The sequence below is a fragment of the Pituophis catenifer genome, unplaced genomic scaffold (genome assembly GCF_029215685.1).
Source record: "Pituophis catenifer annectens isolate HBS135680 unplaced genomic scaffold, rPitCat1.0.hap2 SCAF_2, whole genome shotgun sequence".
NCBI lineage: Eukaryota > Metazoa > Chordata > Lepidosauria > Squamata > Colubridae > Pituophis > Pituophis catenifer.
In genome coordinates this window covers 175725008-175869186 of record NW_027256882.1, presented here as the reverse complement: position 1 = coordinate 175869186, position 144179 = coordinate 175725008, and the positions used below count along the sequence as shown (strand labels likewise).

The following is a 144179-nucleotide window of genomic DNA, read 5'->3' as shown; positions in this document are numbered from 1 at the left end:
TTGAGGTCCTGACCTTGGGAAACAAAACCAGGGAGACATCATCATCAGGAGGGAGAACCTGAAGGCATATTAAGGAGAGATAATGTAGATCATTAAATTGATTTTAGGATAGGGTTGTCTCCAATTCCCATGTGCTTCCAGATAGATATTTCATCATTTGGCTCCATCAAAGGAGAGAAGGCCTAAGAGGGAGTAATGGCCAAGAATGTGATTGAAATTATTGACTGGTGAGCGAAGGCTATGTCCTGCTTTATGGAATAGTTTTCTATTCAAAGGCATCCTTTACTTGAATGGATGTTGGGCCCAAATCCACTTCATCAAGATCATTAAATGGGAAAGCAAGAAGTGGCAGACATATTGGTTACCTGGTTACAAAATTCATTACATAATGAGATGTAATTATTTCTGAATTTATTTCTGGATATATAAATCAATCTAGGCAAATGTTACATGAGGCCTGTCTCCCCCCCCTCCCCCATTTTTAAAATGTTGCATGAGTTGAGATTGTCAGTTGGAAAGCTGACAGTCTGAGTTCAAGACCCAAATAATATAAAAAAGATGCTGAGACTCTGGAAAAAGTGCAGAAAAGAGCAACAAAGATGATTAAGGTGCTGGAGGTTAAAACATATGAAGAACAGTTGCAGGGGGCAGAACCGGTTCGGTGACATCATATCATCACCGCTACCGGCTTGGAAAAACTGGGCCGAACCGGGAGGAACCGGTATAAGGTCTCTTGTTCGAGCAGGGGGTTGGAGTAAAAAACCTCCAAGGTCCCTTCCAACTCTTGTTATTCTATGTTCTACTTGCCTTAGCTCCTGCCCACCTAGCGAGAGTATAAATAGGTAGTACCACTTCAGTGGGAAGGTAACAGCATTCCAGGCACCTTGGCATATAGCCATGCTGGCCAAGTGATCGCGGAAATGTCTTCAGACAATGCTGGCTCCCTTGGCTAAGAAACATTGATGAGCATCACTCCTTAGAGGTGATTGGACAAGGGAAATCTTTACCTTTACCTTTATGCACAGCTATCTAAGAAAGTTCACTGCTCTCTTTGCTTCTGGATCCTCATCCTGAGATTGCATCACACACACACACACACACACACACACACACACACACACACACACACACGATGCCCCCGACGACCTTGAGAGAGGGAAGCTTCAGCAAAGGCCATGATACAGAAAACGTAAAAGAACCTGCAGACAACTCTTGGGCACTGTATACTTACTACAGTGTTTTTATCCTATCTGCTCCACCTCCGCATATAAACAGAGCACAGTAGGTTTTCTAGCCTGTTGTGAGTGATAAACAAAAAGCCAATCCAGATCTTTAGTCAACTTTAACTCTAGGTTACCTTGACACCTTAATTTTTTTTTCTACACATCCCACCTCTGTTAGCCTAACCAGGCATATTGGGAGTAATGATCAAGCTACCTTTGAAATGGTGAACTAAAGTCACCTCCTCGTTCCTCTGGTGCGCTTATGAGGGAGGCACAATTGAAGCAGCCATACAAAAATTTTAAAATGCAAAGTTTATTTATTTACATTCTTTTGATTGGTTGAATTACCAATGGATTGTTTCTTTTAGTCACTCCCCTATTCACAGTTAGGGTTTGTGTATTGCTGCCGAGCTGGCTGTAACATCAACAGGAAATTTATATCCTCTCCAGATGCTATCATGTGTAAAAAAATATAATGCAATTCTCTCTCTCTCTCCCTCTCCCTCCCTCCCTCCCTCTCCTTCTCCCTCTCTCTCCCTCTCCCTCTCTCTCCCTCTCTCTCTCCCTCCCTCCCCCTCTCCCACCCCCTCCTTTGCTCTCCCTCCCTCTCTCTCTCCCTCTCTCCCTCTCCCTCTCCCTCCCTCCCTCTCTCTCTCCCTCTCTCTCCCTCTCCCTCTCCCTCCCCCTCTCCCACCCCCTCCCTCTCTCTCCCTCCCTCTCTCTCTCCCTCCCTACCTCTCCCTCTCCCTCCCTCCCTATCTCTCCCCCTCTCTCTCCCTCTCTCTCTCCCTCCCTCCCCTCTCCCTCCCCCTCCCTCGCTCTCCCTCCCTCCCTCTCCTTCTCCCTCCCTCCCACTCTCTCCTTCTCCCTCCCTCCCTCTCTCTCTCCCTCTCTCTCCCTCTCCCTCCCTCTCTCTCTCTCCAAGCTTTCGTGTTTCCCATCAACCATTTTAAATGTAAATGATCAAGTCTCATCTGTTCCTCTCCTTAAAGATGTTCACAGAATGAGAAATATGTTTCAAGCTCAGTGTTCAAACATTCCAACTTCTTGTTTTGAGTGAAACAGCCCATTCAGTTGCAAAGTTCCCTGTTGGCTCTGTCCCAACAGAAGAAACCATAAAGCAAATATTTTAGCCATCTGAAACAATAGGAACTCAGAACAAGCCCTTTGCTCCTTTGTTTTTCAGCCCAAGGGCACCAGAACAGGTGAGGTTCAGTCCATGCTGATTGCTAACTACCACCCAACTGGAAGAAAAATGAGCCAAGATGATAAATTAAAACAACGACAATGCTGTAGTAAAACAATATGATCTTTTTTTTTAAAAAAAGTGGGGATTTAAAAAAATGTAAACTAAAACTATCCTCTTGGCTATTTTTTTCTACAGATTAGGTAGCAGATAGCAGTCAACATGCTTCAAGTAACAATTTTGGCTCTTTTAAAATCTTACTGCTTTCTTGACATGTACAAGCCCTGTAAAGTATGGTTTCTCTTCAATAGATTTGCATGCACAAAATGACGGTGGCTGCTTAGTAATTCCATGAATAACTAATTGTATAGTTAATCAATTGTATAAATATAGTAAATGTTCCTTCAATGCAATTTAAGAACAATAAATATTCCTCTGCAAGTATTTAATTTTCTCTCAATTTTGTAAGTATGCTTTCACAGTTTAACCTGGTCATAAATTGTGCAAATTTATTTATTCATCTGTCAAATTTATAAAGTCTGTCATCTCACAAAATAAATAATTCTGTTGTGGAATTTCATGGAAAGAAAAACCTGAAAGATTCATGAGAAAACATAGGAGGATTACAAATATAGTAATATATAGTGTAGTACAGATAATCATGCTAATTTTTAAAAATAATGCAGGGTGATTGAATGATATCAATGGTATTACTACTTAATGAATAATAATTAACAACTGTACATTTCCCCTATTAAATGGCAATGTAAATGTGGTTCTCGTTTTGGGTAAATCAATAAAGCTTTCATTCAAAAATAGGAACACTTTATGATATATTGGCCTGGTTTTTGCTTGTAGTAGAAAGGATTGAGAAAATATACCATTCTATGGGAGAACAGATACTGTAGGGTCCTTGGTGCTCTCTGAGCTTGGTTTTTTTCCCCTTGCAGAGGTTTCATTACCCAACTAGGTTACATCCTAATACTGATGTTATCTAGTTGAGTAATGAAACATCTGCAAAAAAGCAACCAAGCTCAGAAAGCACCAAGGACCTTACCTCAGTTCAACCCTGAGCTACAAATATTTTCTTCTCTCGGTAGAACAGATGTAACTGACACAAAGCTTTATTGGTTGATAACAGTTTTCAGAAATGTCATATTGAGAAAGTTTGCATCCCTGTCTGACTACTATGAGAGTCATCTGGCTTTTGTAGGCTCATAGGACTTCTGGTGGCCTCTGTTTCTATTGTTGGAAGTATAATTCTTCAAACTCCACCCTGTAGTTAATGAAGATGCTTGAGAGAGAGGGAAGATCCTTAAGGAAAAAAAGACCTATGGTGCTAGAAGAAGATCAGGAGTATCTGCATGCAATCTGGTCTTTGACTTGGCTGAGTTGCCAACTCATACTCAAGATGTCTAGGCATATTGATTACGGTGCAGGCATTGTTGGCAAAGCCATTGTCATCTAACCCAGTAGTTATTATAATGAAAATCCAACAAGTATTGTTGCTCCTCAGCTCCTCATGTTCAGACATCACAGCATAGTATTGGCTATCTATACTTTCTACTCCAGTAGAAAGCTATACAGTACTGGCCTTTGTCTGAAGTGTTTCAAGCTGGCAATGACCTTTTGCCTACTCAGTCTTCTATGATATCTTTCATCTGGAAAGCCATTCTCAGTATTTGTCTCTTTTTCCTTGATTTTCAATATCTTACACTTGGTGGTACAATTCTGTTCTAAGCATCCAAGCTGCAAGGCCATACCCAGTCATTATTGAATCCAGAATTTCTGGTGCAGGCATTAAATCTTGCAATTAAGTCTTTTATGCACTGAGCCAGTGTCATCCCACGGGCGCCTGTGAAGCCAACACGGAACATCACAGCACAACATCCATTTGATGGTTACTTTAAGCAAGGAATGGTTGCAATTTTAGCACATAGCTTAGGGGCCCTGCCATGTGGCATGCTAATTATGGTTCATAACTCCTTTGCTGGAAGTATTTCTGACCTGCACTGAGCTGTTTTGATGTGAAGCTGATGTTTGCAGGGGATTCTATTTATTTAATTAATCAAATTTATATAGCTGCCTATCTCATTGAAGGTAACTCTGGGTGGTGAAGCATTAGCTACCGATCCACTACCAGAAAAAAGAGACATGACAAGAAGAGCAGCTCCATCTCATTGGGTCAATAGGAATGTTGACTCCGGGAGCACTGGAATGCTTTGTTGCTTCCTCCTCTTGCACTTTCCTCTTCTTCTTCTTTTCCCGGCTGGGACCTATTTTGCATTCTCTGAATAACACTTAGCAGCATTTCAAGCACTTACTAATCATCTTTTATTTATCAGGTTTTTTTATCTTGACCTTCCCCTTGGAGAGCTCAATATGGGTTTATCCCATGCTGTCCTCATAACAACCTGGGGAGACAGGTCAGTCGAAGAGATTATGGCTCATTCAAGAGTCGATCTGATAGCAGAGCTCCCCAGCCAATAATCCAATAATCTCATGTGCTCTGCTGTGTGAAAAGAAGGTAGCTGAAGGTGCACAGAAAGTGCCATTTTAGAGATCAATATTTTTGTGTGCATTTTTCATTTCATTTTCATACTTTTTCCCTTTCCTTCAGGTAGATAGGATAATTTGCAGCTAGGTTGACTTATCCTTGTATCTGTTCTTACTGGATTCTTGGTTGAATACAGTTAAGCTGCACAACTTTACTAATGTTACATTTTTCTTAATATTGGGGGAAAACAAGAGCAGAATCTGACATGAGTGCAGAACTTTATAGGATTCCACTAAAGCAAGAAAATCTCACATACACTTACACCCTCTGAGCGTTATAAGTCTTCATCTGGAATGAAAGCAGACAAGAAGACAGCAATTCCCTCCCTATTCCCTCTCTAGACAGAGGAATGCCTTGGCCTATCCTGAAGCAAATCCAGATTTCTCCCAGGGGACAACCTCCAGAGAAACCCACATGGACTGCTGTAAACCACCATTGTTATTTTTAAAGCATATTTCAGGGGTCGTCCGTAGCCCAGAGTTATTTTGGGAAATATGGAGGCTGGCATTTTGTTTTGAAACATGCCAGGGGGTGCACTTCCTCTCTTGTGCTGTCCGGTGGGATCGGGCTTGGTGGGCAAGCATCTTGTTGGGGGACCCCTGCTGCTGACTGAGGCCAATATGGGGCTTCCTTTCTCCACTTTGGCCACTCATCTGCATGTCTGCTGCTGAAAGCTCTGGTTTGATCAATGGGGTTCCTTCCAAAGATCTCCCTTATTGATGGCATGAGTGCTGCTGACTGATGGACTTGAGGCGTGGGGGTGGGGATTGGGTTTGCCCTGCCAACTGGCCAACAATGCCCATTAGCTGATCGCTCTGCTTAGAAGCACCTTCCTGGCAGGGCAAAAAATTAATAAATCATTACTCTTGGGGAACTTGGGGAAGCATTCTTGGCTGAGCTTTTGCCAACTTGTTTGGACAGAGAGCCTGCAGGAAGAGCTCTCCAGCTCCTTTTCTATCACAAGTTGTGTGCAAGGGTAGCCATTTAAAATCCAGTGAGATGGAAGTAAAAAAATCAGAGTATGTTTTCTTCCTTACGAGACAGCTATTATGCCTGGGTAATCCACCACAAAGGGACATGGTGGCTCAGCGGCTAAGACGACCTCGAAACTTGACACGGAGCTTGTCGATGGAAAGGTCGGCAGTTCAGTGGTTCAAATCCCTAGTGCCGCGTAATGGGGTGAGCTCCAGTTACTTGTCCCAGCTTCTGCCAACCTAGCAGTTTGAAAGCATGTAAAAAATGCAAGTAGAAAAATAGGGACCACCTTAGGTGGGAAGGTAACAGCGTTCCGTGCGCCTTTGACGTTTAGTCATGCCAGCCACATGACCACGGAGACGTCTTCGGACAGTGCTGGCTCTTCGGCTTTGAAACAGAGATGAGCACCGCCCCCTAGAGTCGGGAATGACTAGCACATATGTGCGAGGGGAACCTTTCCCTTTACCTTTCCCTTTAACCCACCACAACTTTCTCTTGTTTCCCTCTGTTTCTAGAAGCCTATGTAATGGCTATTTATCTAAAGTTGAACTTGTTAGTCATAGCCACCGTTTTGATCCTTGCTATAAGACATCTCTCTCCCAATCTCCACATTTTTACTGCACAGCTTTGGGGAACGGAAATAAATTTCCCCAGAAAGGGTGTTCCTGCCTATTCATTTCTATTGTTTATTCAGTTTTATGGGAATTCTTAGCAGAGCAATACTATGTGTGTCATCTCTGAGTCCTTCCAATTCCCCTTGATCTCAATGGAGCAATAAGAGTCTTCTGGTACTTGAAGGAAAGACTAAGGTCCACGTCTGAGGAGCTGTTCATGGTCCCATTATAAGCAGATACAGAATTCACAAAGAGCAGGAGGACTCCTGAATTTATGGGACTAATACAGAGAAACATATCTGTGTATTTCCAAACAAAACTCTTAAAACATATTACTGCAATATATGTTTCTTATTATTGTGCTTTTGATGTTTAATGAGATCATGTTGTTATGGTGTATCTTCAAATTACATATCGTCTCAGGATTACTGGTATTATATTCTGAAACTCATTTTGAAATATGATTTTATGAATATAATACATATGTGTATTCATATATATATAAATACATGCATATATCTCTATGTGTACATACACATACAATAAACAGTTTTAAATAGTATCTGCCAGGTTACCTCTTCCTTGAGGGCAGGACTGTTCTGTCTTACATATGTTCAACTAATGAAGCTGTCATCTTAACCATGATGATTATAATGATAATAAACATATTTTATTTAATTACCTGCTGCCTAACATGTTCAAGACAGGTGCTTTATTACATTTCTATCCCTCAAGGAAGCAAGGGAGTATAATGGACTTTCTGCCTTGAAGCACTGCCACTTGTGAAGTATTTCTCCTTGCCTTTCCTATCCTGTTTCCCCAAAATAAGACATCCCCTGATAATAAGCCCAATCGGGCTTTTGAGCGCATGGTAATAAGGCCAAGCGCTTATTTCAGGGTTCAAAAAAATTTAAGACAGGGTCTTATTTTTGGGGAAGCATGGTATGTAGAATATTATTAAGAGATCTATCAACAGATCATAGATAGACCACCGCATAAAGGAACCTATGGTAGGAAGCTGTCCTTAATATCTTGAGATGACACACAAGTTTTTATTCTAAAGACAGTGATGGCAAAGTAGTGACACCTGTATCACATCTGCCTCTTGTGATCTTTTGGCTGGACAAACTTTGGCCACCTTTCATGTATAGTTCCCCCTCTACCTCTCAGACTTAAGGGAAGCAGGTCATTAAACCTTGATTGCCCTGAAACTGCCCAACATTCATTGACTAGCTAATGTCAGAACCATCACAGATTCAACACTACGCATTAGCTGTTTCACTGCAAAAGATCTGTCCACTACAGAATGGAGAATACCAGCCCTGTCTATATATCAACCCAAAATCCTAAGCTTTCACTCTCAGATTTTAGAGTCAAGAGACTTTGGGGCTATTCTGATATGTGATTGGTAGGCACAATGCTTATATAATATCATGTCTGGCCTGAGCAATACTTCTTCAGCTTGCAGTTCACAATCTAATCCAGCATGATCAGCGATGAGGGGAACTCGATAGCAAAGGGAAGGCCATATGATGCATCCCACACCATAGAAAGGACAGACGATTCTGTCTTCAGCTACAGCCCTCCAAGTTAGTGTCATAGCTTTAAATCTTGCATCTGTGGGTTGACAACATGGGATCCATCAAATTACCTGCATGAGAGGCAATTAATAAAGCTTCCAATTTTATTAAGAACATCTGGGTGACACAAATAGATGGGTCTCTTCATTCTACTGAGTCAACAATGGGTGCCACAATGCTAACATAAATAAAAATAAATAAAAATAAAGGCAACATCAAAGAGGGCGGAAAACTAACTTTTAGCAACAGGCTTTCTGTAGTCTCCTGCTTTCAATAGGCTTGACACAATAACAGCTTTCCCCTTCACAAGGTTGTTATAGGGAGGAAAAATATGGAGAAGGGCCTAAGACCTTCTTAGAATGATATAATCCTATCCTACAGATAATGAAAATTTATGTATATGTATGTACGTGTGTGTATGTGATGTACATGTGTGTATGCTTTAAATACATAAATGTCTTAAAGATATTACAGATCTTTGATTACAGGTTTTGGTTAACTTTCAGAATGCAGCAAGAGTCTATTTTCCCAGTTCTAGTGACCATTCATCTCTATACTGCATGTGACAGAGCTAAATAGTAGGACTCCATTTCTAGAGAAATATTGTTAAAAGCTGAGCTGGATCAAATCTCAGTTCATCCACAAGTTCCCCTCACAGCAGTTCTCCACCTGCTATTTCAGATGCATTCGGCATGTCTTTACAAATTGTCAGATTTACTAAAACAAATCTTCAAAAAAAGAGTGCCTAGAAATGCAAGAATTTACTTTTAAAAAGGAGGGAGAAAAATATCCCAGATTATTTGTCCCCATGGTTTCTTTTATTCTGTGTCCACCTGAGAACGGAGAACTTCTTAATATATCTGATGCAGTGACCTTTAATCCTCAAGTGCTTAGGCCACGAAAATGTGTTGCGCTTTAAAATAATATAAAGCTTTTTTTTTAAAGAGTGCAACTTACAAATTTTACTAGCACAGGCAATGCGAGGATGGAAATAAAAGAATTGAAATGCATTTGACTTATCTGCTGTCTTCTGTTCTCTACCCCTCCTTCTCGACTCCCACCTACTTCCGTAAAGGGTACTCTGCCCAGCCCACCCCTCCTGCACTCATACACTCCCCCACACATACATACATCAGCACTGTCATAACCACCATCAGTTGGAAGCTGCCTGCCTGAGCACGGATTGGGACCGCGCGCCTATGGCTGGACTGCTACAGAAACAGGTAGTGGAAATCCTTCCATCGCTCTTAGCCTCTCCATCAGTGATGGAGAGGCAGCTTGGAACATACCATCTCATAGACCCGAGGGAGGGGAAAGCAACCATCAATGAAGTTCCAGCTCTAAATCCGTAGGTGTCTCTTGATTTCGAGAGGTGGGGAGGAGTTGGAGGAATGGATCTGGTTGAGGTGGAGGGTGGGGCAGGAGGTTCAAATCTCTACCATTGGCTTTCGCCTTCTTTCACCATTCCCCCCACCAAGCCGTGGTTCCCCTCCTCTTTCTCCTGCCTCCCCCTCCCCCCTCTGCTGAGATTTGCAGCTGGACCAGTGCTCCGCGAGCCCTCTCCATCCTTGCAGAATGTAGGCGCTGCGATGTCAAGCCGCAGCATCCCCGGGGCTGTAGTCAACTAGCAGCCCCCACCCTCGCCCTCCCCCCATCCCTCTAATCCTCTCTTGAAAGGGGGCAAATTGAGCTGAGGAAGTTCCCCCGCGTCTCCGATTCTCGACTGGATCCGGGCCAAGCTAGAGAGAGAAAGGGGGGACCCCTCGTTCCACCACCTCTCTCTCTCTCTCTCTCTTCAGCGGCCGATTCCCGAACAGCCTTCCTGCTCCCCACTTCAGTGTCTTCTGCTTCTGGCATGGCCCGGTGAGTACCATGCGGATAACCTTTCTGCGGGGGAGGCTGCGGGGGAGATCTGTGTGATTGATAAACAGAGACATGTATGTAATATATAATCTCATAGCGCCCAGTGGGGTTTGAGGAGACTTTCCTCCCCTCCTCCTTCTGAGAAGGGAACCCGGGCAGTCTCCGTCATAGGTAATGCAGAAGGGGGGGTGGGGGGAAGGGAGCGGAATGCGGTTGGGATGGCGTGGGGACAAGTCACTGCAGAAAGCAAAGCTTGGTGGCCGTCAAATGGCGACCCTCCCACCTTTTAAAAAAGGTACTCTCCCAGACGCAGCCTAAAATTACCCGGGGAGGTAGCAGGGGAGATAGGTGCTTGGTAACACCTGCAGGGGTCCAGCTTTCAAAAGCGGCTCTGGGATACTGGTTATTGGGATGCCAAAAGGGGGGGGGGAATTGCAAAATAGAATGGGGAGTGTAGCAAGTCCTTTGGCCGCTTGAGGTCCCCTCCCAGTCATCGCCACCTTCTTTTTTTTTTTCCACCCGACCTCCTCAATGTCGACTTGGCTTGGCTTTCTCTCCGGCTGCACCTTGCGCGCTCGCCTGCCGGCATCTCAAGGTGACAGCGACGTATTCTTGAGGTGTGTGTGTGTGTGTGTGATTGTGTGTGTGAGAGAGAGAGAGGGAGAGGGAGAGGGAGGGAGGGAGAGAAAGAGAGAGACTTTGCGTGCGCGCACACATGCTCAAGGAGAGAGGAGGGAGCGCCGGTGACGTCCCTGGCCAGATCAGTAAAGGGGTGTGGGTGGGTGGGGGCATGTTTCAAAACCAATAGGGATCTCCCGCCCACCTACCCACTGCAGAGAGGTACCTGCATTAAGTGGGGGCAGGAATTGGGCTGGGGGGGGGGGTTAAATAGGCAGTTTTGGCAGCCGCGAGCCGTCTCCATCCGCCATGCCATTCCCACCTTCGGCACCCTTGGTAACTAGAAAAAGAGGTGGAGAGTCAGACCATAGCATGTGATGTGTGAACATGAGAGCGAGCGAGCGAGCGAAAGTGCGAACCTCCCAGCGATCCTCTCGAGTCCGGCAGGATCTTTCTTTCAATGGCTTGTTGGGGGCAACGGATCCCGGCGTGAGCTGAGCGAGACGGAATCAATAAGACTGAAGGGACCTGGTGGAGCGGGGGCTTGGCTGGGGAAAGAAGAAAGGAACGGCTAGATTCAGGGGAGGGGGGGAGGGACGGACCAAAAGCAGTTCGCACGAACTTCAGCAAACGGAACATGAATCCTGCCAGGCCTGGAGGGGGAAGGACAAGCGGAAAAAATTCGGAGAAACTGAGGTCAGGCAAGGGTATTGCCTTGCTTAACTCCAGGGGGAGGTAGGATAAAGAGGAGAGGGGGCGACGTCAGCATCAAGACATAAATGCCCCGTCTGGTCTAGGATAAAATCCAAAGGCTTCTTTGGTCCAGCCCTCTGCCTCAATAGTTAAGAGAAGCTGTGTACTTGGAGCGGGTCAAAGCAGGACAAGAAAAGAAGGGTCGGGCCGCCCCTTCGGGACTTATATTCGGTGTCTCTTCCTCTTGCCCAGCTCTGCTCTTTCGACATTTGAGGGACACCTTTCCCCGCTCCCCCCAGTAGCGATCACGCCCCCTAGAGCAGCTCTAGTCTTCCCGCCCCCACCCGGCCACCTAAAAGCGAGGGGGGGGGGCGACCGTCACGACGCCGTCGCCTTCTCAGCCTGTACGGCTCTCGGGAGAGGCGGAGGTCTCTTTAGTGACCCGCAAGGGCTTCGGCCTCCCAGACCACTCTGAAGCCCGGAAGCAGCGGTGAGGAAGAGGGAAGCGAAGGGGGGGGTGTAAAGAAGGGGAGGCGTCGCGCTGGGCCTGGCGTGGCCCGCCAAGCCCGCCCGCCAATCGCCAAGGGCAACCGGGAGCGTCTATTCCGCGGTCTGCTTTGGCGCATTGCTCGGGATGGGAAGGGAAGCGCGTTCCGGCTCTGGCTTTTTTCAAGGCAACTGCAGGGGAGGGGGCGGGATCCACAGGCTGCCGGGGGGGGGGCTGCCTTTCCCCGCTTCTGATTGGCTGAGAGGTCCTGAGTGGCAGCCGGCGCGAGGGGTGGGGTGGGAGAAGAGGCTGAGGAGAGGGAGGGGAGGGGAGGGGAGGGGAGGAGAGGAGCTCAGCCGGGAGGGAGGGAGGGAGGGGGGCTGGGCTTGACCCACCTACCCGCCAGCGGTGGACTGGGGAGGGGGACGGAGCACCGCAAGACGCCCGACTGCGGCGCCCGGCCGTTGGCAGAGGGCAGGCTGGGGTGGCGGGAAGGATCGCGATGACATCGTGTTATCTGGAAACCAGTCTTTTCTTGACCGAAGGGGGTGGGGGAGGGGACTCTCCAGCCCGGGCATTCGAGGAACGCGGGCTTTCTGTTGCACATCCCCCGTGGCGCTGACCCCACGGAAAAGTCCTTTGCTCGTGGCAACGGCAATCCGAGGCCACCCCCACCCCCCGAGTCGTGGAGAGGACGTAACTCCAGTCCGGGAGAAAGATGTTGCGATCGTGACGCTGTAATATTGCGCTTGGCATGAACTGAGCCTCCTTGCTCAGGGACAGTCTACCTCCAACCAGCAGGGGTTGAAGGCAAGGCAGAGAGGTTGGCGGGGGTGCTGTCGCCTCTGTCTGTTTCCCCTCATGGAAGCAGGACTGGCTGGCCCCTGATGCAGGAGTACAGGAGACCAGCGCCTAACTAGGGCACAGGGATTGCACCAGCAGTGCCGCAATCATTTTGGGGAGGTGGGAGAGGGAAGCAGAGGACGAGGAGGCGAGGCGGAGGGGGGAACCCAAGAGGAAGAAAAATGTAGGCAGAGAGAAGAGGGAGGGGCCAAGAAATATTGGCAGTGGCCTCCTCCTCCCCAGCAGTACAAGTTCGCTGGGTGATCCGGCGCCAGCCCCTCTTCCCCTGCCCCCCCCTCTGCCAACCTACCTCCCGAGGTTGTTGTGACAAAAAAAGAAATCGAAGGAGGGAGTCATGTATACACCACCTCGAGTTTGGGAATAAAAGGCAGGGTATTAATTTAATAAACCAATGCACCAGAAAGCTTTATTAGAGCATAAGCGCCGGTGGACCAGAGACTCAATTAGTTCATCAGCCTGGTAAATGCCTAAACCATGCCTTATTCCCTCTCCTCTTCTACCCCCTCCTTTTCCCCCTCTCCTGTGGACCCCGTATGCCAATTTTATTTTTATACATTCTGCCCCTCTTCCCCATCTTTGCCTAATGTTCCCTCGATCCATCTCTGCATGCTGCAGAGCTCTGTTAGACCATTCATCCTTTTCTCCCCCACTGATCTGGGGTGGGTGGGGAGAGGAGGGGATGGAAAACTCCTGTTGAACAAGCAAAAACTCAGCGCCCACCTACATCTTCTCCCTCCCTTCCTCCTTCTCCCTCTCTCTTTTCTCTCTCTCGCCTTATATAACCCTGCATTAAGTAACCTACTCATGATTTCCCACTCATTTTCATTCTTGTGTCACTCTTTCTATCCCACTCCTCCCCTCAGGATCTCTAGGTCCCAGAGCTAACCAGGACAGAGCCTCCCTCCCCTCTTCCCGAGAGGAGGCCGCAGCTGGTTATTCTCTGTCAATATTTCGGAGGCGTGTTCAGCCTTGGGGATGAGGGAAGGCAATATGATTTGTACCAGGCTGCCTGCATTTGCTGTGAGTTTGCAAAGAGCTGGCCGAGACATATTGGGCTTTTTATTTAATCATACGAAGAATCCTAACCTTGAAAGACAAACAAACAAACAAACAAAATAACAGGATTTGTGCATCTGGCATAAGCGGTCAGTCCACTGGGCTTTACATATTTTGACTGGAATTGTCCTCTGTATAGAACCCCAATGTGGGCAAGTAGCACCGATTCTTCTCTGCAATAAGGACACATTGCCTGAAACAGGGAGAAGGGCAGTGGTGGGATTCAAATAATTTAACAACCGGTTCTCTGCCTTAATGATTTCTTCCAACAACCAGTTCACCAAACTGCTCAGAAAGTTAACAACCGGTTCTCCCGAAGTGGTGCAACTTGGCTGAATCCCACCACTGGAAAAGGGGTTAATGTCTCTGTCCAGAAATGGCTCCATGATGCTGTCTCTGCTGGTCTCTCAGACCCTTTTGGTCTTCTCTTCTTTCCCTTTTGTGGGCTTTTCCCCAAGTGTATCCGACCACAGCACAAATATACTTCTTTTTATTGCCACGTCCTCTTCTTTTCACCTCCTAAGACCACGAGTGAGACAGGCCTCAGCCATCCCTAGTTGTACCATTGTTATAGTGGTATTTTCTCCCTCGTTCCAACCCTATCCAATGAATGTATGCCAGTCGGTTTGTCTTTGTCCCCTGTTAGATGACTGCCAGTGACCGGGAATAGGAAACTGAGGTGGGGATGAGATTCATCAATAGAAACAGCAGATTTCATGCTGGTCCCTGCAGTTTTCTACTGATTCAGAGATGGTAGGCTTTAAATTTACACAGTCCTTTGGGATTTCTGTGAACTGTAAGCTGCACAATTTACAAACCCAACCCCCATCCCCAATTCTTGGAGGCATCATCCAGATGCTTTTCATGAGCTTCTTGCAAAAATGTTAACTTCTAAAAGTAGAGGGATATATTAAGTACTTGGAAAATGTCAAAGACATGTGCATAGAAATACCAGGACATGTTAATTGCATTTGTTCATCTTAATCACATTTACAGCTGAAGTCAATTCAAGGAAACGTTAGGATTTTTTTGTCCTGGCTTTGTCCACTTCTTGCTGTGCTGTTCCTAGCATCGCATTTAAGAGCTAAGCACCAAGCCAGACTCACGCTGCTTGTCAAGACAAACCAATCTGGAAGAGTCAGATTGCCCTCAGAGCACATAATCCAATTCTGTACACTTCTGTGCCCGCCCCCCAATATCTCTGCAGATCCAAGTGGATCACATTCAGCCCTTAAACTCTCCCACTGCCTGCCTGTTCCTTATTAGTACAGGGATCCTTTCCTTTCCTTGAGAATTCTCCTCTTCAGCCATCTGGGTTCAAAGCATAGTTTCTCACCTACACTCACAAATATCCCACACCAGCAATGGACTACCATTTGGCACCTGAGAGCTTCATTTCATGATTTCTTGGGGAGGTGAGATAGTGGTGATCTGAGAGTTTCAGTGAGCATGAAGAAGGAGGCAGCCTTTTTTTTAGACTGGGGTCTTTGCTTTCTTAATTGCCTTAGGCAAACTTTAAGCATATAGTTTTCATGGGCCTCCTTCCTCAAAATGATGGGATACGCAATTCAGTGGTGCAACCCTATGGAACTTCAGGGCGATATGTAACTTGCGAGTTGCCCATTCTGATCCTACATGTTGTTTGCAAAATACTTTTCACAAACCAGAAGACTTCAACATAATTGCTATAGTGATGCATATTAGTATTGCAAAATTTCATTCTTGTTTGCTTCTCAACTACCTAAGAACCTAGCCTAGTCATATTTTGTTATGTCAAAAGGAAGACCTTTGTTTTTATTTAAGTATTTACCATTCTGAATTCCACCCTTGGCCATTTAGGGGGCAACCGTGATCTTCTACTGCAGCCATACAAATAGTCAGATTTAGCCAATTCTACTAGAAATCTATTAGCTATCTGCTGTTGATCCAGCAGTTGTTGCTCTAATAATTATCTAGTCTTGGCAACTTAGCTATTGAAAATTGATATTGTAAAATTTTAATGTCATCCATCATATATTTTTAGATTGCTATTTTTGTAACCGTTTTACCTTTTTCCCCTTTTTCTTTTCTGTTTTGTTTGAAAAGGCCTTCGGGCTATTCAATAAACTATACTATACTATACTATAATACACACTATTTTTTTTTACGCGAGTGCTCCTTTCTGAAATGTATTTCTTCCCTTGGCAATGCCATGTATATCTGTATGGGCAATTGCCATTGGGCCCAACTGGCCCTTAAAGGTGATCATTGCTGACCTTATAGATTTCCTGTCAGTCTTGGGTCCTCTAGATGTATTTGATCACAGTTCCCAACATCCTAGCTGAAACTGATGCCCTTGTGACCTTTCGTCCCATTACTGCAATGTGGGCTGCCCTGGAAAAGCATTCAGAAGTTTCAACTGGTGCAGAATGCAGCTAGACAGGTAGTTACTGGTGTCAGATATTCGACACATGTAACACCACTGCTGTGTGAGCTGCATTGGCTGCCAATGTGCTTCCAGGTGCAATTCAAGGTGCTGATTGTCACTTTTAAAGCACTTCATGGCTTGGGCCCAAACTGCCTAAGGGATTGTCTTCTCCCATTCATTTTTACCTGTAGAATTTGGTGCAGCAGGTTGGACAAATTACAGATCCTGCCTGCCAAAGAATGTTGGCTTGGTGAGGACTAGGAGATCTTGTCTGCCATAGCTCTCACCCTCTGGAACATTCTCCTTTCAGAGATTAGGATGATGTCAACCCTGTTGGCTTTTCATAAGGCTGTGAAGACCAGGTTATGTTCCCAGACCTGGGGCTCCCAAGTGTGTTAAGAATCCCATTTATTGGCTATATTGACACCTATGGCAATAGTTTTACTTGGCAACCACATATATTTAATTTGTATTCCTTTACAAATTTAAAAATCATTTTATGTTTTTACAAAATACACTGCCCGGAGTCATTTGTTCAGATGGGCAGCTATAGAAATCAAATCAAATCAAATCAAGTCAATCAAATGTTTTTTTTTAAAGAATAAAATGCAAAGGATCTTGCTGTAAGAAGTATCAAGTCCAAACAATTCCCAGCATGCTCAGTTCAGTCCAGGAACTGATGCTGGGTCTTCTTTTTGGCAGGCAATGTTGTTGCCAATGTTGTTGCCATCATGCAGCTCGCACTCTCTGACTTATCATTGGTGATGGGTTTGTAGGCAGGTTGGGTGATTCTGGATTTCAACTCCAGGTTCTTGGCTGAGTACTTCATCCTTCCAAAAAGTGTCTTCAAACATTCACATTCATCTTGTAAAGAAAACATTGAACTAGGAGTCCCATGATGCCCTCACGTTGTGTGTTAGTCTGTAAATACTAGCACTCTACAGTACTCTGGTCTCTCAAGTACAAACGGGAGCTCATTCTACTTCTGTCTCCTGCCCCTTCCCAAATCAAGTTTCATCTAACCAGATCCACGATAATATAAGTGAAAAACCTGGCTTCAGATGCTATCTCAACACACACACACACAAAACATACTGTCCTATTTATGCACTGATGTATTCATCAGAGTGGAAGATAATAATGAAGATGATGATTTACTCCCCATTTTTTATTAAGGAGCTGAAAGAGGCATACGCAACATCCCTTCCTATTTTTCTGCCTCTACCTTATGGTGTTGAGAATGTCTGATCTAAAACCACTCAATACATTTCTGTGTTGGTGGGGAGATTAGAAGCTAAATCTCCCCATTCCTAATTCAATACTTTCGCCACTATTATCACCGTCATGATTTTCATTAGGTTGGGGCATGTTTTAAGACACTGCGAGAGGGGTCAATATTCAGCCTGGCTGAATGTATAGGAAGAGATCATTCACCTCGATCAGAAAGCGAGACAGGTTACGTCACTTCTGCAATAATCGTATGCATTCTTTGTCCTATAATCTTCGAGAATTCTGCTCCTAGAAGCAGAATTCTCTGACCTATATAGCTTATGCAGATTCATTGTCATTACTTTGCATAATTCATTCTGTTTTTCTTTAGCTACGGAGAGGAGGGAAAAAAAAGAGGTAGTTCATTTTGGGACCACCTGATACCCTACTCAACAATTTATCTGGCTTCTGAGATTTCATCAGACACTGGTCTCATGTTCAATATAACCTTACAGCTCCCCACAGGCTAGAAAATCCTTTTCAGACAAAAAAAAAAAGTGAGACCCTGAAGAAGTCAAATTTTATGTTCAATTTTTATACTCATGTCCATGAAATGATAAGATACTTTGAGTCCTCATTATATCATACAGCTTGCTTGTTCGCATCAATACTGTTGCATAGTAGTTCTCTGTTCTCTCCACTGCAAGCTATGGAGGTTAATCTACAAAAGGCAGGATGCTCAACTTGATAGTGTCTTGCTTTAATTCATCTGTCTGTGACATAAAATCTACATTGGACTATTGTAAAAGGTAAAGGTTTCCCTGTCAGTCATGTCGGCTCTAGGGCACAGTGCTAATCTCTGTTACTTGACCGAGGGAGCCAGTGTCCGAAGACACTTCTGGAGTCATGTATTCAGCATGGCTATATGCCAGAGGTGCATGGAACACTGCTATCTTCCCACCGAAGTGGTACCTATTAATCTACTTGCATTTGCATGCTTTCAAACTGCTAGGTGGGCAGGAGCTGGAAGCAAATTGACTGGGAAATTCCATATGTATTGAACAAGAGCTTCTAACTGGCATTAGCATTTTGGTTAATGATCAAGGATGATGGAAGTTATAACTGAATAATATCTGAAAGGTTACAAGTCACTTACTTACTTACTTACTTACTTACTTACTTACTTACTTACTTACTTACTTACCTTACTTCCCAAATTTATATGCCGCCCAACTTGCTATCAACAGACTCTATGATGGGATACAAGAAGCTGAGATGTGAATCTTGGCAGAAGTGGAACCAAGGAGCCAGCCTCAGAGCAGAGTGCTCTGTGGGCCAGAATTCAAGCTCAGAAATGCATTTGGGAAGGGTGAGAAGTAAGATTCAGGAAAGAGAAGTTGGCAGCTGCAAAAGGCAATGGAAGATAAAATAGAAGCATTGGTTAGTAAGACTGATGGCAACACTAATAGGGTCAGAGATGGTTGTTGTTGCCTAGGAAATGATCCAGAAGGATCAACAGGTGCACCATATCAGGAGAAGAGAAAAGATAGCTTGGAATTATTGGGGGCAGAACTGTACTGGTACTCAGTGCTGCCAATGGCTTCCTTTCCATTGTAATATCAAGTATAACCCAGCATGCAGAGATTAAAGAAATACTTTTAAGTCTTGGTAGCTCCTAGTAGCCAGATGTTCATCCTACAGAAAGCTTCTTATTTTTCCTTCTTACATCTACTGCTTGCAACCATTTATCATATGACATACTTTCTGGAAGCTGAGGGGACAATCTATTCCCTATGACTCTCCTTCCCTCTTTATGGTTGTCTTGCTTAGGGCTTGCCTAAGCAATTTACTGGCATTACTGGTCTTGTTTTTTCCCCTTTTGGCCTAATGCAACCAACCTTCCCAGACTTTCTTGACCAGCAACATCTGGTGCGTGATCTAGGCAGGCAGTGCCAATTTGCATCAAAGGAGAATAGTTGCTGTCTAGCAGCACCAAGGACAGTTCTTAAGCGTAAGACTACCATGGAATTGCTGGACGTGGGGGGAGCTGTCTGCTGCAAGAGGGAGGCCGAAGCAACCTGCATAGCTTCTCATTAGTTGGCCATCAAGCCTAAAAACACTCTTCCCAAAACAAATCTTAAAAATTATTTTATTTTATTCATGAGACAACAAATGAATAAATGAAGGCTCATTTGGTGTCTTTGAAAACACCAAATTTTTTAAAAAAGACAAACGCATGAGCTTCTACACATCAGAAAGAAAGGAAGCCGGCAAACTGCAAACTGAGCTGGAAACCTTTTTGTCTGTTCCTGAAAGAACCCAAATGCACGAGACGGGATGAGTGGCAATTTGAAGAGGTTCTCTGTAGCCGATGGCAGGGTTTGGGAAAAAGAATAGGACTCCTCTTACTATCGATTGCTATAAAGGAGGGCCAAGGCTGCTCAGGGCAAATAGTGCTTCTATATATAGGTTATTTTAAAAGGATGGGCTGGGGAAAATTCCCATACACAGAAGCTGCTGTATTATGGACAATGTGGCAAGATACTGCTACGCAGCAAGTAAAGGCAGAGCATGGACATTAGTAGGAAGCAGCGGATGTTTCGTTTGTTAATTGTTATACTGTGTCTGTTTTTAATATGATAGTGTTTTCTTCCTTGTGAAAGATGGACTTTGACTACAGTTAATAACATTTAAAGCTGCATGTGAATTATGAGAGGTATCACAGAGAGGAAGGGGGTCAACCTATTTTCCAAAGCACCTGAAGGCCAGACAAGGAATAATGGATGGAAACCGATCAAGGAAAGATTCAACCTAGAAATAAGGAGACATTTTCTGACAGGGAGAACAACCAAGCAATGGAAAAGAAGTTGCCTTCAGAAGCTGTGGGAGCTTCATCAATGGAGGCTTTCAAGAAGAGATTGGACTGCCATTTGTCAGAAATCATGTAGGGTCTCCTGCTTGGCTGGAGGGTTGGACTGGATGATCTACAAGGTCCCTTCCAACTCTGTTATTCTGTTTTAAAGTTACCATTTGTGTTTCTTGACCAACAGACCAACTGGGACCATCCAAGACAACTCCCCAAATCATCAACTAGCACAACTGTTTGGGTAGCACCTAGCTGGAGAAATCTAGCCTAAGCTCAATTATCCCTGGCAATTACAATTCCAGTACAAAATAGAGCAATACATTATTATTATAATATAATGTATTATAATGTATATACAACTGCCAATTCTTTAGCTGGTGTTGGCCTTCATACACATTGAGTATTTCCCAAGAACCTTGGATGTTGCGATGTATTCTTGTAGTATCTGTGCAGATCCAAGTGCTGGAGTCTTCTGTAACCAGCAGGTAGAAATACACAGATTTTTCTATATGTCATCCAAGATTTTTGGGTATGGTACCCAGTGTGCCAGTAACCATTGGGACCACCATGACTGGTTTATGCCATAATCTTCCAACTTCAGTTTTCAGATCTTGATACTTTGTGATCTTCTCCAATTCTTTGTCTCCTATTCTACTGTCCCCTGGCATTGCTGCATCAAATTATCCATACTTTCTTCTAAACCACAGTTAAATCTGGTCTGCTTATGAGTCATGACTTTATCAGTTAGTATTCAGAAATCCCACAGTATTTAACCTCATTTTCAACTACTTTTTCAACTATAGGTTCCCACCGATTTTTTTCATTACCGAACATGATAATGTTTACAGGTGTTCCAGTGAGTCATTTTCATGACTGTGTTAATATAGTTGTTTATAATCAGTTTGTGTGATTATTATTATTAAAATTTGTATACCGCTCAACTCCCAAAAGTTCTGTTTGGGATTTGTGTGTGAACGATTTCAGTCTGGATGAGTTAATGCCATTAGACATTATTTCACTCAAAATGCGATATACCACCCTATAGGCATCTGGTAGAAGCCCAATGAATGCACCATGACATCATCACACAAATGAACCAGGTGATGCAATTTTTCAGTCAGATTACGACATGATACAAGTAACATAGAGTACTTAATCCATTGTTATTTGACTAATGCACCTGCTGTCACTTGTTTCTTCTCAGTACTACTATTACAGAGACCCATGTGCCTCTAAACGCTGCTCTTGTGGCACCTGTGAAGATGCCAAAGAATGTTTGGCAATAGCTTAACCCTGATCCCTGTTTCTCAGCTTATGCAAATGAAACAACTTCCTGAAATACCTATTCCTTGCGATGCATCAGGCTTTTCCTCCTTCATCCACGGTTGTTTCAGTACTGCCTTTTGATAACGATGTTTCTTCATGAAAGTCATGGGGGGGGGGGAAGCCAGCAAATTGAAATGGACACTGGGGGGCAATTAAGGAAAATTATTCAAAGGAGAATAGGTAATCCATTATTAATCCCCTACTTGTGTTCATTAGGAAGCAAACACCAAACAAGAAGCTTTTCATTAACATGCCAAAACCCCACTGTTTAATCGAATTGTGCCTAGATAGCACAGTATAGCACTGTATAAAATATTTGTGTAGACTTTAGTTTTCATCTAGCTACCTAGAGAGTACTGCAAAAGATGTTTGCACATTTTGGGTGACCGCCACTCTCCTCTGAGCATTCATTAGTTTCCTTCTCCTCCCCCCCTCAAATCCAGAACCCAGGAGCTCCATACTGAAGTGGGCAGCTGACCCTGGCTCTTGTTCTGTCCAAGAACTTAAATGTTATCCAACTCTGCTTGAAAATCTCTCCCAATCATAGTCTTACAATTTTGTAAACTTTTGAATAGCATGCAGAAAATCTCAAGGCCAATTCATATCTTCTCCAGTAAAACAACAACAGCAACAACAACCAGGATGAAGTAGAGACAAAAGTCAGGAAAAGGCTTTTCTTTTAAATTCTGGAGACTAAGTTCTCAAGCAAAGATAGAACTAATCCAAAGACAAGGCAAATGCCTATGAAGAACTTTCAAGCACATGTTTTCTAGTTTCATAACCGAATACATCTGGGTGAAATCAGGTGGAAGAAGACTGTTCTATTTTATTTTATTTTATTTTATTTATTTGATTTATATGCCGCCCTTCTCCGGAGACTCAGGGCGGCTTACAATGCGTTAAGCAATAGCCTTCATACCTTTGTATATTTATACAAAGTCAGCTTATTGCCCCCACAATCTGGGTCCTCATTTTACCTACCTTAGAAAGGATGGAAGGCTGAGTCAACCTTGAGCCTGGTGAGATTTGAACTTGCAGTAATTGCAGGCAGCTGATGTTAATAACAGTGCTTTAGTCTGCTGCGCCACCAGGGCTTTTAGGGCCTTTCTTTTCTGTGCCGATTATGAAGCTCTCATTTGCTGAGCTTCATCATGCTTTAATGGAGACCATTTCCTGTGCCAAACTCCCATCAAAACCTTGGCACTGCACCCCGTGGCCAACCCTCATGGCCATAAGAAGGCATTTTCTAAGGCATTCCACCACAGTTATGGCATGTTCTTTCCTTGACACCTACAAAATCAAAGCATTTTTCAAAAGTGCAACATCATTTCATGATAAATAGGAATATGCTAAATGACCACAGTAAAACTAGGAACATTAGCTCCATCTCTTTACATTTTCACATGGTTTTAATGAGAATGAACTATTTCTCTAACATCCTTGGAGTGGAATAACACAACAGCAACATATTGGCACATGCTTTTAAAAAATAATAATAATAATCTGAGCTGCTCTGTGATATTAACATGTTATTAACCCAAGCGCAGCTTTTTTTATTAGGCTTACATTATTGATGCATTACAGGAAGAAGCAATAACTGACATTGTGTATAGTATATGAAAGCATCTTTCATAATAAAATAGATGGTTACAGAAGGAGTACAGAATTGCAATTGCAAGACGGGGAACAAGACAACATTTAAAAATAAACCCGTAATTGTTTTATTTTCTTCCTTAATGTAAAAAATAATAATAATGCCATTATGAAATTTGAAAATAATGCTAATAGAAATCTTTTACAGTTAAATTTATGAAAATCTATAGAATTTGCTTTGAAGTAAGTACCACTTAGTTCAAATTTGTACCCTTCCTATGGATTAGAAAGTAACTCTATTTATTGGGAAGCATACATATATTGGGTTTAGTAGCACTGATAATGTTGCCTAGTTTGGGTGATGAAACATCTGCAAAGAAACAAAGAAGCTCAGAGACCACCAAGGACTCCTCATACATTGGGTCTATTTACTTTTTTTTAAAAAAAATATTAATTAAAAAGTACAAACAAACATAAATACAACAATACAACATACAAAACAGACAAACGTCAATCAAGTCTTACGTCTTACTCTTAAAGCTATCACATCGGTAGACTGTTTTTCCTATTTTTATCTATGTATCTATGTATCTATATAAAATATAAATCTATGAAAATTTTCATATTTACATGTAAAACATTGTAATACGTTCCATATTTAAATTGTTACCTTCCTTAATTGGTACTCAAATTTTTGTCTCTAAATTAACCTCATTCTTTTGTGTCCCTATGAATGTATTTCTATCTTTTTCTCCAGCCAGTTATACCATTTTTGCCATGCTAAGTAGCAATCTGTGTCATCTTTCTCTTGTAGCTCTTTTGTAAGTTTATCCATTTCTGCGCATTCTGTAATTTTAGTGATTATTTTGTTTTCTGTCGGTATATATTCATGTTTCCAGTTTTGGGCAAAGAGTATGCGAGCTGCGGTTAGAATATGGATAATTAAATATTTTATTTCTTTCTCTTTTTTTTTAAAGATTTTTATTAATAATAAAAAGAAAATACAAACAAACATAAATACATTAAGACAACATACAAAATAAACAAACATCAATTCAGTCCCGTGACAGACTCTTAGAAGTTACTACATCGGTGGATTATTTTCCTATTTCTCTTATTTTTCTCTATTCATATCTATATCTATATTCACATATTTACATGATTGTATATATATATATATATATAGTTGACTCTTAATTTAATTCTATACGTTTCTGTTGAATATTGACTATTCAATATTTCTTTCTCATACTGTACTGTAATTATTCCAAGTAGAAAGGTTTCCGGCTTCATTTCCAATTTCTGGTTTGTGATTTCTTCTATCATTTTCCTTATTTCCTGCCAATATTGTTTCGCCTTTTGGCATGACCACCATAGGTGGTAATATGTTCCTTTTTGTGAGTTACACTTCCAACACATTGGGGAGGTATTTGGAAACATTTTTGCTAGGCGCGCCAGTGGGAGATGCCATCGGTAGAACATTTTGTACAGATTTTCTTTGTAGGGTATAGACATTGTCAGTTTATAATTTACATTCCATAGTTTTTCCCATTTGTCTAATTCGATACTATACCCAAACATTTTTGCCCAAATTATCATATTTTCTTTAACCACTTCTTCCTCTAATTTATATTTTAATAAATAATTATATATTTTGGTTATCATTTTCTCGTCTGTTCCTTGCAACATTTTATCCAATTCATTTGGTTCGTTTTGAAATCCGAATTGTGCCCAATCTGTTTTATACCTTGATTCTATTTGTAAATATGGCCACCAATCAATGTCTATACCCTGTTCTTTCAATTCTTGTCTTGATTGTAATTCTCCTCTGTTGTTCAATAGTTCTTTGTAATTTCTCATTTTCTCCATATCCATAGCGTTAGGTCTATTTATTAAGTAATGCAAGTATGCTTAGGAAATGTCATTTCAATGAACAGGAAGTTGCAGAGGGAAATGCTCTTATGCCAACTTTCACAATTCCACTTTTTTTTTTCTTTTAACGAAAAAGAGAAGGCCAGGTTCTTCTTCGGATTGACTTTGGGATACAAATGTGCTTTTAATAATATTTTCATCTTCTAATGTTGCATAGTGATTCTAATGGTAAAATCCAAACCCTAACCCAGCTGGAAAGTGTAGCTTTTCTCCCTCCCTTCCATTTCAAGTCATTTTGCTTTGCTTTGTGCCATTGAAGTTAAATGGAGTGGGATCTTATCAGGGGCTAAACTGAAAACTCTTTTTAGCTCCTTGAATGCCATGAAGGAAAAGCAAGGTCTTAATTTACCCATTTCTTCAAGAATCAGCTACCCAGGGATGCAGTGAGTCCTCCTTAAAAGCATTTTGGAGGTCTGCAGCATGATGCTATTGCTGAATTTATTCCTACTCCTTTTTGAGGCAGAAATCCAAGGAAACAATAATGTAAACCAAAAATAGACTTCAACGCGGCTCACAAAAACGAAGACACCCCCTATCACCATCACAAACTAAGAAAAAGGCAGAAATTCCCACGTGCCTGATACATTGCAACACTCTGATATTTGCTCGCCCTCCTGAACTACTCATTAGTAGTCTATCACAAGTATGTTCATTACTAAATTAACTACTTAAAATTAATTCAGGAACAACATCTCCAAATGGTGAGTGGAAAAAGACATAGATTTAAAGATTTAAATTTGCTAGATGGGGTTATTTTCTCTGCTTTTACAAAGAATCGGCATGTTTGAATTATGTTGGTCTTTCTATGGATTATGTCCAACTTGTACATCAAAAAAGAAAAGAAAAGAAAAGAAAAAAAGACTTGTATGCCATCTTCACTTCAAGCATCCATTTAATGTTTCTCACACCGGTTGGGAAGAGAGATGGGACTGGAAGGAGCATCCTCTCTCATCTGAAGACAGGACCATTTCTAAATAAAGGCTGTTCAGTGAAGAAATATCACAGGCATTCAATATTTAAACTAGTGATTCCTGAAGTGGCTGAAGGGGCCTCATTGACTGTGCCGCCTTGAAAGAGCAATCTATCAGGCTTGATATGGGTTCTGTCCTCCTGGGGCAAGGAGTCCTTTTGCCCCTCCCGCTCCATCAAAAAACAGTGACATCATTCAGAGGGAGGGAAGGAGGGAGGGAGGGAGGGAGGGAGGACACCCTGGGATTTCCAGAGGCAGCTGACAGCTGCAAGGAATTCCTGCAGCATCACCATTATTAACTGGGCTTCTATCCTTCAGCTGCAGGAGAATATCTGCCCTTTGTACCAGAAAATGGTCAGGCAGATGCATAAATCGGAAGAGGGGGAGGGTTGTTTTATTTTTTAAGCACAGAATAAAAGTGCATCACTAGTTTTTATCAAGGAAAAACAACTCACTTGGGCTTCAACTCCCAGAAATAATCTTGACTTCTGGCCGGCTTCAGCAGAGGAAATGGCTGATGCTTTGGAAAGGCAAGAGCAAGAGCCAGGGCTGTTGCTGCTGCTTTTACTATCTGAGCCACATCCTGGGGTCAGCAAGCCAAGGAGTTGAGGGGAAGGGCATGTTGGTCTGCTTCCCCTTTCAAGCTGTAGGCAGAGGAGGATCAGGGTGAGCAACCGAAGAGCTGGCAACGAAGGAGATGAATGCTATTGTTTTTTCCCCCTTCTGTTCCTATAGAGTGTAAATCGGTGCCAAAATTGGAAGAGCTCAGGTGGAGCCAAGCCTTCTGGGTGTCGCATAAACCTCTGGCAGAGGAGACAAGACAGCCCACCTTTTGGACGTGAGCCTGATTGGGTTGTAAACCCGTAGTCAGCTCCTATCCTCCCTGTGGCAATTCTGATCAAGCTTTCTCAGAGCTTATCCCTGCTCCTGTACACCAATCTAAAGGACTTATTTCCAGAAACTGACATCACGCATGCAATTATGGCAAGTGCCTCAGGTTGTATTCCAGTTCGGTGCTGTTCCTAAAATGCAGTCCTTCTAACTACCGGTAAGCATCCGCATGCATGAAGATCCCAGTAAGTCCGTAACGGTCTTCAGTCACACCGCCACTGATAGAAAACCAAAATGCAGAATGCAGTCTGATAAAAGATCCCTTTAACAGTTCAACCACAATCAAATGGTCATTAGTAACAATCCCACTGAAACTGTTAATATGTGTCAGGGGTGGATCCCAGCGTATTATGCCTCCCCCTCCATATCCAGCATGCAGTATGTTGCCATTCCTATTTTATTAAGGATTACTGGGCATTCTGACGCTCTCACAATCTTTTAAGTTTCTGGATCAGCATCTTGCAGTCTTGAATCTTGAAGGCTTAATCATTTCCAGTGTTTCTCAATCTTGGCAACTGAAGATATCTTGCCAAGGTTGAGAAACGCTGATCTACGCTATATGATCTATTAGTTTACTTCCTCTGTAAAAGCGATGTAAAAGTTCTGTCTGCAGTGGGTAGAATTATAATGTTCTATTCACCTACAAAGGTTGCCAGTCCAGTAATTGCTAATAAATAAGTAGTTTTACAACAGAGGGAGGATCATGAAACTGACAGAGTCAAGCTTTTCAACACTGATTGCTTTCTGACACCCTCACGTTGTGAATCGTCATTGTCCTTTCAGCAAGTGTGTAAGGCTTCTTATAAAGATAGTGGAACTGAAGCAGAGAGTTCTGAGAGTCTGCATTTTGCTGGTGCTGGTGGAAATGTGTACCTAAATATAGTTCATTTCACCCGTAGTCACTTCTAGATTATTGAATTGCACAACGCTTGTTCTCTCAACTTCCAGTGCATATAAACTGAGATGTGTTGAGCTTTCAAGAGGATGTAAAAAATTTTTTATCTAGCACTTAATCCATAGATCAGTTTCATAATGTAGTTGGGATGAGTTTTAGTAAACAAGGCTACTTATTAAAATGCATTATTAAATAATGAGGTGGGTTTTGTTGATAATTTTCATAAAGTTCAAGAAAGCAATCGGCTCTTTTGCTTTTTTTTTTTTTTTTTACTTTTGACGAAGTGTATATAAGGGCTGAAAATATTGTTTCACAAATAAAGAATATACAGTAAATTAGAATGAGACAGTGGAGTTATTTCACATATGTTAGCTATTCCAAAAGAGAATATTTCAGACATATGACAATGCCTCCCTACTCACTGAAATACAAATGTAGTCTGGTCCATCTTGGCAGGTAACCATATTTCTTAATGGAACTTTTTGGGGCTGAGGAGGGAGCAAAATTTTGTACATGGGTGAGAGACAGAGGTAGTAATCTAGAATGGAAAAGGAAGCACAGCCATCACTTCTGGGTTCTGTTTGAGCTAGTGCTGGAGCTGGCTTCCCTTGGGATCATTGTAATATTTTTAATTTGCCTGTTTCCTCTGGCTGCCTTGCACTTTCACTTGGGAACCAGAAATGGCTGTATGATTTTCTTGAGACTGTGATCTCTTAACCCCAGTTGTCACCATTGCCACACTTCAGTCCGTCTCACAAGTTGCAACAAAAGTTTGTAGATCAGGATTGTGACCTGCTCCAGATGAAGGTGATCCTGGGCAGCTGGTAATCTGAAAGAAAAACTAAACTAGGAAAGGCCTCCTCCTGCCCCTCCCCTGCCCCTCCCCCCTCCTCCTCTTTGTCATTAAGGAATTCAGATTACAATCTTTCCACGGTACTACTGTGGGCATTGTTTTTTGGAATATCATTGGTAGCGTTGGGGGAGACCTCTTCCAAATGGAGTCAAAGAGCTGGAGAAGAGACTGGAAAGAAAGCATTTCAACAGCAGAAAGGGTCAAAAGAGTTTCCCTTATGACTGAGATTTTGTTTTTTTCTGGAGGTTGCTGAATCCTGCTCTAAACCCATCCAGATGAACATGAGTGGGCATGAGAATTGATAGCATTATCTACAGCATTGCACACTATAAAATATAGAAACTGCTTGAGGAGGGGAGGTTGAAAACTGCTGGGGATAAAACTGAAGGAATGATCAAAAATATTTTATGAGAACAAGCAAATTGCTAAATACCTGGAGGAGCCCTCCTCAGTTTGGTGCCCTCCAGATGTACTGAGGTTATACCTCCTGTAATGATCAAAATGAAATATGGTGAGCCCACAGTCAGGAAGAAGTTGCTTGGAAACAGCCCCCTACCCCCTTTCCTGGCACTTAGCAAAAGCCATGCTGACTGAGGAACTCTACGAATTATGTTCCCAATGTGGTTGGTGGGGGGGGGGCACCAATTACTTACTGATTTATTATTAGATTTATATCCTACTTTTATTTTGTTCAGCTGAAGGCACCCTCCCACCTACGACTTTCCTCTCAGCTGTGACCATATTTTCTTGGGGAAAAAAACAACGACAAACTTGAAAAGGGGGCAAATCTAAAAGACATTTTATAAGGATAAAAAAAAATAATCGTTTATGTTCATACCTTTGCCTTACAAAGGAAGATTCAAAAGGCAAAACCAATGCAATAAAAAATTAAATAAATCTAAAGGATAGCTTTCTCAAATAAAGGACTGTCTTTTGTGGTAACGAATGTATGGTCACTGTACCCACAACAACAACCTTGCAAGATGGGCTGGGCTGAGAGAGAGTGACTGACCCAAACTCACTCAGCTGGTTTTCATGCGCAAAGCAGGATTAGAACTCACTGTCTCTTGGTTTCTAGGCCAGCACCTCAACCACTATACCAAACTGGCTCTCAATTTGAAGATGGCTACTCTGAAGTATAAAATTAGAAATTTGGAGCTTTAGTGCTTTCTGACTTTGGTTGTTTGCTTGCAGACATTTCATTACCCATCATCAGTTTTCTCCCTTTCCTCTGACAATCCTAAAATTCCTAGTCACCAAGCAAATTAAAATGATTTTTTTAACAAAATGCCCCCTCTCCACCAAAAGAGGGAGGGTTGGCCTGAGAGGTCCAGTTACCTCAAGAAATCAATTGCCACAGAAGATGATGTGATATTTGGCAGATGTGATCATGGAGGGAATGTATAGCTAGCTAATAAGGGAACCTCTATATTAAAAGGCACTCTACCTTGAAACATGATATAGATGCACCTGCCCATCTCAGAAGAAAGCTGAGCTGAGCAATGGAATGGGGTGTTTCTAACATCAAATCTGCTGAGGGGCTATTATTTGCCAGCAATGCCTGTGATACCCCTCCCCCCAACTCCCTTTCATCTCTACCCTGCACATCCCATTCCCTGCACTGGGTGTTTGCCAAGCTGGGGAACGTGGCTGGAAACAGGCGGCTCCATCACCCATCGCTTGGCAACAAGCAGTAAAAATAGCTCAGGCTTCAGAGGAATCTGGCTCCACTGACACTGCCGATTCAGAACACTGGCCTGAAAGTCAGGGGTTGGTTTGAGCCACAGAGAGCTGCAATGTAGAGCATCTCAAACTTTTTTCCCTGCCTTTTCCTTGGATTTCCCTACTTAGCAAGGAGCAGCTGTTCCTGCTGGGATCTGGGCCTGACTGAGCAACAGCTCTGCAAAGGGACCTCTCACACTTTGGCCCAGATGCCCTCTTGTTCTATGCAAAACTGGCTGATCTTGAAGGGAATATGATCCCTCCCTAAGTCACCACCAGCAAGGATGATTAGATCATAGCCGCAGCACTGGGAAGAAACTTGAAGGGAAGAGGAGCAATCCCCACCCCTAAATCCCACAGGAAACCATGAAGATTTTCTCTTAGGCACCTTGGCACATGCCCTCCTATCCAGCTGGTTAGAGTACAAGGGTCCACTATCCTTGGCATCCTCTCCTTCTCCGGACCTTTACCCCTGTTTTCTGATAAGCACGTGACTATCCCCAAAGACAACCTGGCTTAACTGTCTAAAACCCATCATCCCAAGAAACAGCAAAGGAGGAGAGAGTGCCGTGCCTCTAGGCAGAAAATGGTACCACTTCCCAGTGTTGAGTCAAGCACACTTCACCTCTCTAAAATGCTTCTGAAATCCATTCCACCTTCTTTGCTGAATCTGGCTCAGTTTATTTAATACACACCCATTAACCAAACCATGGCATTCACTCCAAAATCTCTTTGCAACATCCAGATGATGATGAAGATGACGATGATGACGATGATGACGATGATGATGATGAAGATGAAGATGTTTTTCTGAGCACGTGAAGACAGTTGCTTTCACCTCTTCTCTTCAGTATTGGGCACATTAAAAATGAATTTGCAGGGGCTTCTTCAACAGTGCATAGTTTTACATTTGAAGAGGAAGGATATAAGTCAACATTATCCTATCCTGAGCAGACACCTACAGCATTGAACAATGAGAAACTTACACATTGAGAAGGAGGTCAAGGGCTTTTTTCCTCTGTGTGACTGCCCCAACCAGATGTGCTCCTGGTGTGTTTGATTCCATCTCCCATCATCACAGTTTGGCAGTCAGGAATGCTGGAAGTCATGGTCCCATCAAACATGGAGAGTAGCACAAGGCAGGCTAGTCAGTTGCCTCTCACAAAGCACCCCTTATTGTGTAACTCTCAAACAAGAAGTAGGTAAGGATGTCTAGCAACAAGGAGTTTAGAGAGGAATGAACTGAGGCATCTTGCATATCTCGTGACTGAATTCCAGCATGATCAGGATGAACTATGCAAAAACAATTAATAAATGCTATCTGAAAAAAGGGAGACCGTGGATGTAACTATGATACGGTCCTAATTTGAGATGTTTTGAGCATCAGGCATCTGTGGTTTAGTGTGTTGAGCTCCACCACAAATGATGGGAGAGATGGATGTGAGAGCTCAGGCATCTTCTGAAAGATTAGCCAGCTTGCCTACTTGAAGCTTAAGTAGCAGTCTTGGTGAAGCTAGGTCAGTGAAGTTGAGGGGCCACTGAGTTTCAATTAAACTCAGATAAATCTTCATGAATTACAGCAAGAAAATAGTTCTGAACTTGAATAAAGCTACCATATCTGAGATGCAAAAAAAATTCCAACAACCAGGAACTGGCAGCAAAGAGATAGAGAAAATGCTAACTCTTTGTTGCCATCTGGATGGGAACATTTGACGATTGCACCTATGATAGCCTTAAACGTGAAAGTCTATGTAATTCCTTATCCTCTTTCCTAACTCTCAGTCTTCTACTCTCTGACGGGATGCCCTCTTGTCTTCTTTGGGCAGCAGAGCCAGTGCATTAAGCTGCTCTGGCCTTCAACCAAGTATCTGCTCTCAATCTAACAACAGCTAATGGTACCATTAGAAGCCAGACCTTGATATTATATTGCCCTTCCCAGTACCTTCTGGAATCACTCAAGGGCTGGATAATGACCTATATGGGGAAGAGAGGTTTAAGTCACTCCTCCTTTTCCAACTTTTCCATTTCTCTTGGCCAGACACAGTGAAAGATAAATTGTTCAATATAGCAAAGATGTATTTTGGTGCAAGAAGCTATAACTGAGGTTCGGTACTTGGAGCTTTTTAGGACTCCAACTCCTATTAGCTCCATCCAATATAGTGTATGGTGAGGGATGGCGGGATAGATTTGGAAAGCCATGGATTTCTCAGCCTAAGGGTAGAGAGCGGTCAAGAAGGATTGTGGATTAGCAACGACACAAAACAGAATCTTGCTGCATGCACTATGGATCTGCTACTATGGAAGGAAGAGCCAACTTTACTGAGAATAATGAACTGATGGAAGAGGAGGAAAGGACTGTTCTCAGCTGGGCGCTGTCCTTGGTACTGCTCACTGGTTGCCTGATGCTCCTGAGGGGCCATAACAAAATAATACAAGAGGAAGAAAATGGATTGAAAAGTGTATTAGATCAATAAGCAAAGAGAGAGAGAGAGAGAGGGAGGGAGGGAGGGAGGGAGGGAGAGAGAGGGGGACCTTAGCTAATTTGGGTCTAATCTGTGCCTCTATCTATGTATGCTTCCTCCCAATGAGTCTATGGGAAGCACCCATATCTTCCCATGTCTTTCAAAATGTGACTGGTGGTGACTGCCTGGTGATGTTGGAAACCTCCTGCTCATTCATTTCAGTGGACTCCTTGGACAGCAGTCCAGAGACTCACTCTTGAGAGGGGAGAGGTGCTGTTATTTTTAGAACATGTATCTGACTTTAATTTCAGCTTGCCTTTTCCAGGGTCTGACCTCTAACTGCCCACAATCCTATCCTCTACAACTGAAGCTGGTTATGCTCTGGACTTCCCACTTGCTACAAGAATGCTTTGGTAAACCCCAAATTCTTACACAATAGTAACCAGGCTTAAACATCTTATATCTTTGTATATACATCAAAACAACCCGTTTTTCCTGCTTAAGCTGACAAAAAGACATGGTGTCTAATCTTTATTCTGCTTTCCAACACACATTTTTTGGGGGAATGGTACAGTTTCTTAATGTGACTAAGCCAGCTTTGATCAGTCATAGACTCCCAATGCTTGTGATGGAGGATGATGGGGGAATGGCTATAATCTCATTTGAAAATCAACAGCCAATTAGCACATTTGTAACATTCTCCCTACCACCAATGAGGACAACGCATTCTGCTGGTCAACAAGAACACCAATATAATAGGAGAGGCATCATTGTCAGCCACAGTCATGCAACTAAGCATGCCAGTGCAGGTGCAATTTTTTTTAAAAAGGCTACAAAACTTTTGAGATAGCCATGTTGGCCCCAAAATTAATGAGATTTATGGGCAGAACATCAAAATCTATGGACTAGTAAATCGTGGTTCACAAATACATATCCAGTCAGTAATGGCTTAAACAACAATCATGGTTAAGGAACTTCACAATGGAATATGAAGTGTGAACTCAGGCATTAGATGAAAAAATTGGCCTATGACAATGAGACAAGCTATACTCTCCTCCTGCTCCTGCTCCTCATCCCACACCCCTTTTAATGCATTTGTGGGTGATCGTTTGAAGCTACCTTGTTTCTCTGAAAATAAGACATCCTCTGATAATAAGCCCTATCGGGCTTTTGAGGGCATGCGTTAAAATAAGCCTCCCCTTCGAAAATAAGCCCTCCCCAAAAATATTTAAATGCAGAGCTGGAAATCAGGTAAGACAGCAAGAGGAGCCCCATTTTGCTCCACGAGCCCCAAAATAATAAGATCTCCCTGAAAATAAGGCCAAGTGCTTATTTCGGGGTTCAAAAAAATATAAGACAGGGTCTTCTTTTTGGGGAAACATGGTAGCTGGGGACAGGGAGAGAGAAAGGTTATTTCATTAATATTTTGCAGGCAGCATCCCTGCAGCTTCAACACGTTCTCCAATTCTAATAATTACGCCTGTGAACGGTCTTGAGGAACAAAGCAGAACCATCTCAAGAATTCTCATCACTGTTTGAAGATGCTGGAACAGCAAAAAGAAAAGAAAAAAAATCTAAGAGCCACACAACACTGGTGGAATCCAAGTGGCATAGAATCTAAATGGCAATCATGAATCTATCTTTCTTAAAATGTGTCTAATGTCAGGTTTCGAAGTCGTCTCAAATAAATTGCATTTCAAACAAAGTCTTTGATGAAAAGCTCCCATTTATTAAGCACGATATTCTAACTCTGACTCCATCGTAGCCAACACTGACTTCCTGACCCAAAACCCTCCCTTTCCTTTCCCCACTCCTCTGCACTCATTGGCCATCTTCCAAGTCACTCTACCCCTAATCTACTGCTCCAGCTCAAAGGAATTTCCCCCCTCCCATCCCATCTCCTAGGGGATATTATCTCCAGGGAAAATAAGTAGGTGAAAAGTCAAACATCCCTTTCCAGATGCCTCCGCTTCTCCTTCTTATGTCAGCACTAGAGTAAATGCAGCTTGAAGTGCTGACATCTAAAAGGAGGGGGATGTTTTAATTTTCTTTAGGGATGGGACAATCCATGGCTTGACGTTTACCAGAAGTTTTGAACATCTTTTCAAGAGATCAGGCAGAGCCCCTCTGGCAAAAGCTATTAGTCCTTGGCAGTTACTGTGCAGTGCTAGGAAAGATGAAGAGAGAGTACCAAAGAAATGGTTTCTGGTTGTCCAACAGGATGGCCCAGCTTTCCAAAATTAGTGAAAATCAGCCATACACTGTTCTAGATGAGTTCCCCTTTTCTGTTATGAATCCTTCCCATGCATCCTTCTGACAGATGCTACTACTAGGGGATGAGGCATATATGGGGCAATTCCATCTTTCCTGAGTTTTTTGGGGATGCAACCAAGAGATTAGAGTTATTTGGGGGGGGGTTGTGAAATGCAAGGGTGTTGCAAAACGTATCTGGCAAATAAATACAGCTCCCCAAATGAAGGATGAGTAAGGAATTTGCCAAACTAGATGCCGAACTTTAATAAGCATGCACTCTGGCTCCGCTATTTGATAGGTTTTCGGAGTTAAAACTGGAGACAATTTAAATTATGTCATAAGGAAACATATACTGTATTACAGATATATTTATTTGCTGCAAGTATTTAAGCAGGGGGGTAATCTCCAAAAAGTAATCTCTTTAGAATGTTATATTCTCATCCAGTATTGCTGATCCTACATTGATTATGGATTTAGACTAGATAATTTCCAGAGGCCTTTCCAATATTTTTTGTAGTTCTATGTTTCTGTTTCTTATGTTTCAGCAACAATAATCTCCTGGCTGAAAAGAGGCAAAACCCAGAACTTCTGCAAAATTGTAACAAGTAATATCTGTCTACTGTAATTCTGCAGTATCTTTTTTGTTATGAGTTATTACTGCAGGTGGAGGTTTACACCAGACTCATTGTGCAGCAGTATGTGTGGTGGTGGTTGGGGTGGTTGGGGGGGGGGGGAGAGGTTGTCCTGAATTATGTCTGGGAAGAGAGCAAAGCAGAACATTCCCAGACTTAGTACTTAGCATTGCCACATTGTTGGATTGTCATATTATAATAATGCACAAGGGGAATAAACCCATAATGATGTTGTGTTCCATCTTCTGAACTGAATGAGGCGTACCTTCTTTCTGATTCTGTTTTATATGTCTCCTTTCCTTTCCTTTTCCTTTCCTTGTTTCCTTTCCTTTCCTTTTCCTTTCCTTTCCTTTCCTTTCCTTTTCCTTTTCCTTTCCTTTTCCTTTCCTTTCCTTCTTTCCTTTCCTTTCCTTTCCTTTCCTTTCCTTTCCTTTCCTTTCCTTTCCTTTTCTCCCCCCTCCCCTTTCTCTTTTCTCTTCTTTTCTTCAAAGGAAGTGTCCAGTGGCCTATGTTTCAGCAGATAATGTATGATTTTTGGTAGTCTTTTTTTTTTATTAAAAAAAATTCCACTAAACCAAGACAGATAAACAGATTTATTTTTGCAGCCCACCCAAATCAACCACTGGAGGAATTTACAACATTGTTTCATAACACCTCAAAGATAAAAACAGAAATGTTTGTATCTTGGTTTTTGTTGTTGTGATTTATCCCCAGCTTCTGTACCCTGGAAAGAATTCACAGCTTTCTGTCCCACTTGAGTTTTTAAACTTTTTAAATATTAAATCCATATCAAGTAATGTGTAAGAAGCTCCTGTACTGCAAAGCACCAGCCTTGAAGATTATTTTTATTTTCAGCAATTAGGAGAAGGGGGCAAAATCTTACAGATATGTTTCAAAAAGAAAAAAAAGAAAAACAAAGGTTAAGGTTCCAGCCTAGAGACAAGACAAAGCTGAGCTGGGGCGATGGAAGTGGAGGGGCATACTGGATATCAATCAATCAGAACAGAGCTGGAAGGGACTTTGGAGGTCTTCTAGTCCAACCCCTTGCTCAGGCAGGAAATCCTATACAAAGGAGCCTGGATAGCTCAGCAGACTAATGCATTGTAATTTAACTCCAGCTGTCTGCAATTACTGTAAGTTCGAATCTCACCAGGCTCAAGGTTGACTCAGCCTTCCATCCTTTCTAAGGTAGGTAAAATGAGGACCCAGATCGTGGGGGCAATAAGCTGACTTTGTAAAAATATACAAAAGTATGAAAGGTATTGCTTAACGCATTGTAAGCCGCCCTGAGTCTCCGGAGAAGGGCGGCATATAAATCAAATTTAAAAAAAAATTTTTGAGACAAGTGGTTGCCCACTCTTTTCTTACAAACCTCCAGTGATGGAGCACTCACAACTTTTGAAGGAAAGCTATTCCACTGGTTGATTGTTCTCACTGTCAGGAAATTTCCCCTTAGTTCTAGGTTGCTTCTCTCCTTGAGTGGTTTCCATCCATTGTTTCCTTTTTTGCCTTCTGGTCTTTTGGAAAATAAGTTGACCCCTCTTCCCTCTTCTTTGTGGCAGCCCCTCAAATACTGGAACACTGCTATCATGTCACCCTTAGTCCTTCTTTTCTCTAGACTAATTATCATACCTAATTCCTGCAACCGTTCCTCATATGTTTTAGTCTCTAGGCCTATCAGCAGGAGTCTGAAACCGGCCAGACCCTCTGTGGCAGCTCTTTGGAGAAAAAGGCCCAGGCGGGAATCCAGGCTTGCAAATGCATCCACAAGACCAAAAACCTGCTTATCCATGCAGACAAAGGGGGGGTGGTGGCTCCTCCCCCCCCCATTTCCTAGGTTAGAATGAGACACAGGAAGGCACCTGAATTAAAAGCTCTGGATGGTTCCTCCCTGCATCTCTGCTATTTTCCCAAATAGAAATTAGCCGCCATACTAGCTTGGATAAAGCGAGCTCTGCGTTCTTTCAGCATTATTTTGTTTCCTACTGGCTCGCTTCTGCATAATGATTGTTTTATATTTTTATATTGACAGTTTTTATATATTCGTTATTTTATCTTGATCGCTGCACACCGCCTAGAGTCAATTCTTGTGAGATGGGCGAATTTGATTTTAAAAAAAATATTGTACCGTGTTTCCCCGAAAATAAGACCCTGTCTTATATTTTTTTGAACCCTTAAATAAGCGCTTGGCTTTATTGCCATGTGCTCAAAAGCCCGATTGGGCTTATTATCAGGGGATGTCTTATTTTGGGGGAAACAGGATAGTTGGTATATTCATTCTTTTCTGTGCCTCATGGTTTGTATGTTTCCATTTTTAATAATGAGTGTTTGATATTTTTTTAAGGATTTCTATGTATTTGTTGTTTTGTTTGATCGTTGTACTCTACCCAGAATCATTTCTTGTCAGAGGGGCAATTTATTTATAAATATATAAATAAATAAATACCCGCAGCCTGACTTCGCAGTGCTGCAGAAAGAGCTGGCAGCCTGATGAGCTTCCTTCCCTCCAGAGACTTCTGGTCCTACTGCCTGGGCTCCTGAAACTGCCAGCTGTCCCACTTTCAGAAACACCCAGCTGTTTATTGTTTCTGGGAGAACCCTTTTTTTTTTGGTAGAAGCCTCATCCTTAAAATGGATGGCGTTGGCAGGGAAATATACTTCAGCTGTTGTGAATGTTCTATTTATTGCATAAGGCTAGGCTAGACGTTATGCCTCTCCAATGAACCTTTAAGTATGCAAGGCTTCGGAGATATCAACCCCGTGTTTCCTAGTGTTGTATGCTCTGGATTATCTTGGGCGTTTGGCCACCACTGTCCATTTGGAGGATTTCAATCTCGTCATATTTGGAGGGTGCAAAGTTGGAGAATATTACAGGGCTGACTGTTCTAGATCTCTGCATACAATAAAATGGCCAGCCATGACCTGGAGCAGGGGTCTCCAACCTTGGCAACTTTAAGCCTGGTGGACTTCAACTCCCTTTGCAAAGCTGGCTGGGGAATTCTGGGAGTTGAAGTCCACCAGGCTTAAAGTTGCCAAGGTTGGAGACCCCTGACCTGGAGGTTATTACTGTATTAGAGAAGACCTTTCAAAAAGGTCTTCAGAACATATTGGAATGCTTTGCTTTTCTATTTAGCTGACAATGAGCAATTTTGTAGGGAGGCCACCTATGTGGAAGAGGAAATGCCTCATCAAACAAAGAACTAAGGACAGCATGAAATTGCATGAAATATGCATAAAATATTCATCAGGATACGTGCACTTCTGGACATAATTGCTGCAATTTAAATAGAGATATACTATATCTTTCCATATTGGAAAGAACATAGCCATATGACCTCTATCTACTCTCTGTGTTGCAGCTGCTGATTGACCAGTGCTGTCCTATTGCATTGGCTTTAAAAGCAGATTTGGACTGTTTGAATTGGACTTCCACTTCAAACAGCACTAGCAGTAGCACTTAGATTTGTATACCACTCCACGGTGCTTTACAGCACTCTCTGAGTGGTTTACAATGTCAGCTTATAGCCCCCAACAATCTGGGTCCTCATTTTACCGATCTTGGAAAGATAGAAGCAGGGGTGAAATCTATTTACCTTCCTTACCGGTTCAGAAGTGTGTGCTCTGCATGCTCGCGCTCGCTCCACTCGCGTGCTTCACATGTGATTTTAGACCCTCTGCGCATGCACAAAGCCTTCTGAGGGCCAAAAACAGGTTACTTCCAGGAAGTAATGATGTCCGGGTAGGTGGGCAGAGCTTTGCACTGCCGTCGCTACCGGTTCACTAAACCATGCACTGTTGCCACTACCAGTTCTCCCGAACCGGTGCGAACCGGTAGCATTTCACCCCTGGATGGAAGACTGAATCAATCTTGGCCCCCATCCGGATCGAACTCCTGGCTGTGGGCAGAGTTAGCCTGCAATATTGCACTCTACCACCATGGCTCTTACTCTCAGTCGGCTTTCAACCCTCTTAAATAGAGGGCCGTCTTAAAAGAAGAGGGCACATACTGATCTCAGACCAATGGTTTGGGTGACTGTATATTTAACTATTACTGAATTAGTTGCTGAGAGATTCAACTTGAGTTTGAGACAACATGAGGATACTTAATCTACCCTTTCCCTGAAGATTAAAGGAGCTGGTAAAGCATCAATTTGTGAAATAATGTTTTATTCTAACTTGATAGCTTCTTTGGAGAAAGGCTTTTTGCGTGAAAATGGGGTTGTGTTCCACAGAATTGTTCCCTGTCCTTTATGCCTGAATTCTTTTTTTTTTTTTTAAAGGCAAGACTATAGACGGGAAGTGGTTGATGAACATGCATGGAAATCCTTAGTGAAGGATGCTGGCTTTGGTGGGGAAAGGTTTTGGTACAGTAAATATTTATTGTTTTGAACCCATTTCCAGTGGCTAGGTTCAAGAGCAACTGCCGTGTTCATTTCATACAGAGATTTAATAAAGGTGAGTCAAAGGGGCAACTAATTAGGAACTCTTCTCTGTTTTGAATCCCCCAAGAGGAGGCAATTAGAGGCTTCCAATACTGTTTCTACAATTGGTAGAAAGTGTTGCTAATGGTGAAGGCAGCCTCAAGTTGTAATTCAGCAATTGCTAGAATGCTACAGATTGCCTGAACCTGAGAAAGTGATGCTGTTATCACTTAGGCCCCAAATTCCAGTAGGCTGCTAGGTAGAGAGCTTTTAGTGGGCGGCATCCCTTCATTTTGTCACTGTCACTGCTGCCACTGCTTTGCCCTTTCTTTTCAGCCCAACCCACACAACTTCCAAAAGAAAAAAAGGGGGTGGGGGAGAGAGAGAGAGAGAGAGAGAGAGAGGGAGGGAGGGAGGGAGAGAGAGGGAGAGAGAGAGAAAGAGGGAGGGAGGGAGGAAGGGAAAGAGGGAGTGGGAGGGTGGGGGAGAGAGAGGGAGAGGGAGGGAGAGAGAGAGAAAGAGGGAGGGAGGGAGGGAGGGAGGGAGGGGGAGGATGGGGGAGAGAGAGAGGGAGAGAGAAAGAGGGAGGGAGGGAGGGAAAGAGGGAGGGGGAGGGTGGGGGAGAGAGAGAGAGAGAGGGAGAGAGAGAGAAAGAGGGAGGGAGGGAGGAAGGGAAAGAGGGAGGGGGAGGGTGGGGGAGAGAGAGGGAGAGAGATGATTGATAGTATTGCTCTGATTTGCCTCCCTTGCCAATGCATTCTTGCAAGAGTGGCAGGAGCAGAAAGTACCACAGGGGGTGGGGGTGGGGTGTTCCTTGTGGACACATTGACCTTGGCAGGTGCCTAATTACGTATTGCACTGCCCCATAAAAAATACGCATTTGAACTGCTATGGGAGCTCGTTTTGTACCAGTCTGAATTATATCCCTTCTTACTGAGCAGTATCATGAAAGAGGAGGTTGGATCAGCAGTGCACAGTGTGTCCCTAAATCTCTAGGCAACAGAAGCCCCGGATTGGTTGAGATATCGTATGCTTGTCTAGGGTGGAATCAGAGCCTTATTCAGTTCAGAAGCTGTTGGCATGGCCATGGGCCAAGCACTCTCCTTCTACCCTAATCTGAATCATGGGGGTGTCGTGAAGTGGGCGAGAATCCTGCAGGTTCCATTAGAAGAAAGCTTGGAAGATAAATGAGATGGAGAAAGAGAGAGATTATTAGCTTGATCCTTCAACTAACCTTGCCTTATTTTAGGCTTCCTCTTCTTCCCAGCTTCCTAACACAATGTCGGGCTACCAGACTCTGATCAGAATTGACCCTCTAGCCAGCCACCATCGGAGCATTTTAATTCCAAAAGGCAATCAATCTTGGGAGCCCGCCTTGCCTCTGCTACATGTGGAACATGCCCTTGGGGTGAATTTGGAGAGTCCTCTGGACTCAGTTTGAGCCCGACGTTTTTCTTCTTTGCATAATTCTTTTTGCAAGCTTCTGAGAAGCAAAGTGCAAAGGAAATTGAGCTCAGCAGTAAAACAGAAGAGCGGAATTTCCTGCTGACTGCTGCTAAATCTGGCCAGGACTCCCCGTGTCCACCATGGGGTGGAGCAGGAGGGCCAGCAGGTGAATGATCAGGGGGGCCTTGCCAGATTATTTCTGGAGTCCATTTAGCCGAGCAGCATCTCATGTATGAGGAACTATGGCTCCTATTGTGCCCTGACAGCTTGCATAGCTCCTATCACCCACAGCTGACCAGGCGTGATTGGAATTGCCAAAGACAGTGATGGCTGTTATGGACTTTTGTATAGCTTTTATATAGCTTTAGCACTTAAGTGATGAAGTGATTGGTTATTGGTTTAGGGTTTTGTTGTTGTTGTTGTTTTGTTAAAAGTACCATTCTAGAGCCAAGCATCTATAGCAGGGGTCTGCAACCTTAAACACTCAAAGAGCCATTTGGACCCGTTTCCCACAGAAAAGAAAACACCGGGAACCACAAAACTCTTCCCGTGCCTGACTATTTCTTGAGCAGCCACAAAACTAGCATATGTAGTTGAATTAAACATTCTGTTTTCTTCTGAAACTTTTCTTTTCTTGGATTTATCCATGGTTGGCCTACCAGATGTTGAAAAGCTCAATAAATCGCGTGCTGGTGGGTGTCACACATTGGCAGTTGTGACGCATATTTTGAGTGTCAGGGAACTGCAGCAGAGGGGTGAAAGAGCCACATGCGGCTCCAGAGCTGCAGGTTGCTGACTCCTGATCTATACCAAACAAAACCACACCAAAAGAATAGAACAATTAAATGTGAAGACAGAGAGGGGTGTAATTGTATAAATTGTACAAATCATCAGGGCAAATTAAAATAAGCAACGGTTTGAAAAACACATCTTGGAAACTTGCAAAAAAATAGAAAAGCACTAGAAAAATAGAAAAGAGGTAAGTTTTAGGTGAGGTTTTCCTGAGGGACAGTTCCACAAGCCCTGAAAAAGGCCTCCTTTTGGGTAGCACCCTGCCCCAAGTCCCCTTCTGCCAAAACCATAATGTAACCATGGGCAAATGCAGAGCCCAGTTGCAGCCATTCAGACCTGAGTGTTGATGGCAAGGCAGCTGATGTACATAGACGCTATGCCACCTGTCACAGCCTGCATCTGTGCTGCAGAAAAGAGGTGAAGAGGAGAAGGAAAGGGAGAGGGAAGGAGGGAGGGCAGAGAGCAAAGTGTGGAGGAAGAAAGGCAATTCTGACTTTAACAAAAGAGGTAAAATATTGTGTTTGGCAGCTTAGAAGACCAAAGGAAGCCATCATTTTTGCAGATTGACAGTCCTTTCAAACTAGACAGATTCTCTATTTTTATCTTTTCCCCCTTTGTATAGAATGGGGGAAATGATCCAAATATCCTTCTACAAGCTGGACGGATTGGAATGTTCTGCCGGTTGGGAATTATGGCAATTGTAGTCCCAATATATCTGAGAAGGCAGTTGCTTGGAGAAGCCTATGATTAGGTTTCCATACTCCCCCCCCCCTCAGAATTCCCTTTCAGTAGGAACTCTTAAATATAACCCTATTATTTAGAAAAAGGGGCTTTGTAAAGATAGGGTGCCTGGAAGTAATTCATACTTTCAGTTATTTATAAAGATGAATTCCAGATCCTGGTAAGCTCCCTCCTCCGCATATTTCACATGTGTCATGTAATCACATTCTGCATTTTTAGGATTGAACATTTTCATGCTTTTTAATTTAAATCAAAGTACCATCTTCATGAGGACTGTCTTCTTCAAATTTATGCTAAAAGGATTGTTTGCTTTGCTGTAGGTTAAATCAGTTTGGGTAGCATTACAGGGGCAATAGCATGGCTAAAAAGGGTTGAAAATAAGGTATTTATTGATTCCTGTAATCAATGAATTTATCAATTTCCCCTTGATGAAAAGAAATTTACTTGTCTAATATAGATATTCCATTTTACAATGAGAGCTTCCATTTTAATTCAAATTATCTTAAATATAGATCTGACAGATTTCTAAACAACTCTGAATATATAGCTTTCTGCTTCTCAGGGTCTCCAGTAGAAAGAATAAAAGTTTAGTACAGGTAGTTCTTGACTTATGACCACAACTGAGCCCAAAATTTCTGTTGTTAAGTGAGACATTTGTTAAGTGAGTTTTGCTTCATTTTACGACCTTTCATGCCTCCGTTGTTAAGTGAATCACTACTGTTGATAAGTTAGTAACATGGTTGTTAAGTGAATCTGGTTCCCCATTGACTTTGCTTGTCAGAAGGTCACAAAAGGGGAATCCCATGACCTTGGCACACAGCAACGGTTATAAATATGAACTAGTTGCCAAGCATGTCAATTTTGATCACTTCATCATGGGGATGCTGCAAAGGTCATAACTGTGAAAAACGGTCATAAGTCACTTTTTTCAATGCTGTTGTAACTTTGAATGGCCTCTAAATGAGCTGTTGTAAGTCGAGGACTACCTGTATATCTTTTCTTAATTAAAGTTTTTGCCGTCAACTTTTGCCTGCCTCATATTCAGGTCATTCAAACTCCCCTCCAGAATCACTAAGCAGACCCATCTCCACGCATGGGCAACTTTGGCCTTCCAGATGTTGCTGAATTACAATTCTTAGCAGCCTGAGGCAAGGTAGCTAATGCTAAGGGATGCTGGGAGTTGTAGTTCAACAACAAATGGAAGGCCTCATTCTTCAGACACCAATCCTATTTCATCAGCCTCACTGCATATGTTGAGATCTGACAAACATACTCCAGGGCTAAAATACAACCCACCAGCCCCTGTGCAGCATCATATGACAATGTTTCTCCAGCCTATTAACTGTGATAATCTGGACTGCCACACAAACAAAATCTGCATGAACATTTTACCTGCTGGAATGTAACATGGCAAGACTGCCATGTTACATTCCAGCAAAAGGCTGGGCATGAGGGGGACTATTAGTAACATTTAAATTCATGAATATATTCAAGAATAAACAGCAAAAAAAAATCAGATTATTTCAATAAAGTGTGTTTTAGTAACGTTCTGTTCCTATTGAGCCTGCTGAAGCATCGACTCTTGTTTTATCGAGAATGTCCAGTTGGTCAAGGATAAAGCAGTTCAGATTAGCTGGGGAGCTGTCCAGTATGAAGAATAGTGTGAGAGATGTTGCTTCAGCAATGGCTAGGTTCCAGCTGAGCAGTTGTGTAAGTGACTTTGCTGCCTTATGTCTTTCTTCCTTGCTTTTTCCTGGCTTGACTGGTCTCAGAGAGGCTATTTTGTTTTATCTTCATCCTCAGAAAATGGTCAGGGAAGAACTCTTTTCAAATTCATTTATTGAGGCTTGACATGTTTTGGAAAAGAACAAGGCCTTTCTCAGGGCATTCAGCAAGCTGCAAAAGTAAAATTTATTTGTTTGTTTATTTCCTGCCTTTATTATTTTTATAAATAACTTAAAGCAGCAACCACACACAATACTTCTTCCTCTTCCTATTTTCCCCACAATAACAATTCTGTCAGGTGAGTTGAACTGAGAGAGAATGACTGGCTCAAAGTCACCCATCTAGAACTCACAGTCTCATAGCTTCTAGTCTGGTGCCTTAACCACTAGACCAAAATGACATAAGTCTCACTTTGGAGCTAGAGTAACCATATATGATCTGGAACCCAAGTATGAACTGAAGAAATAGAAAAGTATATTGCAAATACTCCATGAGACAGTTTCTCCTCTGGCAATGTTGATTGGGGGAAAAAAAATAAGTCAACAGTAGATTTGTCTTTGTTGATCTGAGAACAAAGAAGGCAAAAGCAGAGTGAGTTGGAAACTCACACAGATTTCAGCCTCTGGCAGTTTTTGCAATCTTCAAAATCTCATTAGAGATGCTGGCTTACCATAGGATGGTTACTCATCTCTCACACTGGAAGCTCAGTATTGGAATTATTTACCTGGTATCTAGGTGCCTACTTCTAGTGTCTCCAATGCATTCTGGGAAATAATTCCACTAGGGTGGTGTTCCTTAACCTTGAATTATGTCACTCATCTTCCTCAGCAATACACCATGCTGATTGTGGCTGATGGGTATCAAAACTAAGATAGAAGGAGCTGTGTGGAGGGAAATGATATGGAAGGAACAGGTAAAGGGAAGCAGAACCAACCAGCCTGCAGTTTAGATGGGGAGAGGTAATTGGGTAAAAGGCTACCCCTTGAGGCTCAGTTCAGGACTGCTCTGTGGGAATCTGAAGCAGGAACAGAGGGTGCATTGCAAGCTGCAAAATTGTTCGATTTCCTCTGCATTTCCTTTTTTGCACATATCTGTAAAACATACACACAACCCTGCCCGAGAGCAAATATCATAGAGGCAGCTCAAAGGGAAAGAAGGAGATCTAAATTACTGCCCAGCTTGGGATAATGTGGAATGAGTAAAATGCATTTTATAAACTGTAAAAGCTAGAAGAAGTAGAACAGATCGTGTTAAAGATGTACGGCCTACTGTAAAGAGAAATTGGAGCGAAGGCTAACCCAAAAGGCAGTAGCAGCAGCCATATTTATTGTGATGTAAGCTTTCCTCAGAGGCAGAGCATGTTGTTTGCTGCTGTGTCAGGGGTGTGTGTATAAGTATATTTGCCAGTGTAATGAAGGAGAGGGATTGTCTAAAAAAAGGCCTTGAAAGGTGAGGGGCCCTTATTACAATTGTGCCCTTCCTGCTAGAAAGCCTTTGCGGAATTTCTGTGAAATACAGCTTCCAGGTTGTATTTGGCTGATCACACAGAGAAATCAACGATTCAGGCCAACCGAGTCTTGTTCCTCTAAGGGCTCTTTCTCATCCTGATTCAGCGTAGGCCACCGCTGCCATTCATCTCTCCTTGCCTCAGGCCTTAATGAGGAACACCAAGGCAGAGTCAGATCTTCTGAAATCTCTGAAGGGCTCTGTCCTCTGAAGATGAACCTGATGGAGCTGCCACTCACAGGGGGAGGAATCTCTTTAAGAACAGCACCTTTAACTAGAACAGGGGTCTCCAACCTTGGCAACTTTAAGCCTGGTGAACTTCAACTCCCAGAATCCCCCAGCCAGCAATGCTGGAGACCTCTGAACTAGAGCATTGCTAGTTCTTCAAGCATGTTTTATTAGCACACATTCGCTCCCAGATTAAAAGGATGGTTGAAGGTCCAGGATGTAACTATTTGGATGGCTGGTTCATGCCGTCGATGCAGACAATGAGTAACCTTTTTCTCAGTCTTCCAGCTTTAGGCTGCTGGTGGGACATTCCCTGATAATAAAAAATAGTGCAAGAGCCAGAAGGCTATGATTCTTTCAGCCTGTTGTTCTTCCACATGTAATAATATTTTCCCTGTGAAAGAATGGGAGAGAACTTGATCTATCTTTTCTGGATAGGAGAATGATATGCTTGCAGCATTTTGGTGCCCCTGCTCAGCTGAGCAGATTCTGGAGCAGACTCCCTCGCTCACTTGTGCCGATTCAGCTCATGAGCAGGAGGCTCAAGGAGACCACTCAGGTTGCTCCTTCCACATTCTCGCCAGGGGTTTCCATGGTTTTAACTCACGTTATCTTCTAGAGTGAAATGAACTTGAAATCCTAATGCAGTCTGCCAAAAGTAAAAAAGAACAACAAAAAAAGGAATAAGCATCACATGATGCACTTCAGTGCAATTTGAAGTTCTCTAATTTAAGCTAATGCATTTTGAATAAAAATAGGAATTGATTGGGATAGGAGAGTCAAGAAGGAAGAAAACAAGGTTGTGGCAGCCAAATACGTGCAGCAATAGCTTTTAAAGCCCCTCAGTTGGTTCGCAGAATTACATTAATGCATTGTAAAGCCGTCAGCCCAAGACTGACCTCTTAGAAGTACAGGCCCTGCACTATGGAGAAAGACCAGGTCCCTTCTGTTTCCTGTTTCACTTAAAATGGTCTTTGACCATTTGGAAGCCCTCCCCCCAATTTAATAACTAAAACAGTAGAGTAGAGTAGAGTAGAGTAGAGTAGAGTAGAGTAGAGTAGAGTAGAGTAGACAAATGGAATAGAATAGAATAGAATAGAATAGAATAGAATAGAATAGAATAGAATAGAATAGAATAGAATAGAATAGAATAGAATAGAATAGAATAGACAGAGTCAAGAGAGGAATTATCCTGGAGTCATTATATTGCCACAAGCAATCCAAGTCTAATCCCCACTCCTTGAATTCCACTGACTCCTATCGAGCAGGCCTTGAGAATATTATCTGGGAGGAGTTTGATCCTGTGGCTCCCGAGGATGTGGACAGGGTTCTGGGTAGGATTAGTGCCGCCACATGTTTATTGGACCCGTGTCCCTCCTGGTTGGTACTGGCCTCCCGGGAGGTTACACGAGGCTGGCTCCAGGGGATTATAACTGCTTCTCTGAGTGAGGGTGCCTTTCCCGCCGCCTTGAAAGAGGCGGTGGTGAGGCCCCTCCTCAAGAAGCCTTCCCTGGACCCGGCTGAATTAGCTAACTACCGTCCGGTCTCCAACCTTCGTTTTGTGGCGAAGGTTGTTGAGAGTGTGGTGGCACGACAACTGCCCGGGCACCTGGATGAAGCTATCTATCTAGACCCGTGCCAGTCGGGCTTCAGGCGGGGGCACAGCACAGAAACGGCATTGGTCGCGTTGGTGGATGATCTCTGGAGGGCTCGGGACAGGGGTTGCTCCTCTGTCCTAGTCCTATTAGATCTCTCAGCGGCTTTTGATACCATCGACCATGGTATCATGCTGCGGCGGTTAAGAGGGTTAGGAATAGGGGGCACCGTTCTGCGGTGGTTCTCCTCCTTCCTCTCTGACCGCTCGCAGTTCGTGTTGGCAGGGGGGCAGAGGTCGACCTCGAGGCATCTCGCATGGGGAGTGCCACAAGGGTCGGTCCTCTCGCCCCTTCTGTTCAACATTTATGTGAAGCCACTGGGTGAGATCATCCGTGGTTTTGGGGTGAAGTGTCATCTGTACGCTGATGATACTCAGCTGTACATTTCCACCCCAGACCACCCCAACGATGCCCTTGCTGTGATGTCTCGCTGCCTGGAGGCCGTGCGGGTCTGGATGGGGAGGAACAGGCTCAGACTCAACCCGTCCAAGACCGAGTGGCTGTGGCTGCCGGCGTCCCGATATAGTCAGCAGGTGCCATCGCTGACTATTGGGGGTGAATCTTTGCCCCCCACAGAGAGGGCTCGCAATCTGGGTGTCCTCCTGGATGCACGGCTGTCTTTAGAAGAGCATATGACGGCCGTGCCCAGGGGGGCCTTTTATCAGGTTCGCCTGATCGCCAGTTGCAGCCCTTTCTGGACCGGGACGCCTTGCGCACAGTCACTCATGCCCTTGTCACCTCCCGGCTGGACTATTGTAATGCTCCCCTTGAAGAGCACTCGGAGGCTCCAACTGGTCCAGAATGCGGCCGCGCGGGTGGTTATGGGCGCAACCCGTTGTGCCCGTGTGACACCCCTCCTGCGCGAGCTGCACTGGCTCCCAGTGGTCTTCCGGGTGCGATTCAAGGTGTTGGTTACCACCTTTAAAGCGCTCCATGGCATAGGACCCGGGTACCTTCGAGACCGTCTTCTGCCACCAATAGCCTCCCACCGACCAGTCCGCTCCCACAGAGAGGGTCTCCTCAGGGTGCCATCAGCCAAGTTATGTCGGCTGGCGACACCAAGGGGGAGGGCCTTCTCTGTGGGAGCCCCAGCCCTGTGGAATGAACTGCCCCCGGAAATACGCAAGATCTCCGACCTCCGGGTGTTTCGTTGCGCATTGAAGACCCTGTTGTTCCGCCAGGCCGGGCTATCGACTTAATAATTTTAAATTGGGGTATTTTAAATTTTTGGGGTTTTAAATCGGCCAAATTTATTTAATTATTTTAATTTTTAATTATTGTTGTGTCTTGTGTTTTTAAATTGGCTGTACACCGCCCTGAGTCCTTCGGGAGAAGGGCGATATAGAAATAAAATTATTATTATTATTATTATTAGTACCAATTTAGTGCTGAACCCTAGCTGATTAGATTCATGTGTATTGGCATCAGCAATACATCTTCCTAACTGGAACTTAACATGTGTGATCCTGATTCTTAGCGCTTGATAACGGAACAGAACAAACAGAACAGAAGAGAATGCTCATGGGACACCAACCTTGAAAGTCAGAAGCTGAGCAAATCCAGACAAGGGTTTAAAAATCCTGTCTGAGAACAGGAGTTTTGCTGCTCCATCTCCAGGTAATCTACTGTCATATAGACCAATGCTCTGATTGAGTGTGGAGCTTCTTCTTATTTTTCCTATATTGGTGATACAGTGGCAACCAGAAGGAGTCCTCATTCCATATATTTTGGGTCTTTTTCTTAGGCTGGAGGGGTGTTTTTAAAAGTGTAAATAGATGATTAAAGCCTCATGCACCTCAAATACAAGCTGCACAATGTCACCATTGAACTAGGTATTACTTTCATCTTCCCTCCCTTTCAGTCACTTGATTCAGCTTGAAGGCTGAGAGGAATGCTTAAGGAATCAGAAAGTATTGACCAATATTCATTAAAGCAGTGCCTTTCTTGCAGGCTTAGACTTTAGCTTTAGCAGGCCCTAAGAAAGGTCTATTTTCCCAAACTGGATGCCATCCAGATTATATCTTTAGGGAGATCAACTGGGGGAAACTTCTGAAAGTTGTTTTAAATTGGGCTTAGATAAATCTGGAGTGAGCAAAAGTCTCTTAAATTGAAGGTGGTGGAAGGAGAGGCACCACAAACATATTTCCCATTCTTCTCTGAACCTGACGCAACACTAAGACTCTTAAAGGTCAAGGGTATCATATTTTCCTCTATTTTTAAAATTCCAAACTGCCTTGCATTTGCAAACAGTCCATTCCGTTCGGAAATCCAATAGTGATTTAATCAAATCATTGGATCAAATTAAATTTCCACATCAGATGGCTGAATCAAATTCGTCATGTCGCTTTATGCACATACAAAAATACCTTTTCCCTGGTTGAATCCACTTTCCGAACAGAATGAAATCAGTTTAGGAGGGCTCACCTTTAAAATATATATATATATATCCAAAAACGACCAATTTAGAAATCAAATCACCATGACTGTGAAATCTGCATCCCAATAACTAAATTGAAATGGATCTGACCTGTTCCCCAACCCTCTCCTGTGTATGGAGAAAAAGTAGTTGTAAAGGTTTGGAAAGAAAAAATTAAGGAGAGGATATAATTGCTGAATGGAAGCTATGCTGTGCATTAAAGTGGGGAGGGGCTTTTATATCAGTCTATGTCTATTCTCTAGGTAAAGCTTCATAGACTGGATTTGAGAGGCTAAAAATCAGCTTGCAGTAATGAGCTGGCCAAAAGGGACACTGGGACAAATTCCCACAATCCTCTTGCATTTTCCTGTTGTCCTCTTTGGTCTGCTCCTCTTCATTTACAGCCAAGAATGCTGAGATGCCAGAGATAGAAGAGAACAAAACTGACTTTCATCCCATAGTGTCAAAGCCAACTTTTGACTAAGCTGCTTTTAATCTCGAACTGTGCTATTATTAGCAAAACACCTTGCCAGGGTGAAAGAAAATGAGCAGTCTCTCTTAGCCAAAGCACTGTCAGGTTAGAGATGTAACAAAATGATGAGAGGAGAAGCAGCAAGAGGGAAAATTACAGATACAATTTATAGAAGGAAATAGATGCTCCCCGCTACTGCGATAAGGGTGGTGCATAAGCAGGATAAGCAGGGATGCCAGGTTTACATTTAGAAAATCTCTGGAAGAAAGCAATCGATTCGGAGATGTGATTTAGTGACAAGATAGAGTAGTCCAAAATCCAGAATCGGTTTCCTTGAATTTTGCTTAGTAACTTTAATTCTGAGCTTAACCTACTGCAATAGCATTCTTGTGAGTATATTCTAAGGTGGCAAGGGGACAGGGTGAATCTTGATGCAAGCTTGGGGGAAGATGGACTAGGAAGAGGGATGCTAAATTGTCAACTGGAAGAAAGAGAAACTTTCCTTTCCTTCTTTCCTTTCCTTTCCTTTCCTTTCCTTTCCTTTCCTTTCCTTTCCTTTCCTTTCCTTTCCTTTCCTTTCCTTTCCTTTCCTTTCCTTTCCTTTCCTTTCCTTTCCTTTCCTTTCCTTTCCTCTCCACTCCTCTCCTCTCCTCTCCTCTCCTTCTTTTCTTTTCTCTTTTCCTTTCCTTTTTGTTCTGAATGGCAGCACTATTTGCAGAAATGCAAACAATTATTATGATTTTTGTCAATTCATAGTGATAAATGCAATTATTGCATTTTTTAATCATAATTGCTCTTCTTTCCCCAAGAAAGCTTCCCTGCAAAGAAGGCTAGAGTGACAGATAATGACTAGCACTTTCTTAGCACAGTATTGGCCCCGGTCTTCTTAACTGAATTCCAGGAGTCTGCTCTACTGTATCTACACTACAGTATGCAGGTAATCCTCGACGTATGACTAGAATTGAGCCCAAAATTTCCATTGCTAAGCACGACAATAGTTAAGTGAGTTTTGTCCTATTTTACTACTTTCCTTGCCACAGTTGTTAAGTGAATTACTGCAGTTGTTAAGTTAGTAACACGGTGGTTAAGTGAATCTGACTTCCCCATTGACTTTGCTTGTTAGAAGATCATAAAAAGTGATCACATGACCCCAGGACACTGCAACCGTTATAAATAAGAGTCTATTCCAAGTGTCCAAATTTTGATCATATGACCATGGGGATACTGCAACAGTCATAAATGCGAAAAGCAATCATAAGTCACCTTTTAAAGTGCAGGTGTAACTTCAAATAGTCATTAAATGAATGGTTGTAAGTTGAGGACTACTGTATTGATAGTTATTCTAACCACAGGATTTTTGAGAAGCATGGCACCAGAAGCTCATTAAAAACTGGCAACCCAAAATGTAAAAGTTCATTTAATCATAGACCAAAGATCCTTTTGAGATATTTTAAGATTAGGAACACAAAATTTCAGTGGTATGGCTTCTTTACAGATGTTTAAAGTGAAGAGCAAAGTTGCATCTGCCGGAATCCTATCTCATATAGAAATGCATTTAAAGCTTTACTCAGTATACCTGAGACAGGGTCTGAAAAGACCCAGTTTAAATGTTCCTTTTCCTTGAATACAATACAATAACTTGCTGTTTCCTTTGCCAAAGGGGAATAATAATAATAACAACAACAATCGACTTTTCATGGCTCTTTCAAGGATTATTAAAAGTCATATTGATATATTTGTCTCCCTTGAAAATATATTTCCTGCAGCCTTTTCTCAAATGAAATCTACATTTAAAAAAAACACCATGCAATATTTACCAGGAGATCATATGACAGTCAGAGTGCTCCCTCCACATACACCCACCCACTTCAATCAATGCTAGCAAATAATATACATTGGGGGAAAGTATTTTAAGCCAGTCCTCTCAATGATCAATGTGCAGTGATGCTGGGTCAATAGTAGAATATTAACCAGTATTTCTCCTATAATTTTAAAATAATACAGTCATAGGGCACCTGGGTTGCCCAGTATATAGGCTTTTTGTTTTGATCTACTGCAGCAGAACACTGGAGTCCAGTGTCACCCTATAGACCAACAAATTTAATATTGTTGTATAAATAGGTTATGTAATAGTGAATACATTAACCCTAAAGGTGCCAGAAGATTCTGCTGTTTTTGCAAAAAGATATAGAGTGAGATGGCTGCTGTTCTCCCCAACAACCTCAAAGCCAAGGTCATGGTCATTAATTCTGATTACATTTCTTTCTGCTCTCTTAGAGTTTATGATTGATTTTTCTATTCATTATTTTATTTAACTGCTTTCCGCTGAATATTTTAATAGAACAAAATCATTCTTTAAAGGATGTATGTCCTCCATAATTGATTGCAATTTGTATATCTTTTGTATCATCCCAAAACCAGATTTGATTCTTTCTTCCTTGTTATTAACAGGTGGTTAACACTCCTAGAAGCCTCTAAAGCAGGGGTCTCCAACCTTGGCAACTTTAAGAGTTGTGGACTTCAACTCCCAGAATTCGAACTCTGGGAGTTGAAGTCCACAAGTCTTAAAGTTGCCAAAGTTGGAGACCCCTGCTCTAAAGAATTCACTTGTTCCCTTCTAGTGGGGGGTTACCAAAGGTTGTTGACCCTGTTTCCAAGGAAAGCGATATGGCATACATTTATTTTGTTGGTCAAAATTCTACTTGTGTTTAAGTAGACAAGTTAGTCCTATAAGAGTTTATCAGTTTACCTATTTGTTATTCTGGATGGAGCTATTATATGCAAACAGTTTAAATATATCTTTCCATCAAATCAGATATCCACTTCATAGTTGAGCTTCTAATTTTCCTTTCAGTGGATTATTGCTATCATTATTACTATTCCAGTTATTATTGATGATCCTATGATTATTTTTATATAGCCATTGCTGAATATACAAAGTATTTAATATATATTTTCAATTCCAATGTGAAAAAATGAAAATAACACACACTGTCCAATGGAATGTATGCCCATGGGATATCCCCAGCTGCTGCAAAGATCAGATGCTTTAAATGGTTTTGTTTAATAGATAAAAGGAAGATTTCTTAAAGCCTACCTTAATTTTCAGAGACATTATACCTCTGACTGCCTTCATCATAACAAGGGATGATTTTCTGCCTCCAAAATTATGTGTAAGAAAACCTCCCAGTGTCATCTGTATGGCCATTCTCATGGCCAAAGGGGATAAACAGTCAATCAATTGGACTAAGCATTGAGATTCTGGTGGGTGTAAGAATAAAGGTTTGTTCATTTATCCATTGTAGGGAATAGCCTCCCGAAATGATTTACAGAGGTAAAATACTTTGCCACTATAAAGGCATTCTCTCTTCCTAAGGGCTCTGATTATCGAGTCTACTTGCAGTGTGGTGGGGAGCAGACTTTAAACCTTGTTCTGACCACAATCTAGGCTCAGGAATTCTGGGTTTTGTGATTCTCAACAGGAATGGGAAGGCTGGCTTTATATGTTGCTTTAGAACTGTGAGGTGCCACGTCCATATATCAATATGTCTATCAAGGAGCTTAGTTCTTGATTTGGCTACTCAGATAGCAGAATGGTTTTTGCCTTGCCTAAGATATAAAATAACCTTAGAACATTGTGCCGGGGGAAATAGTGGCATATGTTATCTCCTTGCCTCCCCTCCTTCTAGCGCTATGTTTACTAGAGGGAGTTCTTTCCTAACGATAATACTCAGGCTCATCCCATGAAATGAAATTGATGGGTAAGAGATTTGGGACAGAGAGAAGAAGCTTTTCTTTGATTGCTGCTAAGCAAATAGATTTAAAGCGGACTGAATAAATTCATAGCTGATAAACCACGACCCCTAGATAGAAATCTCAGATTTTATGACAGTATTTCTTTACATGCTTATTCCTGGAAGACAAACGGAAGAGGCCTATTACTTTCACCTCCTATCCATGGCCTTGTTTTTATTTATTTACACAATTTATTTATTTATTTATTCCTTTCATTTTAATTATCATAATATAAAATACAAATGAAAACAAAGATAATAGGGAAATGGGGAAGGAAACAAATGAGGAAAGGGAAGTGTGGAGTAAGGGGAACAAAAGAAGAAAGAAAACGCATTAATTTCCAACTTTTTTCAGTGTAATAGAATAAAAATAATAAAAATACAACTTTAACTTTTTACTTTTATATACTTAGTATATACTAGAGATTTCAATAACAATACATTCTTGAAGGTATCTCATCTTACAGCAGGTTTCTTATGTTCTCAGTGCTTATGCCAAATAGACTTGGAAACCACTTCTGAACTTTGTGCTTGAGGTGGAAAAAAATGAAACTTTGATTTTGGTTTTTACCAATTAATAGGTTTGTTGTTATAGAAATGGCTAGTTTATATTACTGTGTAAAAGTAAAAAGTTGAGGTTTGATGCTATTGTCTTATTCTACTATACCAAAAGGATTTTTTAAATTTTATATTATAAACTAATAAAAAGGTACTTATAGACTGCCTTATTTCTCTTTCCTCCCACAGTTGCATTTCCCATCACAATAATTATCAACTATGCAAATTGTGTATTAATATTGTTGATTTTCTAGAGCAAAAATGTAACTGTTGATGTGAATTCTTAGTAACTATAATATTTAGGAATGCCCCCTTTAAATGATGGCTTTGTTAAAGTGATGCAAAGGGATGAATGATTTTACACTTGTCCTTGTAAGAGATTGCAAGAGATTTCAGTTCCAGTGAAAAGATACTAAAACTCCTCACTCTCATTGCCTCTGTTAGTCACACTTGTGTGTGGCTGTGTGTGACAATATATGTGTGTATATGTTAAATGTGTGTTTGTGCATATGCACATATGTAGATCTGTAAAAATTAGCAGTCAACAAGGAAAAAAATCTTGCACATGTATTTTGTGACATGTTATTTCAGGTAGGTTATTTTGTGCTTCCTAAATATTTAAAAACAAGATCCCCTCACACTCTGAGGGAACTGCTTCTAACAGGCATGTATGGAATTACATTGTTGCCTGTTTTTAAATATTTATATCTGATTCTCAGCAAAAGTTCCAAGTTAGCTGACAGGAAACCAATAGCTTTCCTTCTACCATATTTAGAGAGAATGGATTTGTTTCATTATTTGGGGAATAAAGACTTTCAGGATACATGTAAAGTTGACTTCTAGTTGGGCTAAAGTAGGGATAGGAAATTGATTTGAATTATTCTAATCAATATATTTGTATCCCTGTTCCCATATTGCTTGAAGAAAGTTAGAGGGGGGGATTTCTGCCAAATGATCATGACAATCATTTTTGGGATAAGATAATCTAATCTTAACCTAGCCTCTCCTACATTTTACTGGGAATTCTGGGAATTGTAATCCTAGTATATCTGTGTCTCACTCTTTAGGCATAGCTTTGGAATCAATTTATTCAGTTCCTTTGTACATTCATCTAGTTATGTAATGAGACCAATAATCCAAGTTCCATTGAGGTGGCCTCATTTTAGTGACTGTGTTATGCAGATGCATAATGCATGCACAGATTCACACTCCTCTTGTTTCCTTATGGCAACTTAAGTATATAAGTAAGGCAAAGGAAATTCTTCATGCATTGGGTGGGATGGATCAAATATGTGTTGTATTTCTCTGGCTTATGGTTTGGATCCAATTTAGATTACCCATGGATTTGATCATACTAATTAGGGCTTCCTGTGAGTCCCTTGAGTTCTAAAGAGAATTGTATGATGCCTTGGTGGTTTCAAACTCTTTTTGGGGGGGATGACTTAATTAGCTGCATAGTTGCATAGCCCCTGCATGGTGGTTTGGCATTCCAGGCTACTTCCAGTGGATAAGAAAATTAAGTTGGCAGAGAAGCATCTATTTTGGACGGAACTTCCTGTTTCACTCGACACAAGTTTTTAGAAATATTTTTAAAACTACAATTTTGCTGCATTCACACAGCACAGTAAACCACAAAGTAATCAACTACTTTACTACTAAGGATCATCTTAATTATCAGTCCTTTTAGAACTATAAATGAATACACAGAGAGCAATTAGATAGTTTGCGAAGTCAGAAATTCTCCTTGTTGAAATGAAATAACTCTATGATGCCACAATGAGCCAGAGCTATAGAGCCAAAACAACTCTAAACCTTTAAAATACTAGAATTGACAAATGAAACCCAGTTTATACAATTGATAAAATCAAAAACATTACTGATTGGCCCACTTCTAAAAGCAAATAATAAATTGCACACTGGACTACAACATCAGTCTCTTTTGGACATATAAGGGAATGGCTGGTGTCTTTTTTTCACTGACAGGATTACTGAACAATACAAGCAAATTCAATATGAGAGAGGAATCTATTTACAAACCTGTATCCTCTAAACTTTTTCTAAAGCATCCCTCTTAAAATAAAAATGAACAGTGCAATATAGAGATATGGTATTAACACAAAATACCTTACAGTAGATTTCAAAGCAACTTCAGGAATAACTAAGGGAATTTTCTACTGGACTATGATATGATATTACACATATAAATTATGGATGCAGAATAGATAATAAATCATGGGGGAAATGTGAGCATGGATACTATATTAGCCACTTGTCTGAATGTCTTGGAATCAATAGTAAACAGAAAATTGGCTGAAAAGTCTTTTTCAGAACCCTGGACAGCTCCTTTGCCTTGTCAATAACTTGCTGTACAGTACAATCTATGTTTTCTGCCTGTGCTTGGAGGACCACTGGTGGTCCTTGAAGATACTGCAGGTGGTCCTGGGTTTCAATACCATTACACTTTCCCAAGTGCTACCAAAATTCGAAAGATGTTTTTGGTTCAGCCAGTGTTTTTGGTTGAAATCTTGTAAACTATTGGCATTTTCATTTAATTTTTTGCAAGAAATTAGCATCCTCGCTTGAAATTTCACAATATTTCAGATAGCTGAATAACTTTCTCCTGAAAGTTGGATATCTTGCAAAATATTGATCATTTTAATTTTAAAAATACATTTAATTTTGAAGTTCCATGGGCACCATCAAGAAGTCACATACACGTAAAGCAATTTACATAAAAGAAATAGTTGGGAATCACTATCTCCATGCTATTATACTGGGTACAGTGCTTATTCTGTTGATTTGGGAGGAAGAAAAAAATAATAGTTTGTATGGGAGGAAGGATGGAAGGACTTGAAAATTGGTGTTTCATTCCTCAATAGCAGCAGCCACAATGGGCCAAAGTCTTGTTTCTCTGAAATCCTATGAAGAAAATGTTCACCCTCAAGAGATAAGCAGGAGACAATGAGACACAGATACCTTATTTACATTAGGTGTTTTGTGTTTAGATGCAATTGTCTCTTTTTGAAGACAAGAAGACAGCACTGGAAGTCAAACATTTGATTGCTCAAATATTCCATTCCCTCTTTCTGACCATAGTCTCAAAATGTTGCTTGTTGAATCTTGATATGTTAGCACTAATTACATTTACTACTTATAAATCATTTAGTATGATCACCATACACCTTAAAGCCTATATATTCTTATATTATACCTACCAACTCAGCCTCTATGATACCCTTATCTCCACATATGAAGATTTATTAACAACATTGGCTGATTCGGTTGGTTCCTGATCCAGGTTTAAATCCATTACTCATTGAGAGATGTCATGTCTTTGTTTTGGATTTAGAGCACCTGGGAAACATACTCACACATATTTATATAATTAGGACCGAGGAACACTTCAAATTTGTTTCTAAAAGTCAAGTGGAGGGCAACCATGAAACCATTGGAAAAGACACAGCTGTTTTAAGGAATTTGAAAAAATTAAACATCTCCATGTTCCAAAGCACTTTTTAAAATTAGAATATGAAGCACTATAGAGCCCTGAGGTAAATTTACCAATTTCATGCTGGTTCCTTAAAAATTAGGACTCTTACTTTCTTTTTCGGCTGAAACTCACAGATTTATATGAATACTGTAGGCTTTGTTTGTCTTTCATATTCAAACATGTTACCTGTTTCTTTAGTCAGAGATTAATTGACATTACAGCCTGAACTCTGCAGATATCCTATTTTTTGCTCCAAACATTATGCATATTTACCAGTCAGATCTAGAAATAAGCACTTATTCCCCTTCTTTTAACTGAATGTAAGAAAATTCCTGTTACCAGTTTATCAGTTTTGCTCTATAATAAAACCCTGATGTGAGATAATTTGTTTGTTTGTTTGTTTATGCATATGTGTGTGTGTGCGTGTGTATGGGTGTGTTACGTATTACATTCTTATATCTTTTAAATGGTATGTTACAAAAAATATTGAGGAATTTCTTTTTATTGCTTGATTCAAATGCTTGAAGCTTTGATTTATTAATCTGGTAAATTTGTAACCCACTTTTATCAATATATTTAAAAAGACAATGGAAGGTTTGGATAATATGCAAAGTAGTTTATATTTAATCCCTTGATTCCAAACCCTGCTTGTAGTTAAATAATGACCTTGCTTTTTTTTTTTTTATCTTGATGTCTTTTACAATATATCAACATGTATTCAGGCCCTTGGGATCTGCAGGCTCTTCCTGGGAAAATAGCATTTTAAAGAATATCAACAAATTAAATATGATTAACCAGGAAAGGTTAAGGAAGCTGGAGAGACAGCAACGTATTTTAAATTGCACATCATACTACACCGTGCTATGTTTTAATCGTAGTTCTTGACTGAGGCACATTGATTGAGTTAAGCCATAAAATTTTGATTGGCAAACATTAATGTTTGAGTTCATACAACAAGTTGACTTAAAATTAAATATAACACATGGGGCTTAGCGGAAGGGTGCAAAACCCATGGGCCACCAACACTCTTTTTTGCAGATCTCTGGATTCCCCAAAAAAAACATTTAGGAAAAGAAAAGGAACATAAAGTTTTAGAGATACCTAAAGGCACCTATTACGCTTCTATAAACTCCTCACACAGAGAGAGACATATATGCCCTGGCCAAGCCTATTTGGGGGAATTAGCCCTTAAGACTAGTGTAGCCATCATGCTGATGGAAGGTATACATTCCTGACTTATTTCTATGTGCCACTGCAGACATTGGTTGACCTGAGTGCTTCAGGCTTTGTTGATATGAATGAGTGGCAGGACCTTGACTACAACTATTGCTTTTCTAACAGGTTTCCTTTGGGCAGCAGGAACACCCTTTGTGCCAAGCTCTAAGAAGGCCTTCGTCTCTGCTTCTTCCATGGCTTGGCCCCCTGGCTGGCTGGCCTCTAGAAAACCTTGTGGCCCCACCCCTGAGGCTCTATAGAATGAATCCAGGAGACAGCCAGGACTGAGCAGGTAAGGGAGAAGAATTTGCAACCAGGGGATGGACATTCTTTGCAGAGATGATATTTTCTTTCTGGCCAATGTCTGCCTTTCTCCGTTCCCCTCCACACAGGTTTTTCATTCTGTCTACCAGACTAACCTAGCTCAAGTCTACTCTTCATCCCCCACACCTCTGCCCAGTGTACCCAGCTGGGGTGCGGCTCACGTCCAACATGGGAGACATGGCCAACAGCTCTGTGGATTTCTATCCCAAAAACCAGCGGCGAGAAATGAACCATGCAGGTGGTTTTGGCTGCACCCTGTCAGAGCTACGCTCCCTTATGGAGCTGCGTGGGGCTGAAGCTCTCCAGAAAGTCCAGGAGACCTACACAGATGTCAACGGGCTCTGCAGGAGACTCAAGACTTCCCCCACCGAAGGTACCAGATAAATGACTTGGGCAGGCTCATAATCAGTGGGATCATCAGGTCAGGGTTTGGGAGCAGGACCCAGAGACAGAATAAATAGGTGCTTCTCTAGGACCCACTGCAGATGAAAGGAAGGGAAAGAATGCATAATCAGCCGCATGAAATAAAGGAAGTAAAATGCATTATTATACAACAAGAATTGCCAGAGGATTGCACATTTTAAGGAATGCAAAGTAGTAAATTTTATCATCTTAAGAGGGTCCTTTACAAAATGTTTAAATCCAATTTCTTTTTCATGTACATCACTTTCAATGATCTCAAATTGTTCTCGTTGTTATTTAAGGATGCTTCAACCTCTCTTTATACCTGTAGCCTCAATATCTCAATGGAAACTTGTTAAAATGTAGCCATTCCTTTCATTTAAAATGCTTATATTAAAATTGTTCTATGACTTATAACCCACCATCTCAAAGTCAACTACACATATTTTAAGAGTGCTACATATTGTAACCCATTAACCCTCTAAGAACTAGCACTAATAATCTAGCCTGTCCCTAAATAGTCTACTACAGGGGTCACCAACCTTTCGGACCTCAGGGACCACTAAATTCATAATTTTAAATCCTGCGGACCACTAATATGATCTGCCTAATGACCGACTGGGTGGGCATGGCTAGGTGGTCATTTGACTGGGTGGGCATGGCTAACTCAATGTCACTCATGTTGAGGGGTGCCTCGTCAGTCTCTACTCGCCCATCTCCTGCCAGCCACTCCTCACCTCCCCACCCAGGCTCCTTAGGGCCCCAACAGGAAGCAGTTGCTGGAGCTAAATAGCCACTATCAGAAAGAGTTGACAAAACATCTGGCTCAGTTCAAATTGGATCTGGCTGAGAAGGAGGCTCAGCAGAAGAACCTCACTGAGGACTAGGACCATACTCTTTCCAAGCAGAGGGAAGACCTGCAGGAGTGCAAGGCCAGGTACTGGCACCTGGAGACTCAGCGGGCTGAGATGGTCAGCCGATTCCAAGCCATGAGGCAGTCCCACTGGAACAAGGTCCTCTGGCTCTTCGCCACCAGCAGTGCTTTCCTCCAGCCTTCGTCCAAAGCCCCACACCAGGAGGCTGAAGCAGAGTCAGAATTTCTGCCCCCCTCTGACCCACACAAAAAGACCCCGAAGGGGGAGACTCTCTGCAGCAACACAAACATTCATTGCATGTATCCAGCCCAGGGGCCATAGTTTGAGGACCCCTGATTTATGCAATATAAAAAATGCAAATAATTTTTCTGAGGACCACCAAAATTTTCTCGCGGACCACCAGTGGTCCACAGACCACCAGTTGGTTACCGCTGGTCTACTATTATTCCAAGAATTAAAACATTATTTTCTTAATAAATTAATCAGACCTCCTGATTTTAGTAGCAATATTTATTTAGGAGCATATATGTTTTTATGTTTTATTAAATTTATATACTGCCCTGCTCCCAAAGGTCTCAGGGCGGTGAGTCCTGCATTGATGTTGAGGCACTATCGAAACCCCCTTCAAAACAAAGTCAAAGGGGAAGTTGTGTTCCCCTTCAAAGCAGCACATTGGATTGGCTACCCAAACAGGAAGTCAAAATGATTGGGAGGGAAATGCTATGCATGCAGAGAGGCTTCTTCCATTGATAGCACCTGGTCTCATCAAGTTGGATCACCTCAACCCTTTAACTTTGAAGCATCAAAGTGGAATTGCTTGATTTTCCAAATGAAGGCACCACCTCAAATTACATTGCTATGGAGGTCTAGATCAATGTGACACATGAGTTAGAGAAAAGCCATTTCACGCAGACATAAGAATTATAATTTTTAAAAAGCAAAGTTCCCTTTATCTCACCATCTGGAAAATGCTTCCTAGAGTGCATAAGACTAACTATCTGTCTATCTATCTATCTATCTATCTATCTATCTATCTATCTATCTATCTATCTATCATCTATCTATCCATCCACCCATCTATCATCTATCTTCTGTCATCTATCATCTATGTACCCATCCATCTATCAATTATCTATCTATCTATCTATCTATCTATCTATCTATCATCTATCTATCCATCCACCCATCTATCATCTATCTTCTGTCATCTATCATCTATGTACCCATCCATCTATCAATTATCTATCTATCTATCTATCTATCTATCTATCTATCTATCTATCTTCTATCTATCTATCTATCCATCCATCCATCCATCTATCATCTATCTTCTGTCATCTATCATCTATATACCCATCCATCTATCAATTATCTATCTATCCATCTATCTGATTAATTGACTAAGAATTAATTATATTTTCAGTAATTGGATGCTTAGCATCCTTAAAATATCCGGTCCTGGCACCTGACACAGAAATATAATTCAATCACTTATTCCCAAGTGGCCAAGGGTGAACTTTGTCAGGATAGTTAGTGTCTGCCTAGATCATTTATTTGTCATCATTTCTAGCAACAGCCTCCAGAGACTTGGGTGGGAGGGTGAACATGATTAAAAGGAAGCAGTTTGAAGCTTCTGAAAATGTGCGAAGGGTGTGATTACGTATTGCCTAAATCTGCCAAGTGTTTTGTGCAATCCTGTTCTGGAATAAAATAGCCAGAGTGCTATATATGTGAGGGAGCTGGATATCTGTGTTATGAGCCTTTGTAAGAGAAAGGAACAAAGCCATGTAATTTTCCTTCCTTCCAAAGCTACAGTGATAGACCAAAGGAGAAAGTCCAATAACCTGTCTACCCTGTATACTTTCCCAATAGTTTTCATTTAGATCAAGGGTGGGCAAACTACAGCCCTCTGGGCCCTTTTTTCCCCAGCCTTCAAAGCCCACCCCCGCACTTGAGATTACCCTACCAAAGACTGACAGCAATCACAGATAACAGCAGCAGCACAATTTTGCACAGAATGCCATTTCCTTACTTCTTTTTAAAAGCCCTCCAAGTGAGAGCTGAAAAATCTAGTGCCAATCTCCCTAGTGATGACATTGCAGCGTTCCCGTTCCCCAAAAGTCCTCAATTATCCATTAAACACCAGAGTGCATCTCCAAGACTTAGATGGTTGGCCACAACTCATTTGGACCATGTCTCCCTAGAGTTTTATTTTCTTGCCGTACTCAGATTACTTGGGAAAAACTCCAAATCGCTTTAACAAGTAGCACTCTTGGCGAAGCGTGCCATCTCACCACTTGAGTGATAATAGCAACAACCACAAAAGTGACTATAGCGGTACAAGGCTTTTCCAAGGAAGCTCTTTGGTGGGCGGTTCGAGGTAAACTAAAGGATGCCCTTCTGCACCCAGAACTTGGTTGTGCTGTGGAATCCACCCACCAGAAAAGCTGTAGAGCTTGTTTCCAGATTGGATAGCTTTAAAAGTCATATTGGAGGAATTTCAGACTATAAGTAGCTGTCCTTCATTATTGCTATATGTGAGTTCCAGCATGACAGGCAAGGTGCTGTGCAATACAAGAAGGTGAGGTCCAAAGGTTTTATGCTCGGCTTAGAGATTGATTGGGAGCTTTTGTTTGGCCACTATGATCCAACATATTGTTACTATATCTGGGGTGCAGAAATCTAGAAGACTGCTATATGGCAGCAAAGAAGTAGAGGTTTTGCTAACCTCTTTGCTAACATCTTAATGATAGTCTGTATTTTTGCAGCTCAAATGTGATAGTCCAAACTTGGTCATATGGATATAAAAATGTGACTTAGTACAGGAAGTTTCTTACATTCCTGACAGGAAAAATATTCTTTTCTGATGTGAGCTATTGTTAAAGCAAAAGAAAAGGCCAGAATCCATGACTAACTCTGCAATTCTATGCATATTTGCTCATAAGAACGCGCTTCTATATTGCATTTTAGTTAGTATGTTTAGGGGCCTAAAGGAACTGAAGGAAGGATTTACCAAGATAGTCCAATTTCACACTATTGTGAATAGAGTAGTGGAGACAGATCAATCTATATTAACCTAAATCTCCCGGTTTTGATTCCCTTGACATGGCAAGAATTATGCTGCTTGACTGGAGTTTATACAGTCTAAAGCTTGCAAAATTCAGAAAGGCTTGATTTAGTGACCCATGGAAGATAGACGGCTTAACTCTTCTGGAGGTGGTTTGACTCAGTGCTTTATGTCCTTCCCCGATGGTTGAACAAAACAGCTCCTTTTCCTTCGCTCCAGTTCATCCCCAGGGAAAAGTAACAACCAAACACAGAGGTTTTGGCTCTGGGCTGCCCTACTGGATCCCCAGGACCTTTTAAATATTCCATTTCACAGGGCTCTGATACATTCACCCATTTCAAGGCCCATCCAGTTGTGACTCTTCCTCAGGTGACTAGAGCAAGAAAAGAAAATTGTATTTCCAAGCAGTGGTGAATAATCATGTCAGTCCTTGAAGTTCCAAGAAACTGCGAGATAATTTTCTCAGCAGGGGCAAAAAAGTGTCTAAGGTTTCTCTTAAACCTAATATCACATGGACGCCCAGGGAAAATGAATTCTAATTCCCTTCATGAAACAAAAATCTCAGCCTGCTCATTTCTGTAGGATCCCCAGTCACATAAAACCTAATAAAGGTGGTAATCAAGCTGTATAAGCAGAACTGGTCAATTATATGGTTGACCTGTACTGTAGCTCAATTACCTAAAAATTGCCCACTGGTTTTCTAAGGCTAATTATCACAAGGGCAGAGATTGTAGGAGTTCTAAGCTATAGACTTTAGGCATTCTTGATGCAATTCATGGCAACTTGTCTAAGGGTGGTAGAGTCAACATTTTCTCCTTGGCTCTATTTACTTTAGTTGTTTTCCAAAAGGGCTTTGAACTTTTCTTCTCCTGGTAATGGCAGTGATACATCACATGCCCAAATTTCTTGCTCAAGGGTTGAAGGGAAAAAAAATTATTAGCAAAGAAATTACAAGTATGGTTTTATATAATGCATCCATATATTTCCTGGTGTTTGGTGCAAAATTTAAGATATCAGTGTTCTTGTTTGATCTAGAACCAAAATGTTCTTCCAAAAGAGAAGAACATTTCCTTCAAGTTGAGCTCAACTCTTGATGAATTCATGGACACATCTATGTAATTGTCTGGCCAACAACATAGAACTGTATTGCCTTCTTCTGGGATGCTTGTTTGACTTCCCAGTCTATTGTTGTCAGGCTTAGCCCAAGAATGACATAGAACAATCTGTCCAGAGTTCAGTTCTTTATTGTCTTACACATAATAGACAAAATCTTGCCAGACTAAACCTTTACTACTCTCACCCAACCGGATATCCCCTGGGACATTCTAGGGAGTGGCTATCTGTACTCTCTTCCTCTGACTCTTGTCCACATCCAGGCTGTGTTGCTTCTTGTCTTGTCCCCCATTCTGGATTATGCTTCCTCCTTCCTGGGAAACTTCTTCATTATTGTAGTCCATCACACCACTTCCCTCTCCATGAGCACCATCCCTCACAATTATACAGCCCTAGTTTGCTCCCAAAGTCTTCCATCCAAGAATTATCAGGCTAGAACCTGTCTTAGTTCCACACCCAGATAAAGTTGGCCAAATGCTGAACATTGTTTAGATTACAAAGGTGAGAGAGGCCAGCTTTGAGAAGGGCATCTGTTTTTCTTTTAGTGACAGTTGTTGTATTTGCGGAAGACCAGACATAACTGGTTAAGACTGAAAGGGAGCAATCAGGAGTAGTATTAGTGTCCTATTCTAGGGTGTGTTGAAAAATACACCCCCAAGCACCAACAACTGGCAAGGATCCAAAGAATCCTTTTATTAATTCTATAGCTACTGTGTTTCCCCCAAAATAAGACCCTGTCTTATATTTTTTGAACCCTGAAATAAGCACTTGGCCTTATTGCCATGCGCCTCAAAAGCCCGATTGGGCTTATTATCAGGGGATTTTACATTGAATCACTGGTCTCTTACACACAAAGAAGCCTAGAGCAAGAACCAAAAGTTTGCATAGACCTTAACAGATATTGATCAATAACAATTTGAACATGTACTACTGTAAGCAGATCCCAAATACAAAAGTAATTTCTTTACACCTGATAAGGAAACAAGATAACTAGAAAGGAAGACATGGACAATAATGTGAAATCTTTAACAGATTTAAAAGGAAATCTTATAGCTTTAATATATAGGTTGAGCCCAAATCCTGATATTCTAAGAAGCTAACTATGCATTTACAAGTGGGAAAGATAAGGAAGCATGGCAGAATATATCCTTTGATCCAGGGGTGCAATTCAGCAGGTTCTGACAGGTTCTAGAGAACCAGTAGCAGAAATTTTGAGTAGTTCGGAGAACTGGCAAATACCACCTCTGCCTGGCCCCAGAATGAGGTATGAATGAAGATTTTGCAGTATCCTTCCCCTGCCACGCCCACCAAGCCATGCCCACAGAACCGGTAGTTTAAAAATTTGAATTTCACCACTGCTTTGATCCCTTCAGGGTGTAAACTCTATAATCAATTAAGTTATAACCCGGCCCAGATTGGCAAAATAATAAAAGTTCTATTCCCAAGGAGCTACATAGGAGATACAGCAAGAACATACAGCTAGTAACATTATATTCCAAATCATCATTATACGACCGATTCAGTCTGAGTTCTATCTTCCAACTCCAAAGTTGGGCCAAAGATATCCCTGTCTGCTTGTAGAGGCAAGCAGTGCTGGACTAGATGGACAAAGAGCACTAGAGCTTCTGGCACTCTTTGGACCCTACAGCACCTGAGGAGAACAAAGCAACCACCTCAGGCAGCAGATGCCGGGAGCACATGAAATGCCACAGAGTTTCAAGGCCCACTTGGTCTTGATCTTGGGATCAGATGATCTGAATGACTATCTCTTTCCCCAATTCATTGCTTTGCCAATCTCGGTGTGGTGATCTGTTAGGCTTAATGCATGCCTTCTGACGCATAATGTCAGAATGGAAAGGCTGAATCCCAGAAGGGATGTCTCTAAGCATGGGTATGGTACCTCCCCTTCCCCTTGATAATAGAATAGAATAGATTTCTTTATTAGCCAAGTGTGATTGGACACACAAGGAATTTGTCTTGGTGCATACACTCTCAGTGTACATAAAATAAATAAATTATGAATAAATAATAATAAGTTACTATATAGGAATTGCAACATTTACCAATTGTTTTGAGGAGAATTATTTCCTTTTTTTCCCTTCAGTGTGTGTATGCAGGAGGGCAGGGTGGGGGTGGGGAGTGTGGAATGATGCCCTTGAGCTCCCACAGATTCAGAGGGCCTGAGGTTTGGGCAGCCTGAAGTTGTGTCCCTCCAAACCATTATCTGCACCTTGAGATGCGGCTGTTTCTGTTCCTTCTAAAAGGACAGGCAAACTAAGGGCTTCTCTTGCCTGCTTTGCTCAGTGTATAAAACAATCTGGGTTTCCAAGCGTAGGAAAGCAACAGAGCTCCAGGCAAGCACCAGAGAATTCAAAGCAGACCCATTCTGCCTGCTTGCCTACCTCCACCTCTCTCCCTTTGCTGCTTTCTCCTTGAATTGTCCTTGAGGTTGCTGCAGCCAAGGCTGGTTTCATTCTCTGCTGCAGGGAGCTGCAGGCTTTTTCCCATCGTATTGAGAAGGGAAGGGAGGAGGGGAACCAGGCAAGGAAGAACAGGGCAGCAGGCAAGTGCTACAAGGAAAGAAGGAAGGAAGGAAGGAAGGAAGGAAGGAAGGAAGGAAGGAAGGAAGGAAGGAAGGAAGGAAGGAGCATAGAAGAGGAGAAAAAAGCAACCAAAGGACAACCAGGATGAGAAAGGAGTTAGATGATCATCCAGACAGAGAACCCAAGGCAAAAATTGATCTTCCTGGCTCTCGCTGACCCAGAACAAAAATCAACAAGCATTCCTGGATGATCCATATTTCCTGTGCCTGTGCCCTTACCACTCGGCAGACATGCTGTCTTTTGCCCACCCCACTCCTGTCCTTTTCTCCTTTCCATCTCTTGCCTTCTTTTTTAGTCTTTCTTTCTGTTCATTCCCTCCTCCCAGGCATTAGCAATTCTACTGAGTTTTCTCGGCCCTGGATTTGAGGGCTGTGTCTGATAGGGCACTCTAGTGGTGACCTGGTGGTTCATTCTGTATACCTATTTGTTTGGGGATGGAATTTGGGATGATGCAGTTGTTGTTGTTGTTTTAAATATCATGATAAATTGCCCAGATTATCATGCTTTCATTTTTATATCTGTTAACTGGCTGGACAAGGGACAATAAACTGGAGCTAAATTCTGATCTGATCTGACCAAGGCCTTTGTAGTTATCTGGTTACCATGAGGTTCAATAAGCTTGGCTGTCTAGTTCCTCAACCATGGCATACATTGGTCACCATGGATCATCCTTGGGTCCCTTGTATTGGATTCCTGTAAGATCTTTTATTGGAAGAAGGATCTTCGAGAAGGATTCTGATTTTGACAGATTACATTGCCTTCCTATTCCCTGTTGAGTCCAGGTCAATGTGCTAGATCAGGGGTTCACAACCCTTGGGCCGTGGCCCACAATTGGGCCATGCGGACGGTGGGCTTTCTTGCATGAGCAGTGGACGGGCAGGTGTGCACACATATGCACAATTCAACTTGTCAAGCTTACATAAATTGAGCAGCATATATGCATGTGCATGCTCACGCAGCCCGATTCCCCTTCCACCTCCCCGGGTTGCCAAGCCACAAAGGTTGGGGACTGCTGTCCTAGCTGCCTGAGGCCATGTCCCCACTTTTATCTAACATGCCCTGATGATATCTTTCTTTCTTTCTATCAGGTCCTCCTGGCATGGCCTTTATTTTATTCCCAGTCCATGAACAAGACAGTCAAGTTATTCTTAGCTGTACTAATGTTAAAGTGATGCTTTCCCTTATTCTGACACCATCCAAGGGCACCCTTGCGTCCTATAAAAACCTCATAGGCTTTGATTTTCTGATTGTACATCATCAGGTAGGGGTTGACTCTTAGCAATCACATATAAATCTTCTCCAGAGTGATCTAACTCCAACCTGCCTCAGATCTTAACAACACAACCATTACCACTGTAATTTAGTCCATCTACTTTGCTGCTGGTGGTTGCCTCTTTTCTCCCATTTTCCCCAGCATTACAGAGTTCTCTGTAGAATTTGGTCTTTGTCCCCATCAATTATCTTGGGAAAGAAAGATTGCTAAAGTTATTTGAAACAGACAGTGGAGTAGAATAGAGATTGGCAAGGAAGTCAGCCAACTTCATGCTCGTATAGATTTCTGCTGACTCAGGGATGGGCGGAGAGCAATAGGACTTGCTGGTGGAAAGGCCCTGAAACTATACCAACCTGCCAAAAAGCTGTCATCATCATTCCTCCCACTGCTTCTTTCCAATCCTATTCCTCAAGTGGAATAAGCTGCTGATCTGAAGGTAGGGGAGGACCAGAAAAATGACTGATGGGCAAGAATCTAAGGCAGGAAAGATTCACCTTTTCAAGGAAGAGGAAAATTCAGAAGACTGTTGGAGATCCTTCTGAACCATAACTACTTAACTACTGCTGCTCTGATCCATGGAAGAAACTGAGCATATTCTATAGGTTCATCCTATAGCCATGATGGCGAACCTATGGCACGCATGCCCAAAGTGGCATGCAGAGCCATGTTGCCTGGCACGCGTGGCATCGCCCATTCCTCTTCCGGGTTTCTGGCGTGCATGCACACACGATGATCAGCTGGCCTTTTTGCATGCGGCAGTGAAGGAAACTGGAAGAGCTGGTCTTCCGTTTTCCTGCATGAGCATGACTGCCGGCCAGCTGATCATCGCACAAGCATACCCACCAGAAACCCGCAAGAGTTGCTGGCTGAAACCGGAAGTTCATTTTCGGGTGCATGCATGCACCCTGGGCAGCTCCACTTCCTGGTTGCGGCCCAGATGCATGTTCAAAGCACAGGTGCACGCAAAGTGCCGAAAAGGTTCACCATCACTGCCCTAGAAGAACAGAGTTTTGCAAAAGGGTAGATCAAATGCTTTGAATCCAATGTAATGTACTGTATACAAAACGGGTGTTAGAATAATTATTGTTTTTCAGGAAACAATAATGATACTGCTTGGGTTTTTGTTTCAGAAGAAAATCACATTGTGCAGTGGTGGGTTGTCCCTGGTTCGGACCGTTCTATAGAACTGGTAGTAAAACTGGCAGGAGGCTCTGCCCACCAACCCCAATGTCATCAGAACGCTTCTGCACATGTGCAGAAGCTTCTGCACATGCGCAGAAGAGCACGCGTGTGTGTGAGCAAAGCAAGTGTGCACGCGTGCAGCCCCATTGTGAACCGGTAGTAAAGGTAGGTAGAACCTACCCCTGACATTGTGTTGAAGTGTTCCCTTTTAAGCATGTTCAGTACTGTAATATTATTATGAGTTGAAGACATATTATACAGAGGACATTCCTCTGTTTTGTGAATGCATAAGTTGTCACCCAGCAAGGGGTCAGAAGCAGTTGCTAAAAGTTGCATTAAAGAATCATAGCTGATTTTGGGGGTAAAATTGATTACACACACAAAAAAAAATGAACAGGCAGAATAAAGTATAGTAGAACATTTAACATATGGCTTTTAAACCTGCATGAAATGTATACATGGAAGTGATGTACGGTGTGTGTACCTTTTGGAAAAAAGAAAACAAATGGCCCATTCCCTTGATGGACTGTCCAAAAAGTTGCCCATCTCTACTCTGGACAAAGACTTCTTCACTGGAAGCCCTGTCCATTCCCAGTCAATTTAAAGACGGTGCTCTGTGTGAAGGGGGAACACCAAAGGCTTTTGAGATACCTACCCAAAATGGATACTTGGTCTCCAAACTGAGTAGCAGTTTTTCTGATTACAGTCTTTTCTACTCATTGGAAATTTATTATATTTCTTCTTTTATCCATTTCTGAATTTATAACTCTAGTTTATAACATCACCAAGTTCTATGAGCTTTTTAGAGCAAAAGAATAGGAGATCAGTCCATGCAAATGAGTATACAATCTATAGGTTCGTCAAGCAAGAGGTGAGTTCAATACAATGTGAGAAAATGCTGGATTTTGGAATGTGATATTGATGAAATCCATAAGCCTGAAGACAATTTTCTTGCCTTGTGTTAGGCCCTTTGCCCCTCCTGATTTAACTAACTAATAATAATGCTAGTTCACAAAAATATTTCTGCTAGGAAGCACCAACCTTATATGTCCTTTTTATTGCCTGTCATTTCTCCAGGCTCCAAGAGTAACAATGGGGGGGTGAAGTCTTTGGAAGAGTGCCAGAGTCGGAGGAGAAATTTTGCCTGGGCTATATCTATGTTTGCATCTTGTTTCAAAATGCAGTAGGCCGTGTGGCGTATGAGTCTGTGTGATGTAGTTGGTTTTTCATCTGGCTTTGGAGTGTACAGCATGAATGTTTTGTCTGTTTGTATTTGCTAGAGATGATTCATTTTTAACATGTTGGGCCTCTGGGGACATTACTAGTCCCCAGGCTTCTGAAGTTCAGACCCAGCTTCTATTTTGTATTCTGTCAGGTTTTTTGTATCTCTCTGTATATCCCTCCATTCTCCTTCTGTGGAATGTGTGTTAGAACAGAAAACAGCAATCAAAAGAATGGATCTGTATTTTGGCATTTTTATAACCGTTGGGGCTCTCTTTGGACAAATACTTTTATCTCTTTAGTTTACATTTGGAGAGGAAAATGATTTGTGTTTGGTAGAAAACACTCTTACAAATGGATCTACCCATCAAAACATTGGGTACCATTTCACCATATGTTTCCTCCTGATGATTAACATCTGATCCAAAAAGACTGAGGTACTTTAATTCCTTTGAGGATCCTGTCATCCATGGTGCTACTTTTTTTTAAATTCTGTGTTTTAATCCAGAAGCTTCTTTACGGACAATAGTGAACAAAATTATTTATCATCTTGCCAAATGGACTTTTTATTGTCTTTTATCTTGTAAGCTGTCAGGAATAGGAGCAATTCAATGGCATACACCTTTAATAAATTATATTATCATCACCACCATGTTGGGAAAAGTTTCTGCTTCTACTTGCTTTACCTGAACAAGATATTAAGACCAGTGGGTGGGATTCAGCCAATTCGCACCACTTCGGGAGAACCGGTTGTTAACTTTCTGAGGAGTTTGATGAACTAGTTGTTGGAAGAAATCATTAGGGCAGAGAACCGGTTGTTAAATTATTTGAATCCCACCACTGATTAAGACCACAGAGGAATAAGCCAGATTTTTTGTAGTCAACTGGTAAGCCTAGAAGGCAAAAAGAAATTGCACCTACACGTTATAATATCCTGTGAAACCTTACTAGTTAATGAGAGAGATAGCTCCGTTGTGGCTGTGTTAAACAATTAACCCTCTTTCAGGGTTTGTACAATTCACTGAGCTTTAAGCTGACTTTAAGCTGAATGAGCCTCACAAGACATTCTCAACCACATCCACACACACAAAAACCCTTACCAAGGTTAATATTCTCCTAGAGTGACAAGTGCGAACAAAATTGATAAATCTAACTAATCTGATTATGTAAATACAGTCTGTAATAAAGGGTGACAAGCATAATACAAATTATATGTATCATATTCTTAGCAGATAGCTTTTCTTTTTTTAAAAAATAAAAATTTGTGCCCTCCTGTTTCTATTACTATTAGAGTTCATTTGGGAAGTATTGTCTGCCATCCAGTGTCCAAAATCAAATGATTTTGAACCTAAATATCAGATTTAGGAAAGAATTGATCAACACTTAACAATTTATGTTTAATATAATTGCTTAAATCAAACATGAAAATACACTATTATTACCCTTATATATACAAAAATGTGACGTCATATCAGTGGTGGGTTCTACATTTTTTTACTACTGATTCTGTTGGCGTGGCTTATTTTGTGGACGTGGCTTGGTGGGGAGTAATGTGGCTGGGTGGGCATGGCAACTTGTTTTTCTTTTTCTTTTTACTTTTAAAAGCATTTTTTCTACAACCTTAAGAGATTGCAGAAAAAAATGCTTTCAGGAGCCTCTGATGATCAGGCAACTCAGCTGGGATCGCCAGAGGCTTTTAAAGGCATTTATTTTTCTACAACCTCTTCGGCTGGAGAGGTTGCAGAAAAAAATGCTTTCAGGAGCCTCTGACAATCAGGCAACTCATCTGGGATTGCCAGAGGCTTTTAAAGGCATTTTTTTTTCTATAACCTCTTCGGCCAGAGAGGTTGCAGAAAAAATGCTTTCAGAAGCCTCTGACGATCCCAGCTGAGCCACGCGATCATCAGAGGCTTTTTTTTTTAACTTTTAAAAGCATTTTTTCCGCCAAAGAGGTTGTAGAAAAAATGCTTTAAATTTTTTTTTAAAAGCCTCTGATGAGGTGGGTGGGGTAAGCAAGCGGCGACCGGGCCGGGGACCGGTTCGGGGGCATGGCCAGCCAATGTTATTACCAGTTCTCCGAACTACTACAAATTTTTACTATCGGTTCTTACGAACCGGTGCGAACCAGGAGCAACCCACCACTGCATCATATACCTCCCAGTTCTTTAGCTATTATTTGCCTTTTGATACCTTCCTAAGAACCTAGAAAGTTATAATATGTCAATATAATATACCTGCAGATTCAAGCAGTGTGTCTTTTTGTAATTGACAGATGGATTTTTTGTCAATGCATAATTTCTAAGTGTCATCCAAGGTTTTTTGGGTTCTGACACGCAATATGCTGATAGCCATTGGGCCCACCACTTCCAGTTTATGCCATAATCTTTCAATTTTTTAAAGATCTTCATACTTTGTGATCTTCTCCAGTTTTTTGCTTTCAATTCCACAATACCCTGATATTGCCATATCAGTTATCTGCACTTTCTTCCACAGTTAAATCTGGTGTGTTATGGGCAAAGATTTTATCAGTTTGTTATTCAGAAATCTCACAATATTTTAATTTGCTTATTTTCAACTACTTTTTCAAGTGTATATGCCCAGCAATTTTTCATTACTGGCACATGATAATTTTTACGGATGTTCCAGTAAATCATTTTGGCAATTCTGTTATGTTATTGTTTATAAGCAGTTTGTGCAATCTGCTTTCATGAGCTGAGTATATTATCTACTATTTCTTCTGCTTCTTTGCTCAATCTGCATTTTGAATAATTTGTTGGGTTTTTTTTCCCAATTCTGACATTGGTTGCATTAATTTGAACAACTTCCTCTTGTGTAGCCAACATCAAGCCTTCACTTTCTTTTTTTGATGTTCCAGTTGTAAGCCATTCCCAGGTTGTATTTTTATCCACTTCATTATTATTATTCCTTTCAGATATTAAAGGGCTTACTGGGCTGAGCAAACACACTGAAGCTCACCCAAATCAGCTTGCCAGGCTGACTAAAATAACACCTTAGTTTCTTTTATTAAACAAACTACATATTTTTTTTTAGCATCCAGAGTACCCAGCCTCTGTAATTTGAACCTGCTGCTCTATTGCCTCCTTGTCTTGAAAAGCAGAGGCACTGCTCTGGCACCTCAGGACCAGCTGTAGAGGGTATTTGAGAGCAAACTCCGGGTTGTCATTCCTGCTGCTTGCCTGGCTCTCTGGCATTTTTAATATTTAACAAGGGCCTAACAAAGCTAAGGAAAGGTGAGCAAAGGAAGAGAAGACAACTGCAGTGCCACCCAGTTGGCCCTTTCATTTCCCAGGAGCTACTGAATCCCACCTGGGGTGAAGTCCTCCTCCTTCACCACAGGTGCCAAGTCTTTGAAGTGCCAACCTATACCCATTGGCTTGACATTCACAGCTTCCAGAGGAGGCTAATGCCCTAACACTGCAGAGAGGGAATCTGAGGGGATAGCAGCCCAATCTGGGGCAAGCCTGCCCTGCCTCAGTATGGTGCTCTTGCTTGTTCTATTGGTAGACTCTGAAATCCTACCCTTACTTGACCAGACATGATCAGGCTGACAGTGCTGTGAATGAGAAGTTTTTCAGTTCCCTTCTGGACTTTTCCTCATGAAGAGGAGAAAGGTCCTTTGTATATGGTAGTTTTGATTGGGTGAAAACACCCAATTTCACGATTTCATCCAATTTCACAAGAAGAGTCCTTCACTCCTCTGCTCACAACAGAATATCTTATACCACCAGGCTTGAAATTTTGGGCTTAGACAGCTTAGAACTATGTCGCCTTCGATCTGACCTAAGCGTAGTACACAAAATTATCTGCTCCAACGCCCTACCTGTCAATGACTATTTCAGCTTCAACCGCAACAATACACAAGCACACAATAGATACAAATTTAAAGTACACCGCTCCAAACTCAATTGCAGAAAATACAACTTCAGCAACCAAGTGGTCAATGCCTGGAATGCACTACCTGACTCTGTGGTTTCATCCCCAAACCCCCATAAGTTTAACCTTAGACTGTCTACTGTTGACCTCACCCCATTCCTAAGAGGTCAGTAAGGGGCGTGCATAAGCGCACCAGCATGCCTACCGTCCCTGTCCTACTGTCCCCATTTATTTGTACCAGGGGTGGGTTCTACTTACCTCTACTACTTTAAGTTGCAATGGGAGCGCGTGCACGCATGCACATGTGCTGATCATCAATTATGATGTCCGGGCAGGTGGGCGGAGCCTCCCGCTGCTTTTACTACCGGTTCTAAAGAACCAGACAGAACCAGGAGCAATCCACCACTGATTTGTACCCATTTCCTGTATTCATAATCATGTGTATACTTATATCTGTTATCTTATACATGCTTGACAAAAATAAATAAATAAATAAATAAATAAATAAATAAATAAATAAATAAATAAATAAATAAATAAATAAATCCTAGCAGCACCCCTGGCTAGGAAGGAGGTGGAAAACAAAGAAGGAATATTTAGGTGTGAATTCTGGGGATTTAATAAGCATGTAATATTGAAATGCTAGAGAAAATACTTTCTTCACAAAGATGAACTACCATATGTAGGCCAGGACGCAGTTTACATAGCTTTATGCTCTGGACTTAATAGCTTTACTGAGGGTCTCCTTTTAGATGACTTTGTGTTTTCTTTTATTTTCTTCAAAATACAATAGAAGCCATACTCCCTCTGGGGGAGGAGGGCCCTCCTAATCATTCTGCAGTGTGGGGCCTAGACCACTGTCAGCTTACCTCCACCGCTTACCCTGGATGGTAAAATTACTTGTGATTTGTGATCCAGACCAAGCTGATACAAAAATCATGGAAAAGGAAAGTAGTACCAGGCTCCCCATTTGGACTGAGACATGGTGTCTGTTGCTTGCTGAAAATGACTACTGTTACCAAATTTATTTTACAATAAATGGGCTTTAGTACACTCTCTAAAAGTCAGAGATTATTCTTGCTTTGTCCTAATGAAATGCTGACAGAATTCCAGAAAATCGTTAACTAACCTAGTTCTCCTATTCCTCTGAATCGGATTTTAAGTTGGGGGGGGTGAAGGGGGGATGGAGAATAGAAAGCAGAAATGTGTTGCCTTTCCTTTACAATTTTGCAGTAGAAGGAAGACCCTTTCTCCCTCATTAACTCCACTTAAACTGAAACTTATTGGATATGCAGGATCTGTCCTCCAAGCCATAACTGAGCACTTAAGAATATAGAGTATCTCTTGCTGATTTTTAAGCGGGCAAAGCCATTGACTAAGGATCCCTTCTTTAGACTTAAACCCACACTTACTTTCTTTTATTTTGTTCTATAGGGCTTAAAGTGTTGGGTTGACATCAGGGCATCCAAGTTCAAATCTACACCCCAGTTCAAGTCCATCCCAATCCAACCTACCTCACCAATGGCTGTTGGTTGGGGGAGGGGAATGGGAGAATTATGGGAACAAAAGGCGATATAGGCACTCCTTGACGTACAACCATTCATTTTAATCACCATTCAAAGTTACAATGGCACTGAAAAAAGTGACTTATGACCATTTTTTACACTTACAACTGTTGCAGCATCCCCATAACCACGTGATTAAAGTTTGGATGCTTGACAACAGGCTCATGTTTATGACAGTTGAAGCATCCTGGGGTCGTGTGATGACCTTTTGTGATCTTCTGACAAGCAAAATCAGTGGGGAAGCCGGATTCACTTAAGAACCATGTGACTAACTTAATAATTCTAGTGTTAACAAATGAGGCAAGAAAAATTATAAAACTGAGGTAAAACTCACTTAACAACTGTCTTGCTTTAAAAAAAAATTGGGCTCAATTGCGGTCATAGATCAATGACTACCTGTAGAAACAAGAGCTATAAATTAGATATAAATCTAAGTAGATAAATGAACATAGCTTATCTTCCTGTTCTTATGGCATTGGTTACTTCATCCCAGATCATGATATAAACAGCCTTATACCGCTCTTTTCTATCCTGGAAATCACCCAGCAATCCACTAACAAGAGAACATCAAGAAAGCTAGGAAACTTCACCTACATAGCAACAGTAATTTTAATTTCCAAGCAAGAGCTAGAGTTATCTGAGGTGGGTTGGTAAGTGCATACCGTAAACCTTTCCCTTCATCTGCAGAACTCCACTTAAAACATTAAAAACATAAACCTAGGTCATCATAGAACGTCTGGAGAACACAACAGCCTTCTCCCCCCTGGTAATTTATGGCTGGGGACAATGGGCATTGTAATCTAGCTCCAGAGGTAACAAGTTGGGAAAGCTGATTAATGCATTTTTCTCCTGGTACATTGACATTCTCTAGCCTCTCTCAAAGAGGCCTAGCAGACTTGCTGCTTCATTCTTACCACTCTCTTTTTTTGTCCCCAGGTCTCTCTGATAACACAGCTGATCTGGAAAAGAGAAGACAGATCTACGGACAGAACTTTATCCCCCCAAAGAAGCCCAAGACTTTCCTGCAGTTAGTGTGGGAGGCACTTCAGGATGTGACCCTAATCATTCTGGAAATTGCTGCCATCATCTCCTTGGGACTGTCTTTTTATGCTCCACCAGGTGAAGAAAGTGAAGGTAAGATTGGATCCCTGCCATCTCTACCATGACAACCTCACATGGATGGAGTTTCTCATTTCAAGAAATTGCAAAACATTGCTCTGGAGTATTATGGAAAATATAACTGAGCGCCACCATTGAAACCTCCCACAATGCCCCATGGCCATCCAGTGCCAGAAACTGTTTGATTGATTAGAGTATTTACTGAATATACCATTCTTGTCACGCCACCAAGGCCACTTCACAAGACAGATCCCTAAAATAAATCAAGCAAGCTCCTCATCAAAGCCATAAAATAGTCATAACAACAACAGTAGAATTTGACCCATCATCTACAGCAGTGATTAAATCCTCCGCGGGTCACTACCAGTTCGCTGCCCGCACATGTGCGGTGCACGCCAGATGCGTGCTCTGTGCATGCATACGCAGTGCATGCCAGATGCATGCAAATGCAAATGCACAGTGTGTGCCAGACGCATGCTGCATGTGCATGCACAATGCACACTAAACATGCGCTTCACACGGATAAAGGAGCCGTTTGAAGGTAAGTAGAACAGCGATGTGGGGGGAACAGCTGTGCAGGATTTCCTGCTTTCTAGCGAATATAAATCGCACAGCACAGCTGATCGTCGGAAGTACCAGTTCGGACCAACTGGTAGCTTTTTTTTACTACTGGTTTGCTGAACCGGTAGATTTTATCACTATCAGTTCGCCCAAACTGGTGTTAACTGGTAGGATTTCACCACTGATCTACAAATAAAACAATAGTACAACAGATAGTGCTTGGATTCTGAATGCCCAAGGGAACAACGTTCTTTTGATCATTCTCTAAAAGCTGTCCAAAATGGGGCAGTGGAGAAAAAACTGTTCCAAAGGGACATGACAGCCATTGAGAAGACTTCTCAACTCTTCTCAACTCTTAAAGCAGGAAACCTGAAGGAAGTCTTCTTGAATAAGCAGATAAACTCCCTTCAAAGGAGATACTTCCTAATATAATTTGTAGATGAACCATAGAAGGTCCTTGATGGACCTAGAGAGTGCAATTCCCTGAAACTGACTAGCACCTCAGTGGAAATGTATTTTATATCCAAGGGATGCAAAACTTTCTTTGCTGCCACCTAGTGATCCATGGGTCAACCAGGCAGCCCATAGTTTCAAAGACTTTTAGTTTAAGTCCACAGTATAATCAGTGGTGGGTTGCCCCTGGTTCGCACTGGTTCTACAGAACCGGTAGTAAAACCAGCGGGAGGCTCCATCCACCGACCCCGATGTCATAAAAATATTTCTGCGCTTGCACAAAAGCGTGCGCGTGCGGCCCCGTTGCGAACCGGTAGTAAAGGTAAGTAGAACCCACCCCGGAGTATAATAGGAATGGAGGGGCAAGCAAAGCACTGTAATATATGGGATAAATCAGAACATTATATGTACTATGTACAGTAGGTATATGACATTGGGCAGGGCTGGGATTTACATCAAGGAAACCACCAATCACAGTCGTTAGAATACAGTTTGTAAGGGCAGCAAGATTTAGACTAGCATGATTTCTTGCTAGCTTCACTATGGGAGGGGAACAATTGTGGTAATTATGTGGATATGACATCAAAGCTGTCCTAAGATGGTGGATCCATCTGCCTTTGCAGATCAGTTGGATGAGCCAAGAGACTTTGATTCTGCATATTGGTCTGCCCAACTTTATCAAATTTCTTTATGCTGACTCATCCCTATGTCTGCTATGCTGCTTCATCTTTTTATTTATATTTGCATACTTGTATTGTGCAAAAGGGATAGTCATGTACAAAACAACACTCTGAAATTGAGGCTTATTTTAGCAGTTTTACCCAGGCAAGATCAGGTGTTCAGGTTAGTTTAATTCTGTTACCATCCATTTACTTTCCTATTAATGATTTTAACAGGTAAATATTAAACTCCAACATCTCCCACAATCCATTTGGAATAGATAGGAGAAATATCCAATTCTATGCAATTTTGCAATGGTCTGTATGCATCAACAGACAAAACAACAAGGTTAATAATATGTATATTTATGGGACCTCATCTTGACAGTTGTATGAGACCAAGGACTATTAATATTGGAAAATTGAGTGGTAAAGTCAGCAACCTTTATAGCTGTTGCCTCATTCCTAGGAAATCTCAGGTCTGTAGCTGTTTGAGAAGGAGACTGGACTGTAAGAAGGAGGTAGGGACCCCTTCACTATTTACATCAAGATGTGTGGATTCAACTCCCAGAATTCCCCAGCCAACATGATGGCTAGGGAATCCTGAGAGTTGATGTCCATATAGCTTAAAGTTGCTGAAGTTGAGAAACAGACAGTTGCACCTCTACTCATCTGCAGCCCCAGATATTGTGGCTGATGGATTCATGACACCTCTTCCTGATTTAAGAAGAAGTGATGTGTGATCAGAGGAGTCTTCCTGTAACCAACACTTTCCTTTTTTTCTCTTTCCAGTCTGCGGGAATGTGTCAGGGGGTGGAGAAGATGAGGGTGAGTCAGAAGCTGGTTGGATTGAAGGTGCTGCTATCCTACTGTCAGTGATCTGTGTAGTGCTGGTCACAGCATTCAACGACTGGAGCAAGGAGAAGCAGTTCCGAGGTCTGCAAAGCCGCATAGAACAGGAACAGAAATTCACTGTCATCCGCAATGGCCAACAGGTCCAAATTCCCGTGGCTGAGCTGGTGGTGGGAGACATCGCCCAGATCAAATATGGTAAGAGGGAAGACAGGAGGTAGACGATCACTCAGCTTAGCCCTGTCCTGCAAAGGCAAATTCAGCTGCATGGAGATACCCCCAGGGACTGGATTTAAAACAATTCTGATATCTAGTTTCTGTCTCTGGGAACACCAAACATACTTGATAAACAAAGTGTTCCATGGTGCCCCAGAGGGGACTAGTGGTTCAACTTTATACGAGCTTCTTTTACAGTTGTAATGCAGAGATGCTTAGTCTCAAAGCTTATGATGGGGCATCAGGGATGAAAATTTAAGATTATCTAAGACTATGTCTAGACAAAAGCTTTTTTTTCTCATTATGCCACTGCTCTTCCATTTCTTGTTTCTCAAGGAATGCAATGAATTGACCACAGAACTCTGTTCATTCAAACAATCTGCACAACAGAAATTTACACTATTTTGTCCATCCATCCAGGATTTAGATAAACTTTCCCTTCCCCCATTCACTTCCCAATAAAAATGGCAGTGGCAAATATGTGCACAGCTGTCTTCACATCTGTTTTGTTGTACTTCTTTATACTTAATTCCAGAAATATAATTATTGCAAGTATGCATATCTTTTTCTTTTAAATTCCCACTGAAATTCTGGAAGCACTAAGAAGCAGCACTGTGTATCGCTGTTTATTGAATAGCAAGCATGCTTATTGCTCACTTAGTAATTACGGAAGCAAAATGGGTATCTCTGCGTGGCATCCATTGTATATAATGGGCATAAGATTGTAGGCTACCAGTATTTGTTGATGGAGTTAATTGCTTAACCCATTTCTCTTCTCTCCTAGGTGACCTGCTTCCTGCAGATGGAGTGCTTATCCAGGGGAATGACCTCAAGATAGATGAGAGCTCTTTAACAGGGGAGTCAGATCATGTGCGCAAATCAGCGGACAAAGATCCCATGTTGCTATCAGGTGAGGTACATCTGACAAGATGAACTAATTCTACTTTGTTGTAAAGCTACATTAACATTAACAGAACCTTAAAACTCTAAAGGCACAAACTTTTAACAAAGGCAAGTCTTTCGTAAGTTTCTTTCTCTGACTTTATGCAACTCTGGACTCCTATTCTCTTACCTGATTGTTTCCTAAGCAGCATCTCTTCCTCTCTTTTCCTGTATATTCCATTACAACTCTGGCTTAATATAGTTACTGAGAAAGTAAGATTTGGCAGGTAAGGCACTGGGCTAGAAATTAGGAGTTCTAGTCCTGCCTTAGGCACAAAATCCTCTAGGTGACTTTGGGCTAGTCACTCTTTCTTAGCCCTAGGAAGTTTGCATTGGCAAACCACCCACGAAAATCCTTGCCAAGAGAACTGCAGGGACTTGTCAAGAGTTAAAATGAATTCAAAGTCACAATATGTATGTCTTCAAAAACCATTACAGTTAACATTTCTTTTTACAAAGGTTAAGTAGGAGACTACATCAAAACTAAGTAGCAACATAATAATATAACCCAGGGGTGAAATCTACTTACCTTCCTTATCAGTTTGCATCACATGCACGCGCAAACCTTCTGTGCATGTGCAGAACGTAAAAAAACATTACTTCCTGGTTAAAACCAGGAAGTAATGACACCCAGGCGGATGGGCGAAGCTTTGCTCCGGCCGGATCGGGTGATCCGGCCCAATCCGGGAGCATTTTACCCCTGATATAACCATATTAATACCAATAGATACCAAATCTACTATTATATATGTAAAAAATAAAGTGAAGAAAATATATCTATTCCTTTCTGTAAATGACTCCTGCACATCTCCCATAGGATCTCTTGTAGCATGTAAAGGATGCCTGGATCTACAGGTTTCCTTTGTTTTCTGCACATGTGCTATTTTGTGATTTATCATTTTTGTCCAAAATGTGATTTGGGCCAGTGTAAATTTGTATCAAAACTCTGGAAGCATGCCAAGGTTTTCCCCACTGAAACTGCTTGAACATTTTCTCTCAAAAAACCCTTTCTGCCCTCTAAAAATTTACTAGCACATTTGTTGATGTATTTAGGTTACAGAATTTGGCACCGTATTCCAGACAGCCCTTTTTTTCCAGGGGGATGGCATCTTGCTTTCTGCAAATTCCTTTTTATGAGAGATTTTCAGGGAACATCAAGTTTGGCATAAAGTGAGGGAAGCCTATCGAGGCTTAAGTTTAACTGGAACATAGGCATGGTGGAAGGACACTCATTTCTATTTTTCACACTGAGTACCAAATGCTTCAGAGGCTTCTGGGCCCCATGAAGCTCTTCTAAGAGTTAAATATATCTGTAGTAACTGCATTTGAGTTCTGCAGACAGTTCACATGATGTAACAGCAGAAAGGTCGCAATCTATTGGCCTTACATCCTTCAACTCCAAGTCCACTTTTCCCCAGAAAAATCCAAAGGTTGGTGTTTTTCTAAGCCACAAAAGGTCCCTCACACCACAGGCATGGAACAGCCAAAAGCCCATTCATCTTTTGTTTTCTGCTCACAGTCAGATCACATAATGATTTGGATGAATCACTGGCATGAATCATACAAGTTACTGACACTGATTAGAAATATGGAGCTTTTAAAAGCAAGATGCCAAAAGAAAAGTTTCAGCTCAGCCAAGATGTACATCTTCATATTGAATCTCTCAAGTCTGGAGCAAGTATCGAAGTGCCTTCATTACTTGCTAAGGAACAGCCCAGGGACTGAGTCAGCTCCAAAAGAGCAGGGACCACATGAGATAGATGAGCTGTATGGAGATGAGACTCAATGTACTTCAGGTGATGCCCACAAGCTACAGTCTTTTGTCTTCAAAAAGGACTACATCATTCTGGTGCTAAGGCTTTCCCTGTATTTTGGGAAGCGCTTTAAACTTTACCACTATTTTATAGCTTTGGGGGCTGAGCCTTAATTAGTAATATCTACACTTAAACAGCAGTATACTTCATTATATGGCCAAGATGATCTCAGGGAGTGATCTAATGGGGCAAATCTGGTTCAGGTACACTAAATCTTAAATCCCAGCCTAAGAATGTGTAATTGCTGTGGCTTAATGTGATGGCCTGTTTCAAATGATATGACTGAGCAGTTGCTAAGATCTTTCAAGATACTGAAACACAAAACTCCTAACACAATTTTAGCTCCTCTAGTGATTTGTCTGAAACCAGCCATGGAGTGCTAGCCAGGCCTCTCAAGTTTCATTGCCATACCTCTTGAACTGAAACTACGTACTTAATAGCAATAGCAATAGAGCTTAGACTTATATAGTGCTCCACCATGCTTTATAGCACTCTCTAAGGCTAAGCAGTTTACAGAGTTAGGATATTGCCCCCAACAATCCAGGTCTTCGTTTTACCGACCTCAGAAGGATGGAAGGTTGAGTCAAGCTTTAGCTGGTCAGGATCAAACTCCTGGCAGTGGGCAGAGTTAGCTGCAAATACTGCATTTTAACCACTGCACCACCAGGGCTGCTAAATAAATTAAAAACTCATCCAATAGTTCTCTGTAGCAGCAGATCACATAGAAAGTTCCAATGTTTTTTGAGAGGAATTAGTCTTACATTATGGTTAACTCTTCAGGTTAAGCTTCTGAGGAAGCATAGATCTCTTTAAGGCAGGGGTGTCAAACTCACTGGCACGCCCACCCCCAGTTTAGCGAAGGTGGGGAAAGTCACGATACATTGTGTGATGACATGACACTGCGAGTTTAACACCCCTGCTTTAAGGCCTAGACTGACAACCAGTGGCTTACAGCAGCAGATTTCAGATTTGCAAAATCAACACTGTTATGTAATTACTGTCATTTGCTAGAATATTGAGATTTATCAACTGCAGCATATTAGTTCTGGTGAGCCTCTGAACACAGGCATAGTACCCATCAGTAATTCCTTCATCCAAATGCCTCTTTTCCCATGATGTTGCTGCAGCCAAGCAATCCAATTTGGTCTACTGGTTAAGGCACCAGGGAAGAAACTAGGAGACTGTGAGTTCATTGTCCTGCTTCAGGCATAACTTTGGGCCAGTCACTCTCTCTCAGCCCAACTCACCTCACAGGATTGTTGTTGTGGGGGAAAAAGAGGAGGAAGCAGTGCTGGATATTTTTGCTGCCTGGAGTTATTTGTAAAAATAATAAAGTAAACAAATAATAAAGGATAGAAATAAACAAACAAAAAATTCTGGAAAAATTCACATCTGCTTTTAAGAGTTGCAAGAGGGGCTCCAAAACATATCTTTCCCTTCGGGTCCAAGTACTGCACAGCCCTATGAGAACATTTTACTAACATTTTGCTAATCATGCTATCAGTAGATGTCAAATAACGCTGTACCTTTTCCAGAATAGCTCAGCTTGTAATGAATCCAGAAGATCTACTTCTTGGGTTCCTAACATTTCCATTTAGTATTCTTCTGACTTTTCTTTTGATTTAGGCACCCATGTCATGGAAGGCTCTGGGCGAATGGTTATCTCTGCTGTTGGAGTCAACTCACAGACTGGGATCATCTTTACTTTGCTGGGTGCTGGTGGGGAAGAGGAGGAAAAGAAAGAGAAAAAAGGTAAGGTCTGCTCTCTGGTCCAGGTAAGCACTTCCCCAGTGTACTTCTGGATCCATTGTACTGCATGCTGGTCTTCATGCTCATATCAGCTCTCTTGTTGGCTGAAGCCAGGGCATCAAGATGCATTTCAGAGCTGCTCCACATAAATGTCTTCAAAAACATCCAGCATTTGCAGAAGGTATCTATAGTTTCTGCATAACTGGCACAAAGATGACTTCAGGTTGATGGAGCCTTATTATAATTTGTTTCTTTTCTGATCACGATATTTATTCATACACCGTCCTCTTGAGCATTGCTTGCTTCCCCTTGTTATCTACCAAGGCTATCAATATGCCATTTAGATCCCTTCTGAACCTTCTGGTTATTTTACTCCAAAGCCTAACAATCATTCCCAAACAGTGCTCTTTGGGAATAGCACTGCTACATCTCTTCCAACCCTAGCAAATTCTACCTAACATGTAGACTACTCAACTGAAGTAGTCTACATGTTAGGTAGAATTTGCTAGGGTTGGAAGAGATGTTTATGGGGGATGTTTGCACAGAGTAGGTTGGTCATACTCTGGAGCAGTATTTCTCAATCTTGGCAACGTTATGGTGTTTGGTCTTCAATTCCCCAAATTCTCTAGGCAACATGTCCATGCACCTTAAAGCTGTCAAGGTTGAAAAACACCGCTCTGGACTATCTAAGAACTGAGGTAAAATAAATATTCTGGAACCATTGCTCAATGCTGGCTCAGTAGGACTGTTCCATATAACTATTTCCCAGTACAATGCTCCCTACAATTAGTACTATGATTCTTAAATTCTCAAGAGAACCCTGGCTGGAATTTTTGGAGCTATAGTTTCAAAGGCACTAGGTTGGGAAAGGCTGTTTTGGTAAAGCTATTTTATCACTTCTCTCTACTTTGCCTTCTTTTAATTGGATCCCATTCTTTTCCAAAGATGCCTCATTCAGTGTTAGGAATCCACTCATCTTTTCTGCTCTCACCATTCCTTCCTTCCTTGGCTTCAAAAGCCTTTCTTCTCCTTACTTGCCAATGGCTCCTTACTTGCCAATGACAACCCTTGGCTGTCCTTCACTGTATTCTGACCCCTGCTTTGTCCTCGTCATCTCCCTATGCAATTGGGAGAAGGTATAAAGAATCGAACCCAACCAATCATAGGCATTGCTCATGCAAGTCATTCACCCATGTGATCAGTTTATTTGAAATATTCTCCCAGCAATAGACAGAAAAGTGACTCCCACACAGTTGGGAGAACACTGAAAGGGCACTACTTGTGCAATAACACTTGAGTCAGTACATTTGGATGAATAGTGCTGAAGTTTGACTCAGCATGCTTGAATTATGGTTCATCGTTTTTGGAATCTGCCTCAGCAAGGAACTGGGCACAACTCAAAGCTTTGGCATTTGCTTCATTGTTGTTGCATCTTCCATATAGCAAGACTTATTAACCACGTTAACTCTCTAAGAAATTAGAAAAACTGCTGCAGCCTCTTTCCCTATCAGTATAAAACAAATAGCCAATGTTCAAAGAAAAAAAATGGTGCAAGAGAAAAGTGTTCCATTCTGCCTAAATTCCTGTTTTTATCCCATCTGAATAATAAGCAACCTATTTCTGTGTTAGCTTGTTAATTATGTTCAAAATTGTAGATTTAGTGCTGGCCCTTAAAAATCTACTACAATACAATTAATCCCTATTCAAAGAACAATTGAGCTAAGGGGATAGTAGCACTGAATCCCTCGTAGCAAAGGGATTTTAAATAAATGGCATCTTAATTTATTACCTTATTTTGTTATTAACTTGTCTAATGTGGAGTTTAGGGGTTTTATGTTGTGGATTTTTCATGTTGTAAGCCTCTTGGAGTTGTCGTGTGTGAGTCAGGTGGCCATGTGCATTTGTTTAATTAATTAATAAGATAATTTGTTCACAGTCCCTGATGGTATCTACAACACTTTTTTTTTTTTTGACAAAAACCCATTTATGTCAATCTGAAACTTCTGCTGGCTGAAGCACTGCCAATGTGTCAGTCAAAAACTATGTTAGCCAATCACTGTCAAGCAATCTTCCTCACCCAATAAAACTCACAATAGTTATTTAACTATCTCTCTCCATAATAAGTTGGTTTTCTGTTTTATCCTTTTTCCTACCTGCATGTCTTCCTAACATTCCCTGTTCCCAGGTCATTGTCAGAAGATGCACGTTATACTGTAGTGACATTAGTTAGTTATTTATAAGTTAGCAGACATAACTCTGGTCAGAATCTGGATGTGAAATTGTTTGTGAATCCCATCCTACGTACACTTTGCCCATCACAGCCAATTTAAATGCAATGGTAAATTGGCCCACTGTCATAATGCATTAATAATTAGCATAGTGCATTAATTCAAGTGCTAAGTGATTGCATCCAAAATGATGCAATATCATCCATCATTAACATCAACCATGATGAGTGTTTAGTACCACAATAATTATTCATTGTTTTACTAATATAAAATATAGTTGCTTGTTAGTAAATGTGGACTGAAGACTGGCTTATTGGCTGTTTGTCTTGGAGGGCTCTGATGTTGAAACTAAGATATCATGTATCTGGTAGAGCAGAAACCTGACTCTTGTTTTTCTCTGCCTCTTTGATGGAGTAGGGAAATTATTTATAATAGCATAACCTTAAGCAAAAGTAGAGTTAGAACTCATCAGCACACTGTTGACTCCTCGCTTCAAAACTTTCATTTAGTTGTGAACAATATAGGAGGGACATTTTCTCCCATGACCATTCTGGGGAAGAAAGATCATAAGTACTTTAAAACAATACCCTTCAAACTTAGTTTTGGTATCAAAAGTTGGTAAGAAATCCATTTGAATTGGCAGGATAACACCTCCCCACCCAGCTTCCAGTTAAGGTCATCCCTAAGTCAGCAAAGTTTTTAGCAGTTGCTAGCCGAAGATGGCCATGAGTTTAGTCACTGTTTGGGACCATTCTCCTTACACTATGGCCTAAAAATTATCTATTAACAACTTAATATCAGAGAAAACTAAGCAGAAATTAGCAATTAGCCTAACCAATTGGTTCTGGCTCAACAATCTAAGCAAATGTCTTTACTAATAGTCTTATCTCTTTTTCCTATTATTTCCCACCTCCCTTCACATTTTTTTAAATTTTTCTATGGCCTAGGCATATCTCAACAGAAAAAAATTAAGAGATGAGTGAACAAATCTCCTACCCACTCCTCTGTCTTCCAGATCTAGCTTTTCGGTGAAGACAGGTATCAAAAATAGTGGATATGGTTGATAGCATCTCCATAATCTGTACAAAAACATATAAAGGTGCAGAGTTCTCCTTCTCCTTCTCCTTCTCCTCCTCCTCCTCTTCCTTTTTCCTTCTTCCTTCCTCCTTCTTTCTTCTTCTTAGAAAAAAAGTAGTTTTTCAGTATTTTGTGTTGATTCAGCTTGAAGAATGTTGGTCTTTTTCTGAACATCAAAAAGACCAAGCTCATGACCGCTGCAAGGAATGGAAACATGAAAATAAAATTTAATGGTGAAGAGATAGAAGGCATGGAAAAATTCACTTTCCTAGAATTGCAAATTGTTCAAAGCAGTGAATGCAGCCCAGAAATAAAACATCAGATTGCTCTGGGTTGTGCAGCAATGATGTACTGTACATGAGTCGATTATGGAAAAGCAAGGACATCAGCCTGGCAATAAAATGTAGGTTAGTGTGCTCTAATGTGTCCCTGTAGTTACCTATGGTTGTGAAAGTTGGACCTTAAAACAAGCAAGAGAGGAAGAAAATCAGTTCATTTGAGCTGTGGTGCTGGAGAAGGCTCCTGCATATTCCTTGGATGGCAAAGGTGACAAGCAAGCACTGGAGTATATAACATCAGATATGTCACTGGAAGGCAAAAATCACAAAATTCTGCCTCACTTATTTTGGCTGTGTCATGCAGCGGGGGGATTCATTGGAGAAAGCAATTATGTTTGGACAAGTTAATGGTAAAAGGAAACTGGGCTGCCAAAGAATACGATGGCTGGACATCAAAGCTGACAACAGCCAGAGCATAGAACGACTCCGAGAAGTAGCACTAGATCAGAAGACGTAGAGAGACCTGGCCCATAGAATTGCCAAGAGTCAGGCATGACTGAATGGATAATATCAGCAGCAGCAGCAATACTAGGGAAGGGAAAAGGGAAGGGAAAATACTAGGGCCACTGGAGAGAATATATCAGCACCTGCACCCTTTGTTGGAAGAATTGATCAATGAATGATATTTCCTTTAACACCTGCAGATGCCTATACTGCTGAGGCAGAAAGGCACCTTAGCACAAAACCAGCGGTGCCCCACAATGCAACATTCCTTGGCCAGGCCTGCCCCTCACAATGGCTGGTTGTCAAATTAATGTTGCTTCTCTCTTCCCTGAGTCCCACTACTTCTGGCTCCTGTTGTGCCTTCCCTTGTCCATACATAATGCCAACATCCTCTCTGTGCTGGGTTCCTTCTTTCTCTGATTCCTTCTCAAGGCCAAATCAAAGGTCACCAGCACTGAGAGTATAGGGCAGAGGTCTTCAAACTTGGCAGCTTTAAGACTTGTGGACTTCAACTCCCAGAATTCTGGGAGTTGAAGTCCACAAGTCTTAAAGTTGCCAAGTTTGAAGACCTCTGGTATAGGGGATATACTCTCAGTGCTGGTAACCAGTGTGGCTATATCGCTGAGTATCCAAAGAATGCATAACCATCCACACAAGCCAGTTATGAGCATCCATAAGAACATAAGAAGAGTCTTGTTGGTTCATATCAAATGCCCATGTAGTCTCACAGTATTCCAGGAAGATGATAAGCAGGAGCTGAAAGAAACACTCCTTGTTGCCTCCTGAAAACATAATTGCAAGCAAAAGGTTCCATCCCTGGTGGAAATCTATGCATCTTCTTTCATTCTGGCATGTTCTTTAATGATGGTTCCTCTATATAGAAAGAGATGCATTCATCAGGCATCACATATTTCAGTTAAGTCTACAACAGAGACATGCATGCCACTACAGTTGGGCAGCTGATGAATTCTTGTGTAACTGTGGTTGAAAAGAAGAAAGTGGTAACTGATCTTGCAAAACCAGGGGATGCAGAACAGAAGACAAAGAATTGGAGAAGATCCCCAAGTATTGGGGATTGACAACATTGACAACATTTCCATCTTTTAATAGCAAAAGGCCGCACTGTTTAGATTCACACATAGACTATGCATATATACATTATGACATACTGGGTTCTTGGGAAGAACCTGTTACATATGGAGGCCAATACCAGCTAAAGAACTGGCAGCTGTGATTTTACATTGTTGTGAACAGATAGGCAAGTCTCAATAGGTGGAGAAAAGTGTTAAATTCAGTTTAAATATCTAGCTAGTTCTGTGGACAACCATAATAATGTAATTTGGACTCAACTCAGCTCCTGCTGTTCCTCTTAGTAGTTATCTGCACTTGTCTGCTCATTCTAAAGGTTGTTTTTATAGTCTTCCCTGAATCTTAATCCTAACCATCACAAGGAGGATACAATACATTACAGGGGCTGCTTACATAACACTAAAAAAGAGAACACATTTCGCTTCTTCTGGATAAAAGGAAAATAAATGTATAATATATCTCGCCTTCTAACAGTTGATGAAGAACTCCAAGAAATGTATCCATTCTTTTTTAGCCTATCTTGTCAAAACAAACTCAGGCTGGACAGCTTTTGTAGCATAGAATCCATTCCAATAAACAACCATTTTTTAGAAAGTAGAACATCTGGTACCTTAAGAGCAGGAAGCCAATAAGTGTATTAAGGATGAGGCCTTCTCTTGTTCCGGGCAAAAAGAGGTCAAACAAGAGAGGGAGGCAACAAGGCAGAGAGATGGAGACAATAAGATGTTTTGCCTGAAGCATCCACAAGAAGTGATGCTGTCACTACTAGCATCAACCAAAATCATCACATGGTCAGTTGTGATTTATGAAGAAGATTTCTATTATCTTTTTAAAAGTCATGCTGGGACAACCTTGTTGGGTTTAGTTCCTTTAAGGAGAACGTTCTTTGATAGAAAAGGTGTTTCCTTTTTTTAATACATTCCACTTTAAACACTAATAGATTTCTCTATGCTCGTTGCTATATTTATATTTCTCCCAGTTCTGCAGATCCCATACTATGTTTTCACTTAGCCTGTTTGAGCATCTTATCCTTGAAATTGGACGAGATTCCATCCTTTTCCTTTTTTTACAGGAACTTAAAACTATCCCCCCCTCTTTTCAATACATACAATTGATTCCAATATAGCGGTAGATTAAACCCACCAAATTAGGCTTGTTTCTTCTAACTACAGCTATATTTTGCTTGCGCCTGCATTAATGATCCTCAGCCATGTGTTCTCCAAATGTGGGACTACAAAACTACAACCCCTGCCATATCCAACCAGCCATTGCCTGTTGGTTTACAATAATGGAAGCTGCAGACCAATATAATTGGTGGGGATCAGATTGGAAAAGACTAACTACACCCTACAGAGCATATCGGGAGGTGCTTTATCACAATCCATGCTCTCCATAGTATGTATGTGTGTTTGTGTGTGTGAGTGCGTGAGTGCGTGCATGTTGCACTGGTGCTGTGTTGTCTGTTCTCAAGCGTCCTGTGTTTGTCGTTCCCTTTTTCTGTTGTAGGGAAGCAGCAGGATGGGGCAGTGGAGAATAATCAAAACAAAGGTAAATGTTTCCCCATCATATCTCTTGAGTGCCTACATTTAGTTGGAATGCCAGCTATATCAGAAAGACATAACATTCTCCAGTTCTTGATAGTCTAGGTCAATATTTTTTCAGTTATACCATAAGATCCAATGCATTCTTTTTAACAACTTTTTTTTTTCCCAACAGTAACAACCCCAGATCTGATGATCTGAGGTCAAGATATTTAAAGCTTATCTATTTATTTATTTTGTTTATATTTCCTATTTTTTAAATTTGCAAATGTTTCATGGACTATTAAGCAACCACATATTCCACAACAAACCCTATTTCTCCAAGATCATAGTGCAGAAGATATTAGCTAGATGGTTTATAAAAGTCTGCACATGAAAAATGAAACTCGGAGAACCTCTACAACCCACTTAATTAATTAAGTGCTATCAAGTTCAGTTCATCTCCCAGTCATGATAGGAATAAATATGTGTCATTTTGACCAGTCTTTTAGCTATTCCAGGAACATGTCAATCATCCGGTACTAGGACTAACTAAAATACAGCAAACTAGCTGAATTTAGGGTCATAATATATAGTTAGCCTCAGATGTTTGAATTACATCTTTAGAGGTGCTGTTGAACCCTAGGATTCTAGGGTATAGTAGCAATTGATATTTGAATGACTGTGATTTAGTCTTCAGATTTAAATAAAACACTTCTGGTTAAGCAAAGAACAGAAAATTTTTAAAAAAGAAAGAAACATGGTGGATGTTGAGGTTTTTAAGTGGAAATTGTCTGTTGGATACTGTATTTAGGTTAGATTGGTAGATAAGACCTCAGCACATCCCATTCTTTACAGCCACTGGCCATGGTCACCATAGCTGATAAAGGCTGCATTTCAACATCTGGATGACCACATTCCCACCTTGAGCTAACATACAGAGTTTAAACGGAGACTATGACCTCACCTAATCCTGGATTTTCTACCAGTTTACAACCTAGTACTAAAGGCATGCAAATATGTTTTACTTAGATTCTATTTTTCTCTTCGTTTCTAAGCTAAAAGAAACATGGTTCCATCTGCCAGACAATATCAGAGTTGCTTTGATTAATCAACATGCTCTGTAATATTACCAGAAAAGGAAAATGAGATATATGGTACAAAGATACTATACTAGATTTCTGTATTGCTGGACTTTGAACTGAATGGTGAACTTTTTGAACATTGAACCTTTTTGTCAGTAGGCCTGTCAAATGAGCTTCTTTCCAAGGAAGAATAAAATGCAATATGACTGTTTAGAAAAATAAGCATCTTGTGCAAAAGACAGTGTTAGCAAAACTCCTGTTAAAGCATTGGAAAGTAATGGCTAGTCAGCCTTAAAAGAGATGAGTGTCTTCTTCAATGGATACAGTACATTGTATTTCTTTAGGTTCAATATGCATTGAATGAATCAGAGAACAGTATGTCTCACCTGAGATGCAAAATTTCTGGACCTGTCATGAAAATAAGTTTTGTTCATCCATGGCAGTTGAATAGCTTTTCTATAAGCTTGTTTGTTGAAAATCTTTCTCTTTCTGGAACTTACATTTCTAGAGCTCACTGGGAAATTCATTGCAATTAAAACAGGCTAAGTTGGTTATAAAAAAGATGTGGTGGCGCAGTGGCTAAGATGCTGAGCTTGTCGATCGAAAGGTCGGCAGTTCAGCGGTTCAAATACCTAGTGCCGCATAATGGGGTGAGCTCCTGTTACTTGTCCCAGCTTCTGTCAACCTAGCAGTTCGAAAGCACACAAAAAATGCAAGTAGAAAAATAGGGACCACTTTTGGTGGGAAGGTAACAGCGTTCTGTGCACCTTTGGCATTTAGTCATGCCATCCACATGACCACGGAGACGTCTTCAGACAGCTCTGGCTCTTCGGCTTTGAAACGGATATGAGCACTGCCCCCTAGAGTCGGGAATGACTAGCACATATGTGCAAGGGGAACCTTTTCCTTTACCTTTTAAGTTGGTTATGAAGATGTGTTTTATACATTGGAAGAACTTCCATGAAAAGAATGCATGGGAATGATGTTCCAAAGGTGCTTTTTCAAGAGGCAACTGGACTTTCTTTGTTTTTCCTTGAAGACGTTTTGTTTCTCATCCAAGAAACTTCTTCAGTTCTGACTGAAGTCAGAACTGAAGAAGCTTCTTGGATGAGAAGCAAAACGTCTTCAAGGAAAAACAAAGTCCAGTTGTCTCTTGAAAAAGCACCTTTGGGACAAGCATAATCTGGATGACTGAGAATCATAAAAATGATGGCACTTTTGTTTAGATAACTCGTGTGCATGGATGTGAGAAAGTTTAGACAATAAGCAATGATTTAATTACTGATGGTTAAATAAGTCATAGTGACTTAGTCCACAGGTTTTATATATATATATATTATATAAGTGACAGCCAAACAAAGTTATAACTCATTTGTAGTGTATAAATCCAGGTCACTCTTAATATTAGCAATCAAAATATATTTTACAACAACACCATTTCCCTTAAACAAGTTGTTACATTCAGAACAGAAATACAGAATAGAAAAACACAGGACTATTATAATGATTTATGATGTTGCCTGGGAACACGCTTTATAAAATTCCAGGAATGAATCATGCAACTTGTGGTAAAAAGTGATTTTGAAAAACGACAACAGCCTTAGCTAACATTGGGCAAATGTTCTGTTTTACCCAATATATCCATTTTGATTATGGCAACAGTTGCAAAATTGCAAAAAGAAGGGCAACTTATTATGTGTTGCTTTTAGGCCTTCAAACCTCTTGCCAAGACCTAAGATTTTTTAAAAAGTACTTTGTTCACTGAACTACAATTGGTTGGATTTATATTTCACTTTAAACCATAACTTGTGGTTTATAAACCGCTATGTCTGGCTTCAGATATCTTGCTCACCCAAAACTGAACATCATAGTGGATTACTTCCAAACATGATTTCAGTTACAGGCAATAAATTACTTTTTTTATGGAGATCAATACACTATATCTGCCTTATCTTTTGTAGCATACCAGGATGTTGTTTATAAACAACTGGATCAAGAAAAGTAAAATGCACACACATGCACGCACAAACAAACGGGCAAGCATAGTAGCAGAATTATAATAAAGAGTCAGCAATTCTGGGTGAAACCATATTTGCTCCTTTCTCTCTGCAGCCAAAAAACAGGATGGGGCAGTTGCCATGGAGATGCAACCCCTGAAAAGTGCCGAGGGTGGTGAGATGGAAGAACGGGAGAAGAAGAAAGCCAGTGTGCCCAAAAAAGAGAAATCTGTCTTGCAAGGGAAGCTCACCAAACTGGCCGTTCAAATTGGGAAAGCAGGTACGGGGGCCGTGAGGGTGACAGATGCATTGTAGTAACGGTGGACACTTCCCTTTGGGAAGGGAAGTGAGCTTGGATGCACCGTTGCTAATAAACGAATGAATAATATCCTTGGCTGAGAGAAGGTCAGTTGTGCAGGCAAGGATTTGTCTTTTCATTGATTCCATATTCATTATTTATCCATTGTTACTCTTTGTCAATGTTCTAGTCCAGTTTTAACAGTTCTAGAGGGAAAATGAACTAACCCTGGCACTGAAACCACACTCAGGGTCATGGGAAGCCAAATTCATCCTTCTCTCTGCCTTCTGAGATAAGCACAAAGTACATGAAGCTACAGGGATGCTTTTAGTTCTTATGAAAGGCAGAACTACGAAGTTATAGTTAAGGCAGCTCAGCTAAGAAACTGTAATATCAAACAAATTGGGATATCATGTAAAGGTGATGAATTTATCTGAATGCTGATACGACATATCTGTTTTATTACTGCATTTAATCTATTTTTTGTTTATTATTTTATCCTACTTTATTTTGTTTCATTTGATACGACTGTAAGACTAATCAATTAATAAACTGCTTATTAAAGCTAACTCTTTGCACTCAGGAGGATGGAGTGTATAAATACATACAGTATTCTACATCTGGTAGATCATTTGCTGCCAATTAAATTGGAACTTTTGATCCGCAAAGGCCTTGCACCCAGTTTCCCATTACTTATGGTATTAAAAACCATCTATTCTTAAATGGATCTGTTACCTGTAGTATGGAGGGGGCGACCCTTAAAAGCTGGTCCTTTGGTGGAATCAACCTTGCCGAGGTGCCGGGCAGATGCTGCTGAGAAGCTGAATTTCCCATCTCTGTGAGATGGAAAAAGAGACATTATTATAACGTTACCATGAATCTCCTGTACTCCCTTAGGTTCACATTACAAATATAGTAGAAAGGGAGTGAGATTGCTCTTCTTTTCTCCAGGTACCTGTTTTGTTTCCTTGACCAGCCTCCCTCAATTGATTGCCCGACAGATGTTTTGAACTCCTTTAATAGCTCTCACTCCCATTCTAGAGATATATGTTGCTGAAAAGAGATATAATCCTGAGGCCATCAGCCTGGAGAAGGCTGCATAGACAGCAACAGGTCCCATCAGTTCTCATTTTAAGAATGGAAATTTGTGGAATTGACTGGGCCTGGTGCCAAGAAGCCCTTTGGGGACTTTTCTTCTCACATTCTGGCTTTTAATACAAAATGTTCTCAAGACACAATCTTATTTGCAGGGTGTGCGATTTCACAGATTCAGGTCTTGCTGTCGCATCTGACTGTCTCTCTTCTTCTTCTTCGTATTTTCTCCAATCCTGCTAGGGCTGGTGATGTCAGCTATCACAGTCATCATCCTCGTCCTGTATTTCATCATTCAAACCTTTGTTATTGATGGGAAGACGTGGATGGGCGAGTGCACTCCTGTTTACGTGCAATACTTTGTCAAGTTCTTTATTATTGGGGTCACTGTCCTGGTGGTGGCTGTACCTGAAGGTTTGCCACTGGCTGTCACGATCTCTTTAGCCTACTCTGTCAAGGTGAGCATTATATCCTTAGTGCCTTCACTGGTTTTCACTAAAATAAATGGCTAGATCCTTGGCTATGCTCTTGTGTCATCTACTCCCATAAATGCTCTCTGATGGCCATCTCCCTTTGAAGCTCTGGTGGAAGTTAGCCTAGCAGGAATGACTGAGAAGATTGTGGACTAGATCACAAGGGAGATCATCATCAATCACCTTGAAAATTATGCAGCCATTATTAGGAATCAGCATGCATTTGTCAAGACCTATTTTCACCAGATTACCGATTAAGGTAATTCATTTTTTAAATCAGTAACTTCCTTAATAAATTATAGGAATACCACCTTTTGAAGAAGTATCCATGATACACTGATCAGCAAGCTACTTTAAGCATCAGTGAAATAGGACAATTAGGTAGATTGTCATTAATGGTTAGCTCTCTAATGATTCTCATCCAACTGGAGGAAGGTACCATTCCTGTATCTTATGGTATTTAATTTTTGGATTAATAAGTGGGATGGAAAGGGTAAAGGGATGCTTTTCAAATGTGCAGAGGAAACAACAGTGTGTGGGATGCCCATCATTTAGAAGACAGAAATAATATTCATATAAAACAAAAGTATTATGATAAGTTATAGAAATAAAAGTAACAGCATGAAGTGTAACAGAACAAATGCAAAATTCTTTAGGTAGGAAACAATAATCAGTCATTCAGATACAGAATGGGCTGTGAAAAAGATCTTAGAGGAATTTTATTTTTATTTTTATTTATTTAGCGTATGACATCTATAGAGGTCAAGCTCCTTAGAAGAGTTGTTTACCAACTGAATATAACTTCACAGCATGATGTGGTTTCATAAAAATACAAATGTATATTTTGGCACTTGGAGAGGATCAAGATTTTCAAGGAGTGTTCTGGATACACTAGGCAGCTGGAATTTTGTCCTTTAAATCCTCCAATTCCCCCCAAAACAAGGGGGGACTCCATTCCCCCCAAAACAAGGACTCAAAATTTGCCCTTGTCTATTCTTGGAACACTGTAGGAATGCAAATAGGTGGGATGGTAGGCTCTAATTTGCTCACTCTTCTCCTTTGGAAAAAAATATGTATAATTTTAATCTCTTTTCCTGACTATAGAAAATGATGAAAGACAACAACCTGGTCCGGCATTTGGATGCCTGTGAGACCATGGGCAATGCCACGGCCATCTGCTCAGACAAGACAGGGACCCTCACAACCAATCGCATGACAGTTGTGCAGTCCTACCTGGGTGACACTCACTACAAGGAGACGCCTGAGCCCAGTAGCCTGACATCCAAGATACTGGATCTGCTGGTGCATGCCATTGCTATCAACAGTGCCTATACCACCAAGATACTAGTGAGTAGTAGCCCCTTTTTGGAAACACTCCTTCCTAAGGCTACATTGGTCCATAAATGCAGTACTATTATGCAAGTAGGGAATCTATGGTCCCCAGGAAACTGTTGAACTATAGCTCCCATCACCTTTACCTATGTTGGCTGCAGTCTTGGGAAATGTAGCTCCCTGTGAAATAAATAAGTATTATTATCTCCATGATAAGCAGGTTAAAGATGTTCAAAAATAAGAGTGATATGGGGAAGGGCTAAGACTAACATCTAACACTGGTGTAACACTACCTCTGTACTTTGACTTGAAATGACATTTAAGTTGGGAACAATTAGCAGTAAATAAAAAATTGCAGACATGAAGAAGAGCTAAAATCCCCAACAGCTGGAATGCTAACAAGCTGTGCTCTAAGTTTCTGGAGAAAAGTCCAGATGGAGAAAAATGATCTCTAGTTAATATTTTGAATGGCAAGTAGGAAAACAGGTGGAATCTCAGGGAACTTGCAGAAGAGGGCAGGTTTCTTGAATGTCCCTAAAACCAGTGGTGAAATCCAAATTCTTTTACTACCGGTTCTGTGGGCATGGCTTGGTGGGCGTGGCAGGGGAAGGATACTGCAAAATCTCCATTCCCACCTCACTCCAGGGGAAGGATACTGCAAAATCCCCATTCCCTCCCCACTCCAGGGGGAAGGATATTGCAAAATCTCCATTCCCACCCCACTCTGGGGCCAGCCAGAGGTGGCATTTGCCGGCTCTCCAAACTACTCAAAATTTCCACTACTGGTTCTCCAGAACCTTCTGGATTTCACCCCTGCCTAAAACCATCCAAAAACATGGAGAAAATCAGACTGGTCATTTAGGAAAAGAAAGCTGAATTCATGCAAAATGGATCTGAAGATTTATTGTCTTTAGTTCTGGGTGGTGTGGTCCTCCCCCAGGTAGAGCTAAAATACAGGTTGGGGGGGGTCCTTCTAGATTCTCAGCTCCTGCTTGTAGAGCAGGTGGCGCAGCCTTTGCACAAATCTATCTTGTGTGCCAATTGCCCCAGCCCCCCATTTCTCCATTGGGAAGTCCTATTTGCAGTCAGCCACACCTTGGACACCTCTTGTCTAGTCCAAGTGGGGACTCCATGGGGCTGCCCTTGAAAACTCCTCACCACCTATCCAAATACAGCCATGCAAGAAGTTATGGGTGCACCTTGCTATGCCTATGTAACATAACATGGACTTTCAGGTCTGACTGTTACTTATAAAGCCTTTCATGGCACAGAGCCTGATTATTAGCTGAACTGCATGCTTTGGATTACCATCCAGTAAGATTTAACAGAGTTGGCATCCCCACCACTCAGGAGTGGCATCTGGTGGGATTCAGAGATGTGCCCAGTCTGTCACCACACCTGCATTTCTGGTTCAGACGTTAGAAGAAGAGAGGCTAAACCACCACATTAAATCCCATTTTGCCCTAGAGAAGTAAGCTTAGCCATTGTTTTCATTTCCTTTGCAGGCTCTAATGAGCTCCAGTTGACGATCAGATCAGTTGTGAGAGCTACTGGATCAGGCTGCCATTCAGCAGCACTCACAGAAAGGTTATTGCTATTTAAGGAGGAGAACCTATGACTGCTAACTGTGGAGTTATACTACTTGGGATGCAGCTGAATGGAAGCCTTTCCCAGTCTTGGGGCACATATAGAAAAGATTTCATTTTTGAAGGCATAAGGATGAGCGGTGCTAAAATTATTTTAGTTCTGGGACTTACCGCCTGCAGATTGTTACCCAATTTCCTTCTGATCCAACCAAACTCCAGTGGAGGAAGTCAGCACAACTTGGAGAAAAGTGACTAGAGCGGAGTGATAAATCTCTGATCCTCCAAATGTTGCTGAACTAAAACTTTCATCATCCCTTATGACTCATGGTATTTGGCAGAAGCGGCTGAAATTGTAAACCAGAAACATCTGGGGATCAATCTCTAGGGTCTAGACTAGAGGGAGAGTTCCTAATACTGTTTTTTTTTAATCCCTTCAGAAAGGGTAATTCTCCAAAATCACATTCCAAATACTTACCTTGATAGGCAATCAAATTGCCATTTTAACTGCTTGTTCTTTCTTTAAAAATCCTGGTGCTGTTGCAAAAAACACCGTTTGAAGCTTGACACCTGGGTAAGAACACACTGAACTTGTCGATCGAAAGGTCGGCAGTTCAGCAGTTCAGCAGTTCGAATCCCTAGTGCCATGTAATGGGGTGAGCTCCCACTACTTGTCCCAGCTTCTGCCAACCTAGCAGTTTGAAAGCACGTCAAAAATGCAAGTAGAAAAATAGGGACCTCCTTTGATGGGAAGGTAACAGCGTTCCATGCGCCTTTGGCATTTAGTCATGCCAGCCACATGACCACGGAGACGTCTTTGGACAGCGCTGGCTCTTCGGCTTTGAAACGGAGATGAGCACCGCCCCCTAGAGTCGGGAACGACTAGCACATATGTGCGAGGGGAACCTTTACCTTTAGACTTCCAAAAACAATTATTAAATCAATTTTTTCTATAGCATAGATATGCCTTAAATTCAAAGCCTATTTACAAACCTGAATTCTGGCAGCCAAGAATTTGATTCAACCGATCCACCACCACCCATTCCATCATGCACACACTATTTGGCAGAGAGAAGTGATGAAGTTAGAAGAACTGAACTGGGTGTCTCTCGTTTCTGACCTTCCGTTTCCTTCAGCCTCCAGAAAAAGAAGGGGGTCTCCCACGCCAGGTGGGCAATAAGACCGAATGTTCACTGCTGGGCTTTGTGGTTGATCTGCGACGTGACTACCAGCCTGTCCGTGAGCACATCCCAGAGGAGAAGCTCTACAAGGTTTACACCTTCAATTCTGTCCGAAAATCTATGAGCACCGTCGTTTGCATGCCTGATGGCGGCTATCGCCTCTTCAGCAAAGGCGCTTCCGAAATTGTCCTCAAAAAGTGAGTCTGCTCTGCATTATGAATGGTGAAAGGGACCTTCATACAGGCAAAGGCTACCATCTTAAAGTGGGCAAGACTATCTCATATTGTGAAACTTGTCCTGGCGTGGTCAATATAAGTGCACTTAGCTCCCTATGTTAACCTTGAAACATTCCCATACAATATTCCAGGAATTCTTCCAACTGTGAAAAAAGTGAGCATTATTATCTGCATGCTATTGGAATCCAAACAAAGAATTTATTTTAGATGGAGAAGCAGGCTAAAGAAGCTCAAATAAATATGAGCAATATGGTGATCAGCTAAGACCAAGGGCTTGTCTAAGGCTACCTATGTACTGTACCTCATTTGAGGATACATTTGCAGTGGAGACAATCAACAATAAATAAAATGGCCAGTTGTGGGGGACAACAAAACAAAAAAAAATCAGGCAAGAAGCAAGGAGAAGCAGGAACTTATAAATAAGTTCCATCCCTCTCTTCAACACTTACAGCTGTAGTTAATAATGTGGTTAAGTGCACGCCTAGAACAGTGCATGTTACACCTTTGTTCTGAGAGCTGCATTTTGTTGCCAGTTTGCTTTTGAGTCCAGCTCAAGGTTCTGTTTTTGACCTATAAAGCTTTTCATGGCATGGAACCAGGCTATCTGAGGGACCACCTCTCCCCAGTGAAATCTGCCTGCCCCATTAGATTTACCAGAGAAGGAAGGCATGCTGCGCATACCATCATCTAGGGACCTACATTTGATGGGGTCCACAGATGTGGCTTCTCTGTTGTGGCATCTATCTTATGAAACATTCTTCCCCTCCCACTCCCCCACCCCAAAAAAATTAGATTAGTTCCATCCTTTTTGATATTCTGGAAGGCCCTCCAGACCTGGTTATATTATCAGGCCTGGGGCTCCCAGGGAACCAGAGACATGCTTAGATGGCTCACTTACTAAACTGGCTATTTTTATTCCCTCTTTGCCTAGGGTTTGTATCTTTGTTTTTATAACATTTACTGTTAATGTGATTTTTATACTTTTTATTATATCACTGGTTTTTATAAGAGGCTTCACCCACTGTGCACCACCTTTGATGAGATGTGCATCTATATACATTTGATTAATAAATAGATACATAAAAAGAAACACTGTGTGACCCACCATAATCATAAAATCATCAGCAGTCAATTGCAGAAGGCAGCTTTACTCGGAACAGCTTACATCTGCGATGATACATTTAATGCCATCAAACTATGACATCTGCCTATCCCAGGTCCTTGGGAAGGGTTCAATAGGTGGACAAAAATTCTAAATCCAGTCTGATCATCTGGCTGACTAGGCGACAAACCCTAATAAATTAAAGCAGCATTTCATGAAAACAAGAAAGCAGCAGAGCAGTATGAAACTAACACGGGCAATGCCGACTTAATTAAAACTTTCAGGATGATGGTCATTGGAGAAGCTCTGACATGGCTCAGAAGTCAGAATTAGCAGAATTCCTGAACATGAGATTTCATTTCCTTTGACCTGCCTTTAGCTACCATTATAGCCTTTTGCAGAGGCTTCTTTATCAAGGAGTAAATTTGATAAGGCCTCACACTAGAAACCGGGAGACTTTGAGTTCTACTCCTACCTTAGACACAAAGGCAGCTGGGTGACCTTGGACCAGTCACTCTTTCTGAGTCCTAGGAAAGGAGCAAGGACAAACCATAAATCTTGCCCCAAAAAACTGCAGGGACTATTCCAGGCAGTTGCCAGGAATCAATAAAGGCTCAAAGGAGCAACATTTTTTCCCCTTTATCAAAATGAGCCAATTTTTAAAAGTTGCTTTCTTTAATAAACATCCTGGATAAATGAGTCATTGCATACCTTGTATGGCAGAACTGGTACCTAAGCAGGAAGGATTCTGTATAAACTCCTTTTGGTACACGTATGTATACGTGTGTGCGTGTGGGTGTGTTCGTCTCTCTTACAGGTGCACAAACATTCTAAATAGCAATGGAGAGCTTCGCGTCTTCCGGCCCAGGGACCGAGATGAAATGGTAAAGAAAGTGATCGAGCCCATGGCCTGCGATGGGCTGCGAACTATCTGCATAGCCTACCGTGACTTTCCAGCAGGGAAGGAGCCTGACTGGGACAATGAGAATGATATTGTGATAGATTTGACCTGCATTGCTGTGGTGGGGATTGAGGATCCTGTGCGACCAGAGGTAATGGCTGGATAGAGGTGGATTTTCTCTGAACAAACCTGTGTTTTGTTTTTTTGTGTTTTGTGTTTTGTTTTGTGAGTCAGGGGAAAATCAACTCTTAAATTTCCAATCTCCCATTTCTTCCCAATGGCTGATCAAAGCTGAAACAGAACAGGGCTATAGGTTCTGTTGGCTAGTAAAAACAAATTGAGGTGGTATAGGGATGGAATAGGGTCTTCTGCTTGAGCACGGAGCTGGACTACAAAACCTCCAAGGCCACTTCCAACTCTGTTATTATTATTATCAGACAGGATGGTGGATTTGGATCCTAAGAGGATTTTGCCAAACAAGCAGAGCTGCTTCAATTCTGTAATACAGATAAAGTCAGAGTTGTCTAGAAATAGCCCAGAATTAAGCTTCATAACAATAGTTTCCTTTTCATTTAAGAAAAATAGCAATAGCAACAGCACTTAGACTTATATACCACTTCATAGTGCTAAAGTTGCTAAAGGAGATTTCCATTGGTCAGATCTGTTGGGATTTCTGTGCTAAATAACAGCTCTCCCCCTTTTGCTAGCACTCGTAAAATCAGCATAATTGCTTCAACGTTTTAAAAGACATGAAGCACTTTACATGAGAAAGTATTTGGATGTTAGTGCAGAGAAGAAAGTACTAAGACATACATTTTAATTATCCTGTGCAAGGAAGCATTTTCGTTATTTTGTGCGAAAATAAGATAGAGCTTTGCATCGTAGATGGGGAACATGATTAAATAGAGTGAAGTCAATGAATAGTTTTCTCTCACTATATACATATATAGATAGATTGTTTTCATCCTCAGTCTAATGACAATGAATTTCAACAAATCTGGCTTTAGCAGAAGGCTTTTAAGATGAATAATATGTCTCCTATGCAGGATTGTGTCCTCCTGACATTAACCATCTATTTTAGTTGAGCATTGTGACTGTGACACAATATCAGGATATATGGGTAGATATATCTTAGCAGCCTGAATGAGAAAAACAAAAATATGCTGAAGGTGGCCACTTTTATTTTAAAGAAAAAGACTGGGGTTATGATTCGGGGGGTTTTCCCTGGCTTCTACTTTCCCCAAATTTGCTAGATGCTTTAGAGGTGAAATAGTGATTAGCTGATGACTTTGGATATGAATCCAGCAAGGAAATCTGATTATGTTTTGGAAATATAAAGCTGAGATTCCCAGTCTCGATATCAGATTCAATACTGAGGTAGAAAATCAAGAAACGTGTTATGTTATAAGCAATCAATGCCTTTAATTGGCTATACTGTGTGTTCATTTTCCAGGTGCCAGAGGCCATCCGCAAGTGCCAGCGTGCTGGCATCACTGTCCGTATGGTGACAGGAGACAACATCAACACAGCTCGGGCCATTGCTGCCAAATGTGGCATCATCCAACCAGGGGAGGACTTCTTATGTCTGGAGGGAAAGGACTTCAACCGAAGGATCCGCAATGAGAAGGGAGAGGTATCAAAGAAGCTGTTTTAAGTTTTTGGAAAGGTGCTATTCCTGCAATTCCAAAGTCAGGGAGCTACATTCTGAAATAGCAGCTTTCCTCCTCAAAGGGCTTGCTCAAATGGAAATTCATTTGGAGATCAGGAAGAGGATCCCCCTTTAAACAAGAGACCTTCAATTTGAACAAATCCCAGTTTTTCATGGACTCCAATCATTAGGAAGATTCTAAACACCCTTCACCTTTTTTTAAAAAAAAAAATCCCCACAAACAAAAAGTTCTCATACCAGAGGGAAAAGCTCTTCCCCTTTTTACTGTTTGCCAAGCTATTTCTAGACTACCTAGCTCATTCAACAGCATAGGAGAAAGGATGTCACTTTTCTTACCTTTGATGGCCCAAGCATTTGATATTGCAATTAGCAAAAGATGACGATGAGTGGCAGACTTGGGAAAAACTGTCCCAGCACTGTTTGGAGAAAGGCTATAGCACAAAATTCATATGCAGAAAATTCTAGTTTTTGGCAATAGATCTTCCCCCGCCCTCCACAGTCTCTGAATGGACTGAACCTAAGATTTTTTCCATATGAAGTTTGTGCTGATGCCCTTCTCTCTCTCTCTCTCTCTCTTTTTTCTTTTTCTATCTATCTATCTATCTATCTATCTATCTATCTATCTATCTATCTATCTATCTATCTATCTATACCTATTGCTATCCCTGTACCACCTATCAGCTGAGACAATTGAAAGCTAGAAATGATGAATGGCCAGACTCAGAATTTCCACACTAAGGACTTATAGCACCTCCTGAGTATCATCCAGTCATCCTAGAAGTGATATAAAGTCTGAGTGCATTATTCTGGCCAATGATGGTTGGATGACTCCAGAAGATGCTATAAATTGATGGTGCAGAAATGATCTAAGCCAACTTCCTATGTTCTCTTGTACTACACATACTACTTCTCTATGTTTATAGATAGAACAAGAACGTCTTGATAAAATCTGGCCAAAGCTGCGAGTTCTGGCTCGATCATCACCTACTGATAAGCATACCCTGGTGAAAGGTAAGATCCCGCCAATCTCTTCGTCCTCAGTCAAAACGGGGTGGTGGGAACTAGAATTCCCGGGATTTGGATTGATTTCCTGTTCCAAATCAAACTCCAGATATGCAGCCCAGAATTTCTCTGAAAGCATGTCCGCCTAACGATGCAAACAGCTCTGGGATGTATTTGGATCGTAGCCCACTCGCCACTAGCTAACTCACATTCTTGACCTTCAAGGCATCATTGACAGCACTATTGGGGACCAGCGCCAGGTAGTCGCTGTCACTGGGGATGGAACGAACGATGGACCTGCGCTCAAGAAGGCCGATGTGGGCTTTGCCATGGTAAGAGGAGTTGAACTGAATTCCCTCCCCTGTGTCCACAGGGACATCCACTTCACAGGGAACTAGGGTGAAGACAAACATAATATAAAAAGAGAGCTCACAGCATGTCCTTCATCTGTGGGATGAGCCCAGCATCCTCCTGGCGTCGCAGCTGCAATGACAGATGTACGTACTAGTTAACTCAATGCTGGCCCAGCCGCCATCAGTCCTTTCTTTCCCCTATGCTTGGTACAGGCAGTCTGCCTTTTTAAAAAGCAAGCAAGTGCTGTATGTATGATTATCTGCTTATTGCCATTTTCCGTGGAAATGAATACAAATTGCATGAGGGACCTGGTGGGGAGGAAGGGTCCAGGGAGACATCATAGTCATCAGTTAATGCTGTGTGCATAAGCCATTTCTGCAGTTTTGCAAGGGTGGTTTTTTTTTCAGGATTTGACCTTGCAGATGAGCAGGTGACCTTGAACTGAAAAGAGAGGGCCCAGATCCAAAGTAGCCTGCTACTCTGTATCAGCATTGATGCCAAAGTTATGAATTAAATGGATTACATCCAACTTAAGGGGCTCAGCCATGGGAAACCATTAGCTAATTTAAATGTCAATCAAATACTTGGTGCTGGAACTTTTAAAGAAGTATTAATGACTACAAGCTCAATAAGCACCAGCTAGCCCATTCCTACTGACCATCAATACCATTCTGGATAAGCAGTCGCCAGTCTGCAATATGAGGGAGGAAATATTGGAAAGTGTAGCTCTGTGGTTGTTGTTTTTTCAGATCAAGAGCAATGATGTCATTTCCATCTCTGCTCCCTCCTTTTCTCCCTCCTTTCTCTGGCAAGTAAGCGAGCTGATAACAAGCATTTCAGAATTTCTTATTCTTTGTGCCAGATATTCATACAGGAAGTCAAAAGAATAAACAGAACAAGTGCTGGTTAGATGTTTCTTTTCTTGCGTGGGATTTCTACTTCAAACTGGATCCTTTGCAAATTACTTAGAAATCTAGCTTAAAACCCTAAAGGTTTATTTCAACTAGCTGAAGAACTTTGGTGTGTGTTTTTTTAAGTCAGAATATGTTATCAATTGAACCAATTCAATGGGAAATGAGCATGACTTCTTTCTTCCAACAACCAGTTTGCCATACTGCTCAGAAAGTTAACCGGTTCTCCTGAAGTGGTACGAACTGGCTGAATCCCATCACTGTGTATATTGCATACTAGCAGTCTATGCTAACAATGCTTTAGGGTAGCTTCAGTTAGGGTTGGGTTGAAAACAGTTGCCTCATTTGTATACAAGAACAAAACATCAACATCTGGTCACCTTGATTCCTCATTCTGATTTGTCTTTATGATATTGTGGCATGATTGACTATACATTGATGCTGTGACACCATCATGTACATTCTAGGAATCCTGATTGAAATCTCTAAGCTAAAAAAAAGGTACAAACATTTTTGTTTGTTCGTTTTAAGATTCCAAAAAGCCTGCTGACTGAGAAGTGTCAGAGAAATAGGCATTGGGAGGCATTACATTATTCCAGGACTTATTTTTTTGTTATTATATATTAATAAGTAAGCTATTTTTTTATTGCGGTCAGAGACCAAATTAAAATACACATAGAAGGGGAGTATATTTTACAAATATAGATAGATCATGTGACAGTACACCATCTACTGCCTCAGATACAATCTGTACTGTCAATACTAGTGATCCTCTGGCGTAAGGGTTACCCGTCTCTTCCCCCGTTTTTTTTCAGCCACGACTGCAGCAAATTTTTTTGCCACCTTTGGAGTTATATTGGGGTCTGTGTCCTGGAGTAGGAAATAAAGGTTGAACAGATCAGGTGAACCAGGGAATCTCTGGGAAATAGGAGAAATGAATCTTGATCTTATGTCTCGGTAGTGGGGACATACGAATGTAATGTGGAACAGAGATTCCGGGGATCGGCCATCACATGTACAATAGATGAATTTTACTCCCCCCGAGAGCCTACTGTTGAGGACATTCGAGGGGATCACATTAAATCGTGCCTTCATTCGTGCCTATGTTTGATAGAGTGTAACGCGGAGAGATAAGGGGGAGGGGGAGGCGAGGGAACAATACCAAGGGAAAACTGTTAGCATGATCCCGATCCATTTGCCAGATTTAATTGTCTATCAATGTCGTCCAGCCGTTGAAAAATCAACGATTTGGCAGCATCAGGGCCTAAAATAAAAGCTTCAATGGGGGAAATCCCGATCTTCAAAAGTTTTGTATGGATATTATGGGCCCAGGGACTATGAAAAGGGTCCCGCCATAGGCATTGGCCTAGGTAATAGCCTGGGAGTCTAGTCCACAGGGACAACCAATAGCCAATTGCACGTTTCCACAAGATTGTAGCAAGTGAGGATATGCCCAGTTCCAAACGAATTGCGGCATTACTTACGCATACTTATAACTCACTCCTAGACAAGATCAGCACTAAACACATAGAAATCTTCTGAACATCTGGTCACTGACTGGTATGCCAAAACAACAATAATGACACTATTTCTTCCCCTTTTATGAAAGTGGGGTGATGATGGTATCTCAGAAGGGGTCAAGATTGGAATTTTAGCAGACGTTTATTTTTATTGGGGATTTTTAAAAAATGTGCATTGAAATTATCAGTGGAAAATATTGTGACAAAGGCCAGCAATACCTGTAGCCTAGTTTATTTTCCTGGGCTTTAGAACAACCTCTTTAAATAGGATTCAGGTATGTTTTGTACATGAAAAAAAATTCCTGGTAAAAATGCCAGGAATAACTTTTTATTACTTTTATTAATCCCACCTTTATTACTTTATAAGTACATCAAGGTGGCAAATATACATACAATATCCTTCCTCCTCCTATTTTCCATACCATGACAACCCTATGGTGGATTTGGGCTGAGGGAGTGTGACTAGCCCAAAGTCACCCAGCCAGCTTTCATGCCTAAGGCCATATATTAAAGTATATATTATGAAGTTTGCTGTGTGATTGTTCTTTAGGGAGGTGAAATAGTTTGATGCAACACTTTATTTTCCAGGCCACTGAACAATTGTACCTTTTCACTTGACAAATAGGCTCCAGGATATTAAGCCCTGAGGAGATCATAAGATGAATGATGAAGGAGAATTTGTGTAGCTGCCAAGCAGTTCCTTCTTCTCTACCTCTTCCTTCTCATATCACTTAGCCCAATAAAAATGTTTTGGGAAATTCAAAAGCTTGCATACTTTTTTGTGCAATTTAATTTGGTCCTGATTTCTTTAGTGACTAGAAATTCTCTAAAATGCCAATGGGCTTTGCAGAATTGTCTGAATTCACAACTCTATAATACAAAACATATCTGATTAGGAAGAAAGGGTGACGTGGCAACATTTCAGGTGGGGGACTATGAAAAACATTTTTGAAGTGTTTTCCTGGTGATTGTTGAAAGCTTTCAAAACAAGCTTGTATCTCATACTTTGTAAAAGTATGGTATTGATAAATAAGAGAATTTTTGTAATTACAATACAGCCTGGCTAGGGACTGTAGACATTCCCCTTGAAGATCAGATGCCTCGTAGCTGCAGAGCACCAGGTGAAGAGCAGTTGGTGGGAGATCAAGACAGTTTGGAAGGAGCAGGCTGGCTACATTGGTAGTGGGGGTGAGTGGGTTTTAATGTTTAGTTTGTTTTGAGTGGGGTGAGGGGAGTTGGCAGGTGTGAGAAGTATATGAATCTGGAACAAAGGGAATGGAGAACTGGGGGGTGGGAGATTAGAGGGAAGGCAGTATGATTGAAACTGTGAGGGGCAGGGGTAGATATGTTAGGAGGGGACTCAACCTATAGATGCTGTGAGTGCTGATCTCTTAGCACTTTTAATACCATCAACCATGGCATTCTTCTGGACTGGCTGTGCAGGTTAGGAGTGGGAGGCACTGTGCTGCGGTTGTTCACTTCCTTCCTCAGTAGTCATTCCCAATTACTGCTAAGAGAGAGGAAGTCCTACCTGCAGCTCTCACCTATGGGGTGCCTCAAGGTTCAACCCTCTTGTCCCTTCTCTTTAACATCTACATGAAACCATTGGTGAAGCCATATGTCAGTTCGGGGTTCAGTATTATCACTAGGATAGAACAGAGCTCTATTTCAGTCATTAACCAATAACAGTGTATTGTCACTATGCTGTCGATACCCAATTGTACATCTCAACTTGAGTAGTGCAGTTGAAGCTGCCAATGTAGTCAGTCACCCTATGTCTGGAGGCTGTTCAGCTCTGGATAGAGAAGAATAGACTCAACTCTGACAAGAGTGAGTGGCTAAGGCTGAGTTGATTTCATCTTTAGTCTTGGTTGGAGTTATACTTCCCCATCCAAGACTATTGGACAACTTGAGGTGGGGAGGTGTTCTCTTGGAGTTGTAGCTATTCTTTGACCAGAAGATCCTTCATGGTCACTCATGCCTGGTCACCTTGCAATTTAACTATTGCAATGAACTCTACATGGGTTTCCTGGAGCCACAGCTGGTCCAAAATGCAGTGGTGCAAGTAGAATTGGGTGCCTATATTACACCTTTGTATCATCATTACTTTAAGGAGCTGCATTGGTTACCAGCTGGTTTCCAGGTGCAATTCAAGGTGCTGCACATCACCTATAAATCCCTTCATGGCACAAGGCCTGGTTATTTGAGGGAGCAGCTATCTCTGATAGTTTCTTGCCTATCTGGTACAATTGGACAGAGTGGGTGTATTCCAGTTCTTTCAGTTAAATGTTGTCATCTTAAAATGTATGCCTTCTCTATTGTGGTGCTTGCCCTTTGGAACATCATAACTCCAGAAATACATGTGGATCCCATCTTTAAATATTCTATAAATTTCTAACTACCTGACTCTCTTCCCAGACCTGGGATTAGAGAGTTTGTGGAACCTCTGGCATTCTTTGGTTACTTGTATGGTTTTGTCTAGATGTTCTTGTTTTTCTTTTATATTATGCATTCTTTTAAAATTGTAAATCACCCAGAGTCATTTTGGAGTTGCTATTCTAGAACACGGAACTGGGTTCCATGTTCTTGAGGCATTCAAATGTGTGTGTATGCATGTCTATGTATTTGTATCAAAGGTTCTGTTTCTCTTCTTATTCAAGTTCTCCTGGCTGGCTGGCTGGCTAGTTAATTATCTTTCTTTAGCCTTGTAGAATACAATGCAGTTTTATCTTCCCCCCCCCCTTTTTTTAATGTATGGGTCTAACTCTAGTAGCATCTTTTTCAACTAACATATTATAAAAAAATCAGCTTTCGTAAACTATAGCTCACTTCACCAGAATAATGGAGTAGCTAAACTGATGTAGAATTTAAGTTGGGGAGCAAGGGAGGAAAGGAAGCATCACCCCAATTTAAATGCTGCATCTGCGTAACCACTCCACATTTCTGATGAAATAGTTCACAAAAACTTATGCTTTTTAATAAAATTTCTTAGCTGGAAAAATTGCTACCAAACTCCTAATTTTTGGCTACCATAGAGTAACATGGTTCTCCTCCTACAGTATTTATTAGAGCACATAAGGAAAGAAATGTAGTAAATAAATCAGGAGCTGGTGCTTATTTCTCCTAAGGAAGAGGTAATGTTGGTAGAGAGAGAACCGAGGAGAGAAAAAGAATGTCAAAAAGGAACAACTAGTGAGTGGGGAGAAGAATCAGGGATACCCAGGAACACCTGTGGGGAATCTTTAGCAGGTATATTTTATAGGACCAGTCAAACCTAGCTGCATTCTCAAATGGAAGGAGTATACATCCAATAATACGTCACACTGCAGAGTCTCAACCCATATCCTACTCATCTTGGTCCAGAAAAAGCTCTGCCCGAAGTTAAGCAGACAATATTTGATTCAGATGTACCAAACAAGTCAAAAACATCCTACCACGACTCTAGAGACTTTGGCCTCTAAACATTGTATTCATCCTGTCCTTGCTCTTCATAAAAGGGAGTTCACATTGGCAAGATCACTTATTAGGAATGCCTACCCATGTGTTGAGTGATGGAGGTTAAGGCACTTGTACATGTTTTATTGATTTGCCCTTTATACCTGACCTGGTGTGCAGACTTAATTTCTCCCCCGACTTAGCCAATGCTTGAGCTGCTCCTAATCAGAGATTGCAAATGTTTTAATTAAAGAACCCGTCTAGTGAAATCTCCAGAAACATTGCCGTTTTCTCCCCATTACTGTTCAGAGGTACTGGGTTTGAGCTCTGTCAAGAAAATAATGAATTTTGATAAACATGCTAGCTTATAAAGTTTGATTCTGTTATGATTTCTCTCCTGGCTTTATTGCTTTCAGGAATATTGTTATGTTATAATGTAGATTTCCAGTCTACAACCATACAGCAAAATTTGAGCTAAATTTTAAATTGATTTTAAATTGGGTTGTTTTAATTTACGGCCAAAATATTTAATTATTTTAATACTGTTTTTTAAATTTTGTATGCTCTGTTTTTACTTAGGCTGTGCACCGCCCTGAGTCCTATTTGGAGAAGGGCGGTATAGAAATTTAATTAATAAAATAAAATAAAATAAAATAAAATAAAATAAAATAAAATAAACCTAAATAAACATATCAGGGGTGGGTTTCAAAGCCCATCGCTACCGGTTTGCTCGTGGGTGTGCTCGCACACTCGCACAACAGAACAACAGAACAACGCAGAAGTGTCCGGGTGGGTGGGCGGAGACTTCCGCCGCCGACGCTACCAATTTGCCCGATCCGGAGCAAACTGGTAGCAACCCACCACTGAAACATATGTGTTTTAATTGGCATAGGATTAGAAATTGATGAATTAGATCAATGAAAATACTATTAGAACACACAACTATTGGGATCATTACAGTCCTTAAGAGAAAAGGAGAGAGGGTTTTTTTTTTTGCCCCTCACAAAAAGAAGACTGTACCAACCCTCTACTTTCGTGTCATCCTCAGGGCTTAGCAGGCACCGATGTGGCGAAAGAGGCCTCTGACATCATCCTGACTGATGACAATTTCTCCAGCATCGTCAAGGCGGTGATGTGGGGTCGCAATGTTTATGACAGCATCTCCAAATTCCTGCAGTTCCAGCTCACTGTCAATGTGGTGGCCGTCATCGTAGCCTTCACCGGGGCCTGCATCACCCAGGTGGGCTGCATTGCAAGGTGGAGCAGTAAATGGAAGATGGAGGCCTGGACGGTCTAGAAATTGGGAAAATACACAATGGGGATACAATGGAATGATCTGTTCCAGCTGTTTCTCACATCCCGGGTGGAAAAGTATGTGAGTGTGTGTCTTAGATGACTGTATAGAAAATGAATATTCAAAAATGAGAGAACTTAAGAGAAGGAGATATAATCCCTCATCAAATCATGATAACATATTTAGAACCATAAGTTTAGAAGGAGCCACTAAGCCAACAAATCTGGATCTATGATCCACGCAAGAATACAAAAAGATTCCCAACTGAGGGCTGTTCAATGCAAGTCCCATTACTTCCCTGAGTAATTAGTTTCACCACTGAACTTCTCTTACTGCTAAGAAGTGTTTCCAATTCTTCAGCTGGAATTTGCCTTTGTGTAAGTTAAATCCATTAATCTTCCCTCTGGGATGATAGAGAACAAGTTTTAGTATTCTTCTGTGCAACATCATCTTGGAGTGTTCCAATCAATGAGAACACAATACATTGAACGCAATACGTTTCAGGGAGAAACCCTTGCAGTTGGTATGGCAAGAGTTAGTACATTCCAACAACTCTCTGATTCTCTGCCTAACTGAATTTTATTCATTTTGACTGAAGAAGTTACTTGGATGAGTAACAAAATGTCTCAGTTTAATAAACTTTGGCTCTGTTGCCATGATTTAACCTTTTTAGGTGCTTTTGGCCTGGATGATTGAGTCTTCCTTTACACAGTGAAGCTACATCCTCATATGTGGCTGAGGGCGGGGGACTTATAAAGCCACTCTAATAAAGGAAATGCATATGTCTTTTGTGATACACATTCTCGTAAGCTTGCTGGGGAAATTCTGGGAGTTGAAATCTACTCATAAGGTTGAAAAACACTGCTCTATGGTAAAATTCCCTGATGTCAAGGGCCATATAGGGCCTGACAGTGGACAACGAAGTTAGATAAATCAGCTTAAAATTGTCCCAAGATCTGATCAGATTGTCCCAAGATCTTGGTTCAATCCACACAATTGGTGATAGATACATTATTAGGTGGAGGGGAGGGTTGCTCCCACACAATCTGCTATTTTCTGCAAATGACAATTTTGGGTAAACAGTCAGCAAAGCATTTCTAGCTAACACATATGCATGCAGGGCAGGCACATAAAAACCAGCTACTTCTCACTTTTTTTTTTTAGATGGATTTCTTTCTTTAAATTTAGCTTATACCTACAGTCAAACATGCTTCAGCTCCAATTACTCACAACTTGTGTTATTGGGTCAGTCCATTTAAATATTATATACTGGATTGAGGAATACAGAACAGTATAGAGTCAAATAACCCTCATGAATTTTAAAGCACAGATGCAAAGGATTTTTAAAAAATGCCTTTTCAACTTTCCCTTCTTTCATTAGACCTGGGATGAAGCCTGACTCTATTTTATTTTTTATTTATTCTCCTTTCTTTCCATACTACCCTTCATTAAAACTCCCAGGGCAATTTATAAAACCTACTTAAAATGCTAATAAAACATGACAACATGTAAATAAAACTAAAAAGAAAGCCTTGGAAAATAAAAAACTTAACACAGTCTCCTTCAGGTTGCCATCTATGTGATCCCAGATGAAAATATGCTGTAGAAAATGTAAAGAAATAGCCTCGACTTACAACAATTTGTTTAGTGACTGTTCGAAGTAACAATGGCACTGAAAAACGTTTTTCACATGTATGACCCTTGCAGCATCCCCATGGTCACATGATCAAAATTCAGATGCTTACCAACCGACCTATATTTATGACAGTTTCAGTGTCCAGGGGTCATGTGATCACCTTTTGTGACGAGCAAAGTCATTGGGGAAGCCAGATTCATTTAACAGCTGGGTTACTAACTTAACAATTGCAGTGATTCACTTAATGACTGTGACAAGCAAGGTCGAAATATAGGGCAAAACTCACTTAACGAATGTCTCACTTAGCAACAGAAATTTTGGGCTCAATTGTGGTCATAAGCCGAGCACAAGTACCTATATATTATATCCTAAATTGAACTTATAGAATGTAGAGTTTTTTTGTTTTTTAGTAATCCAAGAAACATTTTGAAACATAAAGAATTAATAGTTTTCTTCTTGGTTGCAATGAGATAGATAGTAGCAAGACCCTGGAAATCAGGAAAGGATCTGAATAACTCTATATGATGGCAGAGATGCTAGAAAATTACTCTAATGGAAAATCCAACTTAAAAAGATGGTAGTACCGTATTATGATAAAATACAAGATGATTTTTTTTTTATTTCATCTGGTTTAAACACAGACATAATGATTGGCTACTACCCAGGACCAGAATTCTAAATAATTTAATTAAATAAGGCTATTAGTATTTTGCTTGTATATATACTCCACTGTATTATCATTTGTTACTTGTTAATAAATTAAAATTTTAAAAAATTTTAAATAAACAGATGGTGAGGGCAGCTGGAGGAGACCTTCCAACTTTATCATGACTATACAGGTAGTAAAGCAGAAATTTTTTCAGATACTTGATTCCTAAATTTCCTGCACTGGTCATAGCTTTCTCCAATTGAGTATCTGTCCAGGTGTGTGACAAATCCCAAAATTCTGTCCCTAGACATACAGATTCAGAAGAAGGCTTTAGAAAGAGACGTCTTCCTATTCCTTCCTTACCAGTGAAAAGATCTGGCTGTTTGCTGGTTCATGGAAATAAAGTCAAAACTAAAACATGGACTCCTCCATAATTGTGTGTGTGTGTGTGTGTGTGTGTGTGTGTGTGTGTGTGTGTGTGTGTGTTCAAATCAGTGTTGATTCCTGGTGAATGCCTGGACAAGTCCCTGCTGTTTTCTTGGTAAGATTTTCACAAACAGCTTGCCCTTGTCGCCTTCTTAAGAGACAAGAGTGAGTGACTGGCCTAAGATCACCCAGCCAGTTTTGTACCTTAGGCAAGTTTAGAATTTATGGTCTAGCTTGGTGTGTTAACCACCATATCAAACTCTCTCTTTCCATAATATCTATTGGGATATAAAGTGGTTGAATGTTGGGAAATAGTTGAGTTACTGGAATGCTTCCAACCCTGTCCCTTTCATCTCAGCATATCTTGCCAAAGAGACTGTGAGAATCGTGCTTGGAAAGAAAATTAATTTGGGTTTAATTAGAAGCCAGGAGCTTGACACCAGACAGCATGCAGTTCTAACACATCTGGAAGGCACTGAGCTCAGAAAGTTCTTAACATTTTGACATGTATTTAACAGAATGGAAAATGACTTTTGAAAGATACCATCTGTCATGTGTAAGATTTTGCTGAAAATGAGGCTGACCCCAAATTCCACCTCAATTTAGCAATTTCTCTTATAGCAACGAACTTGGGTGATGGGAGGATTCAAGAGCGGGGATGACAGTCACACAGACAGCCATCATTATATACATAGATAGATAGATAGATGATAGATAGATAGATAGATAGATAGATAGATAGATAGATAGATAGATATGCCAAGGTTGGAGACCCCTGCTCTGGAGACATCCTGGATTACCTCCCAGTTAGTAGTACCTTTCATAATTTTAGTCTCTGAACTAAATGCATTTATCATCTTTTCATTTCAGAAAAGACAAGTGTGTGTTTGTATGTGTGTGTAAAAATAATTAGATGAACATCTGCAAATGTATACTATTAATCTGACTATAAAGCATTTTTAAAAAATGATGAAAATTTATGCCATATTAAAATGAGCAGAATGAGCCCCGGCAGCCCCCAATATTAATAGTGGGTGTGTTGGTTGCTCTTCCCGATCATCTGCCACACTAAGTAGTCATCTAAAAGGTTGAATCATGGCAACTGAACAGGGATGAAATGCTACCGGTTCGCACAGGTTCGGGTGAACCTGTAGTAATAAAAGCTAGTAATAAAAAAATGCTACTGGTTCATCCCAACCGGTATTTCCAACATTCAGCTGTGCCGCACGATTTTTATTTGCTAGAAAGCAGGAAATCCTGCTTTCTAGCGAATCTAAATCACGCGGCACAGCTGTTCCCTCCCTCGCTGTCCTACTTACCTTCTTAAGCCTCCTTTTTCCACACAAAGTGCACATTTGGTGCGCACTGCACATGCGCATGCAGCGAACCAGTGGCAAACCTTGGAGGATTTCACCACTGCAACTGGACCAAAATTTGTTAATCTGAGACATTTCCCTTCCCATCCAGGAAGCTTCATCAGTCAAAAAAATTTTTAAAATGTAAAAAAAAATCTCTGCCTAATTTTTTTATTTTTTGACTGAGGAAGTTTTCTGGATGGTAAACGAAATGTCTCAGATTAACAAATTTTGGTCCAGTTTCCGTGATTCAACTTTTTAGATACCTTTGGCCTAGATGATTGAGTCCTCACTGACATATCTAAGTAGTTATCTTCTTCCCCCTGGCCCACCCCCAAGCATCCTTAGTCCTTCTGCTCTACCACTCAAGGAAAGGAGCACAAGAATTGTGCTAACAAGGATAGGCACTGCACCCAATCCTCCTATTTCTCCCGTAAAAAGGGAAAGAATCTGTTTATTACCTCAGTGACAGAAACATGCTGCAATTATTGAAGTAAAGGCGTTTTCATTTGCATTATTGTTGTACTGAATCACTCTTTTAATCCAGATTATTACATACCAGATCCTAATGAGACTGTGAAAAGCAGACTGAATCAATAAACATTTGAAATCTGTACACCAGGTCATTGTTCTGGCTAATCTAGCCCAATGATTTATACTCTAGTATCAGTATATCTCACAGATCTCCAAAGTAGAGTCAGAGTGACTCAGTTCTAGGCAGACACTTGGTTCCCAACTTCTTGTTGATTTTAATGATACTGCAGAGATTTCCAGAGGGAAATAACAGGCAGGAGATATCACAGGTGAAAGAGTTAACTTTCTCCCTACCTGTCAATTGTACCTTGCAAGTTACTCCCAAACTGTACAATACAGTACTCTGTTCACTGTCATCTTCTATTTAAAGGACTATCCAATTCAATCCAGTTTAAAATAAAAGAATAAAAATGGAGCACAAGGACGAGTCTTTGGAGCTGTCTATCAACAGGTAAATTCAGGAAAGCAAGACTTGACTTGTTTTGTCCTTTCATTCTTGATGGATTCCTTCTCCTTCTCCATTTCCTCCTCCTTTTGATTTTGAGACAGCTATTCATAAACTCCACTCGTAGTTGAAACACAGACCCAAGCTGAAATTCAAAAGTAGTCTGATAGCAGCTTTTTTTGCCTAACAAAGTTGCTACCAGATACCTTCTGAATTTTGATTACCATAGAATAGCATAGCTGCTCTCCCACAAGGCCTCAATCTCTCTTGAGATCTTCTGTCTAGAAATGCCCCCTGTGATGATACATACATCAATATATTGATGAAGTTCACCTAATACACCCCAAGTACCAGAAACTTTGACTAGTGCTGACTGTGTTACAAAAAAAGTTTGCTCATTTCTAAGCAAGTCCATTGGTATCTTAAGGTGGATAGAGTATGCTTAGTATACCTAGAGGTGGATGGGTATATGTTTCCTTCACTTCCTGGAGATGTTACAATTTTCCTTCTCAATTTCTCCTAAAGGATTCTCCTCTCAAGGCAGTACAGATGCTGTGGGTGAACCTCATTATGGATACATTTGCTTCCTTGGCACTTGCCACTGAGCCCCCAACTGAGGCCCTGCTGCTGCGTAAGCCCTATGGACGCAACAAACCCCTCATATCCCGGACCATGATGAAGAATATTTTGGGCCATGCTGTGTACCAGCTCATTATCATCTTCACTCTCCTCTTTGTGGGTGAGTTTATAAGTGAACTATAGAAGGGTAGAGGGTAAAAGGTTGGAGAACTCCACTTACTGTCCCAGAAATTTTCTGGGTTTCTATGGCCTAGTTTTGCCTCATCAGTAGTGATGACTGTCACATCTCTCTTCCAGGGGTATTTTATCCCTAATCCCTGGCATGTGTGACAAGAGTTTTACAACCTGTGCTACCTTTTTTTTTAAATTTAAAGGGAAGGAATGAGAGAAAGGGGAGAAAAATAATTCCATAGCGCCATCTGTTTGTCCTGTAGCATTGGGGCATTCAGATGGGGGGGGGGGAAGAGTTCAACTTCACAAGGTATGAATAGAATCAAACTTTAGTTGGGGGGGAAAGGAGGAAATAAAATTTTCTTTTCAACTTTAAATAGTCACTTGTAACACAATTAGCGATGGAGGGGATAAAAACAGAGAATTTCTAAAACCACGGTCAGCATTCTGAAAGAGCTACTAGAAAGTTCTGATGAAGAGGCTGCTCCTCTAAACTAGGAAGCAGGAAAGATGTTCCAAGTTACAAAGTTGATGTAAAGAAGTTCCAAGTTACAAAGCCCCAAGCGACTGAGCTTGTACAGAAACAACAGATACCAGAAATGATGAACATTCAGTAAAACTAAACTTAGCAGAATTCTTAGCTAACCTTTTCCCCATTACTCTAAAGCAGGGGTGTCAAACTCGATTTCATTGAGGGCCGCATCAGGGTTGTGTTTGAACTCTGGGGCAGGGGTGGGCGTGGCCAGGGTGGGCAGGGCCAGCTTGACATCACTCATGTCAGGAGCGCTTATGGGGGCCTGATTGCTCTGCCAATGAAAACAGGCTCCCAAACTTTGTTTTCACTGGCAGAGCACTGCGGGCCGACCCTTCGCTGTTTCCAGGGCAGCCCTGCGGACCAGATCTAAGCATCCCACGGGCCAGATCTGGCCTGCGGGCTTTGAATTTAACACCCCTGCTCTAAAGAATAGATTGGGCTTGAATCAAATTCCTTTAGATTCAACAGTTAACTGGAAATTGCACTCTAATCAGAGCTGAAGGAGAATCTTAGTTCCTTCTCTCCCACCCACCATAACACACGTCTATGTATTCCTTTTCTCCTGGAGTACTGCCTGCCGTTTCCAAGAGAACCAAAGCTCTTCCCCCTGGAAAGGGAGGGGCTGAGGGAGAAGCCCTTTTTTTACATGCTAAAGTAAGATCCCTCCTAATAAGAAGTCTTGCATCTCTCAAGAAGATCTAGGATTCCAATCCCAACATGTTGATTTGAATGTCTGGGCTGGCAGCTTGTCGTCTGTCATGAGGGGCTGATAGGTAAGCAGCAAGAGTGAATCTGGGGGTGGGAGCTTACTTGTCCATTCGGTATAACACCAAACTGGAACTTCAGTGGAGGGATGAATTTGGCTGGTTGGAAGTGACTTTCTCTGTCCGTGATGCAATTGCTTTACCCCCTTTTCTTACCCCGCAGGAGAGGTTATATTTGACATCGACTGTGGCCGCAACGCTCCCCTGCATTCTCCACCCTCGGAGCATTACACCATCATCTTTAACATCTTTGTCATGATGCAGCTGTTCAATGAGATCAATGCCCGCAAAATTCATGGAGAGCGCAATGTCTTTGATGGCATTTTTAGCAACCCCATCTTCTGCAGCATTGTTTTGGGCACTTTTGGCATACAGGTATAAGCTTGCAGCAAACAGTTGTGAAAAGCTGGATGGAGTTAGAAAAAGATAGAAAAGAGGCGTGTACTTCCTCTTTCTGTGGACTTCCACAATAACAATAGCACTTAGACTTATATACCGCTTCACAGTGCTTTACCAGCCCTCTCTAAGCGGTTTACAGAGTCAGCATATTGCCCCCAACAATCTGCATCCTCATTTTACCAACCCTGGAAGGATGGAAGGCTGAGTCAACATTGAGCCACTCAGGATCGAACTCCTGGAGTGAGCAGTGAGTTAGCCCTGTAGTACAGTACTGCATTCTAACCACTGTGCCACCATAACTTGGTGCCCTCTAGATGTGTTGACATGCAACTCTCAGATTCTTAGTCAGTATGGTCAATGTTCCCATCCTAGGTAATCCCAACACATTTAAGGGTAGCTAGTCAGGAAAACTGATATGTGTGTGTGTTGTGCCTGTATCTGTGTCTGTATGAAATGTAAATGTTTATGCATGCTTTTGTAGATCATAGTTATTAAAGGTCCCTGACACTTCACAGATAGACAAGGTAGACATACTGTATAACTGCCCTAAACATGCATCCTGACAGTAAGGACTGCAACTGGAAGGAAAGACTTGGAAGACAGGGAGAAGCAAGGCTGACAGAAGACAAATTCACTAAAATACAAATTGTGTATACACAGATGGATAGTATGTGCATCATGGAAATAATGCACAAATGTTTTACCTGGACAAATAGACATTGAGACATTTTTAAGCCCGTTTTTAAGGTAACACTGGGAAGAGGATCAGTCAGATGCTTTCCTGACTCAGGAAATATAAGAAGTGGGAGGAGGGGCAGCACAATCGGGCTTGCAAGATTATATTATATATATTATATATTATAGCCAATCTCTCTTAAAGTAGCTTTAGCCTTCTAGTGGCATTGATTTCATGGTCTAGTCCACCTAGTGAGGCTGGTGGGTGGGTGGGTGGAGGGAGGGAGGGAGGAATGAATGGATGCAGCACCGGTTTCACCCCATTCCAGGTGGTTAATGGGGTGGAGTTCCTACCCATACCTGAGTGCCCCCAGGGCCCTCCTACCCCAAGCAGCCCAATGCATGCATGGATTATTTGTATATAAACAGTTTGTCTCAGATATTTTATTTGCTTTGAGCTTTTACCTTAGACCTCTGGTGCTTCTTGCCCTGCAACACATAATATTTTGGTCCCTTGGTCCTTTTTTTTCAAACCCTTTTCGTACATTTGCCTGAGTATCCAGTTCCTCAGATCTGGATCTTGGATCTGGTCCTATCTGTTCTTTGTCTTGCATCTGACCCAGATTTTCCTTCTGTCCTGTTCAGGCAAGCCTCTTCTAGTGCGAAAATGTTGGCTATCAACTTACCATCCCTCTCTTCTCCCCACTCCCACCCCACAGATCGTCATTGTGCAGTTTGGGGGGAAACCATTCAGCTGTTCTCCACTGAATACAGAGCAATGGCTGTGGTGTCTTTTTGTGGGCTTCGGGGAACTCGTCTGGGGACAGGTAAGGAAATCATTTTCATTTACACCGGTATATGCTCTATCTTATTTCTCCATCTGTATTGGTATTTCCTTCCAGGTCTTGTTTTCAGTTTTATGCTCCCAAAAAATATGAAACAGGAGAGAAGAAAAACTTCTCTTAGTCATTTTTGCTGCACCTTTTTTAGAATTATATACCTCTCTCTTTCTTCCCATACTTATCTATCCCACCTTCCTTCTTCTTTTTTCAAGTGAAAGTTCTTCATTTCAAATTTGCTCATAGATAGGATGCTCCAGACTTATAAAACTGTTGCTCTCTTTTTCACCCATTGCCCTATATATTTACATAAAATTATTATACTACTTTTCTATTACAGCTGTATATTTTTGCAATGTAGTATAATCTAGAGTACTTCCTAATCGCCCCTAGCATGGAATATGTCTTTTCCACATCCATGGTTTACTGAGCTATTGTTTTCATTAAGCGATCTATGGTTGCCCCATGTTACTATTACTATTTTTTTTTTCTGAAAAACATTGAAACTGAGCAATAGATATCTTCTACAGAGAAAAGACTGAAAAGTAGCCTAGGTATTTACTCTCCGCTGCAGGTCATTGCCACCATCCCTACCAGCCATCTTAAATGCCTGAAGGAAGCAGGACATGGCCCTGGTAAGGATGAGATCACAGATGAGGAAATGGCTGAGGATGAGGAGGAAATTGACCACGCTGAGCGGGAGCTACGCCGTGGCCAGATCTTGTGGTTCCGTGGCCTCAACCGCATCCAGACCCAGGTATGAGACTGTGAGGAGGAGCCTCCCCACCTCTGACTCCGACTAATGCTTCCCTCCCCACCCCCTTACCCAATCCTTCCTTTGCTTTAGCAGTGACTTGAAGACAAATCTTTCATCTGGTTATCTCCTACCCCTTCCCAGGGCATGGTGGATTCACCCTGATGCTCATGCCTGGTGGAGAGAGAGAGAGAGACCTTTAATGCCAGGCATTTCCACACTGCCTTGTTTCAAGAGAATAAACTAATGAATGCCGCACTTGGATGCATGAATAGGGGCAGCTTATAGAAGCAGAAATGGGATGGTGATTTTTATTTATTTTTGGGTTGTTGTTGGGCTACTTAAAAATTTTCCACGAAAAAGACAGCAAATCTGTAACTAAGACAGTGACAGCAATTGTAACAGTAGTGCCATAGTCATTGTAATACCAGTACCAATAAGAAAAATTGTACCGTGTTTCACCAAAAATAAGATCCTATTTTATATTTTTTTGAACCCTGAAATAAGCACTTGGCCTTATTGCCATGCGCTCAAAAGCCCGATTGGGCTTATTATCAGGGGATGTCTTATTTTGGGGGAAACAGGGTAGTAGAGTTAGTGGTAGTAATTTATACAGCAATAGGTCATGCTAGATACTCTTAAGATAAAGGAAGAATAGAATAGAATAGAATAGAATAGAATAGAATAGAATAGAATAGAATAGAATAGAATAGAATAGAATAGAATAGAATAGAATAGAATAGAATAGAATAGAATAACAGAATTGGAAGGGACCTTGGAGGTCTTCTAGTCCAACCCCCTACTCAGGCAGGAAACCCTACACCACTTCAGACAAATGGTTATCCAACATCTTCTTAACAACTTCCAGTGTTGGAGCATTCACAACTTCTGAAGGCAAGTTGTTCCACTGATTAATTGTTCTAACTGTCAGGAAATTTCTCCTTAGTTCTAAGTTGCTTCTCTCCTTGATTAGTTTCCACCTGTTGCTTCTTGTCCTACCCTCAGGTGCTTTGTGGCAGCCCCTGAGATATTGGAACACTGCTATCATGTTTTCCCTAGTCCTTTTTTTCATTAGCTAGACATAGAAAGAAAAGAAGCTGAAACAGGATGTCTTGTCCAAGGACATCCAGTATGAGTATGGCAACAAATTGACTCAGCTCCGACCACAAGGTTATTAAATCCCACCATGTGGCTTGTGCATTTCCATGGAGAAAGATGATAATGGTAAGAGCTACATAACATGTATTGTCCAAAGCGGCCATATAATGCTGGCTATGGCATGTTGTATCTGTTTTTTGGGGGGAGCTTGGTCCAAATGTCCATGATGGTACTAGAGCTGGGGCCTCACGCATAACAGCCTGCTGAATCTTTATTCTATTACTTCACTTCTTGCTCATGTGCAGGGTCAGGATATCACAAACAGCAGGCTTGTGTGTTAGTTCACAAGTGGACTTAGTGTTAGAAACAAGCCCAGTTTGCAACTTGTATTACTATAGGTACCTAAGACATAAATGGGCATATTCCTTGTATAAGTGTAGTGAGACAAAAACAATATGAAGTCAGTTTAGGTTCTTTCAAAGCCCTTCTTTCTTTGGCTGAAATGGATTTTAGGAAAGAAATATTTGCATAAGAAAGAGAAATCTATGTTTATCAGTTGAAAAATGAAAGAATATTGGGGAAGGTAAAACATTATAGCTATATCTTGACTGCCTTCTGGGTAAAAAAAAAAATTGGCCAATCAATTTTTGGTTGAATCCTTGAGTATCAAATGAGAAGCAGGAGAAATCTTCCTGCACATGCACACATACAGTATTTCCTTTTGTGATGGCGAGCTACATGGAATACAATATAATAGATTAAAATGTAAGCAGGGACTTTGCTTTATCAGTAAGACAAACTCCACAAAGCCAGAGTTCCTAAGTTTTTCACAAGAAATTTAGATTAGATACATGCTCCATCTGGCATTTGTAACTTGTCTGATACAGCGAGAGAACACTCCATTTAAGAGGAAATGGCATTTTGACAGAAAGAAAAAAAGGGGGGGTCTAGAAAGAAATAGGTCTGTAAAATGTAAAAGATACCATTCCACCCCATTGGAAATACTTCTGTTCAGGATGCCTCCCCACTGATATTTATTTTGGAATTCATATAGTCAAAACTTTACTACCCAGGATGGAGATGGGGCAGTTATCAAACATCTATCTCAAATTCCCGCTCTCATATATTTTTCTTGTGCCTCTTTTACGTTCTTTTGAAAATTCATGAAGTTTTATTTTATTCATTTTGTAAGGAGTGGAACAACAGCACAATCTCTCAAATTCCCCATTTGTTTTTAAAAAGGTGTGGCTTTGATGAGTACAGAGATGTTTTGGATAGTTAATGCTGCTCTTTTCTTAGTAATATATTTCACTATTATCTTTTCAGATAGCTGTTTTGGCAGTATTTTTAATAAGCCTTTACATTTGGATTAAAATCCATTTCAGCTTTTCTTTTTTTAAAAAAAATACAATTCAATAAACTTGAAACATTGTGCCAATCAGCCTGCTAAATTTATAAATACATGACTTAAATTACCCATTACCCACACAGTTAAATTACATCTTCTAGTAGACTGGGGGTGGGGGGAATGAAATATCTCCCCACACAAGTATTGTACAGTCTGATGGTGAAAAATCAATTACCACTCAGCATATAATTTATTGCAGAAAAAATAATGACTGAATAAGTTTTAGAATCCTGCAGTTTGGAAGCAACCCGAAATCATTCTAATTAATAATTCATTTGATTTACCTGGGCTTATAAAGATCTGCATTGATTTACCTGGGCTTATAAAGAATTGTTCCTTTTAAACAAAAATTAAAGCAAGGATTATCAGGTGCATAAAAGTTGCACTCATAAATTTTTGGGCAATGTCAATGCAATCATAACCCGACAACAAGGGAACAACAGATCCCTGGAGAAAGGGTAGGACACAGAACTCATCGGAAGGTAGGCTGTTCCTCCTCGGGTATTTATAGCATTTGTACACAGGTATGAGTGGTCACCAGTGGTCCATGTGAACGGCATGATTCCAAAGACACCCATGTCTGGCTTCTATGTTCTAATTACATGCTTTCTGGTTGCAGCCTTTCCCCACCCATCCCTTCCCACTTCCTCCCACTGCCTCAAAGAGGGGGCGGGACATGTGCCTTGTTGCAACTCTTTTTTTTTTCTTTTAGCATGTAAAAATATGTTCCTGCCTTAAGAGTTGATGCTCTTGGATCAAGGATGTTCCCTGGCCGGGAGCATGATGAGAAATGACCAATAGCATGTGATGTATCAAAATTGCTGTTGAATGGTTAAAATGAAATGACTGCCACCCAAGCATCATGTCTTCCAACCCTTCCCCAACAACAGCTCTTAATCAACTTACATCAATGAAGGGTGCCCATGTGCCCCATCTTTCATGACAGAACCCAGGAATCTGGCTCCCCTCCCAATCTTTCCCCCTCAGGGGTAAGAACCAAGGTTTCCAGGATGGAATGTAGATGTTTCAGGCACGCTTAACCCCCAGTTCCTTTCATTCAGTGCAGACCCCTCATCTCAGCTTACTAAATCAACTTCATCCCCTTGAGATGTAAGTTGTAGCAACAGTGCCACACCCATCTGAGTCAAATGAGTCAAAAGAAGAACAGCTTCTACAAGGCTGATTAACCAAAGGAGAGGGGAGCAGGGAGGTTCCTGTAGTTCAAAATGCCTTGCACTAAAACCCACTGGTATCCAATTGGAAATTCTCCTGCTTCTGCCTGCTCATACCATTTGCACCAGCAGGAGATCAAGAATTCAAAACTGGTTTGTACCGATATTATATCTCCAAGCTGAGTGATTCATCTGGATCTATACAGTATGTCTAATTTAACAATTTTGTGACCTCATAAAGACGTTTTAGTACATGCCAGTATAAGTGACATGTTTCCTATTGCAAAAGTGGGGAAGTAAAGCTCAAAGAGTGATTTGGCAAAACCCATCCTGGTAAGTTCATGGGTCTTTCCCCATTTCTGATGTGCTATTCAGCCATCTACCAGTCAGCAGATAACAATACTGGCATGATATTTGCTGAGCCCTTTGTTAATCCCTATTTTATCTCTATTCCCAGTCTCTGCCATTACCTCACTTTCTTCCAAGGTAAGGGGTGAGAAAGCTTACTAAATTTTAGACACCTTGAGGCTATCTGTGTCAGAATAAATATAAGAAAAATACCTTAATCCTACTGGGAACAGGATGAGCAACATGGGGACACTGTGGAATAAAAAAAAGCTGTCAATGTATGTTTGTGCCATGGATAGATGCAGGCCATATCTTACAGTGGGAACATTCATTCCACTCTCTACTAGGCTCCCTTTGGGCCATGCTGATTTTGTGATACTGTCCAAATACTATTGGTAGTCATGAATTATATGGAATGAGGAGAATGTAATACTTCTCAAACACAATTATATTTGTAACAGGGTGCATCATATAAGCTTTCCTTTTTTGAGAACTTCTATGATCTTGGATTAACCATAATATGTAAACAACAACAACAATAATAATAATTCCTCACCAAGTATGGTTCCCTAAGAAAAGATTTCCCCCTTCCCAGCTATTTCTTCCTTTGTGACATACCTGACTACTCTTAAAAATAGTAAGTTGGGGTTCCTTGATATAATACATCCCATTTATAAATTCAGTAGAATTCATATGAACAAGCTTTTCTGTGAATTACATAATGTCCCATTGCAAGTAATATGTATATATTCACATTAGAAGTTTTTTCATGTGAAACATCACCAAAATTTCCCCACGCGTAGAAAAGTAGTGCTGAACATCTACTCTAATTTTTTGGGGGGCGAGGATACATGTACACATAACACATCCTTCAAATCTAAAAGTGCTAGGGATAGTTTTATGTACTGATCCCACTGAATATATCAATATCCTGAATGCATAAATTTGCTTCTTTCTTTCTTTCTTTCTTTCTTTCTTTCTTTCTTTCTTTCTTTCTTTCTTTCTTTCTTTCTTTCTTTCTCTTCCTTCCTTCCTTCCTTTCCTTTTTATTTCTTTCTCTTTTTTTGCAGGAAGTGTGGGAAGACATGTAATAAATGGGTGTAAATTCATGCTTAGAATTTAAGGTAGAGTCTGACAATGGACATGTTTCAGGGTGACAAAAGTGGATCCTAAGTTGCTCCTTCCCCTTCACATTTCCTTTTCATATGGATACAAACATATCCATATATGCAACTTTGCTGTCATTTACTGTGACGTACACTCTCTTTCCAACCAATCTATTTCATGTGTGGGAACGAAAAGGTTTACTTATCCTTTGTAAGCATACTGAAATATCATACTTTCCTTTGTCTAGTCAATAGTGCAAATTAAGAAGCTCACCCATTCAGTATCCTCCTCAGTTGTTCCCAGTTTTAATCAGCTTATGCATACAATGGCTGGGACTATGCATCATGCTAAGCCATCATTTGGTTTCCTTGATTTTGGCTTAGAACAATGAGTGAACCAAACTAAAGTGATGAAGTAGGTCCTTTCCATCATCTAAGAACAAGAACCTGACCTACCTACATAAATAAGAGAGAAACAGCACCAAAAGGATTGATCCATTCATTTTTCACAGTAGATATTACAGCATAAGAAGGGATGTTTGTCTCAGTATTTATATACATAAACTATCACCAATAATGCAACAATTCACTGTATGGTGAAGCCCAAAGATCAATTACCTATTTCATGAATATGTTACAACCAACACATCTGCATGAACTAGAAATAATAGCTAGATTAAAATGTGGGGTTTCTTTTTTTTTTTAACTACACAAAATGCATGATGGGTTTACGAAAGACATGATGGTTTATTTTCTTTTAATCTTTTATTGAAATCTTTGCAGGTTTTTCTTGTGCACTGTCTGATGTAATATGGCCATCCTCTCTGTCACACTTCAGATAAATTGGGATTTACCACAATTTCCAGCCAGTATGGTCTTCTTGGATTAGGGAAAGATGGGCCAGGCTTCCCTCTTGTAGGGGATGTCTGGGTCACTATCATGCTATGTCATAAAACATGGCTTACTAACCAGGTTGCCTAGTTTCATATATCCCAGTTTCATATTTCATGCTAAGACGAAACCAAACATTTTGGCTTAGTGAGCCGAAGAGTGTATATATTCACAGATAAACCAAGAATTTGTGGTGCCAAAATACATCCCCAAAATTGGGTTCAGTTTATCTACAGATGGGCTTATCTGCAAGTATATACAATAGGCTTTCCCCTCAACTTTTTAAAAGTACCTGTGTCTATCTTGTATATATTCACAGATAAGCCCTGTGGATAAACTGACCCACAAAATTTGTGTATGTTTAATTTTCACAATAGGCTTATCCATAGTGGCACATTTTTCAAAATAGTTTGGTTTAAAAAATTGAGAGTCGGTTTATCCATGGATGGGTTTATCCACATGTATAAACAGGAATCCCATTAGAATTACTTCTGGGATTAAGGAGTAATTTCTTAAATTGAGAGGAGAGAATTAAGCCTTTCCCAGTTCTGTGATTCTGTAATAAAGATGGGCTCAGCCACAAAAGATTTCAGTTATATCTGGTTAACTATTATTCATATTGATAATTTACAATCCTTTGCTCTTTCTCCAAGGTTCATACTTGCATAACCTAATTTTGAACCAAGAATTTTTTTTACTGTATCAACACCATGGCATATTATTTCCTCATATTTCCTCTTATTTATTTTCTAAGTGATTGTATAACTGTATACTATCCAAAGCTTGCACTGCAGCGATTTATGGATTCCCAGAAGGTTCATGCTATTTCCCAAGTAGTGTATTTAGTAGGCCTTCTGAGTTATCATGCTTATTCAGGTTTATGTCAGGTCATTTTGAAATTAAACATTTATTTGAAAACACTGTGGAAACATCAGAAAAGAAAAGGATTAGAATTTCCTCTCCTATACATGGGAAGTAGACCTCAATGTTCCATTATAGGCCTAGTCCTAATAATTAGGCAGAGTAAATTGATGCTTTAAGGGCAGAAGTGAAGCAATAGTGAGCAGGGAAAGGGAGCTGGGGGGGTGCTACTCATCTTGTCCTAAACTGCTTAGGACAAGGTATGGAAGACCTTGTTTTATTTTCAGCCTCAAATTAAAATTCAAATGCCAGTTCAATCTATTTCTATACCTGGAAGACCGTGCAGGATGGAGTTCTTGGCCTCAGGAGAAGTTTCAGCCATGTTTAAGTGAAAATATGTACTGGACTCAGCAAGTGTGGGTTTTTACAAGTAGGAAAATTTAGAGTGTTGTGCGCATTGTAAGTGTAGCCTTTTATATACTGTAGTAATCCATGCTCGGAAAGAGTCAAACAATGAAGCACAATACCATCCAAGGATGTATCACTGTGAATGAAGAAATTGCAAAATTCTAGGATTTCTGGAAGCTGGATCTTTCTCAATTCTTATTGAACCCATGCAGAGTTATGATTTGAAACCAGGGCACAGATGTGAATTGATAGTAATAGTATGCTTTTTGTTTTTCTTTTGAATTTGAAAACAGGAAGGAATAACACTAATGTAGGATAAACTGAGCTCCTCTGAAATACAACCAAGTTGCTGTTGAAGCTTCTTCCTATCCTTGGCCATCCCTCAAGCCTGATATTATTTGAATTTACCTTTACCTCCTCTGTACTGTTTGCTCTTCAATACGCAACTCCTTAGTCACACTAAAAAAAGATACCAGTGAGAAGGGAGGAGTGGATTTTTGAAGATCAAAATTATAAAGTAATTCAAACACAGCAATTTGAGATTTTGGAAATGTTTTATAACCCTTTCTCCTTGCCTGGTGATACAGAAAAGTGGAATTATGTGTCTTTATGATTCATCTTAAAGCATAGCCCTTCAGCACATCTTCCGGCAGTGAGTTTGACAGTTCAGGTGTGCCTTGTACTCTGTTCTTAATAGGAGGTTTGGCATCTATTTACCCAGTGATTGGTTTTCCCTGAACAATTCTGGGGTAACATACCATGGGTTTGTACTTTGTGTCAATGATCCAGAAACGGAGCCTTCGGGTGACCAGTTTCCTCGATCTTCTGCTGGTGCAACTTGCTTTCTCCATCAAAGAACATCAGGGTGGTGCCAACTCCACCAGCTGGTCTCTGGCACATAATGCTTCACAGTCTTTGGCAGGAGGCCAAATACCCAGCATGGCCAATTTTGGCTGGCACGGGCTGTTCCATTTGCAGCCACTGTCCGCTGCCACCCAAATTTTCTATCTCATTTTCTCTCCTGCAGATGGAGGTAGTTAGCACCTTCAAGAGAAGCGGCTCCTTTCAGGGGGCTGTCCGACGCCGCTCTTCCGTCCTCAGTCAACTGCACGATGTAACCAATATTTCTACCCCCACTCACGTAATTCTCTCCGCCGCAAATGCCAGCGCCGGTGCCGGGAGTGAGTCTTGATTTCCTCTTACTGCTTGTGATTTAAAACAAAAAGCAAAACAAGACCAAAAAACCCCACCCCACCCCATTCTATTTCTGCCCCTCCTACAATATCCCTTTCCTTCTCTCTATCCATCCACCCACCCACCCACCCATCCCTCAGTCCCTCGGTCCCTCGTTGCTGCAGCCACTGTTGCAATATTATTTCTTTCAGTTTTTAACTCTGTCTGGTCTCAGCCAGGCCGGATTTTCAACTTCTATAAAGCCATACAATTTCTGTGCTTTGCCTCTCCTTCTTTAACCACCTGCATCCCTTCTCTCCTTGGTTTGCTCGTCTCGTTCACTTTCTCCGTGGCTGCTGGTTTTTAATGGACTGGAGTCAGATCCCCAGCTGGTGAGGTGGGGCTGGGCCAGGGGAGCGGCTAAGCGCTCACATGAGCGGGAGCAAGGGATAACGACACCAGCTGGGGATCCAGCCTCATTTCTTGATCTAGCCACGCATTTTGACAGTGATTGGTGTTTACTGTGTTGTTTGGTGTGTGTCACTTGCTGTTGCATGTAAGAGATGGGGAAGGAGGCACAGAGAGAGCAAAGGGGCAAGTTCCAGATCAGGGCACAAAACATTTGGAGTAGATTTTTATATTCCTGCCTCAATGACTAATAGGAAGATCAAGGCAATTCTGGTCTGGATTAAATCTGGAGGCAACCAGAGCACCCTTTAGAATAAACTGAAATTGCTCCAAAACAGATTCTCATGGAGACAGCTCCACAAATTCAAATATAGTTTGCCATCCACACTTCACACTAAATTGCCATAAAAACAGGTTTAGAGGTATGCCTGCCTCCAAAGAATCTTTGGAGTGATATAATTTTGCTCCAAATGTTTTTCCCAGGGGGGAGGGGGGAGGAAAATAGAGCTGTCATAAATTTATGCTTCTGGGCACATCTTCGCTAGAGACAACTGAAACAGCATTCTCCCACATTCCGATGGACCAGATGAACTAAAGTAATGAAGGTTAGTAGTAGAAAGTGCAGATCTCTAAAAGAATCCTGGTCTGAAGCCATGACAATTCAAATAGCATTAATACAACCTTAGAGTGAAAATATGTTCTAAGGTCCCCGATGGATGCATGACAGTGAAATGGATTAAAAACTGATTCAGATTTGTAGTCTAGATAGCAGATAGGGTGGAAGAAATTGCAAAGGGGATACTATTCATCTATCATTAACAACATGGGTTAATTGTAGGAAGTTTCTGAGCAAACAAAAATCCCTTTGGAGAAGATGGATTCTGAGAAAAAGAATGCCTGCTCTGTAGATGGAGATGCTGCCTTGGGTGGGACATCTAAGTGTTTTAAAAGGTGTCCGTGGAAAAGACTAAAATATTGATAGACGTGCAGGGAAGAATTCTGGGGATGGGGCGTCAGGAAAGTGGACCTCTTAAGTGAAAGACAAGAATGTGTTTCTTGAAGGCACCTCTGTGATGTCATGGATCAGTTCCTCTGTATGTCGGTGAAAAGAAATGGTTCCCCTGCTCCTTTTATCCCCCTTTTCTGTTCCCTCACCCACCCCATCACTCATCAGAAACTGTACCAATTCTTCCTTGCCTACTTGAAAAGAGTTATTTCTCATTTCTTTGGCACAACAATGAAAGATCCACAAAGGTAAGCCGCCTGTTCTTCAGCTGCCGGTCCCAGGTATTCTTGGCAAATTGGTTTGTTTAGAATATTTCAATGATTTCTTTTGTTTTGGTTTTTCTTTCAACCAGTCAAAGCCATGCTGGTGGTCATGCCGGCATTGTGGTGTGGTGTGGTAGATTCATGGTGCCTTTTGGTATGACATGCACTGATCTTGCTTTTCAATGGGGGCATAACCTACAACGTAAACCTTCGAGTATGGCCTTGTCATCTTTGCTGCACTTTTAGCAGCTCTCTCTCTCTCTCTCTCTCTTTCTCTCTTTCTGTCTCTCTAAAGGCTGCCTTTATATTAAACTCTTTTCCTCCCTTCCAGCGAGCTGCTGTCGCTCTTTGGGCAATTGATATCCATCACTTTAATGTCCTTGGGAATCTTTTCCCACCTTCTGCATCTTGGAAATGCTGTTGTCTGTTTTTGTTCCTTTTTCTTTTTGTTTCTGATGATTATATTTCTTTTTTTAGGAATCATGTTATGGATGGCAAATGGGTTTCTCCTCCCTAAATTTTCCACAGGGGAATCTTGTCTTTTCAGGCTCACAGAATAGATTGAAACATTTTTGGTCTGTGAAACAGAAAGGAAGGCCAATTAGCAGCTTCCACTGTCCGAATGCAGTCTATTAACACATTCTCCCAAGAAAGCCCTCTGAGGTCATAGTCCCCATGTAATGCTTTATTTCAGTGCAGTTTCAGGAAAAAAAAAAAGAGCTTTCCAGCAGGCCTATGTGGTAACACTGTTTTGGCACCCAATATCTCACTTTACCTCTCAGCGCCCCCCCCCCCCCCAGCTCCATTTTCGCTGGCAGAGGGCTAGCAAAACAAACTAAAAGCAAAACAAAACAAAAGGAGAAATGTTTCCCCTTTTGCATTTGAGCATCCAAGAAGGGACGGGAAAGAAGAAAGGGAAAGAGGAAAGAAAAGGAAGGGAAGATGGGAAGAAAGCAAGGAAGGAAAAATAAGGAAAGAGGAGAAAGAAGAAGAAAGGAGAATGAAGAGGGAAGGAAAAAGAAGAAAAAGGAAGGAAGGAAGGAAGGAAATAATGAGAGGAAGGGAGGGTCTGAGGGAAGTCCTGCCTTAGCACTTAGCCACCACAGGTGTCCCTGACATGAGTAATATTGAGCTGGCCACACCCAGCCTGACCATGCCCCCCACCCCAGGTCAAACACAACCCTGATGCGGCCCTCAATGAAATCGAATTTGACACCCCTGATTTAAGCAGAATCTGGTCTGACTTCCAGCTATTTCCCTTCCTCCTTCTTCCCATTCTTTTTTTCCTGATATGCTCCATGTGCCTTTAATACTAATAGCCAAGAATTTGGTGAATTAATGTTTCCTCAGTTTCTGCTGAAATTTTGTTTGATGAACTCTTTAAAGAGAGTCTGCTTTGAGAGTACAGATGAATTGAGTACAGATGAAGCCTATTTTTCCTTGCTGAAAGAACCAGGCTATTATTATTATTATTATTATTATTATTATTAGTAGTAGTAGTAGTAGTAGTAGTAGTAGTAGTATTAATAATAATAATATTAATAATAATAATAAACTTTATATATCGCCCTATTCCCGAGGGACTCAGGGCGGTGAACAGCCAAAAGATAAAATACACATAGTACAAACGTTAAAAAACATTTAAAAATACATTAAATACTTTTGCCCAAAAACAAATTTAAAACACCCCAATTTATAAAACAAATTTAAAAGCAATTAAAAGGGAGGTTAGGCCAGACCAGCCTGCTGGAATAAGAATGTTTTGAGGGCACGGCGGAAAGTGCGCAAATCCGGGATCCTGCGTATCTCCAGGGGGAGCTCGTTCCAGATGGCAGGTGCCCCCACAGAGAAGGCTCTCCCCCTGGGGGCCGCCAGTCGACATTATTTGATCAACGGCACCCTGAGAAGACCCTCTCTATGGGAGCGTACTGGTCGGTGAGAGGCTACTGGTGGCAGAAGGCGGTCTCGTAGGTACCCCGGTCCTAAGCCATGGAGCGCTCTAAAGGTGGTAACCAAAACTTTGAACCGCACCTGGAAGACCATCGGGAGCCAGTGCAGCTCGCGCAGGAGGGGGGTCACATGGGAGCGCCACGTCGCTCCCATAACCACCCGTGCGGCCGCATTCTGGACCAGCTGGAGCTGATTTGCTTCTCAAATCAGAACTTTTTTGCAAATAGCCTTATTTTAGCAGACGTTTAATATTTTAGACTTTGTTTATTTCATAGCCTTGATAGATTTTAACACACAAGCCTGAATTATTTCAATTGGGAACTTTCAGAGGTCATGATTTTGAGAGGCAATGGCAGCATAAGTCTATTCATTACAGAGTAAATCCCTCTTTTAAATCCTATATAGACTGTGGATTGTGATAGGAGTCACACCAACACAGTAAACGGAGTCACTATTGTGAGAGGGGCATTCAAATGAATAAATACGTCTTTCATTAGAGACATTTCATTTGTTAACTGAGTTATGACACATTTTGAGTGTACATAGGTGAAATAACTTACTGGTAGCTCTCCTATTGCATTCACTTTACCAGCAAGATCAAAGAATGATTCAAACATAAATCCCCTATCTCTTCGAAAGTGTATTAAAAAAGCAGGAATTATAATTTGTTTATTGTTCAGAGAACAATAGTTCAATTTCATTTAATCAATAAGCAATATCAAGGTATTATAAATTGAAGAAATTACAAAGGAAGGCTAGTGGATGCTCACAAATTCTCTAGCAGTGTTCAGTTGGAAGACTGCAAATTGCAATACTGTATATAAACTGCAGACATAAACCTATTCAAAGAAATAAAAAAGGCAGCCATAAGACCTTTAGACTTGGCTTAGAGCTTTGTCAAATTAAGGTACTGTTTTGGCCTGACACAACAGCTGCTGTCCTAATAGTAACCAGAATTTTAAAAATCTTTTCTCTCTGGAGCCTGAAACGAATCTCCTGTCTTAGTGCCTGTCCTGGGTACCCTCCCCTTATGAAGTTCCCCTTCCTTTTTGCTTTTCAGCTTCCAAGATGTCATGGATGGAACCACCTCTATACCAGCTGGAAATTTCCTTTCATGTTTAATAAAAACAAAACAAAACAAAACACTCCCTCCCTCCCACAATTCCTTTATTTTTATTTTTATTTTTATTTTTCTTCTCCTAAAGTCATCCCATCACTGCTGCTTTTTGCTTATTCATGGGGACTTTGAGCACTTACATGCACCAATAGAATCTAGCCCTGGCAGAATTTCCCCAAATGCCATCAAGAGCAGAACCCCTAATTTATAATATGTGAAATCTTCTCTCTACACAAGGCCACATTTTCCACAGCAGGGACTCATTTGGAGTCACATACCAAAGAAAGTGATCTAATTTATCTCCCTTGCCCCCAACCCCCCTTTTTTTCTTTTTTTTTCTTCAGTTCCAGAAGTTTCAGAAACTGTGCAGCCAAACTGCTAAGAAATTAAGATGAAACTGCCTAATAGTTTCTGGTACCATAGTGAAAATGGTGTTTGAGTTTTTATTTCACCTTAATATGCACCCCAAAGGAGCACCTCTCAAAAAAAAAAAAAAACCCAAACAAAAGCCACAACTATATGAACCACTTGGAAATTCTATTCTCACCCCCTCAGTGTTTTTTAAATATACAGTAGGTAGCCCTCGACTTACAGCAGTTCATTTAGTGACCATTGAAAGTTACGACGACACTGAAAAATGTGACCCATGACAGTTTTTCATACTTATTACCTTTGCAGCATCCCCATGATCATGTGACCAAAATTCAGATGCTTGACAACAGGTTCATATTTATGACTGTTGCTAGGTCCAAAGTTCATGTGATCACCTTTTGTGATAAGCAAAGTCAATGGGGAAGCCAGATACACTTGACAGCTGGGTTACTAACTTATCAATTACCGACTTATCACTTAACAGCTGTGGCAAGGAAAGTCATAAAATGAGGTAAAACTCACTTAACAAATGTTTCACTTAACAACAGAAATTCTGGCCTCAACTGTGGTTGTAAATCGAGGACTACCTGTATAGCTCCTGTCACTGAAAGATTGCCAACTCAATCTTTGATAATTTCATTAACCACTGATAATTATTATCCACAGATAATTTTATGAGTGTGGTAATAAAACCCTAATGAGAATTTAAGCAATAACATGCCAGATTCCCATACTTAAATAGCTTTACATACCTTTCATTTTTCAAGTGTTGAAACATGCAAATATTGTAGCACTGTAATAGTAAAGAAGAGGTGTGTTTTCTGAAATCTATGTCCCGTATACCTCCTGTGAAATTTGGCTCAGTGGTGAAGTAGCTTGTAACAACTCCTAAAAATGCATGTTCAGCTTATCTCCAGTCCAGAGATTTGCTAGATCCCAGTCATTACAGCCTAGTTATCACTTCAAAATAGCGACAGGCTGTATCATTTAGGGATCTCTGCCTATAATTTAGGGATTTTAAGGAAGAGCTGGTCACATGCAGGTTTTGCTTTATTCCTGAGGAGTGGCAGCTATTTTCAAGACTGAGCTAAAAGAGAAATATGAAGTCATGCCATTGGAGTCTGGCAAAAATTGCTTGCAAAAATTGTTATTTCAGATATGAGCTCATGTACGCTGGGTTCAGGAATTCAAAATTAATCAACCTCTGTTTGCAATAGTCCTGCTCTTTAATCTGCCCACAGTTCTACTTCTGGATCATGTTAGATCCTAGCAGCTAAAATGTGGCAGATTGATTGATCTTTGACTTTTAATGAGAGATGGCAACAAGGTGTTTTCCCTGGTTAAGAAAAGGGCCATAAATTCATGCAAAAGTCCCATCATTGTTTAAACCCAGATCTGAAACTTCAGCTAGTTAATAACACAGACACTGGTAAGACCTTTTAGCACACATCACTTTCCCTTGGGGAATATTAAGCAAAGCTGGTGGCGCTGAACTAAAGTCTTCCTGGAAAGGAATGCTTATTAAACCAGTTTACCTCTATAGTGGAGACATAAATATGAGGAGAAGATGGCAACACTTCCACTCAGTTTTTCCAAACGCATCGGTGCAGGGTAATACTAAAGAACCGAATGCCGATTGCAGAGTGCCTGAAGACTGGATGTCCTGGAAGGGTTCCCCATCACCACCTTGTGCTTTTTCACCTCAACTTGCTGACTCATCTTTTCTCTTGTGTCCTACCACTCGCTTCTGGCCACTGAAGGGGTAGGAGGGAAGCCTGTGAGGCATGGACAGAGGGCCCGATGGCCGAGCATGAACTCATTATCCCCTCTTCCCTCGTCTCCTCCCCCAAACAGCAAGGATGGGCCTCAATACTCGAACGTTTACTGTACTGTTACAACAATGCATGGGTCTTTCTCTTCTCTTCCTCTCCTGCGGCTGTAACTGGAGGCGTTTTCACTGTATGTCTGTGCCGTTCCGCTTTTCTGAAGTCTCTCTGGGACTTCCTGCCCTGACTTTCTTGCAGCATGAAAGCCACCTCTCCCCTCCCCCCCACATCTCTGCTTTTGCCACATGCACCTTGAAGTCTCCCACAGGGCTTTTTGCTGTATGTGTCAGCAGCTGCCAACCATTATGCACTTCCATTTGCACAGCACTGTGTGCTTCTTTCCAAGAGGTCAGCTTACCCACAGGGTCCATGGCTTGATTTAGGGATCAAGCCTGATGATGTCAACAACAAAAATGAACATATACTTGGGGAATGCTGGTTTTGGTTGGTTTCTCCTTCCTCCCTCCCTTCCCAGAATAACAATTATTTCATGTTTCCAGTCATTTTAAGGGTGAAAAAAAAGGCATTCTCTCATTTCATTCTAGCCTATCCACTGAAATGTTTAGACCAACTGGGTAGCCTATCAACCATCCATTGGGTTTGGTGAGGCATATATAATAAGAACATACCAAAGCCACTCCCAAATGGAGACTGGCCTAGCTGAGGTGGCATATATGCAGGTAGGCAACTCAAGATACCTCTGCAAAATAAATAGGGGTGCACTTCTCCTTCCCATTTTGCAAATGAAGAATTGAAGCATATCATTAATAACTGACAGATGCTTCTCTCTCCTTCTGCCCTCTGAGTTGTAGATCCAAATTCACTTGATGTCAATCACATGCAGCTATTTTTCTCCTTTTGTACTTAAAATTATCCCCTTCCTAAAATGTTCTTCACCATCCTCAAAGTGATTGTATGATCCAAGGAACTGTCAGCAGATCTGAAAACAAGAAATATTAAGGAAACAAAACAATAATGTTTAGCTTAAATAAAATTAACAGAAGCCATTTTGAGTTTAAGCAGAAAATCAAAATGGCTCCCCTTCCAGAAGTTAACAGTGGACGCTTCATACCAATCCTCTTGAAATGAACAATTTAACAATCAATGTCCTAATTTACTTTGAAGATATCTGTACAGAAACTAGGATTAGATCACAGAGCAGATTATATCCAACTTCACAATATGGAACATAAAATCTATCTGGTCAAGGTACTGAACTGAATTAAAATAAATAGGGTTTACCAGATATTGTCGGAGGGAACAATCTCTATTAAGGAATTACAAAATTAGCAAGATACTTAGAATTCAATCCTGACATGATTTTGGTGTCAAAATAATTTTCTGTGATTAATTTAAGGCTTGGACCAAAATTCATTTGTGCCATTCAGTCACAGTTGACTCTTTGTGACTGCCTGGATATGTCCCTGCAATTTTCCTGGCAAGATTTCATAAGTGGTTTGCCCTTGCCTCCTTCGTAGGCTGAGCATGTATGGCTGGCCCAAGGTCACCCAGCCATTTTTGTGTCTAAGGCAGGACTAGCACCACAGCCTTCCAGTTCCTAGCCTGATGCATTAACCACTACATCAAACTGACTCCCACATAATTGAGTTGCTGGAATTCTTGCAATGCTGTCACTTTCATCTTAGCACAACTGGGCCAAGATCACTCTGCTGGGCTGCATACCTAAAGCAGGATTAGAACTCACCATCTCTTGATTTCTAGCCTGGTGCCTTAACTACTAAACTAAACTGGCTCTAAAAGGCCAAAACAGTCGTTCCAAATATGGTGCAAAGTAAACTGAATATCTTTCCATTTCCTCAGATCCTTTGGCTAAAGCTGAGGGAATTTTAGCTTTGAGATCTAAAGTCTCTGTTGAATTCCAGCTTGAAGGTAATGTCTCTCCAGTTTACAGGGTTGCACAGCAATCTGCCTCCCTCCCTCTCTGCAATAGCCCCCTCCTGCAGACATACATACATAAAGACCCGGCAACCAACTGAATACTTTTAGAATTAAATGTTTTATTTTCCCTTGTCTTCTCTCATCTCTCTCCCCCCACCCCACTCTCTCACACACACACTCATACACATATTTCTCTCGAAGATTAGGAAAGATAATTAAGGAACTTCCCAACATCATGTTCCTTCTGCTTCATTATTTATCTTGTAAATTGCCTTTGGGAATCTGACCCCACATTTCTGCCATTACTGCATGCTTCCAAATTGCTTTAGTTTGGGAGTTTTGTTCTTCATTTGATTTTGCTTGCAATTTGTTTCCTTTTCTTAATTTTGGAGGGCTTTGCCTTTCTCTTTTAGACTTCTCAGGTTGATTCTCCCCAACTCATCGTTTTGATAAAGGAGCTGGATCCTGGTCCCCAAGCATGATGTGGCAAGAAGACAGTCAAACGCATGCAATTGCCTAGGATTGCCTCAATCTTTCTCCTCCCCATTAAGCATGCAACCCTATCAACATTTATGTATCTCCTCTTCATCACCAACCTTCTGGGCATTCATCAAATGGGCTAGTCCTATACAAGAAGCATGACAGAAGTCCCTCCTTCTCCACACCAAAATTCACCATAAATTATAAGACATTGACCTCCATGCTATATGCAAAGTACCCAGAGATATTTATTCACAAAGCACTACAGCCACAATGTCTTGAGATGTAAGCTGGCAGTCAAGTTCACTGGGATGGAGATGGGATAAAATTTCCCCAGTGCTTCCTTAAAAGAAGCAGCAGGTACATTTCTGTTGCTGAAACAAGCAAGAGACAGTCAGGGTCGACTCTTAGTGATCATTTGGTTAGATTTTTCTCCATGTTTTGAAATGCTGGCATCCATTTTAGAGCAAGATTCAGATCGCAGGAAAGAAGCCAGCATGGAGAAAGTAAGACTAGCTTACAATAAGCCACAAGCAAGTATGAAATACCATTCCCAATCCTTCAATCAGAACATGGACATTTCCTGAATGAGGTTAAATCCTTCATTTTTCACTACCATTACTTTAGATTGAACTCACACCACCACCACATAGCACACATATATAAACAGTTTTCTACAATTGCTAGATTGTCACTAAGCATAATATTTAGTTGCCCACATATTCCTCTCATTTCCTATGCCTGTTTTTTTACCATTCATGTCTCATTCATTTAAGTTCTGCACCCATTTTTGTTTCATTCCTTGTGACCAATGAAGGCTCCTCTCTCCTTAGCTACATGTTAAGGAATTTGTCACAGGACCAATTCTGATTAACCCAAGACAAACGATGGACAATAAAAAAGGGGGGCACTGGACAAACACCAAGAATAGGGAAAGGACGCAGAGGGGCTAGGTAACAATATGGTCCTGAGAATCTGGCATGGCAGCATTAAATTGATGTCACCCATGGCCCAGCTGCTGTTTCACAAGCTTATTTTAGTAGTTTTAGCTTCTGCTCCTTGGAAGGTAGGTAACCATAGAGCTTTCAAGTATTCTTTCAGTTGCTGGCATCCTTAGTAAAAAGTTTTTCACACATGTTGACACAATATTTATATTGGCTTAATAGTCATTCCTTATCCCAAGGGAATTGCAATGTTTTAAATGGGGAAGGGAAAGCAATTCTAACAAATTTTTAGTCCCATCACTAAAGTACAGCCCCACAGGATTATATCAGAGAAGTCACAATTAAAATGATGCGGATTTAACACATATTTGTAGTGTCAACTTGCCTTCAGAGCAAGAACCCCTTTACTAGGATATCTGCAACAAAGTGGAGAAACACTGACAACACTGACAACACTGACAACACTTGGTCAGCACTGCCTTATGTACAGTGGCTGGAATGAGGTGGAAATTATATTTAGGATTAATGGTTCCTATCCCATCTCTTCAGCCTTCTCCTAGATCAAGCTGAGATGGCGAAGGATGACAATTAGCAAGATCCACAAATGTGGCCTGGCATTGGGCAACTCTAAGTCAACTTTTCATTGATTCTCTTTTCCTTCCTTTTGGCCTTCTCTGCAGATCCGCGTAGTGAAAGCGTTCCGTAGTTCACTCTATGAAGGGCTGGAGAAGCCAGACACCAAGACCTCCATCCATAATTTCATGACAACGCCTGAGTTCTTGATCAACGACTACATCCACAACATTCCTCTCATTGACGATACAGACGTGGAGGAGAGTGAGGGTCCCCTAAGACAGCACTTCAGGGCCAGTCCCCCACCATCTCCCAACAAGAACAACAATGCCATTGACAGTGGCATCTACCTTAGCACCGATGTCAGCAAGACACCTACCTCCTCATGCAGCCCAGTTAGCCCACTCCACAGCATGGAAACCTCCCTCTAACACAACCCTACCATGCAACCAGTTGAATTGACTTTGTTCACAACAAGAGGTGTCCAGTTCCTCCTGGGAGGTAGGCTAGCTAAGGAAGGATGGAAAGCCGACAGGAGATGACACTTCACCTCTTGACTCAGTGGAGTGGAAAAGGACAAGGTTTTCTGCCATTGGATGGCTCAGGCAACCAGAGACATGCTGATTTGATGCAAGGAAAGCAAATCGTAGAGGGGGAGAAAAGTTTTCTTCAATCACTCGAGAGGTTTGGGCTGAGTCCCAGAGAGTGTACAGGAAAACCACCCATTTCTCTAATTTGTTCTTCGGGGTATTTTTGGACACAGCCACACTCACCAAACCCACAATGATCCTGCAATTGGGGGGTTGCTTTGATTTTTCTTGTGGGACCTCTTTTTTCTCCTCTCCTCCCCAATGTTTAAAAAAGAAACTATATTTGCACCAGAA

At 41.3% G+C, this 144179-nt stretch overlaps 1 protein-coding gene across 20 annotated transcripts; it reads left to right on the top strand.

Annotated features, from left to right (window-relative positions):
• The first annotated feature begins 60678 nt into the window (after positions 1-60678).
• ATP2B3 (ATPase plasma membrane Ca2+ transporting 3) lies at positions 60679-143726 on the top strand. 20 transcript variants are annotated; one of them, XM_070935157.1, is made up of 22 exons: positions 60679-60883; positions 78642-78839; positions 81290-81547; positions 82350-82475; positions 85948-86078; positions 89483-89492; positions 92753-92794; positions 95964-96128; positions 97482-97696; positions 98816-99058; positions 101763-102004; positions 103963-104197; positions 105500-105679; positions 106639-106726; positions 106943-107049; positions 113986-114177; positions 119802-120015; positions 121489-121700; positions 123119-123226; positions 123813-123995; positions 132312-132398; positions 143403-143726. In XM_070935157.1, exons 1-22 carry the CDS (start codon positions 60679-60681, stop codon positions 143724-143726), a joined length of 3765 nt encoding a protein of 1254 aa, XP_070791258.1. The 20 variants fall into 20 exon arrangements, with proteins under 20 accessions (XP_070791258.1, XP_070791257.1, XP_070791264.1 ...); XM_070935156.1 differs by lacking the exon at positions 89483-89492 and having other exon boundaries at positions 85948-86073; positions 132312-132425; XM_070935163.1 differs by lacking the exons at positions 89483-89492; positions 132312-132398 and adding an exon at positions 90836-90847 and having other exon boundaries at positions 85948-86073.
• The last annotated feature ends 453 nt before the right edge of the window (positions 143727-144179 follow it).

Coding starts and splice junctions, on each gene's coding strand:
- ATP2B3 (XM_070935156.1), top strand. CDS start 60,679: ATGGGAGACATGGCCAACAGCTCTGTGGATTTCTATCCCAAAAACCAG. Junction 60,884..78,641: donor CAAGACTTCCCCCACCGAAG/GTACCAGATAAA, acceptor TTTTGTCCCCAG/GTCTCTCTGATAACACAGCT. Junction 96,129..97,481: donor CGTTCAAATTGGGAAAGCAG/GTACGGGGGCCG, acceptor CAATCCTGCTAG/GGCTGGTGATGTCAGCTATC.